Source organism: Actinia tenebrosa, unplaced genomic scaffold (genome assembly GCF_029948245.1).
Source record: "Actinia tenebrosa isolate PJP-AT-01 unplaced genomic scaffold, QUT_ActTen_1.0 PGA_scaffold16__25_contigs__length_10494907, whole genome shotgun sequence".
NCBI lineage: Eukaryota > Metazoa > Cnidaria > Anthozoa > Actiniaria > Actiniidae > Actinia > Actinia tenebrosa.
In genome coordinates this window covers 5,764,163-5,866,111 of record NW_028292576.1, presented here as the reverse complement: position 1 = coordinate 5,866,111, position 101,949 = coordinate 5,764,163, and the positions used below count along the sequence as shown (strand labels likewise).

The 101,949-nt window shown below is 36.0% G+C and overlaps 7 protein-coding genes and 5 long non-coding RNA genes across 14 annotated transcripts; 6 read left to right on the top strand and 6 right to left on the bottom strand.

Moving 5' to 3' along the window:
* The first annotated feature begins 4,644 nt into the window (after window positions 1–4,644).
* LOC116292802 (uncharacterized) lies at window positions 4,645–10,474 on the top strand. 2 transcript variants are annotated; one of them, XR_004196721.1, is made up of 3 exons: window positions 4,645–4,790; window positions 9,309–9,512; window positions 10,251–10,474. It is a non-coding gene; the product is annotated as an uncharacterized LOC116292802 (long non-coding RNA). The 2 variants fall into 2 exon arrangements; XR_016119980.1 differs by lacking the exon at window positions 4,645–4,790 and adding an exon at window positions 8,326–8,463.
* Window positions 10,475–14,378: 3,904 nt separating this feature from the next.
* Window positions 14,379–20,441, top strand: LOC116292811 (uncharacterized). Its single transcript, XR_004196724.1, has 3 exons — window positions 14,379–14,527; window positions 17,257–17,501; window positions 20,185–20,441. It is a non-coding gene; the product is annotated as an uncharacterized LOC116292811 (long non-coding RNA).
* Window positions 20,442–23,300: 2,859 nt separating this feature from the next.
* On the bottom strand, window positions 23,301–32,649 carry LOC116292819 (uncharacterized). The gene is made up of 9 exons (XM_089031349.1): window positions 32,540–32,649; window positions 30,423–30,797; window positions 29,702–29,871; window positions 28,658–28,838; window positions 28,279–28,346; window positions 27,667–27,910; window positions 26,214–26,358; window positions 25,810–25,858; window positions 23,301–23,935 (listed from the first exon to the last, which is right to left on the bottom strand). The coding sequence occupies exons 1-9, from the start codon at window positions 32,604–32,606 to the stop codon at window positions 23,858–23,860; spliced, it is 1,377 nt and encodes a 458-aa protein (XP_088887475.1). The 5' UTR covers window positions 32,607–32,649; the 3' UTR covers window positions 23,301–23,857.
* Window positions 32,650–33,246: 597 nt separating this feature from the next.
* Window positions 33,247–45,637, top strand: LOC116292794 (uncharacterized). Its single transcript, XM_089031161.1, has 10 exons — window positions 33,247–33,358; window positions 35,542–35,814; window positions 36,265–36,663; window positions 36,805–36,965; window positions 37,713–37,866; window positions 39,349–39,434; window positions 40,589–40,844; window positions 42,690–42,819; window positions 43,789–43,840; window positions 44,195–45,637. The coding sequence occupies exons 1-10, from the start codon at window positions 33,283–33,285 to the stop codon at window positions 44,366–44,368; spliced, it is 1,761 nt and encodes a 586-aa protein (XP_088887287.1). The 5' UTR covers window positions 33,247–33,282; the 3' UTR covers window positions 44,369–45,637.
* Window positions 45,638–45,699: 62 nt separating this feature from the next.
* LOC116305021 (uncharacterized) lies at window positions 45,700–57,457 on the top strand. 2 transcript variants are annotated; one of them, XM_031714839.2, is made up of 10 exons: window positions 45,700–45,800; window positions 47,164–47,361; window positions 48,108–48,296; window positions 48,586–48,731; window positions 49,551–49,722; window positions 52,326–52,408; window positions 52,773–53,022; window positions 53,809–53,947; window positions 55,083–55,131; window positions 55,764–57,457. In XM_031714839.2, the coding sequence occupies exons 1-10, from the start codon at window positions 45,734–45,736 to the stop codon at window positions 55,950–55,952; spliced, it is 1,482 nt and encodes a 493-aa protein (XP_031570699.2). In that variant the 5' UTR covers window positions 45,700–45,733; the 3' UTR covers window positions 55,953–57,457. The 2 variants fall into 2 exon arrangements, with proteins under 2 accessions (XP_031570699.2, XP_031570700.2); XM_031714840.2 differs by having other exon boundaries at window positions 55,590–55,907.
* A 9,545-nt stretch (window positions 57,458–67,002) lies between these two features.
* On the top strand, window positions 67,003–86,170 carry LOC116305024 (uncharacterized). The gene is made up of 9 exons (XM_031714841.2): window positions 67,003–67,084; window positions 75,893–76,213; window positions 77,076–77,230; window positions 78,184–78,340; window positions 78,596–78,678; window positions 78,935–79,175; window positions 79,821–79,959; window positions 81,102–81,147; window positions 82,499–86,170. The coding sequence occupies exons 1-9, from the start codon at window positions 67,030–67,032 to the stop codon at window positions 82,823–82,825; spliced, it is 1,524 nt and encodes a 507-aa protein (XP_031570701.2). The 5' UTR covers window positions 67,003–67,029; the 3' UTR covers window positions 82,826–86,170.
* Window positions 67,640–70,518, top strand: LOC116291130 (uncharacterized). The gene is made up of 5 exons (XM_089031269.1): window positions 67,640–68,039; window positions 68,118–68,443; window positions 69,146–69,293; window positions 69,397–69,598; window positions 69,688–70,518. The coding sequence occupies exons 1-5, from the start codon at window positions 67,827–67,829 to the stop codon at window positions 70,008–70,010; spliced, it is 1,212 nt and encodes a 403-aa protein (XP_088887395.1). The 5' UTR covers window positions 67,640–67,826; the 3' UTR covers window positions 70,011–70,518.
* LOC148910655 (uncharacterized) lies at window positions 68,267–69,146 on the bottom strand. The gene is made up of 2 exons (XR_016119974.1): window positions 68,878–69,146; window positions 68,267–68,766 (listed from the first exon to the last, which is right to left on the bottom strand). It is a non-coding gene; the product is annotated as an uncharacterized LOC148910655 (long non-coding RNA).
* Window positions 70,511–73,210, bottom strand: LOC148910654 (uncharacterized). Its single transcript, XM_089031270.1, has 4 exons — window positions 72,921–73,210; window positions 72,728–72,840; window positions 71,142–71,631; window positions 70,511–70,968 (listed from the first exon to the last, which is right to left on the bottom strand). The coding sequence occupies exons 2-4, from the start codon at window positions 72,812–72,814 to the stop codon at window positions 70,511–70,513; spliced, it is 1,035 nt and encodes a 344-aa protein (XP_088887396.1). The 5' UTR covers window positions 72,815–72,840; window positions 72,921–73,210.
* Window positions 75,743–77,201, bottom strand: LOC116305030 (uncharacterized). The gene is made up of 2 exons (XR_004198124.2): window positions 77,066–77,201; window positions 75,743–76,063 (listed from the first exon to the last, which is right to left on the bottom strand). It is a non-coding gene; the product is annotated as an uncharacterized LOC116305030 (long non-coding RNA).
* Window positions 77,334–81,745, bottom strand: LOC116305031 (uncharacterized). The gene is made up of 6 exons (XR_004198125.2): window positions 81,524–81,745; window positions 81,179–81,235; window positions 79,076–79,172; window positions 78,265–78,330; window positions 78,103–78,158; window positions 77,334–77,628 (listed from the first exon to the last, which is right to left on the bottom strand). It is a non-coding gene; the product is annotated as an uncharacterized LOC116305031 (long non-coding RNA).
* A 2,309-nt stretch (window positions 86,171–88,479) lies between the features above and the next one.
* LOC148910653 (uncharacterized) lies at window positions 88,480–100,645 on the bottom strand. The gene is made up of 8 exons (XM_089031054.1): window positions 100,537–100,645; window positions 99,943–100,002; window positions 98,185–99,242; window positions 97,631–97,836; window positions 96,635–97,110; window positions 96,294–96,464; window positions 95,291–95,347; window positions 88,480–91,079 (listed from the first exon to the last, which is right to left on the bottom strand). The coding sequence occupies exons 1-8, from the start codon at window positions 100,643–100,645 to the stop codon at window positions 90,841–90,843; spliced, it is 2,376 nt and encodes a 791-aa protein (XP_088887180.1). The 3' UTR covers window positions 88,480–90,840.
* Window positions 100,646–101,949: the final 1,304 nt, after the last annotated feature.

Below are 101,949 nucleotides of genomic sequence, written 5' to 3'. Positions count from 1 at the left end.
GTCAGTTATTTTGTAATTTAATTTTTTTTGGAAGTCATGATTCCAAAACCTTTCTTTTTCTTTTTTTTTTTTTTTTTTTTTTTTTTTTTGAATTCGTAAAATAACGTTTTGTTCCTTGTTCGCGGACTCATTTTATCAGCGTTAGCCTCGTTTTAACGTTATAATATTCACAAACACCAACAGCAAAGTAAAGAATGCGCAACTTCAACAATATGAAAAGACGAATACTGTGGATCAAAATCGTCCCTGACCCTGCGTAAATGAGTCTGTAGTCAAGAAACACAGCGGTATTTTGCTACTTCGTTAAAAAAAAGAGGTCAATATTTCAATGTGGTTTTATCATGTAATTCTAATTCTCACGCACAGGGCATATCAATAATTACCATATAGCTGAAAACAGCATGTTGTTAAAATTACTTCACATGAGTCGAACCTAATTGAAACGATGGACAACAATGCGGTCTTCTTTGCTGTAATTAGGTTCGGCTCTTGTGAAGTTCGACGTTTGACCTGAACCTAAAACTACATGTGAACTGAGTTTGAAAATCAAAACTCGCGAACATATGAATTGCTTCGAAAATTGAAATTTTGTGGGAAAATTTGGAGGCGTCTCTTTGTCCCCAGCAAAGGTTTTTTTTAAAAATAAAATTCAAACTTTTCAAATATATCCAATTAATTTTTTCTCCAAGTTCGAACATATTTCCCTCAAACTTCACGATTTTAAGGCATGATGTTAACACGCTCTTGTTTGTCAGCTATCGTAATTATTTTCTGGTGTTAGTTACAAACTTGAAAATTATTTGATAAAAGCCGCATTCCTTGAACTCAATATCGTAGGTGTTTAGCTTGGGAAGGAAGGGGAAACGTTTATCTATTAGCTGCATGATGAAAGCTTGACAAATAGCTTTAAACGCCATCGAAGTGCCACCATTATCTTATCAGCGTGTCATTTATCTACCCAGGGTAGACTATACATGTCAGATAAAGTGAAGTAATTTTACAGTGAGCTTTATTTCAACCTACGTCTTGCTGAAACAACACTTTTTTTGTCGATTACCAATCCCTTATTTTCTTTGCGAATTTCAATGAACAATTTCGGTGAACAAATGGTTATGGAAAATGAACAAAAAGACTAAAGGACTATAGGACTATAGTCTTGAAATTGTAATCATAATCGTCTGTCAAATATTTCGAGGAAAACAATAAGTTTCTCGTTATATGTTTTTTTTAATGTCTTAAGTTTTATGTCTTAAGTTTTATGTCTTAAGTTTTAGTGTGCACACAATCTTGGACAAAGAAATAGCATATCAGACCGAGCTACAATTGAGATAGAAGAGTGAGAAAATATTTAAAATTAATGCCCGCTAAAATGTAATAAGAAGTGTTCTGTTTTGCCATACCCGTGGTGCATAGCCGTTTAAATAGTTGCGCATATTCTTAGGATAGAAGAAATACCATGCAGGTAGTTTATAAAGTTTGTAAATACCAAGAGAGAGGAGCTAGAAAATGTTTAGAAAATGTCCGCTAAAATGGGATAAGGGGATACTAGTTGCACTTCGGCTTGAGCTCAGAATAAAAGTAAGGGCATATTGCGCTATATAAGATCATCCATAAGCCGAGAAAGAAAGTATATATTTCAGGAGTCCCATGTTAAAATTAAAAAAACATTACACCATCGTATAGTAATTTAATTTGTGATGTTAAGTCACCAAAGCCTATTTATTTTTCGTGCGCACACCCGGCAGACAACGGTCCTGAATGAGAAACCGCAGCACATTCAAACGGCCGAAGAGAAATAATAACGAAAAAAATTCTAGTGAATGATTTATTACTTAGAATGAAGTATAGATAAAAAAAGTGCGTCCCTAACGCTTGGGACAATCCGTCTATCCTTTTGTTTCTATCTTTTGTTTCTTGTGTAGCAGTAAGGCATTCAACCCTTCCTTAATTATGCTAACCAGCTTCAATTCAATGCAGCGGATTTTTAATCCTTGACTCAGGATCTAAAGACCCTAAGAGGTTTTTGGGTTCAGGGAATTAAGGATAGCGTAGAGGTACTACACTCGCCTCTCATTTTGAGGTTTCGGGTTGTGGTTTCTTATTAATTCGGCATCACATTTGAATAGAGTTTGTTAGGTCTCCGCCCTTGATACGAGTGTTTAAAATTTCAATCGGATTCTTCAGTTTTCCTCCCAATGGTGCCAAAACGTAAGCTAAATTCCAATTCGATCTGTTGAAATAGCCATGCCCTGGCTTTGATCAGAGATTGTTTTAAGGTTCAACCTTAGAGTTAGCTGTGCCCTGACATTTACCAGATCAGAGGTCGTTTCAGGGTTCGATCTGAGAGTTAGCTGTGCCCTGACCTTTACCAGATCAGAGGTCGTTTCAGGGTTCGATCTGTGAGTTAGATGTGCCCTGACTTTGACCAGCATATGCAGAGATTGTTTAAGTTTTCAATATTATTTGAAAAATTAAAAGTTTTAAGGTTTAATTCCCATCTAAAATGAAAAAAAAAAAAAAAAAAAAAAAAAAAAAAAAAAAAAAAAAAAAAAAAAAAAAAAAGAAAAAAAAGGGGGGGGGGGGGGGGGAATTGGTCTTATTCCGCCGTAGAAACGACGAATCTAATTTCAATAGATAATCATGAAGACTTCCTCGTTCGAAGTAGCAGTTAATTAATTAAGGTTATTTTAAATGGTTTAAATTTCCGAAGATGAAGTCAGTAATGAGGTGCTAGATGATCTTCAGTTGTCGTGTTTGCCAAGCCAATTGATAATCTTCACAAAAAAATATATACCGCGTTCTTTACAGTTTGAAACTCCAGTCGTTCTATTTTAAGCTATAAATAAAACAAGTAGTCTCTTGTACAGACTCTTGAAAATCCGGACGCCAAATTAAGCGTCTATTTTGTTATAACTAAAGCCCGCAGGCCTGATTTTCGTTAGCAGTACACAAACACAAACGCAATCGTATACGCAGGGCACAACGAAAGGGGAAAATAAATCCTTGTGTTTGTGCTTAGGTTGAGAAATGAGGACGAAGACGTTTATCCTTGCGTCGCTTCTTGAAATCAGGCTTGGAGCTTTGTAAATCTTTTGAAGACATTACTAGCTATTTTGCCGGTAATGATCGAAATAACAGAAAAATACAAGTGCATGTTGACTATTGAAAAAAGTTCTTGATGACCATCGGAGAGGAATGATCTAGAAATGTATAGTCCGACGAAGTAAATAAACGCGAATCAGCGGGGAAAACAAGAAGAAGAAAAATAAATAAAAAGAAAACAAGAATTTTCTTTTGGAATTTCAAACATGTTTAACGTGTTAAAGCTTAATTTAAAATTGCATTTTTAGTCGCTAAAGACGAAGAGCGAATGTTTTTTTTCAAGACTGGATTTCTTTATCGCAAAAGGATCATATACAGCAAAAGTATAATGCGTCCCCAATCGTACAAACTTTATTTAATCTATCTTGCATTTTATATAGGAAAATATTTATCTTTTCTATCGTTTTTTATCTTCCCTAGTAAAAGAGAATTACAGCTAAATTCGTTGACGATAGAAGCTTTCCTTAAAGAAAAACGTAAACTTTAAAACCATTCAAATGATTTAGATTCTCATTGTAGGTGTTTAGATAACTTTTGAAGTTGTTCAAAAACAGAACGGTGTTGTTTACCAAATTAAAAAAAAATTATTAAGAAAATTGGTCCAAAATCGCGAACAAGTTTACGAATTAACGGCTAAAAATCATTAATAAAGTCCTTCGTTATTTCTTAAAAGAATCAAATTAATTTTAATTATATAAAATAAACAAGGAAGCTTAGAGTTCTACCTGACAAAAGTTTTCCGTGTCGACTCAGGAACTCCTAGATTTAAAACTTATTTTGTTCTTTGGAATTCAGTACAATGATGTACTTTCTATCTCATCAAGCGAAATTCTTTTCTAAATGAGCAGAATTTCTCGGCGCCTTTCCAGAGATAATGAAAAACTCCTTATTGGTCGAAAAGAGATTAGACTTGAGCTTGGATCTTGTGGGATTGTTAATTATCGCCTGTATTTTTCTTTCCTTCACGGAAACAATTTCAATTCTCACTAGAAGGGCATGGTCTAAGATTCATATTATTTCTACTAGAGAAAAAAAGAAACCCTTTTTTTAAAAGTAAAAATAAATGTTTACAAAATACTGACGTTATTGTGGGGACCTTAGCCCTTCGTTGGAATAAAATTTCGGCTATATAATGATCTTTCAAAAAAGTTAACGTCTTTAACTTCGAACTTTACAGAAGCCAATAAATAAAATTCACTAAATGAAAAGACATAAGGACTAAAGTATAATCTAGAGTTGTGAACACGAAGTCGCCATTGGTTATCGAGTCAAGGGCGGCAAAAATTCGTATCCATCAGCTTAAATTTAGTTCGACAACAAATCTCCATTAAGATAAACTTAAGGCATATATGAGCTGTAAAGAGAGCCTTAAAGACTGTCAAAATATAGATATATCCGTAATCAAATTGTCGTTTATTGTAAATTTGCGTTGGCCACGTATGTAAAACAATAGATATCTCAGTCACAGAGCGGCAAAGATTTCCCCAATTTACGTTATCCTAAACCCACTAATTGTTGTTTATCGTAATAGGGGCATTGTATGTATTTGTTTATTTATTAACGGGAACCAGAAACTCAGGGTATAAAAACAGAAAAGTGTTGGTCTCTCTACACAATTCGCGCCGGGACTGACAGAACAAGAACTGAGACCTTTAAGAAGAATAGTTTTCTAAAAACAACAAATTAAGGTACGTCGAAAATTCATCGTAACAAAAACTTCTCTGTTTTAAGTTACTTACTCTGGAATCTAGATTCTTTAAAGAGTTTCAATTGTAATATATTTTGATAGAGTTAACTCTTTTTGTAAAAAGAAAATTGAACATGGGTAAGTTTGAAAATCCCTCGAAGAATTTATCTTTTTCCAAGTTACTTCAGCTGGTGTACACTAGATTATCAAACTAAATTCTTAAGACTTCCAATATATATTTTTTCAAAAGTTAACCGTTTAAGCTCCTTTAAGATTTTGAAGAAAAGAAAATCTCGATTAAGTTGGAAACTCCTCAAAATTTTTTTTCAAATTACAATTTTGTATTGCTCGCCCGAACAGTTTTTTTGATAATTTTAATTCAAGAGCCAAGCCACTGTCTTCTGTAAAATCGGATTAGAATTTTGTAATGGAGGATGAATGACGGATTTATACTTTTTCAATGGAGAGATCTTTCATTCATTTATTCTATTATTTTTGAGTTCTCTAAATGTGGAATTTCAGTTATAATCCAAGTTCAGGTTGTTTTTTCTTTGAACAGATAACTGTAGAAACCATTTCTTACCTTTTCTTTTCTTTTATTTTCTTTTTTCTTCCCTCGATATACTTTCCTTTCTTGTGTTTCTTCTCAAGCCAGTGAACAAATTTACTAACAAGAGGAAGAAAAACAAAAATACAAAGGACGATTATAGACGTAAAATTTTGGCAAGACAATTGCCAAAATATTTTGCAATAATGACCATCTTAATACACGAAACAATAGTCCTTTATTATAATTCTTTTTATCTTTTCACCAATCATTACTTTCTCTAGAGATAAAAATATCACGCTATGCTGGTTTCTGAAACTTTTAGTTTCAGTGGCTAATAATATCCATACTAACTACTGATTTTTCTTTCGATTTTACAAAAATAAAATAAAAAAGATAAAGGAAAAAAGTATTTTTGTGAGAATTTATTCTTGTTTAATTTTTCCGGTCAAAAACTTTCCGAATAAGTACAATATTTATTTCCTATTATGTCTGTAAATACTTCATTATCTTCTGTTGTACTTGAAAGACACTATGAGATAATTAAACTGCAGGTGTCACTGAAAAACGATTAACGAATTGGTCTTCCTTTGTTTATGTTCGGTCGTCTTAATTTGTGTGCGTGTTTTTTCCCCACTTTAATCTAATTTAATAATAACATCTTATACTGGTACAATAATTGTATTTGTATACCTTGAGAGAATTTAGGTTGATAATGCAGATATTAGTAATATTACAGATATTAATAATATTACAGATATTAATAATATTACAGATATTAAGAGTGAGAAGGTACGGGTCACCCGTGTAGCGAGACTAATCGAGCAGATGCCCCTTGGGGTACTGCTGCGTTGTGATGTTCTGTGTTGAGTTTGCTGTATTTGTTGTGATGCTGTGTTGCGTTTTGTTGTGATTTTAATGTGTTGTGTTGTGATGTGTTTTATTCTGCTGTGTTTGTGGTGTTGTGTTGTGCAGTGCTTTGGTGTTGTTGCGATGTTCTGTGCTGCTTTTGTTGTGGTTTGGTGTGATGTTAAATTGTGTTGTGTTGTGATGTGTTGTGTTGTGTTGCATTGCTTTATGTTAGGTTGCGTTGTGTGGCGTGCCGTTGGGTGTGGTGTCGAGCCAAGCTTTGCTGTCGGTTGTGTTGTGATGTTTTGCTGCCTTGTGTTGTGCTATACTGTGTCGTATTGTATTGTATTGTTGATACCAAAAAAAACAAAAAAAAAAAACAAAAAAAAAACAAAAACAAAAAAACAAAAACAAAAACAAAAAAAAACACAACAACAACACTAATAGCAACATCGTATAGCAACACCATCAATAGCAACAATAACAATAACAATAGCTGCGAAACGTTTCACTTCTGCTTTCCCGACATTGATTTTTAATTTCGACACAGGCGGTGAACATGAAAAAAAGTATAATAGATTTTCTTAATCGATTTCATTTTTCTTTTCTTTCCTGGTGTTGATCTGTTTCAAAAATAATCGACTATTTTGTTCTGTTGCATAATTAAAAAGCAATTATAGCTTCAACCATTATATCATCGAATCAGAAAACAAAAGATAATTAATCTTGGAGGGTTTGCCGACTTGATATCGCGTTTACATTCTTCCTAATAACGTTCGGATCATACAATATCACAAGATAAGATATCATCTGAGTGTATATACGTAATTAGAGCTTATCTCTAGGGAAAACAGTAAAGGTGTAAGCCATTCGTGCACTAATAGGTCTACGCAAGCTATTCTCCTCACGCTTTTCTCATGCTTTCCCTGCAAATCCCCGTATACCGTTTTAGAGAGCTGTACACAGTACACAGACGCATGCGCGTTTCGTCTTTTTTTAGCAATGGACTACTTCTACGATACGGTGCCGTCTTTACATCTTTTTGCATTCCCTTGTTGTGAGCTGTTTTAATATCAATCTACGTACGTCAATAGAGTGAACGCATTACACTCGTGAAATAAAAGATACTAGTCAACGTGTAATAGTCAAATAGTCAAATAGACACAAAATAAAACAATGGAGTTAGGATCTACGAATGTTTTTTTATGATTAGAACTTAGCATCGTTTATATCTTATTAATTATTAATTTTATACTTATTTAATTACTTTCATTTTTTTACTATATGATATATATTTTAATTTCTATTTTAATAGTAAGGAAATATTATATTGTAAATGGATATTGGTATTGTATTTTGTTATGCGCACTCGATCATATATTGGCATGTTAGACTGCGCAATATTAAGTAAATAAATATTATTATTATTGTGTATTAGTCTAACATCTTTTGCACGGGTTTAATGACTTCACTATAATGTCACTAAGCTTTATTTGCACTCTGCAAAGTTCCCCGTAATGCCTTGTAATCCAAGATGGCCGCAGTATATCGTCGAAGTATAGGAGGAGAATCTTTTGCAACATCATAAAGATTAATTGATAACATACTTCAGGAAATAAATAATGAGTTAATGTCCCTAAAGGAATAACAAACTCGATTATCTGACTTACTTTCAATCGCATTATTTTTCTCTCTTTTCGTTATTTATTTATTTTTTCAGTTATTTTTATAAAAATATATATATACTAGCCTCGTAAGATGGGGGTACTCAATTGTTATTTAACTACTAATTGTTTTCGGTCAAATATCAGTTGACTGTAATATTCTTATGAGCGCTGGTCATTCTATTAACCAAAATAATGAAATATCACTTAACTGTTAACTACTAATTTTAGGTTATTTGTCAGTTAACTACTAACCCCATTGGCACCCTCTCGTAAAGGCTTTCCCAAAAAAGCAATCATTTGATAAAGCATATGATAAAATCTTGGACCAAGAAAACACTAAGAAGCTTCGAACCTATTAGTTAATCGTCTGCAAGAAGGAAGTTTGTTTTTCCAAAATAAAAATAAAAAACTCAAAAAAAAATCTTTATCTCGTTTGTGTGCATCTATAAAATAATTACTTGGGCGTGGTTTTGGAAGTCTGTTTACACGTGAAAAGTAAAGTAAAGGATATAAATAGAGAGTCAGATCGGTTTCAGAGTCGTATCAGAGTTGCTTACCAAGTTGACGAGAACAGGCTATCTTTGGAAGAAAACAGTAGTCCCAGATCTGAGGTAGGTCTTTCTTAGTTTTTGACTAAGCTCAGCTCTCTTAGATAGAAGGGTAAAACCTCGGACCATAACAACTGAAATAATTCACCTAAAAACTGTTTTCCAGTAATAAGCCAATCATTCTAATTGAAACCACACATCTATAACGTCCTACATCGGCAGAGTCTCGCTCCACCAAAACAAAAGGAAAAAAGTCTCTGCTAGCAGGGAACGATGCTATATATATAAACTTAAAAGTAATGAGAATGTATGTATTCCATGACGAAAAAGCACTCGTACTGTAAGCACTACTTAACCAATGGGTACTGGGGTATAACTAGAGGACACAATTATAGAGAAAATGTGTACGTTATTCGAAAGAAACCTTTTTCTTTTTAATAGAAAAATACGTGTTCTCAAGTAGCCAATTGAGGACACCTTGCGACTACGTTAAATAAAACTCTTAAGCAGGACGCAGATTCCATTTCACTTAGTTAGCACGCAATTTTCTTAAACTTTACAACATAATAAAGCGCGCAAACACAGTAACAAAGATAAGTGCTTTCGTTTCCGCTGTGAAATGCGCGCACTCCTGACCCTTCTGACACCAATGATAGATGTTCAACTCGCAACTAACTATTCAATAGCAAGCGCACACTATATATTCAATATAACCTCTTCCTCTCAAAACAGTCTTACTAACTTGTGGATATGAAGGGAAGGGAAAAGGGAAAATGAGGGAAAATGGTACATCCCTCCCCCTCCCCTCTCCCCTTACCACCACCTCTAGGGCCGAGACCACAAAACGCCCCTGTTAATAGAGTTCAAATATATGTTTGTACTTATGTCTATTATTACTTTTTCTTCAGAAATGGCATGTAAAACGTACCTCATAATTCTACTGGTTAGCTGTTTGCTTGTCTCCATGTGTATCCAACAAAGCAACGGGCAACAGCAAGGGTTGAGATGGGGGAAGAAATCCGTAGATTCATTGGAACAAGAGATTAATGAAGAGAAAGCTGCGGACGAATTGAGACGATTCAAGGATTATTTCAAGCGAAAATATAACCAGGGTGCGTAGGATTCTAGAGATTTTATGAGTAAAAACATTACACACTCAACACTGAAACACAAGTGTTGGACGTTGTATTTTACCATGCAACGCACGAGCAGAACATCTCATTACATCACACCATACGTACATACAAAAACTGGTACACTATTTATACCATCTTACATCACCTCACCTCAAGCCAGGTCACGCCGGCTAACATATTCACGTCACGTTATGTGTCACGTCATCACATCACTACATACGTCACGTTACGTATGTAGTGATGTGATGACGTGACACATAACGTGACGTGAATATGTTACGACACAACATGACATACTAAACCAACTTACTTGACGTCATCACATCACATCACTGAAAGACGTGATGCGCGATACGTGACGTTATATCACACACGTCACACCACATCAGCACCTGATATAAGTTACTAATAATACTATAGACCCCTTGGATGTGACGTCAAAGGAGCTCAATTTAGAGGACGTAACAATAGGTTTTCAATTTCAGGGCCCCGTTGTACGAAGCGGATAACAGTGGATAACAGCATCGACTTATCCACTGGATAAGGATTTATCCGCCGGATAGCGCTATCCAGACTTCGTACAACGGGGCCCTGAGAATTGGAAATGCATTGTTATGTCCTCAAAATTAAGCTGCCTTCCGAAGTGCTGCAAGGGGTCTGTTACATAAATCTATGTAGACATTTTATTTATTTCAATATTTTGTTCATTGTCAGATGCCACTTTCTAGAGAGGCGCAGTAGCACAGACCACAGCAATCCCAACTATGGACAAGATAAATTAAAACAAAATCCTGCCAAATCAGTTTGGCTGAAACAAATCCTAAATCAAAGAAATAATTAATTTTTTGAATGAACATTTTATGACGCGAATAATTGTAAATCACGACATTCATTCTTGAAAGATTATCAAAAGCAATAAATAACGAATAGACAAGAAAGTTGTTTAATGCTCATTGATTTTGTCCAAAATACCTACAATGAGCGGATAATATAACAAACAGCTATACGACCCGTGATATTCTCGTCAAAAAAAAAAAAAAAAAAAAAAATCAAAGGAAAATGGGGGTTACGGAGTTACATGTGAAAAATCCGGCATTAAAGATGCGCATCATGATCATGAGGTAAACTCACAGAACGTGACAAACCCTGAAACAACCCCAAGGCTGCTCTAAGTCAGGGCATGGCTAACTCACAGATTACGCCCTGAAACAACCTCTGTGCTGATCTAAGTCAGGCCACAGCTGACTCAAAGATAGAACCCTGGAACGACCTCTGGGCTGATCTATATTTCAGGGTACTGTTAACTCACAGATTACACCCTGGAACGACCTCTGGGCTGATCTAAGTCAGAGCACAGCTGACTCAAAGATAGAACCCTGAAACGACCTCTGGGCTGATCTAAGTCAGGGCATGGCTAACTCACAGATCAAACCCTGAAACAATCTCTGGGCTTATGTAAGTCAGGAAACGGGTCAAACCATGATTTCAAACTAAACCTCTTGGCTGATCCAAGGGCGCTTACCATAAAGTCGAAACCGACGGGTCCGAGCGACGAGTTCACGAAGGGTAAGCGTCAGTCCTTAGAACTGGACCAACGCCGCCTGAAGCAGTTCTAAGAACTAGTGATACGAACCATTGGAGAACTTGGACCGAGTGGTTCGACTTAATGGAAAGCTTTGACTTCTAAGTCTAAGTCAGTGCTGATGGTTAACTCACGGTTCTATTTGCAGTGGATCTGAATTCATTGTTTTTTTCCCCGCAATTTCCTTGATCTAGGTTTGGCATTTATTCAGCATGATGGTTAACTCACAGATCTATTTGCAGTGGATCTGAATGTGTTGGGTTTTCTTCCGCGATTTTCTTGATCTCGGTTTGACATTTATTCAGCAGGAAATGTCCGTGTCCATCAAAAAACGAGCTTTCAAACAGCAGACAGATTTAGTCCCCCTGCAGTTCAACTACTAGCATTGTCTAAATGAAAATCTTTCCATTGGTCTACCTTGTCCTCTATTTTAAATGGACACACTGATTAGCCCATTCAACAGCTGTCAGAACAGGCATCGTGTTATGTCTGTTCTTGTCAGCGAGAACTCATATCATGATACGCAAAGCTACTATCGAAGACGATCCGGGGGGGGGGGGGGGGGGGGGGGGACTCAGCTGCTGTAAATAAAGTCAGTAGTTCCTTTCTGTTGCAATGCAACGAACTTGGTCGGTTCTGTATCAAATTCCCGGGGGGGGGGGGGGGTAGGGGGGGTAGGAGGGACTCTCTTGAAAAGTGGGTAGGGGGGCTCGACGGACGGTTTTGAAAATGACCCTAAAAGGTACGCATAAATTAACTGAGATGCTGATTTCAGGCCCTAAAAGGTACGACCACATTTAAAATGACGACGTTTCCAACCATTCTTTTTGTATGACATTTGATATTTTTCAAAACGAACAAATCTGACCCTAAAAGGTACGGAGTCAGCCGGGAGTCAGCCGGAGACCCTAAAAGGTAGGTGAGGTCTCATTTTTGACCTTAAAAGGTCTGTCGAGCCCCCCTACCCACTTTTCGAGAGAGTCTCCCCGCTCCCCTTCCCCTGGATCAAATTGAGCTGCTCCTCGCAGTATATGAAGCAACTTATGAACCCGTGGCCTTACTTTGTCGGTTCTATAGATCCATTTTTTTCTCCGCTTTTTTAATAGCTCATCTCTTCTTTCTCATTCCGTATACTCTTATACTTACTTGTTTCGAATTTTTTCTCAAATATTTTGAGTGTTATACAAAACATATTCATATAGCCTTTTTCATCAGTTTCCTCATCAGTTGGTCTAATTGTGGAAAGAAGTTCAATTACTCTCAATGACATGTTTACGTATCTACAACAAAACAATTAGGTTCCCTGGTCGTTGATCGATTCACAAACAGAAACATTCAATTAATTTGACGTATGAGAGAATTTTGTCCTGCCAATTTTTCTTCCTTAGTACGCCTATCCAAATTCAAATTTCCCAAGGAAAAACACGGTTTTAGGTTAACGGATATGAGATTTCCCCAACGACAACGATCAATTACTTTACACGATGTTAAATTGTTTTAGTGTCAGACTGTACTATTTTTAAAGCTTTCCTATGACTTACAAATCTTTTACTCAAAATAAAAAGGGAATAAAAAATGAAATAAAATAAAATAAGTGAAATGGAAACAAGAAGACTCAGAAGAAGACTCTTCTCGTGACAAACAAATTGTCCTCCATTGAACAATTGCAGAAACTTTTATTCTGATAGTAAGTGGTCGTGATTTTGGCGAAGGAAGAAAAACCGGTGAATACGGAGAAAAACCCTCGAATCAACTCATACAAATAATAAGGCAATTTCCTAGAGGACCGAATATCGTATAGGACAGTCTCGTATAAGACAAACTCGTATAGCACGATCTTTTATAGGACAATCTCGCGTATAACACAATCTAGAATAGGAAAATTTCGTACAGGAAATCTCGTTTGGCGCAATCTCGTATAGCGCGATCTCGTACAGGACAATCTCGTATAGCAAAAATCTCGAATAGGAAAATCTTGCATAGGACACTCTCGTAACGGACAATGCAGCGGTATTCATCCATGAGCCCTTTTTAGGCCCTCAACTCATCTTATAAAATATGCTTTTCGTTTCAATAAACCTATTAAGTGACCTTTTTCGTTGATGCATTACAGTTCCAACTTTTCTTTACTCCTCTCGTAAGGAAACGTTTTGCACTCTTATGAAGATGCTGTTGTTAAAACAAAAACAAAAAAAAAACAAAAAAGAAAGAAACTTTTAGTGGAACTATTTGATAAACAAAGTTTCAGCGTTAAAATTCTGTTAAGATTCTATCTAAATAACGCCATATTCTTAATTGTTCACCCTCTTTAGGAAGTCCAAAAAAATCGCATTTTTAGTTTTCAATTTCCTCGGCTCTATTTTCAGCGCTTCGATATTTTCTCTTTCTTTTATGTCATTCAATTGTCCTATTTGTTCACTTCCTTTCAATGCTATCCATTGTTTCTTTATACCGTGAGCTTTGTCTTTTTTTTTTAAAAATCAAGCAAAATATATTCATTTTTCCAGTTCGTATATAATTGTCAGGTAACCTATAAAGGCTTTTTCTTGATGCCTTTAGGAAATCTTGATTGTAACGGCTTAAGAGCTCGCCGTAATTACCTAAAGTCCAAAATGTCCATAAGTGCCGGCAAGTGTTCAATAGCTCCTGAGTTTTTTTCAATTAAGATATCTGCGATAAGTAAAGCTCCTATACTTGAAATCAACTCATTTTTTAATATGTATAAACACAAAGGTTTGTGAACCAAGCCAAATATGTTATTCGTAAAAGAAAAGTGCCTGCGTACAATAGTTGAAAATGTCATTACATTTTTGAAATGAAAGATGCTTAATCAAAAGAATCAGTTTGGAATCAAAGAGTTTCTTCCGACAGTAGTTCACCTTTTAGGATGTGCTGTTTAAGCTTTAGCCTCGAGGTTCGTTATATATATATTTTCCAGTCATTTCTGTTTTCCATAACAATACGTCACTATTATTACAGGACAATGGAAATAAATAGATTTAAGATTTACAAACGATGTTTTCTTTAGTTGGTTATGGAATTATCTTATCAACGTCGCCCAATATCCAATACCACTAATAAACGACAAATTTATTTTTTAATCTATATGACCAAAAAGGCTTTTTCATGAACTCGTTGGGGATATTACCCAGCTCAATAGCTCAAATATCCTTTTTTATTCTACTGGTTGGAGTTAAAGGTGGGCACAGGTGCTTCCTGAGAGGTTATTCGCTGCATAAAACCCATTATACTGTCAGCTGTCAGAATTTTTTGGTTGTCACGGGGAATGGTATAAGTTTCGTGGTCCTGTCAGGTACGTCTTAGTATAGGTCTAACTGTGCAACGTTCAGCCAAACGCTATTACAACTTATCCGCCCTTCGAGTACGCTGAAGAAAACTCTGTCCTCAGGTGAGTTCTTGATTTAGCGTTGTTCTTCTTTCTTGTTTCTTACTCTCTATTTGTCTTCTTTCTTTTTCCTTTTCTTTTCTTTTCTTTTCTTTTCTTTTCTTTTCTTTTCTTTTCTTTTCTTTTCTTTTCTTTTCTTTTCTTTTCTTTTCTTTTCTTTCCTTTTCTTTTCTTTTCGTTTCGTTCGTTTCTTTTTCCTACTTCCTTACTTCCTTCCTTCCTTTCTTTCCTTCTTTCCTTCTGTCTTTCTTTTTCATACGCATAAAAACTGAGCTACTCAATCCCTCTTGAACAATTTCCTTAACGGATCTCAAGGATGTAAAAACGAGTCAGTTAACGTGAATCAGAAAAAGGAGGCCTACCTAAAAGACGTAATACAAATACCTAATCATTCGTCTTTACAATTTGGCTTCATATGAAATCAAGAAAATGAATTAGGTTTTCCAGATCTGTCATCTTTAGCAAGGATAATGGGAAGATTTGTAAGCCGTTTTTCTCCAGGCAAAAAGTAAAAGACCCTGTTTTAAACCTCTTGAGAATTACAAATCAAGGGAACTTGAACAATGATTGCATCTCTGTAGTCTTTTTTTTTTTTTTTTTTTTTTTTTTTTTTTTTTTTTTTTTTTTTGCATGTATAAGAAAGTTATATTATTCAAGGAAATAGTACAAAATTATAAATTTTCTATTTGTTTGACAAATGAAAACATTAACGATTTAAAGTAGACAAAGAGATATTGTTTAATCAATCAATGTCTTTTCTACGTCAATTCAGTTTAAAATATATCACTCCCTATAATAGATACGAAAAAAGGCAAACTGCTTGCGAAAACATGATTCTAGGAAAATCAGTTATGAAAAAAAGGCCATATATGATTATGGAATAAACCTGCCAAGTGTCCTCGTAGAAATCCCGAGAGTTTGATTAAGCCATTATCAAACTTATAGCTGATTGGATGATGTGAGCTTTCGCACTTTTGGATTGGTTCAGAAGAGGAAACCAGTTGAGTGTAAATGTCAAAGTACTAAAGAAATTTCTCAAAATATCATAAGAGTCTGATGACTTGAAATATAAATCCATCATAAGTTTGTTCCGTTCACTTCACAAAATCTCATGTGAAAAAAATTGTTGTTTTTTTTCTTTCGAGCAAAATTTTCGTTTACGCGTTTTTACCTTTAATGGGATAAAAAATAATCAATCAGTTTGTCTCTCTGTTTCAGTGTTTCTTTCCGGTGACGTCGTGTAACTTATTTTCTGACACTTCACTTGGTTTCTAAAAGGTCTTGAAAACAAAGACGTACAGTTGACAAACACCGTTAGAATCCGTCCATGTCAACACCGCCTTTACCTAAAACCACTCAGTTGTAAAACGGCGTCATTGAACTAACTTCGAGAATTTTCTTTAGTATCATTCAAATTATTAACTGAACAAAAGAAGATGTGCAAGGGATTCCGGTAGTTCTAGTTAATGAAGCTATGAACAAAAGTGTCCTCTTGGATTGCAATTATTTTCCCGCGTCTTAAATCATTTCTAAATCGCTCGCAATTTCAAGTTTTGTTGATTGTCTCAATTCCGAAAAGATCACAAAGTTCATTCTGCGCATGCGCAATAGCGAAAATCTTTTTCATACAGACGCTCTAATCGTATGAACAACAGCTTAAAGAAAACAACTTAATTTGAAAATTCTTGCTGTTATTTAATCGATTGATTAATTACAAAGGATGTCGTTTGTAAATGAATAAAATCTCAACGCAAACAAAACAGACTGAGATTTCCGTTGTTTTGACAGACGGCAATTCTCAGCTGCCTCGCTGTCTAGAGTCTAAAATCCCTTATTTATCCCAGTCTTTTTGAAGCTATTATATAGAAATTTGAAGTAAAATAAAGGAAATTTTGGCTCCAGTTATTAAGCTATCGTTTAAGTGAAGTTTTGGTTTATCGAGTCGGTGAATTCTCTAATTTGTATCCTCTGTCTTTGAATTACCAGAAGTTTCGCATAAATATTTAGAATTCATCAACAAAGCACTTACGTACTTTTTGAATAAGAAATGGAGGGGTGGAGAGACCGGTTACTTGTGATGCAGCGGGAAGTACTGAGACAGACGACTGCTGCTGCTGATCCCTTGTGTTGATTACGTTTGGTGTTCTTTCTAAAAGAAGTTCGGAAGACGGGGGTTGTTGGTATTTTTAGCAGCATAAAGTATATTTGAGAGAGAAGAGAAGAGAAGAGAAGAGAAGAGAAGAGAAGAGAAGAGAACGAGAAGAGAAGAAGAGAGAGAAGAGAAGAGAAGAGAAGAGAAGAGAAGAGAAGAGAAGAGAAGAGAAGAGAAGAGAAGAGAAGAGAAGAGAAGAGAAGAGAAGAGAAGAGAAAGAAGAGAAGAGAAGAAGAAGAAGAGAAGAGAACAGAAGAGAACAGAAGAGAAGAGAACAGAAGAGAACAGAAGAGAAGAGAACAGAAGAGAACAGAAGAGAAGAGAACAGAAGAGAACAGAAGAGAACAGAAGAGAACAGAAGAGAACAGAAGAGAACAGAAGAGAACAGAAGAGAACAGAAGAGAACAGAAGAGAACAGAAGAGAACAGAAGAGAACAGAAGAGAAGAGAACAGAAGAGAAGTTAATGCTGTAACATCTCCCTGCCATTTTTGTGTCATAACCAACACGGAACATGGCGGAGAAAGCGCACTTTCCGTTTCTTCTCTACTTCGTGTTTCAAAATTACCATTTCCATTTTAGACCCATCACCATCATGTTTCAAGCCAGACTCTTCATTATCCTCGCTGTCTCATGCTTAGTGGTTCTCTCTCTTGTAAGCGACACCCACGCACAGGGACTTCGATGGGGAAGAACCATGCAAGGTGAATCGAATGGTATTATGAACGAAAGAGGGGTACCAAACGAACGGAATTCTGGGAACTATTGGGAAGACATCTTTCCTCAGCGGGTTCTGAGGAAACGATCTCTCACCAAGAAAAATGCCGGTAAGATTTGTGAAGGATTGAAACGCAACGAATGAGAATTCATTGAAAAAAATTCTGACGATAAATGATCGATGAGAAGTCGGGAACAAAATTTCGGCACTCGTGAGGGTAGCGAGTGATGATTGATGACTTTGTTTGGCCTTTTTAGTAGTCTTCTATATATATTGCAATAATTGTGACAAATCCAAAAATTGAAGTCACAACTATTAGAGTTAAAATGTATCTTAATTATATCTATATCTTAATAATACATTATAATCTTTATCTATATCTTTCATTTACTCAGTATTAACGTAACTTTTGTGATATACCGTGAGAAATTCCCACGGGTTTAGAATGTATAAAAGGTAGATCTCAAACATGTAAAGTAGATAAAGTAGATAAAAAGCTGGAAAACTAGTGAAAACTAGTGTAAACTGCGTCGGTGTTTTCAGTAAAACAGTTGATAGATAGATAATTTGTAACACCGTATGGTATGTAAAAATGAAACTGACGTTTCGGACGTTAGTCCTTCATCGGAGTAAACGAGAGATGAATGTGGAAATGTGTTTATATAGTGAGCGTGGATGATAAATAACCAATGGGAGATAAGTATAAGCATAAGTATAAGCTTCTCGTTTAATTAGTCTATTGTTACTTTCGATCCTCTTGTTTCCTTTTGTTTTCCCTTATACTCATCTCTCATTGGTTATTTATCATCCACGCTCACTATATAAACACATTTCCACATTCATCTCTCGTTTACTCCGATGAAGGAATAAAGGCCGAAACGTCAGTTTCATTTTTACATACCATACGGTGTTACAAATTATCTATCTATCAACTGTTTTAGATAAAAAGCTGACGAGCAATAAAAAACAGTTCAGCCGCGATCTCTCTCTAGGGCGAGTGCTCACATAATTCTAAGTAATTGCTTCAGTAGCCTGTACATGCAGACAACACAGATGTTGAGGACAAGAAAGAAAGAATTCAAAAAGGAAAGAAATCGCTCAAGCCGGAATACATGTTAACACTTTTTGGCAGTGTGCTTCGTACGTTATCTTTAGTACTATTTTTTCTTATTTACAACTTTTATTTGGTATCAATCAGGAAGGAAAATTATAACAGAAGCAACATGCTATCCAAAGAGGAAAGTACGAACGGGACTCTAGGTCCCATGCTAGGCATTTCCTTTTGACTAACGATATAAATCAATAGAGAATTGTCTTGGAAAATTAATACAGTAATACCATGATCACCTTGAATATATATAGGCATTTCTGTTTAGCGACCTGGGACTGCTTGTACGAAGGCTGGATAGCGCTATCCGGCGGATAAATCCTTATCCAGTGGATAAGTCGATGCTGTTATCCAATAAATTTATCCACTGGATAAGATTTATCCGTCGGATAGCGCTACCCAGGCTTCGTACAACCGGTCCCTGGTGTTTAATAGAAATATCAATCCAAGTTTATTTAACAAACACGGGGAAACTCAAATTAATTAAGCAAATAAAGCCACTATTTCTGTCCGAGGAAAGCCAAATATTGACGAAAGTCGTTACTGAAATGATAACGCTATTAAAAAGGACATTGTTTCTTCCGTGTAAAGCCGTTAGTTGGGTAACATAATGCCGACACCAGCACCCACGTAATTATTAGGACTGAGATTCTATATGACAAAATTTCAACAAACATTTCTAGCTTGGGCAAATGTTTCCCCGTTTTAAGCCATGTGTCATTCCCTAGAGTATCAATGATATTCGATGGTTACCGTTAATCCAGAAAAACCGGAAATTCTCGTTGGAAAACAAATGGAATCGGTAGTCATTCCGATCAAAAAGTTCAGGAAACTCTCGGTCTTCTGTTCTTTTTGGTTCTTCCGATAGACGTGTGTGCGATTTACCGGGATCCAAAGTTAAATTTGCCGCTCTTTTTGTTAGCAAACGCATTTCCAACCGGAAAGATTGTATTGGTTTAATGATAGGCAGATTGGTTTAATGATAAGCTGATTTAATATGCAGCCCGTAAAGTCCTAGCAAACGTTGCGTGACGACCCCAAGAACGGCTGCAAAGGAGGCTAGTAAAGTCCTCCATTGATCTTGTTAAGCGCCATTGAGCTACTGGGAATGGCGCTATATAAATTCATCCCTTTTTCCCCGCGGTAAACTTAACTGCATACATTTATTTATAGAACACATATAATTTTTTTCTTCTCACCTTTCTCTTGGTCTTTGCTCGAACGATGCATATATAGGGCACTCATTTCATAACATAATCTTGTATCTGTCAAAGCTGTAGGAATTGCGGTCGTAAATTGTATAGTCTCCTTCACAGTTTCCTGCGCCATCCTAAAACGGTAACCGTGCGTGTATGTGCATGGAAGCAAGATAGTGCAATCTGACAAAAATGTGAATAATTGCCCAATTGTTTTCAATAAAAAAGGTCTTTGAAACTTTAGGCCCCGTCTGTCTTCACTTCATCTAACTTCGATAAGGCGGACGTAAAAGACCCTCTGAAGACGCTGGTACTTTTCCACCGGCAGCCATCTTGAATTGTAATGTCATAATCAAGACATTATGGGATGCTGAGGGGTCAACTATTGGAAAAGGTTACACAGCTCTGAGGACGTCTTTTTAAATAACTTTACGCTTGTTAGTATTGCCAAACTTTCACTATCTTAATTCTTCTTACCTTTTTTCCAGACAATTAAGCTGAACACAATATACCAGGGGATCATCGCCAAACAGCACAGCTAATCTAGCAGCTACAAGCCTCCATCGTGTTATTTCTCTTCCAGAGTAGGAGTTGTCACACAATGTCATAGTGTACTGGGGTTAACATTTAGTTACCTTAACTGTAGTGCTGCGTCGTACATAAATAAACAATGGATACAGAAATGCGATTCATTGAGTAGAATGATGATGGATTAGTAGGAAAATAAAATGGGATAAACGAAGAATGATCGTGGTCTTTTGAGTTGTAATGAGTAACGTCCACATTTGAAACACAACATCTGAATAGAAACAATATGCATGGGATAGGGGAAAGAAGAAAGCAGCAGAAGGTGTAACAGTAAATAGGGGGCAGGAAAAAAAACGCTTCCACCACAACATTGGTAGCAAAACTACACCAGAAAACTGCGAAAAAAACAGTAACGACAACACGACACAAACACAGCAAATAACCTTCAACAACAACACGAAAAAAAATAAACGATTAATGACAACGCGACCCAAACACAGCACCACAACCTTCAATAACAAGATGAAAAATCAAATTAGTAATCACAACAATATACCAACACAAACTTCAAACAACACGAAAAAGCCAGCAACGACACCACAACCTTGACAACAACGATCAATATCTTAACAAAAGACGAAGTGATTAAAAATTCGAACAGAATTATTAACCAAATAAAAACTTTCTTTTCGTAAAATAAAAACATAAGAAATTTATTACAAAAATATTTATGCACAACTACTACGAGCAATATTTATATTCATAATACACTCAAAACAATTACTCCATTCTGATTGGACAAGAGGAGTACAATTAAATCCCAAATTGTACTCTGTAGAGTCCCTTTTAAGCTGCTCAGTCTTGTTAAGTTTATTATAAACCAAAAATCGCACCATCTTCTCGTACAATTCTAAATTTTTAGATACTCGTGATGTTTTGAAAGTTCTCAAACTGAACTCGTCTAAAGGCTCGTCCAATTTTGAAAACTTTCAAAACATCACTCGTACCTATAAATTCCGAATTGTACTCGAGATCGTGAGATTTCCTATATGATTAAGTAATTTAGATATCGATTTATCAGAAAACGTAATTATCAAAAATACTTTATGTTATCGTTTTGAAATTAAAAATAGTAAGAAATATATTGCAGATGTTTTTAAAGCGTTCTCCTAATCACTAAAAATAACAATTCGCGGTTAGTTACTACTGAAGTCAATATATGAGAAAAATACCAGCATGCGTACACGAATATACAGCTATTTGAAAAACGGTTGGTGAAGGTTTTGTTGCATTACTGCATGTTGCATTGCTGCATGTTGCATTGCTGCATGCTGCATTGCTGCATTGCTGCATGTTGCATTGCTGCATGTTGCATTGCTGCATGTTGCATTGCTGAATGTTGCATTGCTGCATGTTGCATTGCTGCATGTTGCATTGCTGAATGTTGCATTGCTGAATGTTGCATTTCTGCATTTGCATTTCTGCATGTTGCATTGCTGAATGCTGATGTTGTTGCATGTTTTATGTTGCTACCTGAGCTTGGAATGTATTATATTCCGCATATATATGCAAATAATATCAGCATAGAAGAAAATGGTATTCACATCACCCATAATGCAATTCGGTTTTGGCATGCAACGTGCAAAGAAACAATAATTTCACTAACTTTTTAAAAAAATAGCTGTACATATATTTAAACAGTGGTCTGCATGGTAGTCTTTTCGGACATCTAGTACCTATTAATTTAAAGCAACCTAAACCCTTTTAAATACTAATGAAAACGAAGCAATTTTTAAAATTTACGTGCGAAAAGTGGGAAAAGTGCTTAACACAAAAAATTCCCCCATTTTCCTATCTAAAATAAGTCAAGGATAAATATTACATAACTGTGCACTGAACTGTATACCTTTTTTTGTTGTCTCATTAATATTAATATACTTTTTTTTATAGAATACGAACTACGTAGTGCAACCATCTTTTTGAGACATAATTATTTTAAAAAGGTAGTCGTAGAGAACTTTGAACGTCGAACGACCCAAAGAAATCGGGAAAAAAGATCCTCTCCACCCCCCCCCCCCCCCCCCCACCACCACCTCCACACACACACACACACACACACACACACACACACACACACACACACACACACACACACACACACACACACACGCAATTTATCCTTTCATGTAAAGATGGAACCTGCTTTCTAGTGGAGTGACAATGATAATAAATACCAGGAAGATTCATATATGGTGTTATACCACTGTGGATAAGGAAATCTGCCGTACCCCCCACCCCCCCCCCCCCCCCCCCCCCACCTCCCTCAGAACATTCCAGCTGGAATCTAACATCTAAACCAAATTCAAAAATCGTAAAGTGGGTTCAAAAAGGATAAATTATAGAAGCTTAAACCAAAGAGGGTTCTGGGTAAACAGTTAATGGAGCTAATATTATGCACTTTTGCAGCTATTGAACACAGGTTCAAATTAGCAAACAAAGCATTTTGTCTCTCTTCGTGCATGTGTCTGCCTGCAAACACTCTCCAAATGGCAAGAAAATTGACTACCCAGAATACTCCTCTGTCTTAGTTTTGATGTTTTGACCATTTGAACCCGAGAACAATTTTACAATTTTGTTTAGTCAGAGGCCCCTTTCCACCCCTACGGGCCTACTACTGTAATATGTATCGAATCCCTACTGGCGGAGGGGTGAGAAGCTGCTGTTTACAGGCTATGTATACAGCGTACTCCTACTCTAAAATAAAATTAACGATGTGCATACTATCTAGTGATAGCGATAATAAATATGAAATAATTATCGTTATGCTGGTGCATTAATATTACTATACAACGCTCTACCTAGCTATGAAGTGATAACATAACATTGGTATCATTATCATTATTATTATTATTGTGATAATAAATAATAAATATTTATCATTATGGTTCTGTTAAAATAACATTGCTTTAGTATAAATACACAGGTGATTATTGAAAATCTCGCGCGCTGATTGGTCGAGAAACTCAGGTTATCACACGATAATCACCTCCAGCTGTTTAATAATTTTAAATGTGTCTTTTATCTTCTTTTTTTTTTTTTTTTTTTTTTTTGAAAGAATCACCTGTGTAGTTATACTAAAACAATTATACACCTCTTGCTCAGTGAATATCGGGAATAATAACCTCAACTTCTTTTCGGTTATTATTCCCCGATAATCACTTCACCTTCAACGAATAATTGTTAAATACAAACCTACCTACAATGTGCCTCCCCTGAATTTTTCAAACTAAATATTAGGCCTCGTCCACACGTATCCGGAAATTTTTGTATCCGCAAGTTATTTTTTGCGGATACGAAAATGTTTGCGTCCACACGCAGCGTATTCGAATCGTTTTCACCGTCCACACGTATCCGTTTTTTGTGTACGGATACAAAAATTTGCGGACACATGTGGACGCAACCCGTATCCGTAAAAAAAAATTTGCGGATACGTGTGGACGGGGCCTTAATCTACCAAACCTAGCCTAGCGCTGATATTAACGAAGTGGATAAGTATCAATGAATGATGATTATAAATACAAAAATAATTGTGGTGTAATGTCACAGCATCTCTAACCTGTCATAATCCCTAATCTATGCTGTGGCATAATCACTTAATTGTTCCATCTCAGTTGTTGATTGCGAAGAGTCGAGTATGTCTGATGCTGTTTCCTAAAATGGGACATAATTATCATAATTATCAGTAGCTCAGTGCTTAGAGAATGGCAACGGAACCCCCAGGGCACGGGTTCAAATCCCGTTCAAGACTCAGTCTTTCAATTTGCAGCTGCATAAGTTGCTTCGTATACTGCGAGGATCAGCCCAATTTCATGAAGAAATAGAAAACGCGCGCGCGTGCTGTGTGCTGTCATAAAGCACGCGGGGGTTGGCAGAACACGAGAGTAGTGTTAGGAGAAGCACGACGCGTAGCGGAGTGCTTCTGGACACTTCTCGAGTGTTCTGCCAATCCCCAAGTGCTTTATGACTCCACACAGCACAGCAAGCAAGTTTTTTATTTCTTTTATAAAATACAAATTACAATAATAGATAGGAATGAAGCAACGGAAAGTGCGCGCGCGTGCAATGTGCTCTCATAAAGCACGCGCTCCAAACCAATCAGAACGCGACATTCATAACAGTTATTTTATAATAAATATTAGATAACAGAAATCTGGGCGACTATATTCATAAGGCATCAACAAGGAGTCAGTGTAAAGGTATTGATAGGGTGTCAATATGGTGCCGTTATAGGGTATCAATAGGCTGTTGGAGGGGTATTGATAGGGTATCACTGGGTATCAGTGAGGTAAACAATCAGTATTGGGTATTGATAGGGTGTCGGTAGGGTATCGATATGGTATCTGTATTGGGTATTGGGTATCAGTATTGGGTATTGATAGGGTGTCGGTAGGGTATCGATATGGTATCTGTAGGGTATCATTAGGTATCAGTGAGGTAGACAATCGGTATTGGGTATTGATAGGGTGTCGGTAGGGTATCGATATGGTATCTGTAGGGTATCATTAGGTATCAGTGAGGTAGACAATCGGTATTGGGTATTGATAGGGTGTCCGTAGGGTATCGATATGGTATCTGTAGGGTATCATTAGGTATCAGTGAGGTAGACAATCGGTATTGGGTATTGATAGGGTGTTGGTAGGGTATTATTAGGTACAGTAAAAACCAGCATAAAAGAACATCCATTTTTGGAGTTGAGGCTGATTTTGTTCTTATTCAATGGGTATTTACTGAAAATCAGCCTGAAGGTGTTCTTAAGGTGTTCTTAAAATAAATGTTTCTAAAATATATACAGTATTACTATATATAGCCGTAGACTACCAATGCATGTAGATGTCAATATCAATGAGTAAGTTCAAAAATGTTATTAAAAAATCTTGACTAAAATAATAACTGTGTCAAAACAGTAGAAAAACAAATTATTGTTAGGTCAGGCTTGGAGTCTGCTACTGGTAACACTGTAATCTAAACTCTCCCCCCCCCCCCCCCCCCATCAGTGTATACATGAGTACTGATGGGGAGGCATTTAATAGTGATTTTTGTTTTTTAAGAACATTTTTAAATGTTTCAGGCTGATTGTGTTCTTATTTACATGGTACTTAAAACGCCCAAATTCAGGCTGGGTGTTCTTAACCCACTTGTCTTTTCAGTGAGGAAGGCAATAATTGGTATTGGGTATTGATAAGGTGTTGGTAGGGTATCTGTAGGGTATCATCAGGTATCGGTAGGGTGTTGCTATAGTGTTGGTAGATAATTAGCATAGGGTATTGATAAGTGTTGGTAGGGTATCTGTAGGGTATCATTAGGTATCAGTGGGGTAGGCAATTGGTATTGGGTATTGATAAGGTGTTGGTAGGGTATCTGTAGGGTATCATTAGGTATTGGTAGGGTATTAGTATGGTGTTGGTAGATTATCAGCATAGGGTGTTGATAGTGCATTGGTAAAATTGTCAAGTTTGTGGGCAAAATCAATCAAAATTGATGTAAGACAAGAAGGTGCTGTGTTGCCAAGACAGTATGAATCTTACCAAATCACCCACTACTTCTTCGAGGCGTCTTGGCGCATCAGCTCTATTTCTAATAGAAAATAACATCATTATAACATTATCGATAAATCAGAAAAAAGCTTTTTTTTCAATATAATAATAATAATAATGATAGTAATAATAATAATAATAATAATAATAGTAATAATAATAATAATAATAGTAATAATAAAAATAATAATAGTAATAATAATTATATTTTACAATCACCACTCCCCATATGGGGCTCTTCCGTGAGGTTCCCTCCACATGCACTACCACTACATTCAATATCCTATGTACACAACACTCAGCTGTGTGGGTATAGGAGATGAAATGACAATATTCACAAAAAATAGATGGAATTAAGAAACCAGCATTTATTTAATAAGAAGTAGTACACTTGCCTTCTCCTTACGGCAACCAAAACTAAAATCAAGATCATAATTATTACAGCAAGGCTTGCAGCTGTTATAGCTATCGTAACTGTCTCTGTAGGCACGCCCTTTTTTGAAGCTCTTGTCTTTGCAGTTATCAGTGTGTATTCTGATTCTTAAAAGGAAAAAAAATGTTAAAGTGCTGCTATGATGAAAATCGCTCAAACTTGGATTCAGCTGAAACTTCCTAAAAATACTCTTTAAAGGTTCAATAATCACTGTATGAAGTGTTTTCTCGATATTCAGGACAAAAGTATGATATTTTTACAATTATTTTTTGGACTCTGTGACGTCATACACTCAACATCGAACATCGCTCCATACATTTCTTTGTATATAAATCCTTAATTTATTTTATTCCTATGAAGCCCAAAGGGTGGCTAATGTGCTTATTTCACATTACTTGTGACTGTAATTTATATTTTGGGGTGTTTGGGTATTTCTTTCTCCCTTTACTACTGATATTTTGATCATAAACTACAAAGAAATGTATGGAGCGATGTTCAATGTTGAGTGTATGACGTCACAGACTCCAAAATATAATCGTAAAAATATCATAGTTTCGTCCTCAATATCGAGAAAACACTTCATACAGTGATTATTGGACCTTTAAAGAGTATTCTTAGGAAGTTTCAGCTGAATCCAAGTTTGAGTGATTTTCGTCATAGTAGCACTTTGAAATGTTTTATGAAAGTCCTTCCTTCCTCTTGAATTGTCATTTTTCCTGAAAAATTCAGGGTAAAGGGGTCGTAATAACATGTGATAGACTAACACCCCTGGGGGTACAGGTGGTGCTATTTCTTGTCGTTTGCTTCATGCTAACCTTAAGAGAAGTGTTCCTTGCATATTTTAGATGGTGTCAAAGTGAAATTGAGAGGCAATGCTCCAGTTTTGAGTTCTCTGTTGCTCAGGGTTAGTCATGATTTTGTGTAGAAAATTCATTGTGTTCCAGTGAAACTCAGTGGAATTATAGAGAGATTGTATTGTTATAAAGCTGTGCATTCATTACTTTACTGTTGGTATTTGAAAATTAATCTTGCTGACTGAAATGAGCCTAATTACCCTGAGTAAATAGTAATCAAGAAACACAGTATTTTTTTATGAATTTAAAAATTATGGTCTATCCAAATCAGGGGCGTAGCTGGGAGGGAGGGGGGGGGGGGGGGGGGGGGGGGAGAGGCAACAATGCAATGGTGAGAAACTCTATGCTACTGCGCCTGGTTGTACGAAGCCTGGATAGCCCTATCCAGCGGATAAAACCTTATCCAGTGGATAAGTTGATGCTGTTATCCAATAAATTTATCCACTGGATAAGATTTATCCATTGGATAGCGCTTTCCAGGCTTCGTACAAGTAGGGCCTGGCTGTTAAGTGCTACCTACCCTCATGAAAACAAAGACAATTAATAGTCAATAGGTCTTACCTTCCACTGAGTACACCATACTCCAAGGGCCACAGCCAGGATGATTGCACATTCTAATACAAAAGCAGTGTGCTACTAATAAGGATGATAAGTCAGTTATGTTCGCCTCTCTATCACTTGATCTATTGGTAATATATTTTTTGATGGAGCCACTTTTTATGCTTGAACAGTTGTCATTCTGTTTTTCCCAGTAATGAATTTCATATGCTGTGATCTTGTCAGTACACACATTGTTTGAAGGAATCTAGTTAAAAAATACAGGAAAAAAATTGGAAGGGACTATAAAAAATATGAATTAGCACCATCAGGTGCCGGCCATGCCTATAATACAGCTTCCAAAAGGGCAACTTGTAGATGCAGCAAGTTATTTAGAATTTCATTTTTAAGAATTGCATAGTGTTTTTTTTTTTTTTTTTCAAGTAAGCCTCATTTTTATCACAACAGCATTCGTAAACAAAAACAAAACAGGTTATAGATGGCAGAATATAAAAAAACTTTGCTTTTGAGAATTGAATTCTTTCTTATGTAAAACGATGTCTAACATGGCTGCCGTCATCTAACATGACATGAAAAACCTCTATCAGGGTCACATATTAATTCTTCACTATTAACCTTCCATTTAACCAACAGGTTTCCATGTTGTATAGCATGACTCTCCACTTGAGGTGCCCTTGTAGGTTCTGCAGTCACAACACAATCAAACATTTAAATTACAAATTTATATATTAATAGTCCTAAATAATCAAGGGTGGAATGTACTGCCTTATTTTACAAAGGGTTAGAAGAAGCATGGAGGCTGAAGCTTAAACACATTAGAAGCATTTATTTGATTGGTTCTCACTGCCATCCCCTCCTCCACAGGCCCCCCACCCCTTCCCCCCTCCCCTCCCCTCCCCTCCCCTCCCCATTTGGGCCGCTACGCAGGCTAATAAGGTGGACCGGTCGCATTGTAAAATTAATTCTGAATCAACATTTTAATATATTTTAATACCTTGCTCAGCTGTAGTGACATAAAATGGATCTGAAACATGACGAGGATCACATACAGTATACATGGGACTGAACGCACAACATATAGTGACCATGTAAGGACAGCATGGCCCCAAGCCACCAATAATATGAGTATTGTTTTTATGGGAGAAGTCATAAGCTAGAGCACTAAGTTTCTTTGTCTGAAAATAAAACATTTAAAAAAGTGATAAAAATTTTTAAATGCTTTGCAGCTTAGTTGGTTGACTAGTGGACACAATATTGGATGCAGTAAGGAATCATTTAATTTCTAAGATCAAAGAGACTTAGCTTTTAATAAAAACCAGATTTTGATCAGCCCGTACAATGTCAAGTGCAATAACAACGCAATAGCGCCCTTCACAGTTCCCTGTGCCATCTTGAAAGGTAGCCGTGCCTTTGCATTAAAGCAAGATGAATGCTGAGCTTGCAATGATTGTTTGTCGCTTGTTTTATTTTATTTTTCATTTTATCTTATTTTATTTATTTATTTATTTTATTATTTTTGTTATTATTCATATATTTATCTATTTATTATTTTTTTATTCATCTATTTATTTATTTATTTTAATTAATTAATTTGTTTTATTTATTTTTTCCTAAGCGCACACGAATTTGTTTAATTTAATGCGCGCGCACATATGCCATGGTTTGATCGCGTTTTTCTTTGTCAATATGTAACGTTTTTCATTTCCCTGAGGATAGCCGAGTAGGCTGAAAGCTCGGAACATATGTATTAAATCTATGGTTGATAAGACAAATTATTATGAAAGTTGATACTGACAAATAGTATCTATTTAGTGACTAATAGCTGCTATCACTCAACCAGAACATTCATTATACAAAGACAAATACACAAGAGACCATTTGTGTCTTTTGCTTAATAAATGTTCTGGTTGAGTGCTAGCAACTATTTAGTCACTAAATAGATACTATTTGTCAGTATCAACTTTTTGTTTTTATTTCATGGTTTTACTGCATGCGCTCTATTAACTTATATAATAATTTTTTTTTTTCTACTGCATACCTCTATTGCTGTACACATAGTTGATTTTCCTACTGGTTTAGCATGTATAATAAATGACATTTCTTTTAAGGTGGCATCACCAACAAATTTAGGTGACACATTCCAATTTACTGTTAACTTTCCTGTCTTACTTGAATGCACCTGAAGATCCTCTGGGGCAGGACAGATAGCTAAAATAATGAGAAGACAACACATCTTAGTGCAAGATATACATGTAGCAATAATAGCATGGAGAAACAATACAACGGATACTTTCCCTAATCTCTTGGCAGTTTTAGCGCGGGCCACAGGTTTATTAAGCATAGTTTTTTGCTATTTAGTGCCACTCTCCTTGAATAAAGGATTTATTATTATTATTATTATTATTATTATTATTATTATTATTATTATTACTAATAGGTTATGTGACCCCATCCCTCTTAAAGCCAGGATAGACCTTTTTAGCTTATTGATCGTTGTTTGATTGTTGTGCACAATTCAGACCATGTGATGTTATTCTTGGGAAATGGTTCAAATTCATGTGTAGAATATTTTAGGTTAACATGTTCGCCATAAAAGAACAATTCTCAAGGGAAAGTCACGTGATCTGGAATGGGCAATTTGCATATCAAGCTAAAAAGGCTATTTCAAACTAACGGGCCACCAAAATTTAATTTTTTTAAAAATTACTATAAAAAATAATATCGTAATCATGAAAAGAATATTAATTAAAAAAACTTACGTTCCGTCGAATATGAATCATACTCCTTGAAAAAACTGTAACAAGTTTCATTTGACGATGCTGAATTAATGCTTATCAGGATGCACAGGCTGTCTGTTCTCATATCCATGTTAAGCATCTTGTAATCCTCAGTCAAATCACACTCATGATGAATTCCTTTCCGTGTAGAGTTCTGACTACAGTGTTTTGCAGTATAGAATGCATCAGTGGTGGGATATTGACAATGGTTCATCATGGAGGTCTTGTTGTAGTATACTTTGTATGAGACTGGTCGTCCAGAAGAATTTACTGAAGGCCATGTTACCTTTATTGATCCAATTGGTCTTCCAAATGCTATCACATTGGGTGTTATTTTGTTATCAAATGAGCAAGTACCTGTCATAAATAAAAGAAATGAAAAGTAGTTTTTGCTCTTTAACAAATATAAAAATAATACTAGTCTTTAATAGAGTGCAAACAATTAATCTGTGAAACAGTAATTTGTAAATAGTACAAAATAGTGCTAATTAAACAATAGAAAACAATGGAATTTGCATGAAATTGTGCTATTTAGTATTACTAAAGTTTCACGGTTATATTGTCTGCACTCTATGATATATGAGAAATAAGAGGGAAAAAGTATATACAATAAAAATTACAATAAATAAATATAAAATTAAAACTAGGTTGCTAAATTATAATTATAAATAAGTCTATCTTTAAAACAGCTCTTAAATTCTTTCAGTGTTAACTTAATGTTTTTTTTTTTTGTTTTTTTTTTTTGGTTTGTTGGTTGGTTTGTTGTTTTGTTGGATTGTTGGTTTGTTGTTTTCTTGCTTTGTTGGTTTGTTTGTTTGTTTGTTTGTTGGTTTGTTTGTTGGTTGGTTGGTTTGTTGGTTGGTATAATTGCTTGTTTGTTCGTTAGGAGGTAACATAAATGGAGAGTTCCCAGATAAATATAAAGCAACCAAAAACTAAAAATCAACTCTGCACATATACTTGATGGGTTAATACCTGGAATTGAACCCATGACAGCAGATGACAGTTATCCTTATAATTTTTTTATAATGTACTTATAAACCAATGTGGTCAGTTGAGGGGACCCCTCGATTTGAGGCTCAGCCTGCTGCATGCACTGGAGTTTTAAGAGTCATCAACATAGTCTTTAAGTAAGCATAATTGCAGTGATTTCAAAACCAAACAGACCCTTCTCAAAATTTTTAATGTGGAGATAATTGATTTAAAAGAATTGCCATAACTTTCATTAAAAAAAGGAATGATTTTTCCTTCCATCACTCTTGCATTCAAAATAATGTTAAGAAACTTCAAATTAAGGTCCAGGTGCTACTGAATCGGGTTATTATGTATAAATAATAGAGAGAGACCAGTTGATTAAAATTATAAATTATGCATACGTTAGAGATAGATAAGGATCAAATAATTAATGCATACATGTGTCAGAATTGTGTTTAAAAGACGATTTATAAACAGACAAAGCTAACGGTTTCAGTAATATCACTGAAAGAGAAAAAGATTCATTTGCACATTTATCTATTTATCTTATTAGTTTTATTACTAATATATTATATTTATCACTGACACAGCAAATTTAATTTCCCTAGAATTATGCTTGGAATGATATAATGTACGAGCTAAAATATCTATTATAAACATAACATATAAATGAAGCTTATGACTAGGGTATATTAATTATTAAACTTACTTTTGAACCAAAAATATCTCTATCGAACTTGGGGAAATAACATTGCATAACATTTAGCAGTTAGAGTTAGCTTTTTTCTCCATAAAATTGTTATTACTAAATCCAACAGGAAACGCGAACCAAAATACCACAAACTCCAAAAACATCGTATCGAGTTTCAAAACCGAGGTCAAAGCCTCCTTTATTACTATTTAACCTACACAAAAGTTTAACAAGTATTTTTTAAGAATAAATAAACCTAAGGAAAGCAACGAAGGGTTTTTAAGTTGAAGAAAAGGAATTTGAAAGAGGAAAAAGTTTGGCATATTTGTCACCAAAGGTGTTTGGCTTTCTTGTTGACTGTTCAAATTCCAGCTTTTAAGCTTAAATTTTAACTAAGAATTGCACATTATAGTATTAATGAGTCTTTACTTACTGTTTGCTGATGTAGAATAAAAGATTGCTATTAATAATAACAGATTTATCGAGTCCACATACTTCATCTTGACATCGTTATTCTTGCCCGGGGTACTATTTAAGCTTACACGACCCCTCCCTCCCTTGCACAGTAGGGGTCTAGCTACCTTCCCCCTCTACTCCCCAGAGAGGAATTTTACTACTTTACACAGGCTACCCAATTACTATTCTTCCGTAAAATCTAATGAGTTGTTAGCTTTTTAATCAATTATGTCTCGATTTTTCGATCTTCTAATTTTCGATTTTTCTCTGATGATTTTTGTATTTTCAAAGCACGTTTTCTTCTACGCATTGCTGTAAAAAAAATATTTTTACATTTACTGCCTCGTGAGTCATGTTGTCGAAATTCTAATTCCTGTTCTTTCACTTTCCGTTCGGTTGAGTTAAAAATATCCCCATAATCCTTTCATTTTTTGCGAGCTTATTTTCTCAAAACTTTCAATTTCTTTTTAATGCTGCTCTTGAAGAAAGAAATAAGTATCCTTGTGCTGGGTTTCCTATCGGACTAATTTTGTTTAAAAACCCTTTTTTGCTGATATAAATTTAATGTAACTATATCGGTTTGGCTAAGTAATTATTTATAGGTTATGACATGTTATTGTTATCACATGTGTTGTAAATGAATAGCTTTCATTCAATCTCTTAAGTAATGCGTGTCATGGCGTGACATTCACCGATATCTTAGCCGTTTTAATTTCTCCGATGGATCTAAAAGGAATTCCTCTATTATTCGTATTAATTTATTATCAATTATGTCTCAATTCTGCACTAAACCTAGGTAAGTTTGCACAAGTGTCGTTCGATAAATATTTTGCGTATATTTGTCGGTTTTTCTTGAAAATGCTCGTACGGGATGACGGAGCCTGTGCCACTGAACGCGGCCCTGACGACTGAGAACGTGTTGTTCGTAAGAACAATTACTGGAGTTTTGGCAATATAAATAACCAGCAAAATTGCAGTCAGTTTGAGATTACAGCATAAACAAACTCAGTAAATGGGCTTAACATAAATTAGACTTATTTAATTCGAATAATTCGAAGAAAATAACTGCATTCTAAACAGGAATTTTAGCATTAAGTTCCGGTTGAGACGCTTTGACTGATCTTCCCTTTTTTCTAGTTGATTTTTTTACCCAAAACTGCAAAAATAGGTACAGATGCAAGTTTGATAATCAAGGTTTATCCCTGCTTCTGATTTCTAAGAAAATTTTACCTTAAAATACGATTTCAAAGCGTTAAAATATTAGGGGGAAAATGCTTATTATTCTCAAAGCGTGAGGTCAGGTAATATGAGAAACTTGTAACGTGAGCTCCGGCCTTGCGTGCTTTTGATTTCCTATTTTCTGAATAACTAGATAGTAAAAATAACAAAGAAATGTTTTGAAAAATAACGCAGTTAATGCGTATTATTGAGCGGAGCTAGACTCTTCAAAAACTCATTGTATATTACAATTAGAAAGGCGCAATAGCTACCAATACTGTTGGTCCGGTGTTTACCGCACCCCTTTTTACCTTCAGAACCATTCTCCCCCTCATAAAAACATTTATTACACATCGAGTACATTATTAAAAAACAGGACCATCTTTTTTGAAAAACCGGAACAATGTCCAAGTGGTGGCTATGGCTTTTGTTGAGAGTCCAAGAGTAGAGGTGATGATGGGGAGGGCCGGGGGTAGTGGGTTTTGGCGCGCGAAATTGAGTTTCGTTCCATTCCATTCCATTCCATTCCATTCCATTCCATTCCATTCCATTCCATTCCATTCCTGCAATTGCCCTATTTCACTATGACGTCACAACAAAACAATCTATTGTTTAAACGCAAAGGATCATGGTCGTCGGAGGGGCTCAAATCAACGCAAATTCACCGAAAATTGTTCTAAAACCCGTATCAATCCACGAAGAGAAGTAAAATAGCCAGCAAACGCTTAGAATATTTTTTAGTACATAAACACATATTATATCTGAAAACCAGGCCATTTTAGATTAAACTGTTTCGCTAGGAGCAAATTTTGTTGAATTTTCTATTGGATTTGGCAACTTTATCCCCCACATAAACGAGCAGTGACGTCATAGTGAAATAGGGCAACTTTCAGAAACATGCGAACTCTGTGGCACCGAGTTGCACGTGGTTTTTCGCTGCCGCTAGTCAAAAATATGGAAGTTACCGACTGATTAGGCCTTTGATTGACGGCAGCCAAAAACCAAATTTCAATGTGAAGCTCGCAGACACAGAGTAGAAATAATTAAGTTATATTTAAGTCATGGGAATGGCAGCAACTAGAACTCCAATCATGAATAGGTATGAAGAATGTTTTAGTTACACATGGTTATCATACTGTCCCGACTCATGGAACAACGTAAAATATGGAAACTAGATATGGAGTAGAGGCGTAGCCAGCTACGCGGCTCTATGTGTATCTTTATTGCTGCGTCAAATTCTCGTTTCCCTCGGATTATAAAAACTCCTGTAGTAAACAAGAAAAATCGACTTTGGGCAAGTCTAAGCTTTCTTTATATTATCTACTTTAATTAAGTTTTTTTCTCCTTACGCACCGCGGTTTTCCAGGCAATCCCTTGAATATTATTTACAATTAATTGAGTAATTATAAGAGTAAATGGTTTGAACCCAGGTGTTGAAGTTTGTTGTGAAATGTGATCATCCGGGTGAGTGTAGTCTTGAGAAAGACTGTTGTTGGTGGTGACTGACAGTTTGTTGTGAAATGTGATCATCCGGGTGAGTGTAGTCTTGAGAAAGACTGTTGTTAGTGGTGACTGACAGTTTGTTGTGAAATGTGATCATCCGGGTGAGTGTAGTCTTGAGAAAGACTGTTGTTGGTGGTGACTGACGTTTCGACAACCTAAGCGGAAGTCATCTTCATCTGGAATCCAGTGAGAAAACGAGTGTTATCAATTTAGTGTTATTATTTTATTATTAAACCAAGTATAACTTTATTTTTGAAGTTTTAAAGACATCTCCACCTTCTCCTGTATACGCTGCCGTCAACACAGAGTTGGTTCTGGATTGTACCCAAAAAGGAAACGACGACTTAATCACGTTGCAGTGGACAAGTCCCAAGAACAACGAGGTGTACAGCACAACAAGTAACGGAAGTTTTACTAGCTTGGTATTTCCTAAATTAAACTATTCAAATGAGAGTGTTTACTATTGCCAAGCTGTCAATCAAACTACTGGTTTAGTAGTAGCACAGACAAATATCACAGTAAACGTTGGAGGTAAGTTTTTCATCGTTCCTTAAAGGCACGCACATACGGTGCAACATTGCGCGCAACATTGCAGGCAGTGTTGCTAAAGTAGGATAGTTTTCTACTTCAGCGACGCTGCGTGCAACAAATTACGTCGTGTGTCATGGCTCGCAACATCAATTGCATGCAACATTGCGCACAACATTACATGCAGTGTTGCTAAAGTAGGATAGTTTTCTACTTCAGCGAGGTTGCGTGCAACAAATTACGTCGTGTGTCATGGCTCGCAACATCAATTGCATGCAATATTGCGCGCAATGTTGCACCGTGTCCGTACACTTGTCACACCGTGTCACACTTCCGGTAGACGTCGCCGTCACAGATTTCGAAAATCTTACTGTAAAGTCCCAAATAAAAAGAAAATTACACGTTGGCTTGAAGATATGAAGTTTATCTCTACATATTTGCTTTTCCCAACAGATCCACCAGCGAAGCCCCCGCCTCCAACATTGAAACGTATTTGTGGCTATCCTCCTACCGTAGTTATCTTCTCGTACCAATACCCAAGTCTTACGTCGAAGTCGACGCATTATCCAGTCATCGTTGAACTCATCGTATCTCCTATTTCCACGACGAACCCCTGCTTGAGGGTAGGCAATGACTTTGAGGTGGTGGAAGAAAGTAAACGAATAATTTATGGACCAAAAAATGATTCATTTGAAGTAAACGTTGTACAGATTGTCATGGAAAAGGTTCCTGATTTTCCTATTTGCAATGACGACTACAGTCTGATAGATTGTAAGCTACTGTGTACAAGTGTCAGAGCAACAAATGCATTTGGGACAAGATTTAGCCAAACGAAATTGACAAAATTGGTTGGTAAGTCCTTTTGTAATTGTTTTCTTGCTTGCTTGCTTGCTTGCTTGCTTGCTTTCTTTCTTTTTTTACTTTCTAAATATTGATTTTTTTTTTCTTTCTTTTTTACTTTCTAAATATTGATTTTCTATTTTTTATTTTCAGAAAAATGTGGTAAGATCGCCGACTTGAGGGCTATAAATATTGGACGGAATAACTTCACTGTAGCGTGGGGCCTACCATGGTGCCTTAGAAACAGCACGCAATTTTATAGGAACTCGTATTACTTGATTCAGTGCGAACCATCGTGTGGGGATCATATAGTGGTAATGTCCACAAAGGTTATATTATCTTTCTAGTGTTACAACCAAAATTATTGTTTTGATTTCTGGAGTACGTTCAAAAATGTGATATTTCCTCAATCATCATTCCTAATTTTATCCCTATCCTGAATTTTCAAAACAACCTCTGGGTTGTTCTAAGTGAGGGCACGGCTAACTCACAGATTGAACCCTGAAACAACCTCTGGGCTGATCTAAGTGAGGGCACGGCTAACTCGCAGATCGAACCCTGAAATAACCACTGGGCTGATTAAATTCAGGGCACGGGTGACTCACAGATTGAACCCTGAAACAACCACTGGGCTGATCAAATTCTGCATGGCATGCGGCTAACTCACAAATTTAACCCATGATACAACCACTGGATGGGTAGGGGAAACCCATAGTCGAAATTGGAATTTATCGTGTTAGGTTTTGCGGGAGGGAAGGAAAATCTGTGAACCCGGAGAAGGCGCTTGGTGTGAGCTCCTGTCCGCAATAGCGAGGTGTCCGTGAGCGTTGACTGTAAGGCTTGGGTCAAACGTCACATAAGCCGAACTTAATTGTTCGAAATAAGTTTATGTGAAGTTCGACGTTTGACCTGAGCCTAAATGCATTAAGTTTCTGAATTAAAAATAATGAATCTTTGGGGCTGTACCAAATTCTTTTAAATTCCTATTAGGGGAATTTGGCGGGTTTTTTATAAGTTAAAATAAATTCCATTATGTCTTTTTTTTTTTTCTTTTTTTTCAGAAATCTGACGTTAGAGTCGTTTCCGGTTTGAACCACACCATTAGCAAACTCATCGAATACAAAAACTACACTGTCTTTGCTAGTTGTTCTTTTTTCATGCATCTCGAAGACTTTGGAGAACGTGTATCTATTTCAGTACAAACCAAGGAAGGAGGTGGGTAAACACGCATTATCTTTTCCTAGGGAAAAACTGGAATATTTGTTGAATATTTGTTCTCATTTGCTCTTATGAAGACTACTTGCACCGAGTCCCTAGAGGAATTGTTCTGGGAGACAAAACAATAGGACGTTTGCATGATGGCGTCATTGACCTCTACTACCAGACTCCCTTGCACTTTGAAACAATATCTTGGCTGTTCTAGTTTAGGGCACGGCTAACTCACAGATCGAACGAGGGATCGAACCCTGAAATAATCGTACCTCTGGGCTGATTTAAGTCAGTGTATACGGCTATACTCACACAGATCGAATTGGAATTTAATAGCATGTTAGAATATTCCCTTTTCTCATTCCGTAAATACCGCTGTGTTTAAAGAATGAAGACTCATCTCCGCAAGCTTAGCCTCGCTTAAGAGTAAATCATTTATACAAATGTCAACTTTAATGTAAAGAATGTTCAGCTTTGTGAACAATACCAATGTTTTGAAATCCCACAGACTTTTAATGGTATCTGTGAATAACTGACTTATAAACGAGGCTAAGCCTGTGCAAATGAGTCTGTAGTCTTCAAAACAGCGGTATGCATTGAATGTGAAGCTGGTGCATTTAAGAAGAGAGGAAAACTGTAGAATCCGGAAGAACCCTTGATTCAAGGGAGAGACCTAAGGAACTCTGCTCTTGATGTTGATAATCCAGGAAGGAATCGAACCCGAGATCCCAAGTCTAGAGGTTAGAGTACTCTACCGCTATGATTCCAATGATGTAATGAATTAAATTTAGATCTTATTAACCGAGCGGGAGGTCTGTACGGGATAATCTTGACCGAGGTCAAGATTATCCCGTACAGACCGACCAAGCTCGGTTGATAAGAGTTTTATTATATGACCACTTTTCATTGAAAAGGACAAAATGTTTTCGCCGTAAGATTAATATGCGATCGGACCGGTTAATACCGGAGAATCTAGACCAGTCCGCGATGCGATCTATCCAATCAGATTGCTCGATTTGCTAGTGTCGATTTGCTAGTGCTCTAAGATTCACGGTCATATAATAAATAGAGGATATTACATGGGCGCGCGGAGATACAAAATTTATCTTCGAGCGTTGAAAAGAGATTTTCAACAGGAAAAGATAACTTTCGTATCTCCAAGCGCCCATATGTAATATTCTGTTTATTATGTAATTATCCATAAAATCAACTTAATAAGCTTTTTATTATTATGAAAAGTTTTGATTTATAAACTATTAGCTTAAATACACATGGAAACGATATTTTCACATGTAAAAATAACATGTGAAAATATCCGTTTTTCGAAAAGGAGAAATATAGGTATTTTATATGGACAATATGATAAAAGGGGTTATTTTAAGGTCTGTAGATTTCTTTTGTTGGGCTCCCTGTGTTATTGTGTCAACACATCCTCAGCCAATAACGCCTTCGATATAAATTACGAATCATTTCATTGTCATCTTCTAGTTCCGAGGGAGGCCCCAACAATAGTGACAATAAGATGGCAATCAGAGTGCGCTGACTCAAATGGTACAGCTCTCATCTCATGGAAGGTAAGGCTATATTTATAATGCACTAGCTAGCCACACGGAACCCCCTACCGACCCCCGCGGACAGGGCGGGGAATAGCGACATTACGTTTTTCAAAATCTACGACGGCTACGTCAACTGGAAGTGTAAAAAACTTCACTTTAAGGTTTCGCGCCCTCGAAGTCTGTCTTCCCTGTGGATGAGTTAACTTTACTGACAATGTTTTGAATGAAATCATTCAATGAACAGAACCCCCCCAAAAAATCATTTACACTTCCGTTTGACGTCGCGTCGTAGGTTTTGAAAAGCTTAAGGTCGCTATTAACGCAGCGGGACCTGGGATACGGGAAATTTTTAAAACACGTACTTCGATCAACAGCTTAACAAGTTTAACTGCAACAACTTTTATAATTTTAACAGCAAAATCTTTTCCGATCGAGAACCGGCGCGGGAAAGTGCTAAATCCAACATTACATGAATGATAGTTTCCCCACCCTGTCCCGGGGTACAGGGGTGGCGGTTTCAATTAGAAAGTGGATAAATAAAACAAGGACCCTCTAGACTACTAGAAAAGTTGCCTCATTATCACAAGTACCTGTCACTGATAATCATATTCAAGCGTTGGCGCAGTCTTCGATAGTTGTTTAAAAGATCCAGCGTGTCCTTTAAAAAAGCCCATCGGTCCCACATGGGAAGGGAGAAACATGGATACTAAGTCCTCAGTGACACAGGCCATATGCTAGGTCTGTTGGTCATAGTAAGACAGTCTAGGGCTCGACTAACCTCTCCTTTAGGCTTTTGCCGAGCTTTCTGATCAGTTTATAAATCCTCCCGGGATAGCGGTGTTGGGGTCGAAATCTCCAGCGTAGCCGTAAGTCATACGACGGTTCAGCACTCGATGTCTGAAAGTATGGTCCTGGTTAAATCTCTCAATGAAAATTAATATATCCTCAAAACGAACCAGCAGATGAACTTTTGAATACAGGGTATAATAACAATTTGAAAAAGATAAGGGTCCTTGATTTTATTTAAGGTGGCAAGTTAAATTAGAATCGTGGTCACAAAAACTACTGGCTAAAATCCACCTGAAAAAAATAAAACTAATGCCCTCTCTTTCCTTAGAAAAATAGTTTTTCAAACGCCTAATTATTAGAACAACTTTTGATTCCATTAATAGGTTCCTAACAAAGCTACCTTGTTTGGTAAAGTACGATATTATATCGTAGAATACCAAATAACGAAAACCTCGATAAGAGCCACAAGAAATGTTCCCGCTGGTTTACATCAACTACTTGTTACAGGATTAGGAATGAATAAAAGCTACGAGTTTACTGTAAAAGTGTGTACCGGTGGGGGCTGTAGTAAGGCAAAGCAATACGCCAGCTTATCACCCAATCGATGTACGTCATCGGACGGACCTGCACCGACACCTGGTAAGTGAAATAACGATCGAGGGAGATACTGCCAGTTGATCTGAAATAGTGACGTAGAAATGACGTGACTGCAAAACTGAGGTGAAGATTTTCCATACATTGGTTCAAGGGCGCCAGGACAGACGGATTGGGTTTCGAATATGTGTGATTGTTTCAGTTATTCGTAGATTTCTAATTGAATTGATATATGTTTGTTTGCAAATGGTAACTAATTAGTGTTCACTTATCTTTCCATCCAATGGTCTTTCTGGTTTGAATCAGCCGTAGGATATGAATATATTTACCACGTCCACCAACGGTCTTTCTGGTTTGAATCAGCTGTACGTACGCTCTGAGTATTTACCGCTGCACTATCCGTGCCAAGCAGCGCCGGCGTCGCTTCGTTAGCGATTACTCTCCTTTAATAAGTTAATCAAATTTACCTTCAGTACAGTTTCCTGCTGGAAACCTATAATTTCAAGAGGAAAAGTGACACCTGAGTTTTGCAAATTTTCTTGACTCTGATTGGATAGCAATACTTCTCAGATCAGCTGGATGTGTTGACATATGGTCGAAGTGAACTTGCCCCTCATATCTGGGATCTTGGATTTGATTTGATTTGATTGATTGATTGATTGATTGATTGATTGATTGATTGATTGATTGATTGGCTAATTATCACATTTGAGTGGAATAGACCTTAATTTTTAGCTTCTAGGTGATCTTGGGGAACGCGCGCAGATAATTGTTGTAGTCGATGAGGAGGTCCTAGTTTCAGTTGTTTATCGGCGAACAAAGACCTATCATTTCACGATAATTTCATAAGAGAATTGAAACCACAACACACCATTTGACCCACAGGGATTCATTATATAAGTCGTCATGTCTTTTTTCGCTGGACCGCCCTATCAAATTTCTTCCTGTACGATGATTGGCTGTCAATACGAGATCACCTGGTTAGGCGTAATGTTCTCCCATTTTAGAACACGTGTCATTCTCTTGGGAACAGGATTCTTCTCCAGAGTAACCCGAGTATCAGGCTCTCCCAGTTATCACTAGAGTGGAGACATTTTGAAAACAGAGGTCTATCGTAAAGAAGATAATGAGATTCAAAGACTTTTATCAGCTGATTGAAACTCAGCAATCAGTGTGACCAGAGAAAACGGAGGCTTTTGAAAACGCTGACGTCATTCACACCAGCATGTTTGTTTTGTTTGTCTGAAATGAAAAAACATTACACCCAACCACAGGTAGCCCAAACTTGGTTTCTGTGGTGTCCTGTTATAAGGAAATGTATTGAGATTCATCAAAAATTTCAATAAAATCATTGAAACGTGAAATAAAGCCTCGAAATTTTACCCGATCATTGAGAAATAGCACTTCTTTCGCTCTGCGTGGTTATTTTTTGAATTTAAGCCATTTTAAGATTTTTTTCTTACTGGTGGGGGAAAAAATCTTAAAACGGGCTAAATTCAAAAAATAACCACGCAGTTCAAAAGAAGTGCTATTTCTCAATAATCGGGTAAAATTTCGAGGCTTTATTTCACGTTTCAATGATTTTATTGAAATTTTTGATGAATCTCCATACATTTCCTTATAGCAGGACACCACAGAAACCAAGCTTGGGCTACCTGTGACCCAACCTATAGATATTTTGTTCGTAATATCGAGTTTCCTCATATATTCGTGTGTTTTTCTCAGGTTTGTCCAGTTCTCATCCCGAAAATCCAAAAATCCACTTTAAATTCTAGATGCTTTTCTCCTCCTTGCAATGCTAGAATACTCTTTAGCTTGGGTTAAATTCAAAACATTTATTCCCTCTGAGGTGAATATTACTGAGTTATATCATATTTCTTACTTCCTTAGATCGACTTTACGTAAACGTTTACCCGAAGTTGCATGTTTGGATGATATCAATTGTTGTAGTCATCATTATCTTAGCTATTGTCATTGGCACTCTAGGCTACTGTGTATTTCTCAAGAAACACAGTTCAAGGTAAGTGGATGGAATTGAACCACAGGGAACCCAACGGTGTGTAGTGTATCAAGACATCAGTTTTCTGCGTCTCGAAGACCTAACATTGGCGTACCTCGGTAATTCAGCTTCGAGGAGTTCTTGGACGACCTATTTCGAATTTTAAATTGAATGCCTGCACAGGTGACAGGCCTCAGACCGGTCCTCAGGGACCGAGCCCGCGGTCCTCGACACCTGACGAAAATTTCTACCCCCATTATTACCCCCACGATCGATTTATGCAGTTTTTTGTTTTTGTTTTTGGTAGCTTGTGTGTGATGTAAGGTTGTTATTACGTTTTATTATTATGTAGCACGTCTTTACATAATTTTCAGCCCACCCTTTTTCAAGACGGAGTTCGAAGTGAGATCAAACGTCTCAGGACTTTCAGAAAATCCTTTTCGCTGGCGACACTGAACTAACATTTTCAAAACGCTCTACTTTTGACAGCGTTTTCAAAACATCCCGATTTCATATATCGATGTCGTGTAAACGCAAGGCGTAACTGATTACCAAAGAACACGGTTTCAAATGAAAACGCGACCGTATTAACGGGACCATTTACTAGTCACCGCCAAGAGATAACGATTTGGTTTTAGAGTGACGTCATTAAACCGGTGAAATTAGGCTAATACACATTAGTAGACCCTAATTCCATTGTTTTCTTTTGTGTCTATTTGACTATTACATGTTGACTAGTATTTATTTACAGTGGAACCCCGCTCTAAGGACACCCACTTAATAAGGACACCTCGTTATTAAGGACACGTTACAGTACAGTAAAAATAAATGGTTCAAAATGTGTTTTCAGCTGTTTTTCTGACACCTCGGTTAATAGGGACACCCCGTTAATAAGGACAGTTTTGTCCGTCCCAACGGTGTCCTTATTAACGGGGTTCCACTGTATTTATTTCACGGGTTTAATGCCTTCACTCTATCTTCTTTTGTTAGGTTAAACCTGCAAAGGATTGTTCCTTTTGAAGGCATTCGCCTAACAGTTACAGTAAGTATGATGTCATTCATGCATTAACTTTACTGTTAGACTAGTAATGATATAAATTTGAGGTGAAGAATAGGAAACCTTTGATTCTCGTTTTGGGCTCTCTGTGTGCCGGTCGAAGACCAATATATGGCGCACGAGCGCATTCAAATTGAAGGCGGATGGGCGCCAAATTTATCAAGTTATTTCTCAGCTTAAATTTATTCTGAAAGGTTTATTCACGCTGCACGCTGAAGCAATCCTAGTATTCTTGTTGACTGTCTGTTTTAGCTCTTAAAACGAAATTGATGGATGGCAATGAGCTCACAAATAGTTTACTTTTATGTAAAAAAGATTTTTTTTTTGTTTTCGCCACAGGGTGAATTCTCATATCAGGCAAAGCCAATCGACAGCGATTACGCATGCGCATATGGAAAAATTTCGCCTCTGAATGATCCAGCATTCCTTGCAAATGGACCTCAAGAACTCATATTAAGCTCCACGTGTTTGTCCAGAAGTTCTAGTGTCCTGACGTGTAATACCGAAATATGACGTGATTTGATGACAGCCCCCTTAATTTTAGCAGTGTTACAATGCCGAACACCGGAAATGGACGAAGAAATGCATTACTGAGGTGCCTTTAAAGTGTATATCAAGGGGAAAAAATTATTTTCAAAATCACTTGTATAGGTGAACAGTGCAGCAGTATGGTTGCAGTATTTTTGTATGTGGTCTTCTCTTTTCAGAGATATAAACATTTGAAATATCAATATGCAAAAGAGATTGCGTTGCTGTTATCAAAAGCAACGGTTTTGTTGTTTTTTGTTGTTGTTTTTTTTGTTTTTTTTCTTTTTCTTTTCCTTCTTTTTTTGTTTTTTTTGTTTTCTTTTTTCTTTTTCATTTTGTGGCCTGGAAATCCATAATTTCAAGAGAAAAAGTGACACTTCAGTTTTGCAATTTTTCTCGATTCTGATTGGCTGACATGCTTTCTCGGATCAGCTGGATTGGATGTGTTTCTTAAAATATTGCGTCTTGAAAGGACATGAACCAAACGCACGTTAAACGGAACAACCATGGCTCTTATCTTCTTCCTAACCGTTGATCAAAGAAGATTGAAGAACCTATAGTTGTCATAACTTCCGGAAGTGATTCTCAGAATGGAACCACTTCTACCTCTCAAAATAGTTAAGTCCCACAAAAAGGTTTAGAATTTTAGTTCTACCAAGTAGACTGTTTCACGTAGTAGATAAATTATTAGGTGTAAACGAAAAAAAGATATATACTTTCTTCATATCCACATTATATAGCGTAAATAATTCACCATAAAATCCTGCCCCTAAGTCCCACAACGTTATAGGTCACACCCAGAAAAACTGACGAGGAAATAAGAGAGGCAATTATTTCTCCTCTTATCAAACTCAAAACACAATTTTCAAACTTTAAAAAAAAAAGTAATAGTTTTACCTTCCTTTTATAGTACCCCCGCCCTCGAGTATAAGCCCTCCCATTATAAGTCATTCTTGTACCCAGAGCCTCCTTAGCTTACAAGGCTTTGGGGCAAGAATGGGTTATAAGCTCGGTTTTTGTTGAAACAAAAATCCCGTCCGAATATATGATCTGTAAATATTATTTTAATTGGGCTCCCTGTGGCATAGCGAGAGGGATCTTGACACGTCTCTGTATACACACGTTTGCTTTGGAAAAAAGAAAAGTGAAGAAAAAGTATTAATTACTTTCATTTACTAAAGTAAACAAAAAATAGTTTTTTTCTCTCTTAAGTTTTGGACCAAAAAAGTATAAATAAAATGCAAGTTGTTATCATTGGCTGCCTACATTCGTAACGCAATCTTTCGTCACACAATACCACGAATTTGGCATCGACGTAAACTGACTTCCGCACTCTAGTGTCCGCAAGGCATGTTGTTTCGTATTGTAATTCTGTCTGTTTTTCTTGTCTTCGGAGGGTCCAAAATTGCTCACACAGGTAAGATTGTAACAAAATATCATCATATCTTAGTACTACGTATGTGGATTGACACGACAATAGCCATAATAAGTGTTTTTGGTTAATGTATAACTGCCAAAAAGAGAGCTCATACTCATTGATGAAACGATCATTGATCTGGCATGCTTATATACGATGTACTAACTAAAATATTACAAAAACCTTCACAGCTTATATTTCCTTAATGTGTACTATAAAACTCCAATAATAAAGCAATCTTTCGTAGTATGTCTGCCTATTAATCTTAAATATATTTTTTGGATGTAAAATATGACGTCAATGAATATGTTAAAAAATGTTGTATATAAAATATTAAGAATTATTTTATCATTTACTTCGAAAAAAATAAAAATTTTATGTAGGTTAATTTTTAAAGTAAATTTAGAGGAAAAAATACTTGAAAATGGTAATTTGTATAGATAATTCTGATTTTATAAGCTGACTGATGTGGACTTGACCGAGGACTAAAAAACCCCAAAACTGAAACCCACTTCTTGGAAAAAGTGGAACACAGGAAGCCCAAGCTTCAAACCTGATGATTTTTTTTTTTTTTTTATTTCTTTCTGTTTGCTGTAGGAGCAAAAAGAAAATAATTTTAACTTGTGAATTAATATTCAAGACACATGCTATGTACAGTTATACAGAAATGTAATATAAAAAAGGGTTTAAACTTTATTTATTTAATTATTTTTATACTAAAAACACACATAGGGTGACAAGAAATCTACAGACTGCTTATATATTCTTTATTTTTTTCTGCATTTCTTCGTGTTTTTTTTTTTAAACGTTTTTCATTTTTCTCCAATTCATTCATTTTTTCATCCTTTCTTAGTTAATTTCTCGATGTACTTACAACGATATAATTGTGCAAGTTGAGGGATATGTTTTCCCATTTCAGACCATGTGTCATTCCCCATAGTACCTTATTTCTTTGTTTAGCATCAGCACACGAGAAAAGACATGAATATAGAAACAACTCAAACAAAAAATATTATTCTTAATAGAATTACATGAATGTGAAATGTGAAATGTAGACTATTTAACGTCATTGTGTATATCAAATAGCTAAAAATATACCTGTTTTCATGGCTGATGGCAAACAGATTATGAACATTTTAATTTGTTTACAATATTAAGACATTGTAAATAAATTTACTAATTCACTGTTTTGAACTTGTTGTACAAAGCAACAGTAAGTAAGGGGAGTCAGAACCATCAATTTTTTTTTTTTTTTTTTTGACGTTTCTGGTTTTTTAAATGTATTTTTGTTATTTTTATGTATATTTTTTATGTATATTTATTTATTTATTATTCTACTTTCATCCCTTTTGTGACATTTAAGAAAACCCTCCAGTTCCAGCTCAACCAGAGTGTTTGATCAAAGGACGACCTCAAACATGGCATATACTAACTCAACTACCAGAGGACAAGGATTCTAGGAATATTACCTATCAAGCACAATACTGCCACCCAAGTACAACGACCAAATTCTGCATTAGAAATGAATTATTTGAAACAGTCTGTACCTTCAACAAAACACGTAAGTAAATGTAATTCCAATATGTGAATCCAGAAAATATACATGCCCTATCATGGAGGAAATCGGAAATTCCCAGTGAGCGGCGAAGATCAGGGCCGGTTTGAAATTTTCACCACCATTAATAAGGGGCCACAGGGATATGTGCAATGGAAAGTTTTTAGTTGTTTTGGGGTGAACTTTTTTCTCTTATTCCTAGACAAAATAAAAATCATGTAACTCCTAAGACCCCCCAAGCCGTCCAGTTTCGGCTGTCCCTAGGCCAAGCTGACATGTAAAAAGATGTATAGGATTTAGCATTGATTTTTATTCATTTTTAATTAATTTATAGAAAATTCCATGATTGATTGCAAACATCACTGAGTTTCCCATTTGTATATTATCTGTATCAGAGTCAGGAAAAGAAACTAGATGTTAAATAATATATAATGTTGATGATGATGATGTTGTTGATGATGATGATGACAATGTTGATGATAATGTTGATGGTGATGGGAAACAGGGTGACAGGGTGACACGTTAGTTAATTCAATTAACAAATCAGTGCCACTAAATGAGAATGAGGCTACAATAATTTGAATTATTCGGTCATCCAACTCTAAGCAAAGTTTGATTAATTTACAAATACACCTTATAGGTCATTATAGTCAGATACTTTAAAACCCTAGCTGCAGCTTGACCCTGTGACCTCCTGTGAATTAACTGGGCCAGTGTTCAACCCAACCTAACTTTATTTCTTTACTTCTTAGACAGAATCAGGGATTCATTCTTTCAATGTGACATGACAGAAGTGGTATGGAGTTTGTATCCAAACCTAGTGGACTCACGTTTACGTCCTAAAGTACGTGGAAATACATTATGTACGGTTATCAGTGCAACTAATTACAATGGGACAAGATATGGCAAGCAGAAATGTTGCAGTGTCAGGATAAAAACTGGTAATAAAAGATCAAATATTACTTAAATCATGGTAAACCTTTAACGCTGATTGCACGTCAATAAGAAACAACCATATAAATCAGTATACATGATTTATAGGTTTATAGAAATGTTGATTTGTTTGGTCAGACAGTCAATCGGTCGATCGGACGGTCTTTCGGTCGTTTGTTCATTTGGTCGGTCGGTCAGTCTTTAGTCATTCTAGTGACTTTGCACAAATTGGGGAAGATCATTTGCAAAGACACTATCATGCGAAAGTCTTAATTATCTTTTACCCTTACTTTTTAGCCTGTACTGGAATTTTAAATCTTCAAGCAACACCTTCAGCAAAGCGTGAACTCAATATAACTTGGGAAACTCCAGCAGACATCAGCGATGGATGGAACAAAGTTCTTGTCTATGAAATTCGTTATACCGGAAACAGTGAAACTAAGGTACATCATAACTATGCTGAAATGGAATACACTCATTCATTGCAAAATTATTGGTTTCAAAAATGGAACATAGAAGCAGCTGAGACAGAAATAGAACGCATGCAGTGAAACCATGAAATAAAGACAAAATTGAGTGATATTGGCAACTATTAGTCACTAGATATATATATAGTTACTATATATATATTTGTTACCATCAACTTTGTTTTTATTTCATGGTTTTACTGCTCAGCATATGGCCTTTAGTACATGGGATTTATAGGAAGTTAATAGACCCTTTTCGAGTTCCAAATTACCGCTGTGTTTCTTGACTCATTTACTCAGGCTTTCTTTGTCTTGCATCAGTGTTTAAAGATTCACAAATACCAACTGTGAAGTGAAGAATGCACAACTCCAACAATACAAACACTTTGAAATTCGACGGACCTTGACTGAGACATTTTGAATATTCTACACAAAATCAAGGCTAAGCCTGAGTAAATGAGTATGTAATCAATAAACACAGGGGTAATTTGGAACTTGAAAAGGGTCTATTAGATATATCTAGTGATACAACTAGTGGAATATTCATGAATTGACTCACTGACAGAAAGCATGGAGTCTTTTATCACGTTTTATATATACTGTGTATTTCAAATGAAAACATCAGATTAAGGTACAATTTAATGTCATTTTCCAAAACCTTTTGGTCTCAGCGTCTATGTTCTATTCTTTAAATAGGATACATACAAATATAACAACTCATGTTGTTGGGTTCTAGATGGCATGTACATTTTTTTTCTAATGATAAAGCTTGATTATTTTGATTTCAATTTTCAGATTATCACTTTTGATCCCTTCACGGACAAACTAGACCATCATTCTCGGCAGCATAGTATTATCCTCAAGGGTCTTCCCCCTTATACTCAATACTCTGTTGAGGTTTCTTGTTACTATATATCGCCATCTGGTAATTTTGATTCGCAAGTGATGGCCCGAACATTACAAGAAGGTACTTTTTGTACTCTTTGTTCAATTATTATTAACTTTTCTTCTCTTAGGCCCCTATAACATTTTAATGATGACTGTCCTTTTTTGATTGACAGTAGATAAATTAGTCTAAATAAATCAGTCATAGGGCAATAGTTATGTTTATATGTAGGTGCTTAAAAAATGTAAGAACATTAGATTGTGCAAAATGCAGAATTTTTTCAAGCAGCATCTACCCCAAAATACTCCATTTTACAGTTCTGTTCGAGTGACCACGAATAATAGTTGCAACTCGTGGCTGCAGTTTCTGCGCATAGCAAAACTATACTTTTTAACATGCACGGAAACACCAGTCTCGGCTTGGAACTGAACTGTAAAATGGAGTATTACAACTTAGATGAAATGTGCTGAATATATGATACTACTGGGGCATATCATGTGAAATTGTTGTGAAAAATGTGCGAAAGGCATGTGAAAGTCTTTAGCATGTGAAAAATAATGTGAAAATGTGCATGTGAAATATTTTGAAGGATTTCACATGCAGGTGGAAAATGTTTCCATGATTGGGATCATATTACTGTATGCAATATGAAACTGTATTTAAAATGACTTTTGGACTTTCACATGTGAACAATACTTTCACAACTTATAACATGTGAAACTGCATTGAATGACTTTCAACAAATTTCACATGGATGTAAAAAATGCATTCATAACTTACAACATGTGAAACTGGATGTGAAATATCTGTCAACAAATTTCAAATGCAAGTGAAAAATGCTTTCACGACTTACATCATGTGAAACTGTAAAATATCTTATTTCATGTGAAACTGCATGTGAAATACCTTTGAACAAATTTTATATGCGAGTGAAAAATATGTTCACGACTTATATCATGTGATCATGATCATGAAACTGCGTGTGAAATACTTGCACGTGAAATCCTTTTTTCAATAGAGGGAGAAAAACCCACAAGAAAAACCCACAAGAAAAACCCTCAAAGTACAGGAGATAGCCAGCAACCAACTATATACTCACATACCACATTGAGCTTGGTGGGACTCTACCCCTGGTTGCATATTGGCTCACTGCTACACCACCTGTGCTACCCTGCTTAGGAATAAGATCCTGAAAAAATCCTGTGATTCTATGTGGGAAACTATTCTTGGTTTGCAATCAATCCCAAGAGAGCACAATAACAAAAGGGATGTCCGCCATATTGGAAGATATAACAAAAGAATCCATTGAAAAATCTTTTGTCAAATTCTTCCAACATGGCGGCTAATATGACGTCTATTGCAAACGAAGAATTAAGGCCGGTTTAGACGGTGCGATTTTCGCCTACAACTATCGTATATGACACGCTTATAATGTGTTTGGCTGATGTTACTGCTTTGAACTAAACTATACAATTTCCTTTATACCCTTTTTTCCGCTGACTCTTTGATTTTCACCCTATCTTTTGCAAGAGAACTAACCAAACCTTTATCCGCAATTTTGAATATGCGGGCTCACTTTATTATTGAACAGCGGATTTTTTCTTGGTCACATGACGAAAAGACGATCATTGATTGGCTGTTGGCGTTAGTAAGCAAAAAGGCGGGAAATCAAAGGTTTTTATGTAGTCCTAGGTGTGTGCAATATGCATGTCCTAGAAGATGTGCAATATGTCCTAGGTGATGTGCAATATGTCCTAGGAGATGTGCAATATGTCCTAGGTAATGTGCAATATGTCCTAGGTGATGTGCAATATGTCCTAGGTAATGTGCAATATGTCCTAGGTGATGTGCAATATGTCCTAGGAGATGTGCAATATGCATGTTCTAGGAGATGTGCAATATGTCCTAGGTGATGTGCAATATGTCCTAGGTGATGTGCAATATGTCCTAGGAGATGTGCAATATGTCCTAGGTGATGTGCAATATGTCCTAGGTGATGTGCAATATGTCCTAGGTAATGTGCAATATGTCCTTGGGTAATGTGAAATATGTCCTAGGTGATGTGCAATATGTCCTTGGGTAATGTGAAATATGTCCTAGGTGAAGTGCAATATGTCCTAGGTGATGTGCAATATGTCCTAGGTAATGTGCAATGTGTCCTAGGTAATGTGCAATATGTCCTTGGGTAATGTGAAATATGTCCTAGGTGATGTGCAATATGTCCTTGGGTAATGTGAAATATGTCCTAGGTGAAGTGCAATATGTCCTAGGTGATGTGCAATATGTCCTAGGTAATGTGCAATATGTCCTTGGGTAATGTGAAATATGTCCTAGGTGAAATGCAATATGTCCTAGGTAATGTGCAATATGTCCTTGGGTAATGTGCAATATGTCCTAGGTGATGTGCAATATGTCCTTGGGTAATGTGAAATATGTCCTAGGTGAAGTGCAATATGTCCTAGGTAATGTGCAATATGTCCTTGGGTAATGTGCAATATGTCCTAGGTGATGTGCAATATGTCCTAGGAGATGTGCAATATGTCCTAGGTGATGTGCAATATGTCCTAGGTGATGTGCAATATGTCCTAGGTGATGTGCAATATGTCCTAGGAGATGTGCAATATGTCCTAGGTAATGTGCAATTATAACCATGTTATGCATGCATTTTCCTTTTTCTTTTCTAGCTCCGTATAGTCCTCCTATAATCACAGGTATCCAGACGATGTCATCAAATAACACTATGAAGTCGGTTAAACTCAAGTGGAAGGTGCGTAAAAATCGCTTTTCTATCTTCTCATCCAGTCATATAAGTCGCTAGCTACATCTTCTAATTTGGCAGTAAGACACACAATAACTAGTACATTATGGTTCAATGTTTTCCCATTGAATTACGAACCAAGTCACAAGTGTACTCATTTGATTTGTTTGTATCATGTGCATGTCTTCTCAATGCGCAACCGTTTAACAAAGAAATGGTACTGTTGGAAATGACACATGGTCTGTAATAGGAAAATGGTCTATTGATGATGCTAGGTGGTTTGTTAGACGACACAATCGCTGTTAGGTAAAGACGACAACACGTATGTCAAAAAGTGTAATGAGTTAAATGAATTTATCATTTCTTTCTGTAGCATCCTCCCATAAGCAAGAGAAATGGGAACATTTCAAAATCAGTGGTTTCTTATCGGAATCAAAGAAATAATTCAAGTTCTTCCAGATCTTTTCCCCTTCATACTTACAATCTGACTATTCCTGGCCCTACGAGTGAAACTGTTATCGAAGGACTTGATATCAATCTTGATTATTTGGTGGCTGTTATGTCCTGTACTGTTGAATGCAGCGTGAAAAGCTCGGAGTATCAGATCAAGAGGGAACCAACTGGTAAATATATAACTACACTGTAAAAACTGACTAGTTGAAACAACCCTGAAAAAAAGTTATATCCAATTGAAACGGTTATTACCTACCATTTGCTATTGGTTGATAAAATGACCAACATCAATATGGTCGTTATTATAACCAGGGTTTTTTTTGGTAAAACAACCTACATACTTATCACAATTGGTTGATAGCATACCAATATCGATATGGTTGTTATCACCAGATTTATATTTTGTTGAAAATAGTGATTTAGTGGGATAGGGATTATATTAAAAAACAAAAAAAGATCACTGAAGCTGAACTTTTTCTTTTGTCTTTTTAATGTATTCCTTTCTCACTAAATTACTAATGTTCTGATACATGTATCGTATGACAACGTTCTTGCAAGCAGGTGTATTGGGATAAATATGTAGGCTAATGTTCTATTTTCGTATGACAACGTTCTTGCAAGTAGGTGTACATCTGCTAATGATTAGACATTCACCGTGGCTCGGATATCCAGGTTAATAGCGGCCCCGTCGACACGAGTGAAAAACGAACGTATATTTTCTCAGTCAAACTCTTCAAAATTCTTAGAAAACGTGCTAAAGTGCACGCATGCGCAAACGTTTTTCCCTGGTGTCGCGGCCCCGTCCCTAATCAACTAGAGGACGTTAAAAGAGGACCACTAGTTTATCAGCTGAATTACTATGAATGATTTATCGTCCTCTATAAACGAAGTTGATTTGGTTTGATTTTGGTTTTACTTTTCTTTCAACTGAATGGATTCTTACTTATATGCTTTAGGTCCGCTCCCATCCCCAAACGCCTCAACTGGAAGCCCTTTATCCACTGTTACTGTAACAATCTTAGTACTCGTAGCAGTTTTCGTGGCTGTACTTGCGTTGGTACTCGCTTATGCTATCTTACAACGCAGGAAGAGAAGGTATTTGTACATAGCCGATCAGACTTTGATTTTTGAATACATTTTAGGGTGGACTACTAGTCAGACACTTTCCTCTTTTTTCAAATATGCAAAAGATATCCATCCTTACAATACCAGGTACGCAGCAAAGCAAAACTTGCATAAATCACAAGTGCGTACCAATATAGGCAAGCAAATGACGGCTAATATGGCGATTGAACTCTGGGAACAAATTCCTAGCCACTTAAAAAATGTTAATGTATTTTCGTTTGCGAAAAAATTAAAAAGTTATTTACTTGCCGACCAATTACAGATAAAAATTTAGTTCTTCCTTAGATTTTCCTTTTTCTAAATATTCTATTTCTTTCTTCATATATGTTAATATATACCATACATGTCATTACTCTAATTGTGGATTAACAGTTTTATTGTTCAGTTAAATTGTAATTATTCTTTATGTACTTGGTTCTTCTTCAGTTTACTCCAATGTTAAATTTTAAATTGCTGGGGTCTAACTCGAAAACCTTATGGTTAATTTAGACCCCAGGCTCTGAATTATGTTCTTTTGACAATTATCTATTCTTTATTTTCTTAGTTGTTTTCTATAGTTGTTTTTCACATTTCATGTAAATTTTCTTGTATGAGCAAATAAAATTGTATTGTATTGTATTGTATTGTATTGTATTGTATTGTATTGTATTGTATTGTCAGAACCATTCAGAGCATATCGAAACGAATAGCAAGCGGGGATTGATGGTCTGCGGACGTTTTTAACGTGAAGAGGGAAAAAAAGTTAACCGGCTTGGAACTAAAGGATGATGAATGGTTCCGCTCCTCTTAGTTACCGTTGCTATGTCCGACAAGCTCAACACATTATCTAGAATATCTCAGAATTTAAGACTCTGATTGCGGAAAATTGATCAAATCGTTTCAATTACTGTCCTTAAAAGAAAATTGTCTCGTAATCCTCGTAGTACTCTTTAAAACATGTACAGATACTCTTTAGTTATCACTTGTGGGACAAGTTTTTAATTTCACTGGGAAAACTGCTGCAACGGTGATTGGTTCGCCATTAATTGAGGGTTAACCATGAATTCGGGCAAGGAGAAAGGTAAAAGATGACTTAGTCAAATATGCATATGTTTCTTATTCACAGGAGAAATCAGGTGCCCCGTGTTCCGTTACCAGAACCAGAAGACATACAGGTCAGTTAAACGGTTCGTCTGTCTGTCTGTCTGTCTAAGTGTCCTTTCGTCTGTTTGTCTGTCTGTCTGTTGGTCTGTTCGTTCGTCCGTCCGTCCGTCCGTCTTTTTTGGTCTTAAATGAAGAAATAGAAAGAGCGCGCACGTGCTGTGTGCAGTTATGAAGCATGTGGGGGTTGGCAGAACACGAGAGAAGCCAGGTTAGGACACTTCTCGAGTGTTCCGCCAATCCCAAGTGCTTTATAACTCCACACAGCAAGCAAGTTTTTTATTTCTTTTAGAAAAATACAAATTACAATAACCTTTATTTTAGATAGGACTGACGCAACTGAAAGTGCGCGCGTGTGCTGTGTGCTCTCATAAAGCCACGCGCTCCACGCGCTCTCAATCAATCAGGACGCGAGATTTATAACAGTTATCTCATAATCTGTTTTAATTAATAGCTCTTGTTATTTTTGTAGGTATCACACATTACTCCAGACAGTGAAATCAGTGACCATTTAGAAAGCTCTGAGTACGCATTCCCAGCGACTTTACTTACATCTGTGGAATCAGCCAATCACGAACGAGCATCTATGCTTCAGAACGAAAATGATGGAGGCGATACCAAGAACAATTTCTTGTTATTGTTGTAGGTATCACACGCTACTTCAGACAGTGAAGTCAGTGACCACTTAGGAAGTTCTGATTACGCATGCCCAGTGCCCGTACTTACATCTGTGGAATCAGCCAATCACGAGCGAGCATCAGTGCTTCAGAATGAAAATCATGGAGGCGATACCGAGAACAGAATTGCCAATATGGAAGAAATACCACTTAGTTAAAACTATTGATTTTAATAGGTAAAGAGATTTAAGGTTTTAGAAAATTATTCAAATTTGCTGGAGAAGAGAATTTAGAAAGGGAATTCGAAGTTGGTATTTTAAAAAAGAAGCTAATTAGTATAGGCAATAATGTTATGGGTTGGACCGCTCTCGGTACGAGCTACGGGATCTTTATTCCACTTTAATAATAATAATAATAATAATAATAATAATAATAATATTTAATGAGGATACTCCACTCATAAAAATGATTTTCAGGGAGGTCCTAAAATAAAAAATTTAAAAGATAAGTGAAAATAATTGACCGAATCGAGAACTCGGCCGCGAGCGCGCCGATATGTGGCCCAAGGCGTGGAAAAACGACCCGGCGCGACCTGGCGTGATTCACGAATTAGGAATCACGCCAGATCGCTCCGCCAACAACCCAAGCCCCACACCAGCGCGCGCGCGACCACAACGCCCCGGACTCTCTTCTTCTATACTCTATCTCTACTCTTCTTCTGACTAAAACTAATTACATGAGCTCTATTTATAATAATTTCATGACAGGTGTCATTCTACAATCAATATGATGTTATCGCTGAGTCCTGATTGGCTAATGGAAATAGTAAATTCCTAAGTGTGATATCTTATTAAAGAATAATACGAGTGAAAATCATAGAACTAAACATAGCTTAAACTAAAGATAATATGTGAATATATGGTAAATGTATAGAAAGGTCTACGAGGGATATTTATATCATAAGATTTAAAAGAATAGTGCCAAAATAACTAAGCAAAGGGGGAAAGAGTGTTTAGGGTGTAACCAGAGGTGTACATGCTAATGGGAGGAGCTAAGTGGTTTACTTGTAAATTCAAAGCATACCATCATCTAAACTTGTGCGTGATGGTAGCCTTACTGAAATCTTATATCGATATTTTCAATGACTAATTGATCGTTCTTTATCTTGTTTTCATACGATAAGAAATAGTAATTAGAAATCTGATGTCCAGCTTAGTCTGTAAGAACATTAATTTTCTCTCTCATAACAATAGACCCCTTGCATGTGACGTCAAAGCAGCTCGATCTGGGGGACAAAACAAAAGAACTCCAATCTCCTGAGAATTGGAACCTATCGTTGTGTTCCCAAGATTGAGCTGCATTCCAAAGTGCTGCAAGGGGTCTATAGCATGGTTTGTTCGTGCAAGCTAGAGTGAAGTCATTAAACCCTTCAAATAGAGATTAGACTAACACACTTTAGTAGACCCTAATTCCATTGTTTTCTTTCGTGTCTATTTGACTATTACACGTTGACTAATAATTTTTATTTCATGGGTTAAATGCCTTCCCTCTATTGTTTGTTTATAATATGAGCTAAGAAAATAAAGTGCAATTTCGATCAGGCATCCATTCGTTGAAGCTCATTACGAGATTCGTGGCGCCTGTTTCAATCATGTGACAAAAATTTAACTGACATTGCAATCAAAAGTTCTGAAAGTTCTGATAAATTATTTCCTATTCTAAAGAGACTAAAAGTACAAATATATTGTTTGAAATGGATTATCGTCGATCGATGTTACGACTTTAGGACAAAAAGAAAGTTAAACTGAGATGGATGTGTGTTTAACTTGCTGTTGCTGGAGTGTTCCAAGATCTGAAGGACGAGAAAAAGTAGAGAGTGGCTGTTTACTACTGGATAGGCTGGCCTAAAGGAGCACTCAGCTCGGGATCGCTAATATTACTCGTTCCCATCATTTTTTCGCACTTCGGCAAAAGAAAAAAGAAAAAACGCTAGTAGAGATTTTTAGATACTTTTTTCTCCCCGCAAACGGCAAACGTGGCCACGTTTTCATAGTTTTCCTGTATTTTACTTTACCTTTTACAAACCTTCTCACCAAAGACAAATATTCTTTTGTTTTTCTACTACTTGGACTTTTTTGCGGTTCTTTTTAAGCTATTCAAAATAATTTTTAAATGGTCAACTGACGTTTTACGTTTGCCGTGAACGTAAATCTAAAGCTCTCTAGTGTCTTATCAAGCTCTTCGCGCTGGTAAGTCAAAATATTCGCTTCAAATCCTTTAGTTCCCGCCATTTTTTGAAAATCAAAAACGGGCGTTGCCATGGCAATTTTGAAATCACACGTTTGAAAGCTTGAAATCACACTATTAAGAAGAAATCACTCCTCTCAGCCAATCGAGTTGCAGAATTTTCTTAGGTCATATGATAGCACGTCACAGTTAGTTCACACTCAACACAGGGTGACCGCGGAATGTTTTAAGGAACAAGACTCCAATAGCGCAGGGCAACCGTGACGTCATAAAAACGAAGACAAAGGCGAAATTCGGACAAACAAACTTACAACTTTACTTTCAGCAGATAATTTTCACAGCCGATCGCAGTTGATCTTAGTTTACATTATTGTAACTTTATTATTGTAACTTTAAGTAAAAATAATAAAATCGGTTCGTATAATCCTCGTAGCGGTTAAACAGAATGCAATGTTTTTCCGAATCTTTAAGCTATTTTTAGGATCAGTGCGCTGCGCTATAAAGCAAAGCCTGATCGAACGGCAGAATCTTCAATATAAAGTCTCGCTCAACGTTTCCAGAGGTCTACAAGTGACCTAGACCAGTTTTAGGTAAATTACTTTTATTGGGGGAGGGAGAAAGGGGATCGGATTAGCAGTATTTTAGCAGTATCATACACTCCTATTAAGTCAACAAGGAAAAGCTTTAATTTCGTCAAAATAAAATGTTTGGCCCTCTAAACAAGTCGAATTTTTTACTGATGACTCCCCCCACTGACGCCCCAGCCCTCCCCCCCTAATAAAATGTACCTTTCTTGAGCATATTTTAAGCTTTCTACCAAAGTGGACATATAGACCCCCTGAAGCAGATTGGAATACAGCCCAATTTGAAGGGCAAAACAAAGGTTTCCAATTCTCAAGAGATTGAAATTATTTTGAATTGAGCTGCTTTGAAGTCACGTTCAAGGAGTCTATTGTATAAAAGCCTACATTTTTATTTTGTATATATTAAAGTTAAAAAATCGAGAAAAGAAAAAAACACTAGTAAATAATTTGATAAAAGGAAAAAGGAACGATTTCATACTGAATAAGGCCTGTGATAAGAATTGAGATTTTGTAATGCCTTAGAACCACAATTTTTTTTGTTTTTTTTTCGCGCTGCCACGCACGCAACACAGATGCCCCATGGAGCTCTAGTGTCGTTCTGTTTCTCGATCTTTTACTCTCGTACTCTATCGTTTAATCTTAAGATGATACAAGAAAGGGAGACTAGTAGGTCCAGTTATTACAAATAAGTAATTAAAAAATGAAAAATAAAATATTTAGTTTTCAAAACGTAATTGGTCTTCAATAGACGCTTCCAAACTATTAAGAACAACTACTCATAGTTAGGCTGCATTCATAATGTATGGGGAGGGGGGGGGGGGGCGGTGAAATTGAGGGGGAATCGGGATAATTTTGGTAGGAAAAAGGGGGGATCGGCAATTTTTTATCAGAAAAAATGGGGGGGATGCACAATTTTTGGAAGAAACTACAAGCCTTGCTTAGGGGGATCGTATTTTTTTTTTGCATGACTTTAAGGGGGGGGAGGGTGTTAAGAATTATTCTGGACATTTCAAATTTTCACCTCTCCCCCCCCCCCCCCTCCCCTCTGCCATACATTATGAATGCAGCCTTAACATGAACAGCTGAAACTATGAACAGATGAGACAGAACTTTATATTCTTTTTTCTTTAGAATTGAAAATAAAACATAAGTTGAAATACTGCCTGATGAAATAAGCCGTTAGACAAAGCAAGAGGGCTTAAGCAGCGGGAAGGGGTGCCGGCATCATTTCAAAAAAAGGCGTTGTTTAGGGTTGTTTCCATAGTAACAAAACTGTTGTTACGCTTATATTGTGAGCCTAGTTGTGCGCGAATGAAAATCGCATTAACGTTTTTAATAATTATAAGCTGCCTACGTAGGAGGGTACATTGTCCTCTAACTTTAATAATTCTTTGGACGGAATTGAATCCCACTTTAACAAAATTATACTTGGCGATTTCAACATTGATTATTCAAGTAAAAAGAAAAGAAATGTAAATCAGTCAGATAGACGAAAACTCAAGGGAATAGTAGACCTTCACGATCTTAAACAAATAATTGACTCTCCAACACGCATCACTGAAAATTCTGAAAGTCAAATTGATTTAATATTCACTGACAATGCTCACAAAATTGTTGATTCTGGAGTAAAGGATTTTGGTATCAGTGATCACTCAATGGTGCATTGTGTTTTCAAAAGTGGTCTTATACAGGTTCCGCCAAAAACACTTGAATACCGAAGTTTTAAGTCATACAACAAATCATCTTTCAGACAAGATCTCAATAATGTCCCATGGCACGTTGCTCTTAATAACCCTGAAGACTTAGAAGGCTGTGTTCAAACTTGGAACAAATTATTTCTAGAAGTTGCGGAAGAGCATGCGCCAACTAAAACACGTAGAGTAAGAGGATCTCGGACTCCTTGGATGACTTCTGAAATTGCAACCTTGATGAGAAATCGCAATTACCATCTCAAAAAGGCTAAAGGTAAAAAAACTAATTCTCATTGGACAAAATATCGTGCTTTAAGAAATAAGGTCCAACGTAAAATCAAAAAGTCTAAATCGGAGTATTACTGCAATCTTATTAAAGACTCTCGAAATAATTCTAGTGATCTATGGAAATCTATCAAGGAAGTCATACCTGGAAGTAATTCACACAAACACAATATAACCAGCTTAATATCAGATGGGATTACTCATACCAACCCTACATCAATGTCATCAATCTTCAACAAGTTTTTTGCAACTATCGGCTTAAAGCTTGCTGAGAAATTCTCAATGAGGAACACTTTGACAGCTAATGGCGTTAAACAAGCCTCCAGCATTTTTGAATTTCAAGCGATCAATTATGAGTCTGTTGTAAAAATGATAAATGAACTTAAACCTAACAAAGCAGTTGGTTTAGACAAAATAAGTTCTCGTTTGTTAAAGGGCCACTTGGACGAAAATCGCTCCAAAATTAAAACTCTTTCATTCGAGCTGGAACTTTGCTGAAATAATCTAGAATACATTAAGAACCACCCACTGGAATGTCTTTTTGATATTCGAAAGGAAAGGGCCAAAATTTTACGATTTATTTTCGTCCGCCATTAATTTCTTTGAATCACAGAATTCGACTCAAGAAGACTGGCACGAGTACTTATGACGTCATTTACTCAACCCAAACCAAAACATTGGTGGCTAAATGTATGTGCCATGTTCGTAAAACTCGGTTTATTTGGTTTATTCAGAAAATATATAATGTTTCATTCGGTTTCCTAACTACTATATGACCAAATAATGTCTAGGCGCTGAAATTTTTCAGTTTCAATAATACTGACGATCATAGTTCGAAAATTTCAATACATCTCGGCACGCCAAGAATCACAACAAAGTAGGACGCATGGACGAGATTCTAGCGGTTCCATCGCGCGAAGTGACTGAGATATTCGGGATTTATTCGAATCATTTTAAGGATAACAATTTTTCAAGGCATATTTACATACGAGGGCAAAGAGCAACCCCACAATTTGTGTCCGCGAGACATCCGACACAATGAAAGAAAAATCTACGAGCTGAGTGACAGACGCCGCTGTCGCGCGAGTAATAAATAAGAAACCTTTGACATGTTCTATTACAAAGATGATATTAGATAATCGTATGTTTGTACCTATTCAATGCATAATAAACATTTTGAAGCAAATAATAACCGTTCTGTAGTAAATCAGCTAGGAGAATTACGAGCTCACATTCTAAATTATTCGGCACGTAGATCTAAGTATATTGTCACAAATCTTTATATCACAACGCAGAATTCAAAAGGCAATCGGTTGTTTTCATAACATCAATCACTATTAGATTACATTGAAACTTCAAATTTAAGATCTTTATATCATGGACAGTACGTAGCAAATACAAATAATGAAATGAACATAAGGAATTTTTATGAAAACCTCTTCCCAAGCATTGCTTCTTCTTCTAGTTCGGCTTCATCTTCATACATTATAACTTATGGTTCTAACTCTTCAGGATTGACAAAGCGAGCGTCCAAAGGAGTTTCCATCATATTTGAAGAGGTATCAAAGGTTTAAAAAAAGTCTGTTTAGAGATTCTTTTCACGACAACGCGTTTAAAACATCAAATAAACTTCAGGTAATCTAACAAGAAATGTATAGTCAAAACGACGCTAACATGACGGTGTTGAGTAAATGACGTCACAGTGTAAAACTGCTGTACATAATGACTCGTTGGCCGTGACACAAAGAAATTAATGGCGGACGAAAATAAATCGTAAAATTTTGGCCCTTCCCTTTCGAATATTAGAAAGATATTTCAGTGAGAGGTTCTTAATGTGTTCAAGATTATTTCAGCAAAGTTCCAGCTCGAATGGAAGAGTTTTAATTTTGGAACGATTTTCGTCCAAGTGGCCCTTTAAAGGATGCTGCTGATATTATTGCACCAAGTCTCACATCGTTATTTAACATCTCCATAGACACTGGCTGTTTTCCGTCTACATGGAAATTGGCAAAGGTATCTCCTCTTTTTAAAAAGGGTAGTAAGCAAGATCCTTCTAATTATAGACCGATATCGGTACTGCCCACTATTAGCAAACTTTTAGAGAAAGTCGTACACATGCAACTTTACTCTTATCTCCGTAATAATAACCTGCTTTCTCAAAAACAATTTGGCTTCAGACTAAACTCTTCTACTGTCACTGCTTCGGCTATGTTTACAGACAAAATTCTCTCATCCATGGATAAAGGAAAGCTTACTGGTGCTGTGTTTATTGACTTGACTAAGGCCTTTGACACGATAAATCATTCTATCCTACTATCTAAGTTATGCAGTCTTGGTGTTCTGAATACTTCTCCTGCTTACAACTGGTTTGAATCCTACCTATCCAATAGATGCCAAGTGACGGTCTGCAATGACACAAAATCTGGTCCAGAATTAGTCCAAATTGGTGTACCTCAGGGCTCCATTTTGGGTCCCTTACTGTTTTCGTTGTATATCAATGATTTACCAGATCACTTGGAACACTGTGACGTAACTCTTTACGCAGATGATACTGTTCTCTTCATTTCTGATAAATCTCTGCACAATATCAAGTCCTACATGAACTCAGACTTGGAAAAACTGAACAAATGGCTAAAGTTAAATCACTTGACACTTAGTACAAGTAAATCTAAGTTTATGATCATTGGTAGCAGTCAACGACTGATTAAGATAGACTCTATTACATTTAATATTGATAATACAGACCTTGATGAAGTTACTTCATTTAAGTATTTAGGTATTGTTATCAACAGTCGCTTAAATTGGCAAGATCATGTTGATCAAATGTTCTCCAAGATAAATAAGAAGCTAGGTCTACTTAAACGTATTCGTTATTGTCTACCTTTAGATGCTAGATTGCTGTATTTTAACAGCTATGTATTACCATTATTTGATTACGCAGACATTGTATGGGGTGATAGGGGCAATTCCACTCTAATGTTGCAGCTTCAAACTTTACACAACAAAGCTGCAAAAATAATTCTAGACTTACCTATGAGATCATCTTCTAATGAGGCCCTGAATAAACTGAAATGGAAAACTCTTGCAAGACGTAGGGCCGAGCATAGGGCAACTTTTCTTTATAAATGTTTAAATGATTTATTTTCACATCGTTTTAACTTAGTACTTAATAAAGACATACACAATTATAACACTAGATCTAAGAACAATATCCGTAAGAGTGCTTCTACTAGAAACTGGGGTCACTGGACATCGACAAATTTTGCCTCAAACGACTGGAATGAATTAGACTTATCAATTAGACAAAACCCATCATTAGCTAGTTTTAAAAGAGCTTTAAGAAATTTAAATAGTTTTTAATATCGACACTAATAATTTTTAATTAATCCTATTCATATCTCATATATAATATCTATTTTTAATATTTGACTATTTGATATGCGGACACTGAATGTGTGCAACACTCTGCTCTATTGCTACTGAGCACTGTAAAGTTCAGTGGTAATATGCCTAGCTTCTGTGTTGCACACATTTAGTGTCTGCATTCTAACATTGTCATTATTTGTAAATTTACATTTTTGTTATTTTTTATATATTTATATTTTAGTCTTCATTTTTCTTTTTTGTTATATATTTATTTTAGAGGTCTCTCTTGTAAATCACCTTATGGTGACAGCGATAACCTCAATAAAGATTATTTATTATTATTATTATTATAACCTCTTGAAAGCTATGCTGGACTTATGTATAATTTCAAAATATTTTAAAGTATTTTTATTTTCTTTTTATTCATGTAAAGAACGTTAATTTACTACTTTTTTGTTTCATCCACGTTTTTCTAATTTTATTAGAACATTCATTATTTGATACACAAGTAACGACAGTGATTTCTCGCTTTAATATTAGCCATTCCACTCTGTGAGATTTCAAAATTTATTACAGTTTAAATCTATATCCCATGAAAAAATTTACCAGCGGAGAACGCCCAGCGGAAAACTTATGTAAACGTAAGAACAGTGCAGGGTGCTGGCATATAGGCCGGTCTTTGTTTACGTTTTTTCCTCATTAGCATAAAAAATATTTTAAGCTACAAGCAAATCGATTCCAGAAATCGAAAGAGAATGTCTTATTTAGTAACTACTGAAAATTTGAGAGTAATGTGTTCATTATTTTGGGAGTAAATTTTTTTTGAAAACACTATAAATTGCAAAGAATTATGTATGGTGTCTGGAAACTTGCCACACGACCATACATTTCTTTGTAAATCATACTGCTTTCAAAAAAAAATTTACTCCCAAAATAATGAACAAATTACTCTCAACTTTCGGTTACTAAATAAGACATTCTCTTTCGATTTCTGGAGTCGGTTTGCTTGTAGCTTGAAATCTTTTATGCTAATGAGGAAAAAACCGTAAACAAAGATCGGCCTATACACTAGGAAAAAGAAAAGCTTACGACTTAAGAGAGGATGTCAGCAAAAATCGAACATACGCCGGCAACAGTCGAAAAATCGAATTTGCTCATATTTTAGTATTAGGAAGACCTTGATGCGATATAAACCGTGGTATACTTCATTTGCCAAAATATCGCTTTATTTCCGAGAAAAACGAGGAAAACCAATTTGTGCATAATTGACCCTCTGAGAGAGCCAAAATATCATCCAACTTCGAGTGCCTCGCGTGTCTTTGCAAAAATGTGTATGGACTTGATTGTTGAAAAACTTTTTTTAACATTGTCTTGGCTTTAAATCTGGGAAATGTTATTATTTTCCAATAAATTTATGTTGGCGAAAAATTTTTTATTACCAAGTTACTTTGACACGTCATCAAATATAAAGAACTTTCAAAAAATATTTAAACCATGTGCTATATAAAATAAAAGGTCGATATTTAGAAATTGAGAAGTTAAAATAATGTTCTAATCGTGAGTAAAGTGATTGTTTTGGGTATTTTGATCTGCGACGAGTAATAAGGGTTTAAAGTTGGAGAAAATTGCTCTACTTTACGAATACGTTTAATGGTGACTGTTCTAAAAATCGTTTATGAGCCAGCGATATACGGATTTTACTTTCATATTTTATTTTTTTAAAGCGTAATGATTGATAATGACTGTATATTAATATCCTTTATGGTCCAATAAAGCCTACTTCTAAAGAAGCTAGAACGTATGAGGATATTTTCAGGAGAATTCGTCTTTGTCAATACGAACGTGACATGTAAAGGTGTGACGCGGTAGCATCAAAGGCCACACCCACTTCTTTTAGAATGCCGCGCGTTCACGAACTTTGGGTAACGCAACGCTGTTGTTGTTAGTAAAAGCACTTGACTCTGAAAAAATGCTCCTTTATTGTGGATAATTTTAATTTTATTAATCCATCTTTTCAAACTATGTAGTTTTATAGTATTTCAAGCTAGTAGTTTGCATTTTTTTAAATATTTTGCTCTTTAAGGAAATATTTTAAATTTATTTGATCGTACCGAACGGCCGCTTTTTCTTCGAAATTTCTCCAATTTTAAATCTCCATTACTCGTCGCAGAACAAAATACCCAAAACAATCACTTTACTCACGATTAGAACATTGTTTTAACTTCTCAAATTCTAAATATCGACGATTTATTTTATATAGCACATGGTTTAAATATTTTTTGAAAGTTCTTTATATTTGATGACTTATCAAAGTAACTTGGTAATAAAAAATTTTTCGCCAACATAGATTTATTGGAAAATAATAAAATTTCACAGATTTAAAACCAAGACCATGTTAAAAAAAGTTTTTCAATACTCAAGTCCATACATATTTTTGTCAAGGCACGCGAGGCACTCGAAGTTGGATGATATTTTGGCTCTCTCAGAGGGTCAATTATGCACAAATTGGTTTTCCTCGTTTTTCTCGGAAATAAAGCCATATTTCTAAAAACGAAGTATACCACGATTTGTTTTGGCTATATGTCTACCTTATACTTGAATATAAGCGAAATCGATTTTTGACTGTTGCCAGAAAATTTCGATTTTGTTTGATTTTTGCTGACATCTACTCTTAAAAGCTTAAATACTCATAATAAAGTTATCATTGGAACAGAAAAAGAAGACTTCTTATTATTTTCACTCTATCTTTTATTTTATGATCCATTATTTTAAGACTAGCTTTGTTATTTTAAAGAACCCATTCAGTTTCTATGGAAACAAGAAACCGAAGAGGAAATTGATTATGAACGATTTCTTACAAGAAATTTCCCCGAAATTTTCAAAAAAAAAGAAGGGAATGATGAAAAACAATGTGGTAAAGGGATAAAGGTTCAGAATTTGAGTTGAAAAAATTAAGAAGAAAAGAAAAGTAAGAAAGAAAATAAAAATACATCTAGCTGTCAAAAATACAATACAAAAATAGAAGTCTGTGATTGGTCGGTTTAGCCTATTCACCTGCGCTCGTTCGATTCGTTATACACAGAAATTATGCTTATGCCTTGCTCAGTAGAAAAATAAACGTGATGGCGGCCTCAATCTTTATTTTCGCTTTAATTTTATCACCTTTCTCTGTTCTCGGTAAGTAATCTTATGTAATATAAAATTTCTAAAGATTCAATCGCTCAAAAAGCGTACTATATTTCGACTGAAACCCTTTTGAAGCGATGAAAAGGCGATAGAATAGCCTAAGTGAAATCGATCGAGGTGCATAGTGAATCGATCTAAGTATTTAGCTTAATGTGAAAGCGAAATGTAAGCTCAACTCTTCGTAAACAATGCGTGTACCTTATGGCCATTCGTCTTTTTGATAAAATTGAATTATCGATTTATTAAAATTGGCCCCAATTTTCGATTTTTTTATTGTTTAAAATTAAACTTTGAATTCCATTTTTTCAATTTTCGAGTTGTCGTTTAAATAGTTGAAGAAATTGACAGACACAGAGAGAAAAATCCCACACCTTATGGCCATTTAAGGTTTTAGCAAATTAAATTGTTAACTTTTTAGTTTTTGAATTCATTTTTCATTTTTTGCGCTAAAAAGACTATCGTTCCGATCGATTCCCAATTTTAAAATCCCAAATTTAAACAAAGTTAAATGAAGAGGAATGAAATGCTATTTTTCTCCCACGTTAATCTTTGTTGAATGCAGACAACTGCCGGTCATTAAAATGGCGCCAAGTATACACTTCCTGTTTCATTTATCCAATCACAGGCGTAGCATACATAAGCGAGCTACCAAAACGGTATGACCGCAAGAGTACTGTTTTTATAATTTTCCTTTCTGAAAGTACATGACTCCAGGTAGGGGGACATACGTATCATGGAAAGATTTGATCCTGAATTCATCCGAACGCTTGTAGTTGAGGGAAAATCATACAAGGAAATTAGTAAGGTGCTTAACGAATTGCTTCCCAACACGAGGGGATTAAGCGAGCGGTCGGTGCGACGCTTTTGCAATCAAAAGGAGATTCACTACAGATCTGGACTTGGGAAACAGCACCTGAAAGAAGCCGTTTCGGTTGCAATATCAGAGGTATAGTAAATCTAGAACTGTAATATTTCTTTCTCAACTCTTTCGTTTCTAAATTGGCATGTTGAACTTCATTTTTAGTTGGGTCCAACCTATGGAAGGAAAATGCTAAAAGGTTATTTTCAATCAAATGGCGTTCGCGTTAGCCAAAGACGGTTATCGGAAACAGCGAGGGAAATTGCTCCACATTACCACAGAGCTCGAGCTAACGACACAGCAAGATTACGTAATCCTGTTCCATATAAAGCTCTTTATTTTGGACACAAACTACACTGTGACCAGAATGAGAAGCTGGTTGACTATGGAGTGACACACGTGTGTGCTATTGACGGATATTCCCTGATGGTAGTTGGATTTTGCACAATGCCAGTGAAAAACAACATTGCCATCTATGAAAATGTGTACAGGTACTAGTGGTTTACTTGAACATGGTCCTATGGTTTGCAGAATTCTAAATATTTTTTCCTTCAATTCAATTCAATTTATTTACACACTTTAAATAGAAATGAATATAAGAAATCATAATTGTTTATATTTACAAGTATCCTAGATTTTATAGAAAGATATATAAATAAATATTAAATATAAACAGTTATTACAGTGACTGTGCAGTGATGGTTTAAGTAATATAAACTTTCGAGTAAAACCATCACTACTTTCGAGTGCTTCATCATTTTAGATGTGACCTTGTTATGAAGCAATACTTGTTTGAAGATGACGATGTCAAGTCCTATGAAATACAATGGGGTATAATGGTAAATTACGAGTGAACGATGATAATTGATAATCGATTAACATTACAGGAGACTGACTTAACAATGAAAAGAGTCCTGTTACTCACGAATGAGCAAAACAGACAATCCAAGATGGCCGACCTAGCATTCACTGGTCAGCGGTAGCCGAGTCATGGCTGAGCCTAATGACGGCCAGCGGTAATCTATTCAACGTTAAGGGATCCAAGAGGCCCTCACTACATTACTGATACAAATGTAGCCCATGCTATAACGACTTTTAAAAACCCGTCCCAATTCGTATGTGTTTTACGAAATTTCGAATTTTAATGCAATCTATTTATTCTATTCTAATATTTGTTTAACTCCAATCCTTAGGTCTGTCGTAATGAAGTATGGTCTTTGGGATCAACTAAGAACAGATCAAGGGCGCGAATTTTACCTATCGTTGGGGATGCAAGAATTGCTTGCTCCTCTTAGAAATGACCCAACTAAAGATCCACATCGACGAACGACTTCAAAAAAGGTACGAATGCCATCGCTTATAATCTTCAAGAAAATATTATCTAATTTAATACTGTGGACGAATATGATAACTGAAATTAACTCTCAAAATTCTTCCCTGAAAGAATCTTCCAGTTGAAAGATTTTGGAGCGAGGTCAACCAACGAGCTAACTACCCAGTAAAGAGCTGTCTAAACAATATGGTGGAGGCTGGGCAATTGCGAATGGACGATGAGTGCACAAAGTTCTGCGTTTCTACATTTACAACCCACGTGGTTCAAGTTGGAATCAATCGTCTAATTCAGTCATGGAACTGCAGACCTGCAAGTAAGACAGTTGTTTTACGTGGAATTTTAATTTCCCGAAACAATTCTGATGCCATTAAGATTTTTTCATATCTTTTTTGTATAATGAAGGCGGGAAAAGGAAAACACCTATTGAAATGATGAAGGCAAATAATGGAACTGCAAATTTGACAGAAGAACAGGTCCCTGATGGGTTGACTGCAGCACAGATCTATGAAGGTAATGGAGGAAATCTCACAAGATTTGGCAGTTTTGGTCTGGATCCTTTACAAGGAAATCAGGAGCTGTCGACGCAGAGGGAGCAACTGCTTCTCCAAAATATTGCTTCATATGAAGCAATATTTAATCAACTAGTAAATGGAAATCCTTCTTTATTTCAACGAGCTTTAATTTATTATATTACTTTATCACAATCGCTTGCTGCACAAGCATAAGCGTAAACTAGAGAGTTGGATATAATTATCCTAGTCATTATCTTACTGAAAGTCTTAATAGTATTTGAGTTCTACCCACAGTGTGTTACACGTCAATCAAATGACTTATATTGCAATCGAGTTTTTATGACCGTGGTTTTTTAACATAACAAAACACAATAATATGTAGCTTGACCTTTTTTCTTGGTCTTTTCACTTTTCGTGAAAACGGGAAGTTCACCAAAACTCAACTGGCGCCAACTATTTTCCACCTTTAAATGGGTAATAATATAAATTGCTAAGATGTCATTCTTTGTCTTCTGACTTGGCACTCGTTGATGTTGACTAACACTTGTTTTTCTTAATCTTTTAATTTCGTTTTCTTAGCAAAAAAATAAAGTCCACCAAAACTCAACTGGCAGCTATTAGGGCTAAATCACCTAATGGCTAATATGATATGAACAACAAATACTTTTTAGTGGTTATGTTAGCTTATCATTGTGTTCCTTAATAAAAGTTTATTAATAAATAGCTTGTACGATAGTGTCCACACCCCTGAGTTTGACTGGTTTGAAGTCAAACCTTGCTGCTCTGCAGCAAGGGCATCCTCTCTCTTCATCCTCTTCCAGCCACCTATCTAAGCAAGTTGCACATCCAATTACTATTTCACAGCATGATGACACACACGGTGCTTGTGCTGGTGACGACAGACATATCTTGCACTTTAGGAACTGATCAATTGCTGCTTTCATGCCCTCGCCTTTTGACACGGTTAACTGGTGCATTTCATCGAGTTTAACAGACATTCCCTGGACAACTCTTCCAAGCTCAACAATTTGGCTCTTTAGGAAATCTAGGTCATCTTCATTATTATATTCACATTCTTTATGTTTTCTCTTGGGTCTCACAGTCGTGCCTTTTGCTTCCTCTTTTCGTATGGCATAAATTTTTCGGCTTGGAACTTTCCAAAACATTAACCCTTTAAAAAACAGATTAAAAATTTTGGCTTAGCAAAACAATTACAAAGAACACGAAGACACGCAATTCAATATTTGTAAGCTCAAGTATAATATCGTTTTTTCCATATGCATGTAAACTGTATTAGAAATAAAAGTAGCTCGATATCCGATAAACGTTTTCCTGCACTCTTACCTTGGGTCCCAGATGAATCTTTGACAGCTAGCCCGTTGGAAGTTACCAAGACTATATCTGGCTTGTTAAAAGCATCTTTCACGATTGCTGTTATGTGTGGCACATTTGCGGTTGCTTCAGTCAAGGTGACGAATGTTTGGTCTTCTTCGATAAACTCCACCTTTGCTCCGTTATGTGTCATTTTGGCCAGAACGACCTTTAGGGAAAATGATAGATTGCGTTTGGCATGTCCACTACCAGATGCCAGTACTGAAGAAAATGCTGGACTGTAAGAAAGTGCAAGACTGTTGGAGACAGGGGCAGAAGTTGCTGTAACAGGTGATGATGTTGATGACCAAAGTCTAGAGGTGGTACTCGACTGTAGCGGTGAACCCTCAACATCATAGCAATGACCATCCTGTAAACCGGCCAGCTGAAAACTTCCATCTATGTCTGGAATTATTACCAGATCACTAAACTCTTCCTTCAAGTAAACAGTTTCAGGACTGACCTAGAGGGAAAAAGTTATTATCAATTAGCAATGTCAGTCCCACTCACAATAGAACTATAACAATAGAACTGAAAGGGGTCTATTCACTTATTGACAGACGGAGAATGCTGTACGTCGTACATATACAGTTACCAATATAAAATCAATCAATCAATCAACAAACAAATAAAGAAATAAAGAGAAATAAATAATAAATATAAATAAATAAATAATCTATTAATAAATTAATTAATCAATTATTTAAATAAATAAGATAGATAATAAAATTAAATGAATGAATGTATGAATGAATTAGTCAATCAATAAATAAATATGAATGAATGGATAGACAGACCAACGGACAGAAAATCATAAAAGTTAAAGTCGGGCTACAGCGAGAACATTGTTTTGATGTCATTTATCATTCCTTTTCTACAAATGGCAAATATTCACTAAAATTTGTAACACTTTTAAACTGTCACTCGCGATAACCCAATCTCATTGCTCTAAATTGCGCTAAAAAATTACAAAAGGATGGGGTGTGCTGGGCCCTCCTGTCTATGCCCCTAAGCTGTATACTAGTTAGTCGGCCGATGGTGGTGGATGGTGGAGGAATATGTTTGCGCTTTCCATTGGCGCCAAAGGGGGGGGGGGGGGGGGTAATATGAAAAACCCCATGTCTGTTAATCAACATGTCAAAAGTGTAAATTGACAGGATATCGTCGTTTAAAAAATAAACTAAAAATTAAACATCACTGAATAGTTTTCCGTGAGAACATTCCTTTAGAGTTAACAAGTTGTTAGCGGATTTAAGTGAACAAGAGGAGAACATGAAATTACTAAACCAACAGTTTTGAATACAGGAATAATTGTTTGTTCAAGTACGGCCAAGTAGGATTAAAATGATTCTCCTAAAAGTGAAAGTACTTTTCTCAGGCTTATGCGTCCTTAAAGTTATCATTTTACCGATCGATCCGAATAGTTTAATCTTAAAATATAAGTATGCCAAATAGACATTAGTTATTCACAAACGTATGGGAACTTATGGCGCATTTCTATAAATGAATAAACATTTTGAGGATAAAGAACTTACACGTATAAAATATAAATAGCTTACCTGAAAAATAAGCTTTATTCTTTCAGTTGTCAGATCTTGCGTTCTAAGACATACTCTTTTCTCGTCTCTGTGTAAGTAAACCGACATCTTCCTGTCAGGGTTCCAGAAAATACCTGAGAAATTTGTTAATTGACAAGTGAGCAATGAAGGAAGCAGTGAAATAATAAAAAAAGTTCGTTCTAAAGCGACCTACCTTCGTAATTTTCTCTTCACGTAAATCTTCTCTTCACGTAAATCTTCTCTTCATGAGATAAGGTCGTACTGACTGGTCTAAAGACCATATGATTATACCAGGTGTGTCAATTGCTGTCAAAAACATCTTAAATGACAGACTTGATTTCTTCACCTTTATTTGCCGAAATAAGCTTTCACAGTGTTGGCTCACATCCAATCGATCATAGGCCGCAAAGCTATCGCTTGATATCACAAACAAAGTTTCTGCACGTGAAAACAAACAACGGCGGGAGCGTCGGGGGGGGGGGGGGGGGGGGAGGGGGGTATCTACCGATTAATATTAATTTATATGTCTTTGAAATATAGTTTTTTGCTTTCTGTTTTTGTGTAATTTTCCTGTTAAGCGGAGTAAGCTTTCTTTTGTCTCCTCTTACAGTAAAATCTACAGTCTTGTATTCACTAATACTTTGTCCATTTCAGGCGTGAGAACGCTTGTCTCTGATTGGTGGAATCAGTTCTTTAACTGATTTAGGAACGCAGATTTCATTTGTTTTGATATTTATGTGAAAATCACTAGGTGTTAAGTTTTGCTGGCAATTAGGGGACCGTTGGCTGTACTCCCCAAGGTTTAAGAACAGCCATATCGATCATAGATGCAACGTTAGAGGCAAATACAATGCCCTTCGATCCGAAACATCAACACAGCACTATGCATGTTGACGCCGCGGTGCCTTAGACGCACCTCTTAGGCTTGTTGTTCTACCTTTGTGTCGGCCGCCTGGTTATGAATGCTACGCTTTTGATTGGCTGATATGCATCTGTCTGTATGTGCATCAAAGTTTATCAAGTTGAAAAAATAGTAGTTTCAATTTATGTATTCTACCTCAATTTTTGATTTTGGTTATGTTGAAGCGGGTAAAATGGGAGGGTGATGATCGGAACGATAGTCTTTTTAGCGCAAAAAATGAAAAATGAATTCAAAAACTAAAAAGTTAACAATTTGATTTGCTAAAACCTTAAATGGCCATAAGGTGTGGGATTTTTCTCTCTGTGTCTGTCAATTTCTTCAACTATTTAAACGACAACTCGAAAATTGAAAAAATGGAATTCAAAGTTTAATTTTAATTAATAAAAACATCGAAAATTGGGGCCAAATTTAATAAATCGATAATTCAATTTTATCAAAAAGACGAATGGCCATAAGGTACACGCATTGTAAACCTCGACTTTGGGTAGTTAATCCGTTGCTGTATCCAGCTTTTTTCTACGCGGTATAGATTTCGAGTTCATTCTGGCAAAGAGTTTTCAACTCTGACCCACATTTTTAAAACCACTCGTCCGATCGCGACCCAATTGCAACATGAAATTTTATACGAGTTCAACTAACTAAAAGTTATGAAAAACAAAACAACTCGTTCGATTATCAGTAAAGGATATCAGTAAAGGATATCACAAGGATGTTCACTTGCCTGTTTTCTTTATAGATTTTAACTAAGTGCATTGTTTTTTATCTACATGTATTTACACTCTAGTAACTTTCGACACGTGCTGCAAAATGAAAACTTGTAATGGTCACGCTTGCTATGTTATAAGAACTTATGAAGTTATTCACTTATCTAACCAAAGATAGATACCGTTTATTATTAACATAACGAAGAATCATAATAGAACAAAGGCCTCATCGCACTGCATTGACAAAAAAGTAGGAAAGCACCAAATTTCGGCTCGACAAGTTTTGTCTTGACTAAAATTTTACTAATTTCAATGGCGACTAGACCTCGCTTGTCCGCACTCGAAAGAGCGCAAATGTTTTTCTTATCGCAAAATGTCAATCAAAAAATCGTAGAAGTGTTAGAATCACTCGTAAATCAGAGCTGATGACTGATTTTTTGAAAAGTAAAACATTATCTCAACTAGTTCGGAACGGGACGTAACCATTCACGAAAGGGTAAAGGAATTATAAATAACAAACAGAACAGAAAAGAAATCCCAAATTTCTCTTGTGCCCCCTTCCCTGCCACCAGATATGTTATCCGTCTCACTCCCCAAATTTCAGAGTGAACCAGTATTAAACCTGAGCTTCTCTTGTCATGCCATCCCCCCAAAAATTCACTTGTGTCCCCCCCTTGTTATCCTTTGCTAAAATTCAGCATATAGTATACTTCATGACATGATAAACACCTGGTAGAAATCAAAAAATTGTTATCAATAGCAACTAAATAAATCAGGTCTGTCAATTTTAAGAGTATTATCAACATTTAATTTCATCAAATTTACTTGAGGTCAAAAGCAATTCGTGAGTTTAAAAAAAAAGAAAGTTAGAAAAAAAAAACGTAACAGTGAGGATCTCAAACCGTGAACACTCCTTTTTACCGCAAACACTTAATCTTTTTCTTCTTCTTCGGGTTATTAGAGTGTTTTCTCTCTGTAATGTCACATTGAAGAAGCCATTCAATGGCTGAACCAATCAAAATTTAGGAACAATATTACTGCATGACGTCCAAACACATAGCTGGAATAACAAAGCCAATATTTTAGGTTTTTTGCCAAATTGTAGGGGAAAATGAATTTTTGAACGGGAATATAATACCAATAAGCCTGAAGCGAGATGACGTTTTACACCCGACTCTAGACCATAATAGTTTATAAAATTCTTTCATATTAAAATTTTTGATTGCTTTTAGGACACAAGAACAATAGTCATGATAAAAGAACAATCGCAGTGTCAAAAGGATTATGGTCTAGAGACAGGGGTAAAACGTCATCTTGCTTCAGGCCTATTACAAAGTCACCCAACCTTAAAAGTTAACAATCAGTATGATTGATGACACCATTTGCATATGAGCAGTCAACTTTACAATTTATTGGATTTTTTTCTTTTTGTGTTTACACCACTTCAAAGTGCCATCCTTGGGAACCAAGGGGTAAAATATTCTATAAAAGTAATTGAACGGAGCACAGAAAATTTACACTATTGTTTTTCTTTTCTAGGTGGTGTTATGGACCCAAGTTGTAAACCAGTTGGAACAAAGTCAGTAACAATTTTATGGAAGTTCTCACCAACTAAAGCTAGTAAATTACCCAATAAATTTTCTGTGTACTTCTGCAAGAATATTTATTACAATTGTGTGAATACAAGCATCAATTACCATCTTGGGTGCGCTGTAAATGTGACAGAACAAAAATCTGAATACAGCTGTGACATTGGGAAGGCTCTAAATATAAATTTCCCTGAGGAGAGTTCATTCATTTTATATGTCAAACCAGATAATGGCCCACCTGTGATTCGAAGATGTCTGTTTAATATGGAGAGTATGTATTTTATTTTATTTCGTTTTTTTAATATTGTAAAATTCTCACTTCCTCTTCTCCCCTTATCCACCCTGTTCCCATGGTTTCTTTTCCTCCTCTCAAGGGCAGATCCAGCCAAAAATTTAGGGGGGGAGGGGGGGGCTAAAGGTGAAAGGTTTCCCGCCACAGGCTACCACAGGGATCCCAAGTAATTAAAAATGGTGAATCGAGGCATGGTGTCCAATCCTGGACTGACTTTTTGCAAAAATGTTTTATTTTAACACAATTTGATCGTTTTGGTTTTCTATTTAAACACATACTTTGATATTTGGAAACCTCTATAATAAAAAATTCTTCAGTTTTGTTTTGTTTTTTTCTGCTGAAGGGGGACTTCAGCCCCCCTTCCCCCTGGATCCGCCCTTGCCTTTATGCTGTTTCCATGGTTCCTTCTCCTAAGGGACCCTTCATTCTTTAGAAGGGGAGTGGGCTGTAGTACAGGGGATGGCCATTAAATTTCTACTCAGTCAAAAAAGGGCGATCATCGATCAACAATTCAACAGGGTCACTTTTTATGCAGACATAAGTAAGGGGTGCTAAAGATTTTACATTACTGTTCATAGGGATTCCTCCAACTCAACCCTATGAATGCTTCCTAAAAAATATTATGTTGGTTGAGTGACTGTTGCTATTTGACATTGTAAAGTGAATGTAACAACTACATTCACTATTAATACCAATACTGGCATGACTTTTTAAAATAGCAGCAGATGACTGGAGCTCTGCTTCTTTAGTGGCCAGAGATGATTTGCAATCGTTAATTTGCAAAATAGACCATTCTGAGATATCAGTGAATATATCATATTATATTAATACCTTCTTTCAGTTCAGTGTTCTAAACCTACTGGGTTAAAGCTGACACCATTTGGGAAGGGAACGTTGAAGCTTCATTGGTCTGTACCAACTGATATGGGTAAATCTGGTGGAAAACTCCTGTGCTATTTTATTACATATTTTAGGGCAGAAAGTCCTGAAAAAAAGGTATATAAGCATAAGCATAGTTGAGATAGTTCCAAAAATTATCCATAATCCCCTCAATGAGGAAATGTTTATAAGAACCCCCCCCCCCCCTCCCCCCCCCCCCTCTGGAAATTCAAACTTTCTTCCATACAAACTTTCTTCCATACAAACTTTTTCCATACAAACTCTATAATCTGTAATCACGGATTATACATATGATTCATCATATATGTAATCTGTGGTGTTGTCATGCACTTTTAACATGAGCCCCTGCCTCGGAAAATTGGCATGGCAACCACTCCCTGGGTTGTTGACGTAAAATAAATTATCCTTATACTTATCCTTGTTCTTTCTCTGACCCCCACTCTGCTGAAATTCCAAATTTTGCTCTTTGGTGTGGGTATGCATAATTTCTGGAACTACAAAATGAGAAAATAGGCTCATTGACTAAAATATACTATTGATAATATGAATCTAGGGATTGCAAATTTCAGTTATTTACAATAAGGGAGGTTATTTAGTGATCATATGATCATTTGACACACAATCATTCATTTGCACAGATGTGAGTTTGATCTTGTTGTCCTTCTCTTAGTTTGAGGGATTAAGGTGTAAAATATCTAAAAAGTCAGTATAATGGAGTTACATATCTTTTGCACTTTACAAGTTTCCTTTTTATATTTGGTAATTGTTATATCAGTGAAGATTTAGTTCTGTACTACTTCTAGGTTAATAATTGTTGATGATTTTCCATTTGATCATGAAATAGCCAGCAGTGATTAGTTTACTACCCAGCAATTACCTGTAGCCACCTTCTATTGGAACATCTGTATTTATTTAACACAGACATGCAGTACCTCTCTGCACTATAGGCATTACATGTGCAGACATACCTCAGAAATTGCTTTGTAGCATTGGTTTACTGAAATTCTTCTTTCTTGTCTTCTATCTAAATTGAAAAACTTTTTTTTCAGTTCGAGCATAAATTTGTAAATGAAGGACTTTATGAATTTGAGATAAAGTCCTTGTTGCCATACCAGAAATATCATGCATACCTAAAATGTGCATTATCTTGCACACAAAAGAAAAGTCTTGCTGCAGGACCAGCCATTGCCACGACACTAGAAGAAGGTAAGTTAAATAATTATGGATGGGTGGGTGGGTTGTTGGATGGGTGGGTGGGTGGATGGATGGAAAAGTGGGCAGATGAATGGATGGATGGATAGGTGGATCGATGGATCTTTCAATGTAAATAAAAGACTAAATAAGCAAATGCATTAATGAAAATTGATGACAATGATATACATGTAAGATCGAATGACATATTTATTTATAAAAGAAATTTTAAAAAATGGAATCATGTTTTTGTTGCTTCAAATTTATCAGAACCTCAAGACCAAGTGAGATTTCAAAACTGGTTTGAAAGAAAAGTAGATCATCAAACAAGAAATGTCACCGTGGTTTTTAAGGTAAAATGTTTCATCTTATTTCTACAAACCAAAAAAGTATTTTGCAGTTGCAGCAGAGCTCAAGGGGCATTAACCCTCACCCCCTCTCCCCCTCAATTCCCTCCTTTCCCTGATCAATAATTTTGAAATGATTAGGCTCCCAATCCGAAATCCACTCTACAGCTCCTAGTATAGGTTGAACAGCGTAATGTCCAGTGATAAAAATGTGATTTTTGATTATATTAAAATATGACTTTAACTGAATTCAAATTTGTAGATTCCCAACAAAGAGAAGTGGAACGGCAAGGTTAAACAAATCAGGGTATTCTGCTATGAATATGAACATCTATGTATGAATAAGACAGTGAGGGAGTTATTACCAGATCAACAGCTGCAGTACAACACTACATTTTCCTACCTCAAGAATAATACAACGTATCATGTTAAAGCAGATTACTGCAACAGTGTGGGTTGTAGCCCAACAAGCAGAAACCAAACAATATTGCCGTCACCACCTGGTATGAAAGTCATATCAACATCAATTCTTAGTTTGAATTTTTATTGATATCTCAGCTGACACAATTAACCTCTGAGCTAATAAAAGTCAGAGCACAGCTAAGCTAACTCACAGATTGAACCTGAAACAACTTCTTGGTTGATCTACTGTAAGTCAGCGCATGACTAACTCACAGATTGAACCCAGTGAAACAACCTCTGGGCTGATCTAAGTCAGGGCATGGCTAAACCACAGATTGAACCGTGAAACAGCCTCTTGGCTGATCAAAGTCAGGGCATAGTTAATTCACAGATTGAATCCTGAAACAACCTCTCAGCTGATGCAAGCTGGACACAGCTAACAACACACAGATTGGATTCTCACTTAACAACCACACACATATTTACATTCAAAATAAAAGTTCACCCCATTCTATCCCCTTGATTAATTTCCAATTCTAGCGAGATGTACAATATATGTTAAAACTAAACAAGCTTACATCCCTGCATCTTATTAATCTGTTTTCTAGTATTTCTTTCAATGAAAATATATTATATCATAACTATATAAATATATTTTGTAAAAAAATGCATTTTTAGCTAAAAAAAATTGTATAGCTGTATATATATATATATACATTTTACTTTTTTTTTTTTCAAAACAAAAGATGCAGCCAAAGTTGAGGTTCAATTAGAGCCAAATGAGAGCTTAACAACAGGAAAAGTTGTTGGTATTAGTGTTGGTTGTATTGTTGGTGTGTTTCTACTCATGATCATGATAATAGTGCTAATCAAGAAATGTTACAGGTAATCTTATGTATTCATATTAATGATTTCCACAGCTGCCATGTTGGATGAATGTGTCAAAAGTCCACCATGTCTTTTGTTATTTCATATTCTTTAAGCCAAGTGTGGGCCGTTCCCACTGGCACCTTTACTGTTTAAATATTTTTAAAGATATTACAGGCTAGCTCCAGGTCAGCTAGATCGAGAAAACGTCTGAACCAGTTGGCTACCCGGGGGGGTTTGCCACCAGGAATTCAAAACCCTGACCCTATCCCAGACCTAAAATTTTGATTTTACATGTACCCTAGCCCAGACTAAAAGTAAGAATTGTACACCCTATCCCGGACTAAAAGACGGAAAAGACGGTTATTCAATAGATTGCAATCAATATTTACTAACGTTTTTATTGTCTTTGTGCCGGCAGAAAGCGTAGCCTATTCGCCAGACAAAAACGACCAAATCTTAACCCTATCCCAGACAAATATGATACCCTATCCCAGACAGAATATCAAAAAATGATACCCTACCCCAGACCCAAAAGTCGAAAAACCCTACCCTATAGGGCGGCACATACCCGTATAGCAAATATAGGGGAGCATCCCCCCCCCCCCCCCCCCCCCCCCGGGTTGGCTACACAGTCCCTAGAATAAAGTGTTGCCGACAGATCGATAGCATTTTCAGTCCAGATTTTTTACCAAATAGAAGAAGAAAAAAGAAAGCTTAAGTAAATCGTATTTCAGTATGGGTGATTGACCATTGGAGAGTACTGTAGTTTGCCTTCCACTGGGAGCTGAGCTTGCATTAGGGCTTATGATAAGATTAATAAATTAAATAACATTATATTTACTATAATTAGTAATTATAATGATTATTTGATATTATTTATTATAAGTTGATTCAGACCAAGCAATAGAATACTCTGGTTGACAGTATATGAATGGCAGTGTTTGTTCCTTAGTCTAGATCATCCTTCCACAGGTTTAAAATGGCATTCATTCAGCATATTATTGATTACAAGAACAACCACAGCAATAACAACGAAATAGATGACTAAACAAAGATATAAAAAAGCTACTTAGAGAGAGAGAGAGAGAGCTAAACGAGTTAGGCAGCTAATAGGACAGGGAGTTCCTATTAATGTAATATTATCATCAATCCTACAGGAATTCTGAACCTCATGAGCCCCTCGAGGAAACCATTGGTCCATTGGTAAGTTTTAAAACAATAAAAAATATCATACTTATAGTATCGATGAAAGAAAGCTTTCTCTTTATTTGTTTGTCTTCATCCAAGGGCACTAGGACAATACAATACAATACAATAACTTTATTTATACTTGAATTACAAGATAGCAAGTACATGCTAATATCTCCAAGTTATAAATAACCTAAACTAAAAATTAAAATTACATGATGCTAATATAAAAATATGGATGTAAACAATGAAATAAATATATGTATATATGTAAAATAAAATTAAAATAGAATTATCCTCTACAAAAGGTACAACAGTAATAATAAGGACACCGAATGTGGTTGGATTTCTATAGGTTTTTTTCCCTTTCGATTATGAATTAACGTTTTACTTGTTTACTTATCTTGCGTCCGTGTTCCTTCGTTCGCTGTTGTAATGCAGACGTTTTCATTCCAAAGGTTAAACGGTTTGAATAGCCTATAAGCGTTACTTCTTTAACGGCCGTTCCGTACTTGACTCTGTTTGTACTATACCAACTACAACGCGACCGCGCGATGCTCCTTACGTCAGTAATATTCAACCGTCCAGAGTTAATATGGTTGTGGAACTTAAGGTGAATTTGATTAACCATATTAACTCTGGACGGTTGAATATTACTGACGTAAGGAGCATCGCGCGGTCGCGTTGTAGTTGGTATAGTACAAACAGAGTCAGAACACGGACACAAGATAAGTAAACAAGTATAACGTTAACTCATAATCGAAAGGGAAAAAAACCTATAGAAATCCAACCACATTCGGTGTCCTATAGTGCCCTTGCTTCATCCTTCCAGTCCGACTGTTTACTGATTACATAACCGCAGTGAACTCTGGGAGGTGCGGGATCTCATGGCATTCTGGGATTTTTGTGTTATCGCACGCGCCCCAACTATGCAGTAGAGAAATACGTTTGCGCATGCGTGTCAGCACGTTTTCTAAGAACTTAGTAGTACTTACTATGAGTTTGCATAAGGAAAGTCTACTCAGTACGATATTTTGTGTCAAAGTCATTCACCCATTTCTTCAAAAGGCGCTTAAAAGAACTCGAATTAGTGAGTAGACTTTGTTTACTAATGAGGCATTGATTACCTCGCTTCCATTCAATTGTCCCTAGTCCCAACCGAGTTTGGCGGCCATTTTTAAAAGTCGTGTACAGTTTATAGCATGAAGACATTTTGACTAATTTGCATAAGAATTTTGGGCATGCGCAGACGTTTTACACTCGTGTCCCCAAACTGAATAAGACTTTGTACAGTGTACCGAGGTACTGTCCCCGTACTTTGATCGTACTGCGAACGATAAATCGATGGCCATTTTGTCTTTGTCAGTCTCCCACAAGCGAACCCCGCGAGGTCGAGGAAGCTGGTGAACAAGCTAATAGTGTGTACAGCAGAGCCAACCATCTGATCCAGAGCAACCACCTAAGCCCAGAGACAACTGACTTCCAATCAGCATCTGTTAGGTCTATAAATAGCATGAACTCCATTGGTGGACTAACCGACCAATCAACACTCGGGGATGATAATTCGGCTTCCATTCCTAATAATGAAAAGGATCCTAATCGAGAAAGTGTCAGATTGTTACCGAGACCTGGTTCCCCTTCAGTACAGCACAGTCCCAGTCACCGAGACGACAACCAGCATACTCGAGTTTAGCGTAGAAAAAATTATTATTGGGATCGCTGTGGGTCTTTTTCAATCACTTTTTCCCCCCCTTTTTTCTTTTCTTTTTTTCTTTTCCGGCGGGACAGAGATTTTGCAGCAACTTCAAACTTTTGAGGTTAAAACAGAATTTGGCCAATTTAGGGTATGTATACGTTTAGATAGCTTGTCAAGTGTTTTTGTTTTTATTGAAATTGAAGATATGTTTTCTCTGACTTTTTAAATATTTATATGTAGAGTATTCGATCACGTATCTTCTTTGAAGTAGTTTTTTTAGTTTCTTTCTTGATATATTCCGTGTTACATCGCGCTTTAACCGCCGACTCCCTATAGAAAAATTAGAGATTAGAGTATGATCGTTAACGGATACGCCGTGTCGTGCGCGAATATTTTCACTGGATGATCAATGATCCGCGCGATATAATGGGCCTACGATTTGTCCTGGTTTCCCCTCCGTGTACGTAATGGTGTCTCAGTGGTACCGGCTGTGACGTCGCAGCCATATGAAATAGTGCAGTTTTCGTATGACTGTGAAAAATTGACGGCACGAACACGGCCATGACACAGCAAGGGATCGATACGCCAGACCAATCACATTGCACGAGAATTTACTCTCCATCTAATCAAAAACCCTCAACAAGCGGCATAAACGAGGCGTGGACACGGTAACGGCAAGGTCACGGCAATGCCAGACCAATCACATTGCGCGTGAAAAAATCAGCCAATTAAAATTCTAGAAAGCATCACGGCACGGCACGCTTACGGCACTGAGCTTTTCATAGTCATACGAAAACTGCTCTACTCGGTGACCTCATTCGAGGGTTCAAAACAAAAAGTACTAGCAAAAATGATTTTATTTCTTCAGAATAGGATTTGCTTTTGAATGTTTTGCTTACTAGAGGGAAAGAATAAGATTTAAAATCACATTTTTAGTTTATTTTAGCGGTTTTAAATAACATATGGAACCGGAACTACGTCAACTGTCTAATAATACACGAACTAATTTCGGGCATGTCGATTTGGGGTTTTAAATTATTTGTACAAACGTGTATTAATATTATTGTTATCATTATACACTTTATCCTCGCCTTTGATCGAATTGGCTGAGAGCTTTTTTCTACGAATCCACATCATTTATCGTACCAATAATTGTATAAAATACTGTGCGGATAGGTAGAATTCACGCAAATTTCGTATAATATCAAAATTTTTCAGTTACTGTAGAGTTGGGGTGGTATTTACTGTGTACGTATTTCTATTATGAGGGTGAAATTTGTATTTCCTATTTTCGGGACGTGTATATTGTTTTTCAGTGTTTTTGGACGGGATTGATAGGAGAGGTTTGAGAAGAAGACGGGGCTTTAGAAAAAACTGGGTCGAGTTGACGTTGGATTGCACTGTGCAGGGGACTGTTTTATATAGGAGACGAAATAGACGCCATCTTTGAAATATTCCCCCCCAAACAGTCCCACAATGCACTGCAACATCATTTCGACCTAGTGCTTTTCCTTAACCTCGAAATGGCTAAGTGTAAGCACCAAGTACCAATTGTAGAAAAAGTGAAAACAAATTAGGAATTTAAAAAAATATATTTGTAGACGATGACGAAACAGAAGGCATACTATTCGTAACTTGTTTAGTAGTTTGAACAGTTTGACATTTCTACCAGACAATTTAATAAGTAACTAAATTAATAATGATACTAAACATCTACATAAAATATGATAAGATGGATGATCGTATTTAAGTGTATAGTGTATAGTGTATAGTATATAAAAAACAAATATATCGATAATGTTTATTGAAAGTAATAGGATTAATATATTATATGTAATTTATATTAGGTCAAAATGATTTACAACAATAATATAAAATATTACGATATCAACATTTTTGTTAGAGCATATTAGAGTGCACGCCATATCTCCGTGTAACGATTACTAGCCATGTGGCGCTTAAAGACCCATTGCCACTTACCGTGATGCACCGCGGTCACAGATGAATTTCGTGGTCCATGAAATTCAAAGATTCATATATTGAATAATAACTTCATATTAAATCCTTTTCCGACATAGCACTAAGGCACAATAATGATTCTTTTACATTCTTTTAAGAGTTTATTCAAAAGGTTAGAATTGTTTTTTCAGTGGTGACACGATTCAAAATGTAAACAAATTGTGATGCATCACGGTAAGTGGCAATGGGTCTTTAAAGGTAATAGTTAGATAGCTATCAACTATATAATTGTAAAATAGCTAAGAATTCCCTTAAAGTGGCTGCCTACTTTTGAACGTTCGATTTGAGCCCACGATGTGCGCGCGCTCAAAAACCGCTGAAAAATCTACAAGATTTTATTGAAGAACCATACGCGTTTTGAGCTTCAACAGGGCAAAACCCTCACATTTTGCACGGGACTCTATATTTTTTGATAGCTCATTCGAAAAAACTCCTAAAAATCTAGGTTATATCAACATTTTAGAAAAAGTTTAAATCAGGAACACGTGAAAAAATAGATTTTTGTAGGGATTTTTGTTCGACTTTATGAGATTTTTTAAGAGCACCGAAACTACAAAATATGACAAATCAATGTATCTCTCTGTCTTTTTGTCGAAAATATCCATGTATTATTGTAAAAGGATTGACTAGCCTTCGTTCGTGCAATCATATAGTCTGCAAATAACTATTATCTTATTAATCTTAATTTTTTTCTAATCCCTTCCGGTGGCGCAATTTTTACTCCAAAAGCTCGTGCGTAGGCTTCCATTAAATGCTGATTATCTCGAAAACGAGCTATTTTTCTTTCCAGATTTGGAATCAGCATTAAATTTCAATTCGGAAAATTATTTTTAAAAAAGCTTAAATCAATTTCCAAAAGTAGGCAGTCACCTTAATTAGGCATGAACCAAACAAAGACGCATAAGTCTTCCGCTCCAGTAATTTCCTCTATTTTCGTACAAAATAGCAAACTATATCTAGCTGCAACAGACCAGTTTCGAATTCCAAATTACCGCTGTGTTCCTTGATTACAGACTCGTATCAGTGTTTAAATATTCACAAATACCAACAGTAAAGTAAAGAATTCACAACTTCAACAATACAAACATTTTGAAACTCGACGGACCTTGACTGGAACACGTGAATATTCTGCACAAACTCAAGGCTAACCCTGTGCAAATGAGTCTGTAATCAAGAAACACGGCGGTAATTTGGAATTCGAAACGGGTCTTTTAGATAAAATACATTTGGTTTTGTATCACGAGTATATGACTTGCACTCTATAATGATTATCTAAAAGAAAATAAGATAAATAGGAATAAAATTTAAACCAAAATGTTTGTAGCTACGTACTTGGATTTATTGGGAAAGCCGATGGGTTGTGTAAGCTGCTAAATATACTGCATCTCTTTTTCGAAGTCATGGATTCATTGCATGGACACTACATCATGTGGGTAAAATCCGTTCTCATATATATTCAGTCGTATGCACAAGCTATGTCTTTGTATGTAAGTAAATACAGCCATATGCGAAAGCTAAGTCTTCATGTGCATAAGTAAATGCTGTCATGCGCAGGCTAAGTCTTCATGTGCGTAAGCAAATGCAGTCATGTGCAAGCTAAGTCTTCATGTGATAAGTTAATGCAGACACGTGCGTAAGCTAATTGTTTATGCGCGCAAGTGAATGCAGTCATGGGCATACCTATTTTGCCAACGGTTGCGTCCTCCTCTGCAGACCTTTGGCAACCCCAGAGACAACAGCTGCTCAGTCAGCATCGTTTTCCGTCTTTGTTTCAGAAACTAATTATGTAAGCGGTCTTTATAAAAGTCCCGTTTTTAGTTTGTAGAGTAGAATTCTTTCAATATAGGTACCTTTAAAATTTTGCCAATACCCTAAAACATGCAGACTCCTTGCTTATCAAAGTCAGTATAAGCTCACAGATCGAATTGAAAGATAGCATGTTAGGTTTTTGAGGAGGAAAGAAAACCGTAGACCCAGGAGAAAAATCCTTGAATCAAGGGAGAGACCTAACAAACTCTACTCACATGGGTATATTTATCTGGATTTATGCAAACAAAAGAATATTTGCATTAGGACCACCATAATTTCATTTATAAACGGCCTCTTGAATAAAGGTTTTTGTTTTCAATACGTCAAGATCTTTCTTGACTAAAAGCTAATGCCCTTAGCATGTTTGATATCATTGAAGAGAACCACCAAGAGCCTTGGCATTTTGTTAAAATGTTTATAGAAGCCCCATGTCTTAGTTTTAAGCTCCACAAATAGCTTTACATGCAGACGCATATATATTTCGGTAATGGCATCTTTTTTCCTAAATCCGTATCATTTTTTTATATTCTCTCTTTAGACTTTTTGACTAAATAAAAATAAGGTGAGACGCATTTATATGTCGGTAATAGCATCTTTTCCCCCTAAATCTCATCATTCTTTCTATATTCTATTTAGACTTTCATTCATGCATTCATTCATTCATGCATTCATTCATTCATTCATTCATTCCTGCCAAACCCCCAAAGTGGGGACTTTGGTCTTTTCCCACAAAGTGGGGAGTATTGGAATCCATTAATTAAACATAATAATACGGTATGCAGTGGTTTGGAGGAAGTTAAAGGTAAGCAATTTCGGCAAAAAAACGTTTGATTTCCTTTTTTTTAAAAGTTGCACATTTCAAACTTATCAAAGTGGGGACCTAATATTTCTAATTAGGACGAACTGGTACTGTTAGTACTATGTGGGGACCTCAGTCGTGCTTTTTTGCAGTTATCATTGAAAGTGACTTGGTACTTGAGAAACCAACCAGTATTCAGGGAATTTCAGTTATTTCGGCTTGGCGCGTGGTACTGAAACTCAACCAAGGAATCGTTTTCCTCCGCGCTTTCTCTGTCCACTGTGGAACGAACAAGCCCTCTATTTATTTTAAACGTAAGGCGTAAACGTAACAGAGAGTTTTTAAATAATATTGTGGTCGGAGCCCGCAGAATTTGCTGTTGCAGAGACATTATTCAGATTGTTATTCGGTTCTTATGCACTCGAGAATTTGGGTAACCTGATTTTGATGCTTTCAGCAATGCGGGGACCTGGTTTTGTGCACCCGGCAAATTGGGGACCTATTTTTGATGCATTCAGCGATGCGGGGACCTGGTTTTTATTCACTCGTCAATTTGGGAACCTAATTTTGATGCATTACGCAATGTGGGAACCTGGTTTTTATGCACCCGTCAATTTGGGGACCTATTTTTGATGCATTCAGCGATGCGGGGACCTGGTTTTTATTCACTCGTCAATTTGGGAACCTAATTTTGATGCATTACGCAATGTGGGAACCTGGTTTTTATGCACCCGTCAATTTGGGGACCTAATTTTGATGCATTACGCAATGTGGGAACCTGGTTTTTATGCACCCGTCAATTTGGGGACCTAATTTTGATGCATTCAGCAATGCGGGGACCTGTTTCTTATGCACTCGTCGAATGGGGGACCTAATTTTGATGCATTCAGCAATGCCGGAATGGTTATTATGCACCAAACTGACCTTTCTTAGAATTTTATAATCTTCTGAATAAGCTTGGATAGGTCAACAATGACAACAGGAATAAACGAACAAATGATATTTTATTTCAAACATACAATAAAGTAGTGACAAATGACATCTTGATAAAGCGCTTTAAATGGTAGCAATGCAATTTTAAAAGAATACGTTACAAATTACTTAAACCTAATGAGATGCAAATCCAAAATTTTTTTAGGAGAGGGGGTGTGCGACCAAAGGACTAGCTATAAAAACATATTTGACTCAAAGGTTAAATGACCACCACTACATAACCGATAAAAAAATATATTACTAAAATCATATATTTACAAGAAAAAATCAGTGACCCCCCATTTCCACTCGTAAATAAATTAATGAGCCCCTCCTTAATTCCTGTGCCCCCTCCTAAAAAAAGATTGCTCGGTCGTTCGTTGTTCTCCAATGCAATGATGGCGAAATATTTTAAATCCTCCTGAACAATCAGGGAATTAATGTACTAACAATTATTCACCAATTAAGTAAAGGTGAGGCGCTTATCGGTAAATATCCACCGAAGATCACTGAGCTTGAGATGAATAATCGTTTTAGTATCATTTCACAGGTGATTATTCGAAAGCATTGATTTATTTTCTAAAATTAATTTTTTCTCCGAAAGAGGAACACGCAAAAAACGAAGCGAGCGCATTCCTATATAATCAACTGTAGGTGACTAGTAGGTGATTATGGAGAAAAAGTCCAAAGTTCTTGACCAATCAGCGCGATTTTCTATAATTACCCGGGTAATGATACCAATGAAGTATACTGTATCAATGAAGTGAAGAATATATATTAGAAAACGAACACCAACTCTTTTTGCTATAACAATAAATGACGACTTTGTAAAGGCCGTTTTTTATGCCCTTTGAAAGTTAGCGCAACTCGTAATAACTACTGTCGTGCAAATTCACTTATCGACTATAATAAATGTATAACATTTTCAGTCGTTATCGAATCAGGCGTAAAAATGTAAAGAGAGCGCCTTACCCGAGATTGAGATTAGATTCGCTTTGGGCTCTAGTGACACGCTTAGAAGCCGTTCTAAAAAAAACTAAAAATCAATTTCGTTGTAAGATGGTACGATAATGCAAGGCCGACAAGATAAGACTTTGACAATACAATTACCGATTTCTTTTCTCTCTTACATCATTAAGACCCAGGCTAATACACTAGCAATTAATGATAAAAAGTTGCGTTTCCAAGGGCCAGACGTCGAGTTTCTATGGCACGCCTAACGAGTTTAGATTTTGTCCCGGCCACATTTTATCGCTGATTGGCTAATTTTCATCTGTTTTGACAGGTTATCATATTTTTTTACGGTGGGAACGTCTCGACATGCAGTTGGAAACGCAAAGTTTTTCGAACTCGAACGGCGAAAAGTGATCGCGGTTCACGCTCAAAGGGAAATGGACGCAACCTTATTGTTATTTTACAAACCGACTTTGCATATGCATATACTCTGAAACATAGCCCATCCTATATATGCGAAATAAATAAAGGATATTACATGGGCGCGAGGAGATATGAAATTTATGTTCGAGTGTCGAAAAGATCACTCACGAGTGAGCGCAAAGAAAACCTCCAGGCGCCCATGTAATATTCTGTTTATTATATAATTATCCATAAAATCAACTTAACAAGCTTTTATTATTATAACTAACTAATAGCTTAAATATACATGGTAACGATGCTTTCACATGTCAAAATAACATTTTGTTTTTACGCCTCGTGGATCCACACTACTTTGACAATGTGATGGCGAAATTTATCGTCAATAAGAGGACAGACACATAAAAATCTGTTGTCAATTTGTTTTTTACAATAACAAAAACTATAAAAACTTCTCCTTTTTTCTGATCAAAACAACTAACGGAAAGAGCGCAGGCTCGTTGACGTCAGCTTTATCTGTCTGTCCTCTTATTGATGATAAAAAATAACCAATCAGCGCGCGAGAAAATTGTTAAGTTATTGTAAAAATCAGTTTTTCGAAAAGGAGTGATATATAAGGTATTTTATGGATAAGTATATGATAATAAATAATATTAATAAATGTCAACTTCTCTACCCTGTTACGGGGATCGGATAGTGGATTATGAAAGTATGATGAAGAACCCTAGAGATGGACCATTAGGAATTAGGGAGGGGCCATAGCCAATTATTCTGGAATATATGAAGCAGTCTAATATAGCTATGACAGAGTGCAAACATTATAACCATGAGATAGAACAAAAGCTAACTACAATGACACTAATTTCTGCAAAATCCTTTGTCTTCCATTGGGTTATTTGGTGCCGAATTAGTTATTAATGTTTCACGCTTTTAGCGTTTGCCTCTACCAGTAATCTCAAACTTGTAATTGTTCACCCTTTTGTTTTCATCAAAAACGAGAGGAAAAAATAACGAGCAACTTGTTGGTTCTTACACTTTCTCATCTCCTTGCTCGTTCTTTTTTTCGTTTGTTGACCAAAAACTTTACTTGGTATTTTATTGCCTTCCAGTCCCGGTTTCTCAATGCATTACCAGCTTGTCTGAGGCAGTTTTCGCATGCTAATTTGTTGGGAGCTTTACCTTCATCCCTGATCAATCGATCGAAGTAGGCTATTAAAGCTTGGGTCTCCTCTTTAGACCACGGATTTCTTCCCTTTTCTTTTCGCTTGCATTTTATTTCTGCAAAACGAAAAATATATATATGATGTGATTATATTATTAAATGATATTATGGATGTAGCATACACTTAACATATGGACCAAAAATAGTTGTAAATAATATAGGAAAAAATGCCGGATGCCAATGCTCGAAAGTTTCACCCGGTTTTGATATAAAACTGATGTTATGTGAAGGGCCCAAATTCGAAACGTCAGGTTATCAATAAATACATTTTTATTGAGTGTACTGATCATTTTCTTGCTTCCGGGAAGGAAGACCTGGCTATTTTTTTCGGTTTCTAAGAAGTTTTAACTTACAACCAGCGAAAAATTCTTCAAAATTAGTAATAATGAATCACCAAAATCTCAAGACGACATATTACCAAAAAGGTATTTGTCTTTGATGAAAAGGTCTGAAAAAGTTTAAGTGGAATTCAGGAAGTTGATAAAAACCTGCTCATGGTTTTCTTGGTTTATCTTCAGTGTAATAAAATTTATGCAGCACAGCTGACGTCACATTACCAAATTGAAAAAATAATAACCAGCTTTAGGCCCTGGCTAAACAAGGAAACCTGTTTCCCTAAATGTTTCCTAAGGTGGCAAAACTGTCAGGAAACATTGGGAAACAATGTTTCCATGCGTCTTGGAAACATTAAATGTTTTCTGCCGCACAGCAAAACATTTTTTGCGTCTTGGAAGCAAAATTTGTTGCACGCAGTAACTTTCGCATGTGGCTAAACTTAGAAACAGCGATGAAACATGCACGCGGTTTCACCCCTTCTCATCTTTTCTTTCCTCTTACTCCGACGAAGGACTAACCGCCGAAACGTCAGTTTCACAAAGCTTAATAATAATAATAATAATAATAATAATAATAATAATAATAATAATAATAATAATAATAATATCAACAAAAAAAAACAAAAAAAAAATTATTATTATAATTATAATAATAATCTCAATGCCATTATAATATATATATATATATATATATATTTATTTAATAATAGAATTCAATTAACTATTAATAATAATAATAACAATAATAAAATTTATGATAACGTTAATAAAGAGATTATGAATATAAAATAACAAATATATGTACAAATTACTTATTTATCGATAAAAACATATTTGTAAAATATAATAATAATGATAATAATAATAATAATAATAATAAACTTTATTAATGTGTCAATAATACCTAGTTTACATGTGAGTAAACTAACTGGGGACACCTATCTAGCACTATATCTAAGTATATAAAAATAACTAAATGAATTTACTATATATTACGAAGTAGCAACATACGAATAAATTTCTCTTTAGTTATGATAATTCTAAATATATAAAACATATGAAATATATTTATTTATTTATTTATAAAAGAATAAATGAAATATAATGAAAAAAATATATTCTCGTTTAGCCAGGGCTTTATAGTCTATGAAATAAATAGACTCTTTGCCGGACCTGGTCACGTGCCTGGATTAGCAAAGCATCATCTGGTGAGCAAGCAAACCCCCGTCACGCTTTGACAACAGTAGCTCGAGTGAAACGAAGAGTGACCTCTGTCTTAATTTACTGTTAAATACTAAACAAAAAGTGACCTTTAATAGAGAATTATTGGCTTTGTCTGACAAGAAACAAACCTTTGTTGGATTTCGCTTCAATTCTGGCCGATTTTCTGCCGTATGTGGAGTTCGGAAGGACGACATGGGTGCATCGGGAACGAGCGAAGGTTAGTTTACTTTCCTAGTAGGTACATTTTATTGTATTTTAACTTATTTTAAGTCTAAACCCATGAACGCCCCGAGTAAATTTAAGAATTAACAGCTTGTTTAGCCATCTGTGAGCAGAAAAAAAATCGTTCTAGAACGTTATGAATCTAAATTTCTTAACCTGAAATTTAACAACAAACGGCTTTCTCCACGTCGTCCAAGTGTGTTGGCACGATAAATATGGCATTATGAAGTAAAGTATAGGCTTCAAAATAGACTTCTCTCTAACTTATTTAATAATGAATTAAGCTAAAAGATATTTTTATTGTCTTATCATATACCAGTGGCGTATGATAATGCCACGATGCCATATTTATCTTGCCAACACACGTGGAGAACGCCGATTTAAGGTAGTTCCGGACCCTTGCTATTGCGCATCCATTTCGCGTATCTCGTTTTTTACCCTTTTTTTGCGCTGTTTTAAAATTGATTTAAATAATGTCAGAAGTTGAATCCTTTTCTATAACTTAACTTATTTCGCTAATTCATGAAACTTTTGAGGCAAAAATGAATTGTTTTCAAAACACGCTTAGATTTATCATTGCCTGACTTCATCTTTTGATTCAAAACAACAAATTCATAACTTTATAAAAATGGAGTAACAAAAAATGAATTTGACAGGTTATTCTCAAAATCAATTTGAAATACTTCTTAGATTCTCTGTAGATTACAAAGACGATTTGACATGTTTCAGACGGAGGTTAATGTACTAGAACCCAGTCCCGCGCGGACAGGATTTGTGTTTTTTGATCAAAAACTTAGATTTAGTAGCTCATAGCCCCATTTTTTTTCTTTTCATTCGGAGCTAGATATTATATTCTTTGGATTTAGTGCGGAAAGAAAAAAAATCATAGTTAAAATTGTCATGAATTTTCAACATTTTTACAACTACACACGCATATAACTGCGCTGAATTACAAGCAATTTTGCTTCTAGAATTAACTTTTCACACTACTTGCAAAAGATTGGATGGATTATTTATCTAGATATGTTTTCTAGACTCAACACCAATAGTTTAAAGCAGTTTTCTGTTTTTCTTTGTTAAATCAATTCAAGTAATTCGAATTTATAAGAGGAGGCAGATTTTCGGCAAAAATGCGCGGAAAAACTGAAAAATCCCTCCTTTTTGAAGCCTTATATCTCGATAACCAATACGGCGACCCCCTTCTCTTTTTTCATTATCTGAATACCCTAACAATGAACTTCAAATGACAGAATTTAAAAAAAAATTCATTGAAGAATTTTGAAGATCCGGTACTACCTTAAATGATTCATATTTTTATGGCTTTCTTATAGTGTCTTTGTCTTAGGCCACGATCACGAAATCAAAAATTTATTACACAGTGAAATATCTATATAAATTTGGCATTATGGCATTATGATATCTCTTATAAGGCTCGCGTGTCAAGCAGAGGACGACAAGGTATCCCAAGATGCCTTGCATCTTAAAGTTATTAAATACGCGCATAGATCGAAAAATGTCTTGAAATGTATGAGATTGTTTCATTAGCTATGTAACTATTATTGTTTGAACAAGTATCACTTAAGGTATGTACATTCTGTTTTTATTCTTTCTTGATTTATCAACATCTTAGAGGCAGTCAGTATTATGTATTGAAAGGACCATAGATTGTGTAGAGAAATTGCCATTATCTAGAGAAATTGTCGTGATCATTTCAAGAAATGTCCAAATTTGCATAAAGCAAACTAGTGATTTAGTGAAGTGACTATAATCATGTGAATACTGCGATTCCCATTCACACTCGACCAACAAGACTTGCATCTGAAAATTTAAAATCGAGTTTTGGTGGATATCAATCGATAATATTTCCCTGACAGCTGGTACATGTACATTTCGGTGCCACGAGAGACAGTTCAAATTACAAAGAGCTTCAGTCTGTTACTATTTGATCCTATAGCATGACCCAACTACTGTATTTCCTTTATACCTCTTTATTCTGTATTCAAGCAGCAATTGCTAACACTCTGTCAACTAGCAGAACATTCCTAAAATCTCATAGGGGAAGCTTCCTCATTTTATTTTAAGCAATCGAGAGATTCAATATTGAAGTTAACTAGAGGTTCAGACTGTGAAAAAAGTAAATCTAAGCCTTTAACATTTTGAAATTGTTTACAACAGATAAGATGGAATGTAAGTATTAGTTTAGTTCAGCAGATGCAGTTTTTTCTTGAACAATGGATTAATGACCAAGTCAGAGAACAACTGCTTATATGCACTATCATTATTATTTTCTGAATCGAAGGTCCTTACGAAGAAAATCTCGCATGAAAATTAACTAGTTATCAGGAAACGTCCTTAATTGAAACTAAAACAGTAAAACTAAACTTGCTTTTTAGTGTTCGCGCTTTGTATTTTCAGGGTGCAAGGTCAAATGTTACGTAACTTTTTTTTATATTTCATAAATAATAAAACGATTTTGCAAAGCTTACCTATTTTTCTTGGTTTCTCCTTTTTTCTTGACTTTGTTGGCTTTTCATAACAGTCATCTGTAACACAGAAAAATGATGAACATTTGTATTTCTGCAAGAAATCTAAGTAAAAGTTCAAAGAAAATGTCTTTTTGTTTGCATTCCTACTTTAATTGCATACATTGATAATGATAAAAAGGTAAATTATAGGCTGTGAAAAGACTTTAACTCCGCCCGAAACGTCAGTTTTTTCATCTATTGACAGTGAATAATTTACCTTTATATCATTACTGCTTGAACATTAGAAACACTGACGCAGCTCACACTAGTTTTTAGCTAGTTATCTCTTCTATATAAGCATTATTAACTTACATAATCTCTTCTTTTCATTTGCATAGGTCATTTACTGAGACAATCAAAATATAAATTTTGTGTTTTTTGCAATGTTTTGAAGTTGAATGAAAATGCACTGCTATTATATGTATGTATATTATTATTTGCAACTTCAAACATTTTTATCTGCAAGCTAATTATGTTGTGGTAATTGCTGTTTTTGGTGACTGCTATTTTTGCTAATGGTTGTGGTGTTATTCCTTAAAATGGCACAAGGATGTGTATTGCAGTGTATTTAGATTGAATATTACTGCAATTTTCATAATTATTGGGAGAACGAAGTTCAAAATATCATTATTTTGATACCTTTTATAATTTTACTGGTGGCAGTGGAAAGCCAAATTCCAAATAGGAACTTGCAAGTTCAGTGTTTGTGTAACTATGTTTTGTTTACAAATATGTGTACACAATTTTCTATCCCTTCAAATCATGTTTTGAAAAATAACTAGTGAATTTTCGAACATTTTTTTAATGTTAAAAAGCAAAGATTATAATATAGAAACTTTTGATTCATTTTATTTTAGATAAATTTTACCAGTGAAGACCTACAGTAACCTTAGTTAAATTGTCACCCATATTGCACATGGAATGATCAGTCAATAATAGATTTTTGATTGCACAATAAATTTACCTTGATTTGTATCAATGTCCTCATCAGTGTTGTCTTCAATGTCACCACTAGAGCTGCTATCCTCATTGTTAACATCATTGACATCAACATTGTCTTCATCATCAATGTCATCATTATCATCATCACTGTCATCATCTTCAAAGCCGGTATTTTTTGGTCTTTCTGAAATGTCTGTGGAAAGGGAGTTTGAGGAGGTTTGAGTTAGGAAGGCAAATATCGTTGAGTTGAAGTATCATTGCATGCGTTGAGCAATCACAGGATAGCAGATGCATTTTGAGAGTGAAGAAGCATCAATAGACCATGCAAAGTTATCCAAGTTTTTCACCTACATGTATACTCACCATCAATATTTATGTCAGAAAGAGATTTTCCAACAAGGTTTTCTATATTTCCTGCATCTACAGCCAGCAACAACTTGCTAACCTTGGCCAGCTCCAGAGTGGACTCATGAAGTCGGTAGTACTGGCGGTGAATTGAAATGTCATGCCCTAAGTGCCTTGCTAGCCAATCCATGTCATTTTCTGTCAGGCTTCCTACCTGAGCCACAGTAGCAATATACTTTCTCAATTTTGTGCTTGTAATTAGCTCTGGCCTTTCTAAGTTTCCAACACAACTGAGAGTTTTTTTCATGCTCTCCCATCCTCTAGCATAGGACTGGGAATCCTGGTTTGCTCTTGCAAAGACATATTTGTTTTTTGTCGACACCCCAACTTGTTCTCTCTTTGAAATCAAGACATCAATTGCATTTTTGACATCACTAGTAAGGATGATAGGCACTTTCCGTCCTCTTTTCCCAATCACTTGCACCAAATCCAGACTGAAGAAATAAAGAAAGTTTTTAAAAATCATTAGAGGAATTTAATACTGTATAAGATACAGTGCAGCCCAGAAGCATGTGTACATTTATTGCGATCTTTGCGCACCGAGTGCTCGCGATCTGCTCGCAATTTGTTCACAAATGTGGTTTAGCATGTAATTTAATTAATGCATTAGCCAAAATAACATGTGACTTTTTGGAGTTTACTGGGGGCAAACAAGAGGTTGACTGAGGGGCAACTATCAGATATTAAGTCAAAACATGTCAAAATAAGTGCTCGAAGTATTGACTATTTCTACCACATAAAAGTGGAAAATGAGATGAAGACAACCTCCAAGATTCTAAAAGCCATACAAAATGCAGCTATTACTGGAAGTGACATCTATTGCATGTGATAGCAACCTATTGACAATGTCAAATTCTACCATACTGTAGCTAGATAAGATTTGTATGCTGTCCCACATGATGCAAGTACTAGTAGCAGGCCAGGTAGTTGTATATATTACAGGATTTACTGTACCTTTCACAGAGATGTCTTTCAATAGGATTTAACGTTTTCTTTATTGCCTCACAACCACTTGCTTTCCATGATGGTCTGTTTTTGTAATCACTGATAAGCAGTCTTGATGCTTCCCCTGATCTTCTTTTGTTGAAGATAATGAGCCTAACTTGTGTGTACTGAACAAGCTCTGTCCAGCTTTGTAGCGAAGGCTTTAATGTGTTTACCTAGTAAAAAGTAATAATAATTGCAATTTACAATACTTGAGAATATACTGATAAACAAAGCATGATGAATTGCTTTTTGCCAGAAAAAAGCATGATGTGAATGTAGATCTTGGTTAGAAGCAGGTTTATGGTAGTACTGTATTAGGATAGCATAGGCACTTCAACTTCCTTATTCCAGCAAATTGAAAATTGTACCAAGCATTTTCATTTTACTTAAGAAAATAATCACTCTGCAGCAATTTACATAATTTTATAATACGAATAGTATTCCTTGTACTGTATTTGGATTCTGGAATGCTGTCAATGAAACAATTCTAGTTAACAAGCATTTCAATCTTAAATTCTCACCTCTTTAATCAAGTACTTCATTTTTGTTTCTGTCAACTTTCGGACTTTAAGGAGATCGGAAGTGAGGGGAATTAGTTCTTCACTGGATTTTCTGCTCTCTAAAGTTGCCAGTGAGCATGATGACACCTTATCACTCCATTCACATTTCATAAGTTCGAGGAAGTGTTGAGTACTCTTGATTATCTCTTCATTCTTCTCTCGAAGGCCCACACCTTTGTAGATTTGGGCACATTTGTTGAGGCTGTGCCCAAGTTTAAGGCCAAGTGAGGGGGTTTCAGCTCGGGTTTCATTTTCACTCCTGTGAAACCCACACAATTTTCTGACTGACCTGATGACCAGGTCAAAGTTTGCCGGATCTAAAAAGTCCCTCAACATGCCTTCCTCTTCTTCATTAATGACCCTCCTCAGTCTTGCTAACTCTCTCATCTTTGAAGAAATAATCAAGGCTTTTCTTTCGCCAGCTTTCTCGATAAGTGAACTTCCAAACATCAAAATTAAATCATCTTTCTTGCAGATAAAAGAAATGTCATCATCCTTCATTTTGCAAAGGACAAGTTCATTGAGTAGTTTATCTGACTGTGGTGACGTAAATGGCAACAAAAGCAATTTGCTTTCCATTATCATGCTTCTGCATTTGGTTTTATCATCTTGGATGTTTTCATTTGTCTTCGTATCTTGAAATGGGCAGGTTTTTCTATGCCGCCAGAGGTCTGCTTTTCGTAGAAAAGCAAGACAATATGGGCATGGGAGAAAATCCTTTGGGTCCACTGTTGTATTGTCGGTTGGTCTTTTTCTGACAATCAGCTCTCCTTCACCACAGGCTATTACCTTGGCATTGTGATGATAGTTGCCTTTAAGTTGGATTTTTCTCAATGCCTCCCTCCGTTGTTTTGAATTCTTGTCAAATGCAAAGGCAGCTGCAACTTCACTTTCATTAATGTGCTGATCTTCGAGGTGTCTTGCTATCTTTGCATACAACTTGTTACAATAGTAGCAAGCTTGTTTCTTGTCATATATTCTAGTTGAGTTTGCTGACTGCTTGGCACTTTTCACTATCACTGTAAAAGAATGATAAACATAGGAAAATATAATTTACCATTGATAATATTTTGAACTGTAATCCCTAGCTAGCACCTTTCATGAGTTTACTTAACGAAAATGTATTGTATTCTAATAATGCAAACTTTGTATTCTAATTCTTGGCTGCTGTGCTTACCTTGTAATAATTATAAGAGCTCTGATTATTGTAAATGCTGATCATCCCCATAATTGTGAGCTCAAAAAAGGTTTTTTTTTTAAGTATCGGGTATCCGGATAGCTAGTATCACTACTACAAAGGAGGCAAATATGCTGATAAAATATAAAAACCTCCTAATGGCCATTGGAAGCTAATTTCAATTCCAGTGAATCAAATATGCCAGAGCCTAATTGTTTTGATTTGCACAGAAAATTAGTAAAAGTGTGACAAGTTGCTAGTTGAGGGACTATATGGCCCAAAACAGAGCAAAAACTATGACTTATAATGGATATAAGTCTAAGACAACTTGTTTTTTTTTTTAAATTCGATCCTTGACCTTGACTAGCTTATGTTGAAAACAAATGTAATTGACAATCTAGCGTGATGCTGGTTTAAAGTAGATTTAGGTGAAAACATTTTAATTTTTGTATATTAACCTAATAGGTGAAATAGGACTAGTTGTACTAGGGCAATTTTTCTGACAGCCACTAGTTAGATGACTTTAATTATTGTATACTTGCCTCCAGTGATTTTGACCTCATCATCATCATTGCTGTCCTTCAATTTGGCTTTTTTCTCAACTAAAAATTAATTAAAGAAAAAAAGGAAAATGAAGAAGAAATTTAAACCTTTAATCTACATTCAACTTAAGGAATATAAAATGGTGCGCGTGTCTATAAATATACTGTGATATAAACACGCTGGGAGTTGTGGAGCAAGAGAGGAGTCGTAGAGAAACACAAGGCGTAGCCGAGTGTTTCTTAGACTTCTCGAGTAATCATAATTTCTAGCAAGCTGGTCATTGGCCTAGAACTATTTTCGAATAGGGGCTAGACCTGCTTGTGCTTACGACATCCGTCCCACGTGCATGAAACAGCTTTTTCAAACTGTTACTTCTCTTTTTGTTCAATCTTTTCGACTTATTATGGCAAAAAAAAAAAAAAAATCAAAGTCAGTTTTCTAGGGTTCTGTACTGTAATCAAACATGAAATGACGTCAAACATGATCCAAACTTGGTTCCACTTGAGTTTGGATAATTTGTGACGTCATTTCATGTTTGATTGCAGTACAGACCCATAGAAAACTGACTTTGGTTTCCATCTTTTTTCACTCACTTAACCTGTATAAGGCAGATGTTAAAAACACATTGTGCTGTGTGTAAGAATAGGGGATTGTCACTTGGCACAACGGTCTGGTCTCAGGCAAACTATTATCCCAACTCATGGTTCTAAACTGCGTGGCTGCAATATGCACGTTTGTAATGTCCTGCATACTGTATAAAACACTGACACGACCAGGTGTACTCTGAAATTATTTTGTCATTAGTTCAGTTCCCTGGAGGGAGGCCTTCATCGTAAGAGGACCAGGTGTACTCTGAAAACGCTTTATCAGACACTATCTAGTTACATGAATTTTATATACTTGCCTTCAGTGATTTTAACAAAATCTTCATTAGTGTTCTCCGTTAATGTATACATAGCTTTTTTCTCAACTAAAAATTATTAAAAGGAAATGAATTATAAAAGACATTTTTAATAACGTCTGCTTCCTATCTTAGAATTTGCATCGATAGACAGAATTCCTCTCTTCTCAAGCTTTCCCTATCAGGTACAGCTTTTTCTTAAACTTTATGTTTAGTGCCAAATGTTTTTCAGTCATGCAGGGGAAGAAATTGAAATCTAACAGTGAGAGGGAACTGACACACTAAATTGTGTTTGGATTTCATTAAAATAATTTACTGTGCATAGAGAATATAACCTTTCAGTCATGGCTTCACTAGTATAGTGTAAATGCTTGACTGCATGAACTTCTAGGTAGGTTCCAAACAAGATCTTACTAGGATCATTGCTAGTGGTCAAGGAGTTAGTTCATTATACTTTTTAGTGACAGAGGAGTCAACCAGGGTTTTATCAAGAAAAGTTTATAAATGGAACGTCAAATACAGTTAATTTTCACATACAATTTTGTGCTACTGCATCAATGGCCTTTCATCATTGATGAAAGTAACTGAGAGTGATTCTTTGAATTTTGGTTGATGGGAAGCGGACCACAAACAAGAAGGCGGGGGCGGCTGCGGTGGTGGCGACCGGTACCTCCCTTCCTCTTGATCTGGCCGCTTAGGGGATGTGCCGATGAGCCCTCTTCGAAACTTGACTGTTCCACTCAAGCATGTTTAAGGCCTGGGTTATGCACCAATTTCTATCAGCTACCATAAACAAAACATGCTCTGGGTTCTGCTTAAAGTAGAACCAGCTCTCTCAAACTTTCTTTAGATCGTGGTTCTTACAAGTTGGTTCCAATAAACAGGTAAAAAATTAGGACCCATGACATGAAAGTTACATAATATTTCATAAAAATTTCATTGTTTAATAGTATCTAGGTGCTAAAATTTAAGTTCTTGCTAACGTTTTCACCCTTAATGTATTCCTTTTCTTAAAAAATCGTTCATTGACATTGAAATGGTGGCTACTAAAGTTTTGTTGTAAGGAGATATTTTGACAAAATAGCGTCATTGCTGAACTGTCCAA

What these genes read in the sequence shown, in the direction of transcription:
- LOC116292819 (XM_089031349.1), bottom strand. Translation starts at nt 32,606, where the DNA reads ATGAAGTATGTGGACTCGATAAATCTGTTATTATTAATAGCAATCTTT. An exon ending in TGTCACTACAGCTGAGCAAG is followed by an intron (nt 28,347 to 28,657) that starts GTATTAAAATAT and finishes TTGTGACTGCAG; the next exon opens with AACCTACAAGGGCACCTCAA. An exon ending in ACCTGTTGGTTAAATGGAAG is followed by an intron (nt 27,911 to 28,278) that starts GTTAATAGTGAA and finishes TTTTTTAACTAG; the next exon opens with ATTCCTTCAAACAATGTGTG.
- LOC116292794 (XM_089031161.1), top strand. Translation starts at nt 33,283, where the DNA reads ATGGATCTAAAAGGAATTCCTCTATTATTCGTATTAATTTATTATCAA. An exon ending in CGTGTGGGGATCATATAGTG is followed by an intron (nt 36,966 to 37,712) that starts GTAATGTCCACA and finishes CTTTTTTTTCAG; the next exon opens with AAATCTGACGTTAGAGTCGT. An exon ending in GCATTCGCCTAACAGTTACA is followed by an intron (nt 43,841 to 44,194) that starts GTAAGTATGATG and finishes TTTTCGCCACAG; the next exon opens with GGTGAATTCTCATATCAGGC.
- LOC116305021 (XM_031714839.2), top strand. Translation starts at nt 45,734, where the DNA reads ATGTTGTTTCGTATTGTAATTCTGTCTGTTTTTCTTGTCTTCGGAGGG. An exon ending in CCGGAAACAGTGAAACTAAG is followed by an intron (nt 48,732 to 49,550) that starts GTACATCATAAC and finishes TTCAATTTTCAG; the next exon opens with ATTATCACTTTTGATCCCTT. An exon ending in TTACAACGCAGGAAGAGAAG is followed by an intron (nt 53,948 to 55,082) that starts GTATTTGTACAT and finishes TCTTATTCACAG; the next exon opens with GAGAAATCAGGTGCCCCGTG.
- LOC116305024 (XM_031714841.2), top strand. Translation starts at nt 67,030, where the DNA reads ATGGCGGCCTCAATCTTTATTTTCGCTTTAATTTTATCACCTTTCTCT. An exon ending in ATGTCTGTTTAATATGGAGA is followed by an intron (nt 76,214 to 77,075) that starts GTATGTATTTTA and finishes ACCTTCTTTCAG; the next exon opens with TTCAGTGTTCTAAACCTACT. An exon ending in CAGAAAGTCCTGAAAAAAAG is followed by an intron (nt 77,231 to 78,183) that starts GTATATAAGCAT and finishes CTTTTTTTTCAG; the next exon opens with TTCGAGCATAAATTTGTAAA.
- LOC116291130 (XM_089031269.1), top strand. Translation starts at nt 67,827, where the DNA reads ATGGAAAGATTTGATCCTGAATTCATCCGAACGCTTGTAGTTGAGGGA. An exon ending in TTTCGGTTGCAATATCAGAG is followed by an intron (nt 68,040 to 68,117) that starts GTATAGTAAATC and finishes CTTCATTTTTAG; the next exon opens with TTGGGTCCAACCTATGGAAG. An exon ending in ATGGAACTGCAGACCTGCAA is followed by an intron (nt 69,599 to 69,687) that starts GTAAGACAGTTG and finishes TGTATAATGAAG; the next exon opens with GCGGGAAAAGGAAAACACCT.
- LOC148910654 (XM_089031270.1), bottom strand. Translation starts at nt 72,814, where the DNA reads ATGTCGGTTTACTTACACAGAGACGAGAAAAGAGTATGTCTTAGAACG. An exon ending in GAATAAAGCTTATTTTTCAG is followed by an intron (nt 71,632 to 72,727) that starts GTAAGCTATTTA and finishes TTTTCCCTCTAG; the next exon opens with GTCAGTCCTGAAACTGTTTA. An exon ending in AGATTCATCTGGGACCCAAG is followed by an intron (nt 70,969 to 71,141) that starts GTAAGAGTGCAG and finishes TGTTTTTTAAAG; the next exon opens with GGTTAATGTTTTGGAAAGTT.
- LOC148910653 (XM_089031054.1), bottom strand. Translation starts at nt 100,645, where the DNA reads ATGAGTTGGGATAATAGTTTGCCTGAGACCAGACCGTTGTGCCAAGTG. An exon ending in TGAGGTCAAAATCACTGGAG is followed by an intron (nt 99,243 to 99,942) that starts GCAAGTATACAA and finishes ATTCTTTTACAG; the next exon opens with TGATAGTGAAAAGTGCCAAG. An exon ending in TGAAGTACTTGATTAAAGAG is followed by an intron (nt 97,837 to 98,184) that starts GTGAGAATTTAA and finishes ACTTTTTACTAG; the next exon opens with GTAAACACATTAAAGCCTTC.